Source organism: Oncorhynchus mykiss, chromosome 17 (genome assembly GCF_013265735.2).
Source record: "Oncorhynchus mykiss isolate Arlee chromosome 17, USDA_OmykA_1.1, whole genome shotgun sequence".
NCBI classification, from domain to species: Eukaryota; Metazoa; Chordata; class Actinopteri; order Salmoniformes; family Salmonidae; genus Oncorhynchus; species Oncorhynchus mykiss.
Window position 1 is genome coordinate 72,745,808 of NC_048581.1, and position 126,007 is coordinate 72,871,814.

At 42.2% G+C, this 126,007-nt stretch overlaps 5 protein-coding genes and 1 long non-coding RNA gene across 20 annotated transcripts; 2 read left to right on the forward strand and 4 right to left on the reverse strand.

Moving 5' to 3' along the window:
- Nucleotides 1-24,388: 24,388 nt before the first annotated feature.
- LOC110494514 (GATA-binding factor 2) lies at nucleotides 24,389-41,007 on the reverse strand. 4 transcript variants are annotated; one of them, XM_036950586.1, is made up of 6 exons: nucleotides 40,599-41,007; nucleotides 34,250-34,708; nucleotides 32,689-33,261; nucleotides 29,719-29,876; nucleotides 26,177-26,302; nucleotides 24,389-25,446 (listed from the first exon to the last, which is right to left on the reverse strand). In XM_036950586.1, the coding sequence occupies exons 2-6, from the start codon at nucleotides 34,473-34,475 to the stop codon at nucleotides 25,147-25,149; spliced, it is 1,383 nt and encodes a 460-aa protein (XP_036806481.1). In that variant the 5' UTR covers nucleotides 34,476-34,708; nucleotides 40,599-41,007; the 3' UTR covers nucleotides 24,389-25,146. The 4 variants fall into 4 exon arrangements, with proteins under 4 accessions (XP_036806481.1, XP_036806480.1, XP_036806482.1 ...); XM_036950585.1 differs by lacking the exon at nucleotides 40,599-41,007 and adding an exon at nucleotides 34,999-35,118; XM_036950587.1 differs by lacking the exon at nucleotides 40,599-41,007 and having other exon boundaries at nucleotides 29,719-29,864; nucleotides 34,250-35,117.
- An 11,733-nt stretch (nucleotides 41,008-52,740) lies between these two features.
- On the reverse strand, nucleotides 52,741-72,799 carry LOC110494515 (dolichyl-diphosphooligosaccharide--protein glycosyltransferase subunit 1). Of its 4 annotated transcripts, none has more exons than XM_036950590.1 (11): nucleotides 60,959-62,407; nucleotides 60,646-60,723; nucleotides 59,776-59,840; nucleotides 56,027-56,333; nucleotides 55,668-55,877; nucleotides 55,357-55,549; nucleotides 55,138-55,237; nucleotides 54,913-55,051; nucleotides 54,495-54,614; nucleotides 54,097-54,342; nucleotides 52,741-53,992 (listed from the first exon to the last, which is right to left on the reverse strand). In XM_036950590.1, exons 3-11 carry the CDS (start codon nucleotides 59,790-59,792, stop codon nucleotides 53,810-53,812), a joined length of 1,515 nt encoding a protein of 504 aa, XP_036806485.1. In that variant the 5' UTR covers nucleotides 59,793-59,840; nucleotides 60,646-60,723; nucleotides 60,959-62,407; the 3' UTR covers nucleotides 52,741-53,809. The 4 variants fall into 4 exon arrangements, with proteins under 4 accessions (XP_036806485.1, XP_036806484.1, XP_036806486.1 ...); XM_036950589.1 differs by having other exon boundaries at nucleotides 60,646-60,818; XM_036950591.1 differs by lacking the exons at nucleotides 60,646-60,723; nucleotides 60,959-62,407 and adding an exon at nucleotides 72,781-72,799.
- LOC110494516 (ras-related protein rab7) lies at nucleotides 72,361-82,755 on the forward strand. Its single transcript, XM_021569648.2, has 6 exons — nucleotides 72,361-72,704; nucleotides 78,364-78,426; nucleotides 78,536-78,662; nucleotides 78,793-79,011; nucleotides 79,104-79,232; nucleotides 81,314-82,755. The coding sequence occupies exons 2-6, from the start codon at nucleotides 78,374-78,376 to the stop codon at nucleotides 81,407-81,409; spliced, it is 624 nt and encodes a 207-aa protein (XP_021425323.1). The 5' UTR covers nucleotides 72,361-72,704; nucleotides 78,364-78,373; the 3' UTR covers nucleotides 81,410-82,755.
- Nucleotides 82,756-82,849: 94 nt separating this feature from the next.
- Nucleotides 82,850-85,118, reverse strand: LOC110494517. The gene is made up of 6 exons (XR_002469283.2): nucleotides 84,562-85,118; nucleotides 84,316-84,426; nucleotides 83,997-84,201; nucleotides 83,627-83,766; nucleotides 83,477-83,521; nucleotides 82,850-83,119 (listed from the first exon to the last, which is right to left on the reverse strand). It is a non-coding gene; the product is annotated as an uncharacterized LOC110494517 (long non-coding RNA).
- Nucleotides 85,119-89,945: 4,827 nt separating this feature from the next.
- Nucleotides 89,946-116,371, reverse strand: LOC110494518 (transcriptional adapter 3). 6 transcript variants are annotated; one of them, XM_021569650.2, is made up of 11 exons: nucleotides 116,249-116,371; nucleotides 116,089-116,121; nucleotides 115,442-115,676; nucleotides 106,075-106,316; nucleotides 101,054-101,083; nucleotides 97,385-97,490; nucleotides 96,838-96,970; nucleotides 96,637-96,740; nucleotides 94,772-94,881; nucleotides 90,978-91,169; nucleotides 89,946-90,666 (listed from the first exon to the last, which is right to left on the reverse strand). In XM_021569650.2, exons 3-11 carry the CDS (start codon nucleotides 115,649-115,651, stop codon nucleotides 90,474-90,476), a joined length of 1,320 nt encoding a protein of 439 aa, XP_021425325.1. In that variant the 5' UTR covers nucleotides 115,652-115,676; nucleotides 116,089-116,121; nucleotides 116,249-116,371; the 3' UTR covers nucleotides 89,946-90,473. The 6 variants fall into 6 exon arrangements, with proteins under 6 accessions (XP_021425325.1, XP_021425326.1, XP_021425324.1 ...); XM_021569651.2 differs by having other exon boundaries at nucleotides 116,079-116,121; nucleotides 116,249-116,308; XM_021569649.2 differs by having other exon boundaries at nucleotides 116,089-116,286.
- Nucleotides 116,372-116,551: 180 nt separating this feature from the next.
- Nucleotides 116,552-118,799, forward strand: LOC110494520 (actin-related protein 2/3 complex subunit 4). 4 transcript variants are annotated; one of them, XM_036950594.1, is made up of 6 exons: nucleotides 116,552-116,697; nucleotides 117,111-117,229; nucleotides 117,315-117,447; nucleotides 117,627-117,722; nucleotides 117,930-118,100; nucleotides 118,212-118,799. In XM_036950594.1, the coding sequence occupies exons 1-6, from the start codon at nucleotides 116,695-116,697 to the stop codon at nucleotides 118,215-118,217; spliced, it is 528 nt and encodes a 175-aa protein (XP_036806489.1). In that variant the 5' UTR covers nucleotides 116,552-116,694; the 3' UTR covers nucleotides 118,218-118,799. The 4 variants fall into 4 exon arrangements, with proteins under 4 accessions (XP_036806489.1, XP_021425328.1, XP_021425329.1 ...); XM_021569653.2 differs by having other exon boundaries at nucleotides 116,557-116,697; nucleotides 117,336-117,447; XM_021569654.2 differs by lacking the exon at nucleotides 116,552-116,697 and adding an exon at nucleotides 116,731-116,778 and having other exon boundaries at nucleotides 117,336-117,447.
- The last annotated feature ends 7,208 nt before the right edge of the window (nucleotides 118,800-126,007 follow it).

Genomic DNA, 126,007 nt, shown 5'->3' on the forward strand with positions numbered 1-126,007 from the left:
GTCAAGCAAAGAGGCACTGAGTTTGAAGGTAGGCCTTGAAATACATCCACAGGTAAACCTCCAATTGACTCAAATTATGTCAATTAGCCTATCAGACCGGATGGGGCCACAGTGTCTCCTGACCCCTCCTGTCTCAACCTCCAGTATTTATGCTGCGGTAGTTTGTGTCGAGGGGCTAGGGTCAGCTTGTTATATCTGGAGTACTTCTCCTGTCTTATCCGGTGTCCTGTGTGAATTTAAGTATGCTGTCTCTAATTCTCTTTCTCTTTTTCTTTCTCTCTCTCGGAGGACCTGAGCCCTAGGACCATGCCTCAGGTCTACCTGGCATGATGATTCCTTGTGGTCCCCAGTCCACCTGGCCATGCTGCTGCTCCAGTTTCAACTGTTCTGCCTGCGGCTATGGAATCCTGACCTGTTCACCGGACGTGCTACCTGTCCCAGACCTATTATTTGACCATGCTGGTCATTTATGAACATTTGAACATCTTGGCCATGTTCTGTTATAATCTCCACCCGGCACAGCCAGAAGAGGACTGGCCACCCCTCATAGCCTGGTTCCTCTCTAGGTTTCTTCCTAGGTTTTGGCCTTTCTAGGGAGTTTTTCCTAGCCAACATGCTTTAACACCTGCATTGCTTGCTGTTTGGGGTTTTAGGCTGGGTTTCTGTACAGCACTTTGAGATATCAGCTGATGTACGAAAGGCTATATAAATAAATTTTATTTGATCAGAAGCTTCTAAAGCCATGACATCATTTTCTGGAATTTTCCAAGCTGTTTAAAGGGACAGTCAACTTAGTGTATTTAAACTTCTGACCCACTGGAATTGTGATACAGTGAATTATAAATGAAATACTTTGTCAGTAAACAATTGTTGGTAAAATGACTTGTGTCGTGCACAAAATAGATGTCCTAACCAACTTGCCAAAACTATAGTTTGTTAACAAGAAATTTGTGGAGTAGTTGAAAAATGAGTTTATGTAAACTTCTGACTTCAACTGTCGATAGAGATTTTGTTATCAAAAAAAATATTTGGATGTTATTAGGATATTTTATCCTAATGTTAGATACAATGTTTTTGGTTGCGTACACATATTTAGCAGATGTTATTGCGGGTGTAGAGAAATGTTTGTAGCAATGTTAGCTTGTAGCAATGATACATGTCCTTTGGGGTGTGGGGGCAGGGTAAGTGTACGCTGATCTCCTTAATGATATTCTTGACCTTCCTGCGACACCTGGTGTTATAGGTGTCCTGGAGGGCAGGCAGTGAGCACCCAATGGTGCGTTTGGCTGACCACACCACCCTCTGTAGATCCTTGTGGCAGTGGAGTTGCTGTACCAGGCCGTGATGTAGCAATATGCTCTCGACGGTGCTCCTGTTGAACACTGCACATTTCTTCAGCCTCCTGAGGTTGAAGAGTCGCTGCCGTGCCTCCTTCACTGCGGTGTCCGTGTGGTTTAACCATTTCAGCTCATCGGAGATGTGTACGCCAAGGAACTTTACATTTTTGACCATCTCCACTGCGGCCCCGTTAATGAGGTTGGGGGCGTCCCCAACCTGGTTCCCCCTGAAGTCCACAATCGGCTCCTTTCTTTTGCTGATGATGGAGAGGTTATTTACCTGGCACCACGCTGTCAGAAGGCCTTCCTCCTCTCGTCTTTGTTGGTTATCAGGCCTACTACTGTCGTTGTCAGTGAACTGTCGTTGGAACTGTATGACGCCACGCAGTCGTGGGTGTACAGGAGGACTGAAGGCGCACCCTTGTGGGCCCCGTGTTGAGGATCAGTGTGGAGGAGGTAATGTTGCCTACTTTCACCACCTGGGGGCGGCCCGTCAGGAAGTCCAGGACCCAGTTGCATAGGGAGGAGTTAGGTCCCAGGGTCGTGTAGCTTTGTGATGAGCTTAGAGGGCACTACGGTATTGAAGGCCAATGTTTTTAATGTTATATTTTTATTTCACCTTTATTTAACCTGGTAGGCTAGTTGAGAACAAGTTCTCATTTGCTACTGCGACCTGGACAAGATAAAGCAAAGCAGTTCAACACATACAACAACACAGAGTTACACATGGAATAAACAAACATACAGTCAATAATACAGTAGCAAAAGTATATATACAGTGTGTGCAAATGAGGTAGTAATTACAATATAGCATGCTGTAATGGTAGATGTGCTGTATGTGTGTGTGTATACAGTGCCTTGCGAAAGTATTCGGCCCCCTTGAACTTTGCGACCTTTTGCCACATTTCAGGCTTCAAACATAAAGATATTAAACTGTATTTTTTTGTGAAGAATCAACAACAAGTGGGACACAATCATGAAGTGGAACGACATTTATTGGATATTTCAAACTTTTTCAACAAATCAAAAACTGAAAAATTGGACGTGCAAAATTATTCAGCCCCTTTACTTTCAGTGCAGCAAACTCTCTCCAGAAGTTCAGTGAGGATCTCTGAATGATCCAATGTTGACCTAAATGACTAATGAGGATAAATAAAATCCACCTGTGTGTAATCAAGTCTCCGTATAAATGCACCTGCACTGTGATAGTCTCAGAGGTCCGTTAAAAGCGCAGAGAGCATCATGAAGAACAAGGAACACACCAGGCAGGTCCGAGATACTGTTGTGAAGAAGTTTAAAGCTGGATTTGGATACAAAAAGATTTCCCAAGCTTTAAACATCCCAAGGAGCACTGTGCAAGCGATAATATTGAAATGGAAGGAGTATCAGACCACTGCAAATCTACCAAGACCTGGCCGTCCCTCTAAACTTTCAGCTCATACAAGGAGAAGACTGATCAGATATGCAGCCAAGAGGCCCATGATCACTCTGGATGATCTGCAGAGATCTACAGCTGAGGTGGGAGACTCTGTCCATAGGACAACAATCAGTCGTATATTGCACAAATCTGGCCTTTATGGAAGAGTGGCAAGAAGAAAGCCATTTCTTAAAGATATCCATAAAAAGTGTTGTTTAAAGTTTGCCACAAGCCACCTGGGAGACACACCAAACATGTGGAAGAAGGTGCTCTGGTCAGATGAAACCAAAATTGAACTTTTTGGCAACAATGCAAAACGTTATGTTTGGCGTAAAAGCAACACAGCTGAACACACCATCCCCACTGTCAAACATGGTGGTGGCAGCATCATGGTTTGGGCCTGCTTTTCTTCAGCAGGGACAGGGAAGATGGTTAAAATTGATGGGGAGATGGATGGAGCCAAATACAGGAAAATTCTGGAAGAAAACCTGATGGAGTCTGCAAAAGACCTGAGACTGGGACGGAGATTTGTCTTCCAACGAGACAATGATCCAAAACATAAAGCAAAATCTACAATGGAATGGTTCAAAAATAAACATATCCAGGTGTTAGAATGGCCAAGTCAAAGTCCAGACCTGAATCCAACGAGAATCTGTGGAAAGAATTGAAAACTGCTGTTCACAAATGCTCTCCATCCAACCTCACTGAGCTCGAGCTGTTTTGCAAGGAGGAATGGGAAAAGATTTCAGTCTCTCGATGTGCAAAACTGATAGAGACATACCCCAAGTGACTTACAGCTGTAATCGCAGCAAAAGGTGGCACTACAAAGTATTAACTTAAGGGGGCTGAATAATTTTGCACGCCCAATTTTTCAGTTTTTGATTTGTTAAAAAAGTTTGAAATATCCAATAAATGTCGTTCCACTTCTTGATTGTGTCCCACTTGTTGTTGATTCTTCACAAAAAAATACAGTTTTATATCTTTATGTTTGAAGCCTGAAATGTGGCAGAAGGTCGCAAAGTTCAAGGGGGCCGAATACTTTCGCAAGGCACTGTATATTTGAATGTGCAAGTAGAGATACTGGGGTGCAAAGTAGCTAAATAAATAAATAAATAAAGTATGGGGATGAGGTAGTTGGATGGGCTATTTACATGTGCAGTGATCTGTGAGCTGCTCTGACAGCTGGTGCTTAAAGATAGTGAGGGAGATATGAGTCTCCAGCTTCAGTGATTTTTGCAGTTCGTTCCAATCATTGGCAGCAGAGAACTGGAAGGAAAGGCGGCCAAAGGAAGAATTGGCTCTGGGGGTGACCAGTGAGATATACCTGTTGGAGTGTGTGTTACGGGTGGTTGCTGCTGTGGTGACCAGTGAGCTAAAGCAGGGCTTTGCCTAGCAGAGATGTATAGATGACCTGGAGCCAGTGGGTTTGGCGACGAGTATAAAGCGAGAGCCAGCCAACGAGAGCATACAGGTCGCAGTGGTGGGTAATATACGGGGCTTTGGTGACTAAATGGATGGCACTGTGATAGACTGATGTGGGGTGCTGCAGGCTCTCAAGAACAAAGTTACACTGCTGCTGTTAAAGACACCTCTAAATAATATTTGTGTGGCTTTCTTTCCTCTCCAAGTTGTTGTACCTAATTGTTGTTGAATTCCAGTAAACCCTCACAGTAAAAACAGAGGCACACAGTGCTCCTTGTTTGCTTGGAGCTCAGACACCTCATCGTGACACAAGCTGTTTTTCCCACAGAGGATCAGAATGTCAGATAGTGTTTGTTTATGTGGATGACGCTGGGGGGCTGAGGGCTGAGACACAACAAAAACTACAGCCATGGAAAAACAATATGTAGTGTTGTCTAAAAATGCCCTCACCTGAGAGGCACCATTTCTGCATGAGTGATAAGCCAATGGGGACTGTAATGAGGCCTAGCCGACTTGCTCCTGACGCCAGCTCAAGATGAGTACCGTACATATTTCTATTGTCTGTGATGCAGAAGCACTGTCCCTTAGATCTGAAAAACTGGCAAATCTAGACATTCTGAACGCTCTATTTGTATTTATTGGGGATTCCCATTAGCTGTTGCCAAGGCCAAACACATTAAGGTGCATCACAGAAAAACACACAAAAACAACAGTACATAAAATAACATCATTACACCACTAAATATCTACGACACAAAATGTATAATACCACCAAACAACAATATTAAAATGTACGTGTATGCATTTAGCATGTACATCTTGGTGGGGCAAACTCCCCCAAAAATGTTTTTGATGCATGCCAGCACAACAAAAATCAAAATCAAATCAAATGTCTTTTGTCACATGCGCCAAATACAACACCTTACAGTGAAATGCTTACTTACAAGCCCTTAACCAACATCGAAGTTTTAATAAAAATACCAACCCCCCAAAATATATAAAGTAACAAATAATTAAAGAGCAGCATTAAAATAACAACAGAGGCAATATACAGGGGGTACCGGTACAAAGTCAATGTGCGGGGGCACCAGTTAGTCGAGGTAATTGAGGTAATATATACAGAAAAGTCATTAAAGTGACTTATGCATAGATAATAACAGAGAGTAGCAGCAGCGTAAAGGGGGGGGTCATGTAGTCATTTGATTAGATGTTCAGTGGTCTGATGGCTTGGGGGTAGAAGCTGTTTAGAAGCCTCTTGGACCTAGACTTGGTTCTCTGGTAATGCTTGCCGAGAGAACAGTCTATGACTAGGGTGGCTGGAGTCTTTGACCATATTTAGGGTCTTCCTCTGACACCGCCTGGTATAGAGGTCCTAGATGGCAGGAAGCTTGGCCCCAGTGATGTACTGGGCCGTACGCACTACCCTCTGTAGTGTCTTGCAGTCGGAGGTCGAGCAGTTGCCGTACCAGGCAGTGATGCAACCAATGGTGCCTGTAGAACCTTTGGAGGATCTAAGGACCCATGGCAAATCTTTTCAGTCTCCTGAGGGGGAATAGGTTTTGTCATGCCCTCTTCATGACTGTCTTGGTGTGATTGGACCATGTTAGTATGTTGGTGTTGAGGACACCAAGGAAATTGAAGCTCTCAACCTGCTCCACCACAGCCCTGTCGATGAAAATGGGGGTGTGCTCGGACCTCCTTTTCCTGTGGTCCACAGTCATCTCCTTAGTCTTGATCACATTGAGGGAGAGGTTGTTGTCCTGGCACCACAAACCCAGGTCTCTGACCTCCTCTCTATAATCCGGTTGTCTCGTTGTTGTTGGTGATCAGGCCTACCATTGTTGTGTCATCGGCAAACTTAATGATGGTGTTGGGGTTTTGCCTGGCTGTGCAGTCATGAGTGAACAGGGAGTACAGGAGAGGACTGAGGGTCCCCCGTGTCAGTGTGGCAGATGTGTTGATACCTATCCACACCACCTGGGGGCGGCCCGTCAGGAAATCCAGGGTCCAGTTGCAGAGGGTGGTGTTTAGTCCCAAAGTCCTTAGTTTAGTGATGAGCTTGGAGGGCACTATGGTGTTGGACGCTGAGCTGTAGTCAAAGAATAGCGTTCTCACAGAGGTGTTCCTTTTGTCCAGGTGTGAAAGGGCAGTGTGGAGTGCAATAGAGAATACATCGTCTGTGGATCTGTTGGGGCGGTATGTAAATTGGAATGCGTCTAGGGTTTCTGAGATAATGGTGTTGATGTGAGCCATAACCAGCCTTTCAAAGCACTTCATGGCTACAGACGTGAGTGCTACGGGTCGGTAGTAATTTAGGCAGGTTACCTTAGTCTTCTTTGGCACAGGGAAACCTGTTGGTATTACAGACTCAGACAGGGAGAGGTTGAAAATGTCAGTGAAGACACTCACCAGTTGGTCAACGCATGCTCGGAGTACACATCCTGGTAATCAGTCCCGCCCCGCAGCCTTGTGAATGTTGACCTGTTTAAAGGTCTTACTCACATCGGCTGCGGAGAGCGTTATCACACAGTCATCCGGGACAGCTGGTGCTCTCATGCATGTTTCAGTGTTACTTGCCTCAAAGCGAGCATAGAAGTAGTTCAGCTCATCTGATAGGCTCGTGTCACTGGGCAGCTCTCGGCTGTGCTTCCCTTTGTAGTCTAACCGTTTGCAAGCCCTGCCACATCTGACGAGCATCAGAGTCGGTGTATTATGATTCGATCTTAGTCCTGTATTGAAGCGTTGCCTGTTTGATGGTTCGTCAGGGGGCATAGCGGGATTTCTTATAAGCTTCCGGGTTAGTGTCCCGCTCCTTGAAGCGGAAGCTCTACCCTTTAGCTCTGCTCTGGTTGGGGTATGTACGTACAGTCACTGTGGGGGCAACGTCATCAATGCACTTATTGATGAAGCCAGTGACTGATGTGGTGTACTCCTCAATGCCATTGGAAGAATCCTGGAACATATTGCAGTCTGTGCTAGCAAAACAGTCCTGTAACTTAGCATCTGCTTCATATGACCACTTTTTTATTGACTGAGTCATTGCTGCTTCCTGCTTTAACTTTTGCTTTTAGCAGGAATCAGGAGGATAGAATTATGGTCAGATTTGACAATATGGAGGACGAGGGAGAGCTTTGTACTCATCTCTATGTGTGGAGTAAAGGTGGTCTAGATTTTTCCCCTCTGGTTGCACATTTAACATGCTGATAGAAATGAGGTTAAATGGATTTTAGTTTCCCTGCGTTAAAGTCCCCGGCCACTAGGAGCGCCGCCTCTGGATGAGAGTTTTCCTGTTTGCTTATGGCGGTATACAGCTCACTGAGTGTGGTCTTAGTGCCAGCATTGGTCTGTGGTATTATGTAGACAGCTATGAAAAATTCAGATAAACTCTCTAGGTAGATAGTGTGGTCTATAGCTTATCATGAGATACTCTACCTCAGGCGAGCAAAACCTTGAGACTTCCTTAGATATCATGCACCCGCATTTGTTTCCAGTAGTACAGATGGCAAGGGAAGATTAGCCACTCGTCGGCAGATCCTCACAAGGCACCCCGATCTCTTTCCGCAATATCTTTTCCGTCTCTTCTCCAGCAAATGATAGGGATGAGGGCCTGTTCGGGTGTCTGGTGTCAATCCCTCTTGTCCGACTCATTAAAGAGAAATCGTTGTCCAGTTCAAGGTGAGTAATCACTGTTCTGATTTCCAGAAGCTCTTTTCAGTCATAAGAGACGGTAGAGGCAACATTATGTACAAAATAAGTTACAAAAAATTTGAAAAAACGTTTAGAAATAGCATGTTGGTTAAGAGCCCATGAAACGGCAACCATCCTCTCCTGTGCTATCTTACGTTGGACAATATACTAATTTGACTACAATGTTGACAAACAGTGCCCACAAACTGTCAGGGCCTATATAACGTTGTCCCAACAGCAGAGTCCCAACAGCTGTCCCAACACCATACCACAGCTACACATGGCTATTAGCGGAGCCTTGTCTGGCAGCGAAACAGTTAATTCAGCCTCATTTACTGCCTTTAAAAAATATATAGCTGATATGTCTGACTTGCTTAAGAAAATGTGGTTTCTACTGGCAATTGAGATGTACAAACTATGGCATAAGGGGATGACGAGCGGATAAGAGGCAATCCGTAATTTTGATCAAGACATTGAGCGAGCTATGACGTAGTCAATATAACTATTTGTTCATCACTTTTTAAATGTACAGCGACAGAATTCATAACATGGGCCATTCTTACAGTATTCTCCCTGTACACCAAATCAGAACCGTAGGATAAATAGAGGGAGCATATAAACAGACAATGAAAGCTCTTACAATATTGGATGATGTCATTTCTCTAAAACAGGCTATAGGCTACATGTGCACCACCAAATCAGAACAGCAGGCTAAATTATGAAGGGAAAAGGGACCAAATTATCAGGGTGAGGCACATGGTCTACTAACAGCTTACTACACAACATACACTAGGTATTACTTTCTTAGCTACAGTATATAGTATATCTCCCTGGCATATAAATAATTTATGCAGCAGCATACAAGACATTTTTGGACTCACCTTGTTGTGCTGTGCTCACTTGAACAAGAAGGTACCGCAGCGGTCCTTAGTGGACAAATTTTGTCATCAAAGTCTGGCATTCTCTGGATTTATGGTGCTTTAAGACAACTTGGAACTCTGAAAAAAAACATGGTTGAATTATGACGTCATCTTCAGGTCGTAGCTCTAGAAAGAGGCCAGAGTTCCTGACTTGGAATTCTGAGTTGGATGACCGTTCAAAACTTATTTTCCCAGTTGAAGCTCGTTTTTTCCCAGTTTCCAATAGTCTTAAACTCACTGAAGTCTGAGATTTCCCCATTCCAAGTTTACTGTTGTTTTGAGCACGGCAGATGTCATGCTGGATTGACCGCATGATCAATGTTGAATATTTATCATTTTAAGCTTGGAAAAGAGACCCTTAAACCAAGATCCTTAAACCAAGACTTAGACCACAAATCCACTCCACTGAATAGAAGGCTAGTGATTGCTTTGCAATGCTTGCAGTTAGCCACTGATTCCTTCCAAACCACTCATTGTTGAATTTGCGATTTCCAACTTGTTGTGTAATGTTTATGTCCAATGGCCGATGATGTTTAACCTTTAATTTCTCATCATCATTTCTCTTCATATGACAAGGATTGAAACGGATTGGCCAGTAGATTGTCGACTTGATTCATGATGATGACTGCTAGCTTGCTAGCTAAGACTTTGAAAGTATGATGTTGACATGATGTCACGCTTTTTGTTTTCTTTATTATTTTGGTCAGGCCAGGGTGTGACATGGGTTATTTATGTGGTGTGCTTTGTCTAGTTTTTTTTTGTAGGTTATGGGATTGTGGTGTAGTATAGTAGTCTAGGAAAGTCTATGGTTGCCTGGAGTGGTTCTCAATCAGAGGCAGGTGTTTATCGTTGTCTCTGATTGGGAACCATATTTAGGCAGCCATATTCTTTGAGTGTTTCGTGGGTGATTGTTCCTGTCTCTGTGTTTGTTTGCACCAGATAGGGCTGTTTCGGGTTTTTCACGTTTATTGTTTTTGTATATTGTTCGTATTTTTCATCTTTATTAAAGATGTTTACAAATAACCACGCTGCATTTTGGTCCTCCTCTCCTTCGACAGAAGAAAACCTTAACACATGATCAGTCCAATCAAAGCTACTGTAGATATAGCATGATTTGACGTTGTTTTCTCTGTGGCAAATGGCCTTGAGCCTTCTTGGATGGGCACTTCTAATTTAACTCTATGGCAGCAACCAAGGGGCTTGAATTTTCGAGCTCTCCCCATAGATTTTGCTGTGCCGTAGTGTCCCCGTAAGTGACAGAACACTGAGACAATCATGGCGCAACTAAAGAACATTACCAACCCCTATACTCCGTATTTTCCACTGGCTGTTCCAACACCACAGAAAAAACTGAGCTAGGCTGAAACCTGCATTTTGGATCATGTTTGTATGCGGCTTTATTAACTAAAATATTTTTTTTTACATTGTTTGCAAACAAATGTGGCACGTATTAATGCCAAAATAACATGCAAAACAGGCAACAACAAAATATATGTATATGCATTTTATACATTTTATATCAAAACTATTAAGTAACAAATATGGAATCATGTAGTAACCAAAAAAGTGTCAATCAAATCTACATATATTATAGATTGTTCAATGCCAAGAGTGTGCAAAGCTGTCATCAAGGCAAAGGGTGGCTACTTTGAAGAATCTCAAATATGAAATAAATGTAGATTTTTTTTAAATACTTTTTTGGTTACTACATGATTCCATATGTGTTATTTCATAGTTTTGATATATATTGCATTCTGAAAGTTTTCAAACTCCTTGACTTTTTCCACATTTTGTTAAGTTACAGCCTTATTCTAAAATTGATCAAAATATTTTTTCCCTCATCAATCTACACACAATACCCCACACAAAATTCCTGCCGTGTGTTTTGCTCTGATGTGTACTTTCAACTGTGGGACCTTATATAGGCAGGTGTGTGTCTTTCCAAATCTTGTCCAATCTATTGAATTTACCACAGGTCGAGTCCAATCAAGTTGTAGAAACATTTCAAGGATGATCACCTGAGCTCAATTTCGAGTCTCATAGCAAAGGGTCTGAATACTTATTTACAGTGCCATCGGAAAGTATTCAGACCCCTTCACTTTTTCCACATTTTGTTACGTTACAACCTTATTCTAAAAATGTTCCTCATCAATCTACAAACAGTACCCCAAAATGATATATATTTTTACATTTTTGCTAATTTATTACAAATTTAACACTGAAAAATTTAATTTACGTAAGTACTCAAACCCTTTACTCAGTACTTTGTTGAAGCAACTTTGGCAGCGATTACAGTATGGCATCTTCATGGGTATGACGCTTCAAGCTTGGCACACCTGTATTTGGAGAGTTTCTCCCATTCTTCTCTGCAGATCGTCTCATGCTCTGTCAGGTTGGATGGGGAGCATTGCTTCACAGCTATTTTCAGGGCTCTCCAGAGGTGTTCGATCAGGTTCAAGTCCGGGCTCTGTTTGTGTTACCGATGTGAAATGGCTAGCTGGTTAGCGGTGGTGCACGCTAATAGCGTTTCAATTGGTGACGTCACTCGCTTTGAGACCTTGAAGTAGTGGTTCCCCTTGCTCTGCAAGGGCCGCAGCTTTTGTGGAGCGATGGGTAACGATGCTTCGTGGGTGCCAGTTGTTGATGTGTGCAGAGGGTCCCTGGTTCGAGCCCGGCGAGGGGACGAACTAAAGTTATACTGTTACATCTGGGTCACTCAAGGACATTCAGAGACTTGTCCCGAAGCCACTCTTGCATTGTCTTTGCTGTGTGCTTTGGGTTGTTGTCCTATTGGAAGGATCTCAAAGATCTCTCTGTACTTTGCTCCATTCATCTTTCCCTTGATCCTGACTAGTTTCCCAGTCCCTGCTGCTGAAAAACATCCACACAGCATGACGATGCCAACATCATGCTTCACCGTAGGAACGGTGCTAGGTTACGTCCAGACGTAACACTTGGCATTCAATCTTGGTTTCATCAGACCAGAGAATCTTGTTTCTTATGGTCTGAGAGTCTTTACATACCTTTTGGAAAACTCCAAGCAGGCTATCATGTACGTTTTTCCCTTCTGGCCACTCTACCTTAAAGGCCTAATTGGTGGAGTGCTGCAGAGATGGTTGTCCTTCTGGAAGGTTCTCACATCTCCACAGAGGAACTCTGGAGCTCATCACCCCGAATGAGCCTATACGAGCTGGACATCCTTGGGTTGGGCTGTGCAAGGTCCATCCCATCTACTTCTCTCCACCCAAGCTGTACAGTCACAGCAAGTCCTCTTCACCAGAAGCAATCCAGATCCATTCCCCTGTGCAGCCACTGACCTCCTTCGGAATGTTGAGATGCTCTGGAAGATGGACACCTTCTCCAACCGGAAGCTACAGGAGGTCACTCGCTCGAAACATGACTCCTATGCATTTATCCTCCTGGAGAAGAGCACCACCACCACTGATATGGATGGCGTTCGGAGGGAGGTATGCAACCCCACTGCTACGGGTGCCCAACCATCCTCCTCTGGCAACCACGACATGGGCTGTACTCCCACTACTGCGTGGAACAGAGCGAGGCCTGGTGAAGAATCCTGAGCTTGCAGAAGTTCATAACCGAGAGATTCATAACCTTGTGAAGGCAGGCTACGTCACTGAAGTGACAGCTCATGAAGAGGGAAACACACTCCCTCTGGTATCTCCCTCACCATGTTATCCAGCAACATGGTGGGAAGTATAGACTTGTCTTCAACTGTTCATTCCAAGCTACTGGTCAAAGCCTGAATGACTGTCTACTCCCCGGACCAACCTTAGGTCCTTCCTTGCTCGGTGTCCTTCTCCGGTTCCGGCAGCACTCTACAGCCATCAGTGCAGACATCAAAGCCATGTTTCATCAGATTTGTTTACTGCCTTCCGACACCACACTGCTCCGGTTCATATGGCGAGATATGGAACGAGATGCAAAGCCCACAATCTATGAATGGCAGGTACTCCCATTTGGCACCACCTGCAGTCCTTGCTGTGCCATATACGCTCTGCAGAGACACGCACGGGAGCATCCAGACAGTGACCCAGAAGTATTGGATTCAGTGGAAAATGCCTTCTATGTGGATAACTGCTTACAGAGCGTCCCATCCACGGCTGAAGCGAAAGCACTCCTTGAGAAAGTACGGAATCTCCTGTCCAAAGGGGGATTTGAGGTCCGACAGTGGGCTAGTAACAGAGCGGAGATTATCCAGCACCTCCCGCCACAAGCTAGGTCCAGTAGCAGTGAACTATGGCTAACGCAGTCTGGTGCTAACCCAGAAGAGTGCACTCTAGGACTGAGGTGGAGCTGCATACCGGATACCCTGGGGTATAAGCACTGCTCATCCCCGAGTATCGAAACCCCCACTCTGCGCACCATCTATCGGACCCTGGCCAGCCAATGCGATCCCCTTGGGTATATCCTGCCATACACAACATGGGCCAAAGTCTTAGTCCAGGACCTGTGGCAGACCAAGAGGGACTGGGATGAACCAATCCACCCAGCTGACCTAGTGGAACGATGGATCTGTTGGGAAACGGAGTTAACGGAGCTCTCTGATGTCCAAATGCCAAGATATGATGTACCATCCTGTGCTGACCAACTGGGATCATGCCTGGAACTGCATGTGTTCTGTGACGCTTCGGAGCGAGCTTATGGGGCTGTTTCCTATCTTAGAGTGGAGGATAAGGCAGGTCACACCCATGTCTCCTTTGTCATGGCCAGGCCCAGGGTCGCACCCAAGAAGCAGTTGTCAATGCCTAGGCTGGAACTCAGTGCTGCCCTTTCCGGAGCCCAGTTGGTCTCTACCTTGCGAGCCGAGCTCACCTTGCCAATCCAACGGGTCATCTACTGGAGTGATTCGACCACTGTATTGACCTGGCTCAAGTCGGAGTCCTGCAGGTATAAGGTGTTTGTTGGAACTCGCATTGCGGAAATCCAAGACCTAACAGAAGTCCAGGACTGGAGGTATGTTGATAGCATAAACAATCCTGCTGATGATGTTACTCGCGGTAAAACTCTTAAGGAATTGGCTCAACCCCATCACTGGAGCTTGGGACCACCATTCTTGTCCCAACCAGAGAACGAGTGGCCGACAGCCCCCAGGCGTGCGGCCCCTCCGCATCCAACTGAAGCTCATGAGTTAAGGAAGTCCGCCCAATGCTACAGCATCTCTACAGAACCAACAACGGCTCTCCCTGACCTAACACAATCCCAAACACTGCTGGATCTGATCGCCGCCACAAACCAGACCTCAGATGGGGTGGCTTCTATACCCACCTCCCTCGCGGCAGAGACACTACTCCTTCAGCAAGCACAAGCAGTTAGCTTCCCTGAGGAGTTAAAAGCTTTGAAAGCCGGTAGGGAAGTGGCTAAGGACAGCCGTCTTCTCTCTCTTGCCCCAGAATAAGATCCAATCCTTGGCTTGATCAGAGTCGGAGGGAGGCTGCGCCAAGCAGAAGTTTTGGACCCAGATGCTATCCACCCAATTATCCTTGACTCCAGACACCTTCTTACCAGGCTCCTCATCAAGAGTTATGATGAGAGGCTTCTCCACCCAGGGCCAGAGAGGGTAATTGAGAGAGGGAATAATTGGAGGACGAGGAGCCATTCGTAAGCACCAATACGCCTGCATAGAATGTCAGAGATGGCGAGCCGGAGCTACGGTGCCCAAATTTACCCCCTGCTCGCTTGCGCCTCCTTAAACCACCCTTCTGGTCAACAGGAGTAGATTGCTTTGGCCCCTTGATGATCAAACTAGGTTGTTGTGTGGAAAAGCACTGGGGCCTTCTATTCAAGTGTTTGACAACCAGATGTGTCCACCTGGACCTACTGGAGAGTTTGGATACTGAAGCCTTCCTCATGGCCCTACGGCGGTTTATCTCCCGACGGGGGAAACCCTACGAGATCCTGGCTGACAGAGGTACGAACTTCAAGGCAGGAGAAGCCAGGTTGGAGGAAGCCTTCCAAGCCATGGAACCCAGCCTCCAGGATCAGCTGATGGACCAACAAATCTCATTCAAATTTAACCCTCCAGAAGCTCCTCATTTTGGAGGAACATCGGAGTGAGCGATCAAATCTGTACAAACGGCCTTACGAGTCGTACTACGAGACCGAACTGTCACTGAAACTGTCTTGAGGACCGTCCTGATAGAGGTGGAAGGGATTCTGAACTCCAAACCCTTGGGATATCTCTCTGCAGACGTAGCTGACCCCGATCCGGTTACACCGAATATGCCCTTGATGGGACGCCGAGATGCGTCACTTCCTCAAGCCATGTATGCTGATACTAACCTCGTAGGCAGACGCCGGTGGCAACACAGCCAAATCTTAGCTGACCATTTTTGGGCCCGATTCATTCGGGATTACCTACCAAGTCTACAGCACAGAGGGAAATGGCGGAGATAAATGGCCAGCCTGGAAACTGGCCAAGTAGTAATGATGGTGGACCCTCAGCTGCCTCGAGCCTCCTGGCCGGTGGGCCGTATAACTAAGACCATGCCTGGGACCGATGGTCGTGTTAGATCAGTAGAGATCCAGGTGAAGAACCGGACATATATCCGGCCAGTTGCCCGACTAATTCCTCTCCCTGAGATGAAGGAGGGCGGGGAGCAATGAGCCTTTTTTGAGGTGTGGAATTTAACAAATTTCCGGGGTGGCTGTAGAAAAGGCCCATGGAGTTCGCCTGATATCGCTGCTTTCTCTTCCTTAACTCCATCTGATCCAAAAGTTCTCAGCGTTACTCTGGACCCTGATCTCTCTTTTGACGAACTTTTCAAGAATATTTCAAGTACAGATTTTTTTAATCTTCGTAACATTGCAAAAATCTTACACTTTTTGTCCCAAAATTATGCAGTAAAGCTAATCCATGCTATTGTCACATCTAGATCAAACTACTGCAATGCTCTACACTCCGGTTACCCGGATAAAGCACTAAATTAACTTCAGTTAGTGCTAAACACAGCTGCTAGAATCCCGACTAGAACCCCAAAATGTTATCATCTCTACATTGGCTTCCTGTTAAGGCTAGGGCTGGTTTCAAGGTTTTACTGCTAACCTACAAAACGTTACATGGGCTTACTCCTACCTATCTCTCCGAGTTGGTCCTGCTTTACATACCTACACGTACGCTACGGTCACAAGACGCAGGCCTCCTTATTGTCCCTAGAATTTCTAAGCAAACAGCTGGAGGCAGGGCTTTCTCCATTAGAGCTCCGTTTTTATGGAGTGATCTGCCTACCCATGTGAGAGACGCAGACTCAGTCTCGACCTTTAAGTCTTTACTGAAGACTCATCTCTTCTGTAGGTCCTATGATTGAGTGTAGTCTGGCACAGGGGTGCGAAGGTGAATGGCAATGCACTGGAGCAACGAACTGCCCTTGCTGTCTCTGCCTGGCCGGCTCCCCTCTCTCCACTGGGATTCTCTGCGTCTGCCCCAATTACGGGGGCTGAGTCCCTGGCTTACTAGTGCTCTTCCGTGCTGACCCTAGGAGGGGTGCGTCACTTGAGTGGGTTGAGTTACAGACGTGATCTTCCTGTCTGGTTTTGCAGCCCTCGGGCTCGTGCGGTGGAGGGGATCTTTGTGGGCTATACTCAGCCTTGTCTCAGGGTAGTAAGTTGGTGGTTGAAGATAGGCAGTCATTGTAAATAAGAATTTGTTCTTAATTGACTTGCCGAGTTAAATAAATGTTAAAAAATAAGTTTTTTTCCAAAAAGTCTCTGTCGTTCTATACACCACACACCTGTAGAGAATCTCATCCTCCAAATCTTTAGAGACTGTACAAAAGAGACCCTGAACATTTTTCTAATCTGAATAAGAGAAAGGAGGTCTCAGTGGGTTTTGACTGTCCTCTACTTTCCTGTTACTCTGTCATCTCACCCCCTGGGTCATCTCACCCCCTGGGCCTCCAGGGGCCCATGCATGCAGGGGAAAGTTCCTGGGTCCTGTCCCCCTGCCCTAGAGAGTGGGGTGGGGGGCATTGTGAGGGTGCGGAAGAGGATAACAGGTCCAAACGCCCACTTCCCCGAGCCCTCCCAGGCATTAGTACTGTACTTGCCCCCTGGTTTGTAAATTGGTGCCCCAGATGAATGGTCTCGTTTGTCCGCAGACAGCAGGGATGAATATGTCTGTCTCAGAGGAGCAGAAGGGCCTCAATGCTGCCTGAATGCTACACCAGAATGCCACCTGAACACTACCTGTCCCAGGTGAACACTGTAATTGCTGCCCATCCCAGGTGAGAGAAGCCCTGATCTAATTTTGTAGGATATCAAGGCGAGGGCAGTGTTCTTGGTTTCGGCACCCTGCAACAGCCGTTACTACCCAGGCCCAGAATTACCCCCACTGGACAGTAGCACAGAATGCATGAATGGAACAGAATGGAAACGGTTGGATGATTGATGCTAATTCTTAATGCTAGTTCATAGGATTAGGGAGCTGAATAGTGTTGGGATTTTGTATCACCCTGGTTTCAACAAGGATTGTGAGCAAACAGAATAATCCCCACATATTATTACAGCAATAACGTGTGCAGAGTGGGGGTTACTGGATACCCACCCTCTGTGGGGTCGGAGACAACCGGATGCATCTGGTTTTCAGGGGAAATGGAGAGGGAGTCTGTGATGCGACCTCTGTTTTTGGACGTTAACAAGGCGACACTCCATCTAAACTCCTCCACATTTACTGGATTGGCTAAACAGTGCAGAAAATCTTTTCTCGTCAAGACCAGAAAGAAATACACATCGCTCAGGTGTTTATTCTACGCCTGCTACGTTAGGTTACTGGATACCCAACACCGTTTTGAAGAGTAGGTAATCACATCTTCATTTGCTTTCTTACTATGCCGAGACCACAAGCACACTATTTCGATGGTCTTTACAACCTTTTCATTGCTGGCCTTCCCACAAGCAGCAATAATGTTTTACCACTAACCACTTCTCTATGATATGAAACACTTTCGCAGTTTCTTTCCCTCTTTCACTTCTGTCGTTTTTCTCATCGTAGATCTCTGGTTAACCAGTCAGTCTCTAAAACATTGATTTGTACAAATGTATTGAATATGTCACAAATAAATATGAGGTAGGCTAGAGTACACTATAGCCAACTCACTGTTTATCAATCTCTCTCTACCCTGCCCTTGTCAGATTGTTGGTCTCAATCAGTCCTAATAATACTTCATAAGTATTTCCTGTTTGGACTTCTCACTTCCTGTTTTTCTTTTTATATTGGTGCTTGGAAAAAGGTGTGCAGCCAAGCTTAAGTGCAGCTGTAGCCATAGCTGTACCGAGGTGTGGCGTAGTGGGACAAAATGTGGGGTTGGGTCTGTGGTGAAAAAATACTATTAGGGGTGGAGAACATGACTTATCATATGGTAAAAACAGTAATCCCCTCTAGTCTGTGACTTGTGGGGAGTTTTTGTTACTTACTGTGTTCTGACAGGTCAGGATGTCGCTATGAGTATCCTGGTTACAGAGGTCATCCATGATAGCCACAATCGGCTGTCAATTCTACTCTTAACACACAGTAAATGTCACAGACCATAACATCAAGCTATGGTCAAGTGATTGGGAGACTGTGTCAAGGTTAATAAACCTGCAAGTTTGTTCATGTGTTAAGGTTTGTCTGTATCAGTGGTGTGTCCTGTGAGCTACAGTATGTTTACTAGGTGTTTCTATTGAATACAGCCTAACCACACTTCTCTCCAGACATGAAATGAAATGTCAAGGGAGCGTATTTCTATGAATTTGTAATGGTCCGTAAAAAAGAGGAAGTTCACCTACAGCTTTTAATAGCATAATCACAGTGACGAAGCCTGCCTGCGTGTGTGCATGCATGCGTGTGGGAGCTTGTAGGCTACAACTCATTTTATTGGTGTAGTTCAAACTGTAAACCACCTAGCTGGAAATGCTTACTAATATCCTTGTTTTTCAATGTAGTCTGTTAAGATGATTTTTCTGTCCACATAAGTCACTTCAGTCCATGAATGTCAAACACTGGGTTGATAAGTAAATATAAAACTGGAATGGGATATTAGTTGTTGGTATACATCAAATGTAAGACCTACATTAATCATAGATAACATAATGTACAGTATGTGGGAAGTATAACATTCAATGATGTGGCATGTACACTTGCAGGACTACATGTCCAAGCTTTAAAAATCGAAATGTAACACAGAAAATACCCAGTTTAACCTCACATCCTTCTAGGGGTTTTGGGTAGGGAGTCTGTTTTTTTCCGTTAGGCCAGCGTATAGGTTAACCCCCACCCTCAAAACACACACACACACATATTCACTCCAGGAGACCTGCGTCTGAACCGACCGGACTGCACCTGCCTTCATCTTTCCTCCCTGTCTCCCTAACTCCACTCCGTGGAGGACAACCACCTTTTGATTCTGCTAATTCAATTTCATAGAAAAACACATATATGAAGGGAGTGGGAAAGGGAGGGGAGGAATAAGTGGGAGTGGAAGCGATGGAGATGTTATAGAGAGCCAGAGGATGGGGTTTGTGGGAGAAGGGGAGGTGGGTGAAGGCAGAGATGGGTATAGGGAAGGAAAGACATCTGGAGGGGGAGGATGGAAGGGACAGAGAGGGGGAGAGAAGAAACATGAAAGTCCAAGGTTGAAGACTCATAAAGCTCTCATAACTGATGAAGATGACCATCATCTTCACCCTGCTCCTCATCTAATGACATCTTACCTCTGCATCTATCTTTATGTAGCTGTACTGTTGTAGTTTATTACTACCTTGGTGGTAAAGGTAATATTAGCTATAAATACTTATCGTACATCTGATTTCTACATGGATCCCAAAAGGGTATTACCTGGAACCAAAAGGGTTCTACCTACTACCAAAAAGGGTTCTACAAAGGGTTATATGGGGACAGCCGAAGAACCCTTTTAGGTTCTAGATAGCACCTTTTTTTAAGAGTGTGTAATGCTAATTGAGCACTTTAGAATGCACTTTATGGTGGAAGATGGCTCCAATAGAGATGGCAGCTTCACTTCTAGTCATTAGGAAACTGCAGTATTTCGTTTTTTTTATGGATTGTTTCTTACATTGTTAGCCCAGAAAACCTTAAGTGTTATTACATACAGACAGGGAAGAACTATTGGATATCAGAGAGACGTCAACTTACCAGCACAACCAGCATTACGACCAGGAATATGACTTTCCCAAAGCGGATCCTTTATCTGCGGGGCATTTGAACTGATTCCAGAGGCCGAGCCAAAACAACGCCACCGGAGGAGAGGGTGCCGGAGCGGTCTTCTAGTGAGGCTTCGGATGCGCGCACACCACCCACCACTTCCGAGTATACGCAACGCATCACCGGGGGAAAACTACTACACCGGCTCTGACGCTCGTCGGATTTGGCAGGGATTGAAAACTAGTACAGACAACAAAGGGAAACCGAGACGCGAGCTTCCCAGTGACGCGAGCCTACCAGATGAGCGAAATGCCTTTCATGCTCGCTTCGAGGCAAGCAACACTGAATCATGCACGAGAGCACCAGCTGTTCTGGATGACTGTGTGAGAACGCTCTCGGTAGCCGATGTGAACAAAACCTTTAAACAGGTTCACAAAGCCGCTGGGCCAGACGGATTACCAGGACGTGTACTCAAAGCATGACAACTGTCAAATGTCTTCACTGACATTTTCAAACTTTCCCTGACCGAGTCTGTAATACCTACATGTTTCAAGCAGACCACCATCGTCCCTGAGCCCAAGGAAGCGAAGGCAACCTGCCTAAATGATTACTGCCCCGTGGCACTCATGTCAGTGGTCATGAAGTGCTTTGAATGGCTGGTCATGGCTCACATCAACAGCATCCTTCCGGACACCCTAGACCCACTCCAATTTGCATACCGCCCCAACAGATCCACAGATCCGCAATCTCAATCTCAATCGCACTCCACACTGCCCTTTCTCAACCAGAAAAAAGGAACACCTATGTGAGAATGTTGTTCATTAACTACAGCTCAGCATTCAACACCATAGTGCCCATGAAGCTCATCACTAAGCTAAGAACTCTGGGACTAAACACCTCCCTCTGCAACTGGATCCTGGACATCTTGACGGGCCGCTCCAGGTGGTAAGAGTAGGCAACAACACGTCTGCCACATTGATCCTGAACACTGGGGCCCCTCCGGGGTGTGTGCTTAGTCCCCTCCTGTATTCCCTGTTCACCCATGACTGTGTGGCCAAACACGACCAACACTATCATTAAGTTTGCTGACGAAACAACAATGGTAGGCCTGATCGTCGACAATGATGAGACGGCCTGTAGGGAGGAGAACTGGCAGTGTAGTGCCAGGACAACAACCTCTCTCTCAATGTGAGCAAGACAAAGGAGCTGATTGTGGACTACAGGAAAGGGCGGGCCCAACAGGCCCCCATTAACATCGACCGGGTTGTAGTGGAGCAGGTCGAGAGTTTCAAGTTCCTTGGTGTCCACATCACCAACGAACTTTCATGATCCAAACAGAAGAGGGCACGACAACCTTTTCCCTGTCAGGAAACTGAAAAGATTTGGCATGGGTCTCCAGATCCTCAAAAGCTTATACAGCTGCACCATCGAGAGCATCTGTAGAAACAGCTGTCTTTTAGTCAAGACTTTTGTGTTAATTAACGTAATATGTAATTGTTGTAGAGTATTTGTGTTTATAATTTTGTTTAATGTTGTGTTCGTGTCTGCAAGTTGTTTGCATCTGACCATAAGGCGCTACAGAGGGTAGTGCAAACGGCCCAGTACATCACTGGGGGCAAGCTCCCTGCCATCCAGGACCTATACAATAGGCAGTGTCCGAGGAAAGCCCATAAAAATGTCAGAGACTCCAGTCACCCAAGTTATAGATTGTTTTCTCGCTACCGGAGCGCCAAGTCTAGGGACCAAAAGGCTACTCAACAGCTTCTACCCCCAAGCCATAAGATTGCTGAACAATTCATAAGAACCCCCCCCCCCCCCCTCCCTTTTGTACACTGCTACCACTCGCTGTTTATTATCTATGTATAGTCACTTCACCCCCACCTGCATGTACAGATTACATCAACTAACCTGTAACCCCGCATACTGTCTCGGTACCGGTGCCCCCTGTATATAGCCTCGTTATTCTTATTGTTACTTTTTATTATCACTTTTTATTTTATTCTACTTGGTAAACATTTTCTTAACTCTTCTTGAACTTCACTGTTGGTTAAGGGCTTGTAAGTAAGCATTTCACAGTAAAGTCTACACTTGTATTCAGCGCATGTGACAAATAAAGTTTGATTTGATTTGAAACTACCTGCCCTCCAGGACACTTACAACACTCTCCATGTCACAGGAAGGCAAAAAAGATCATCAAGGACAATAACCACCCGAGCCACTGCCAGTTCACCCAAGTTCCATCCAGAAGGTGAGGTCAGTACAAGTGCATCAAAGCTGGGACAGAGAGATTGAAAAACAGCTTCTATCTCAAGGCCATCAGATTGTTAAACAGCCATCACTAGCACAAAGAGGTGGCTGCCTACCTACTGACTTGATATCATTGGCCACTTTAATAACTTGAACCCTAGTCACTTTAATAATGCCACTTTAAGAATGTTTACATATCTCACATTACTTATCTCATATGTATATACTGTATACTGTATCCTACAATATATACAATATATTAGCTATTGCCTCTTAGCCACTCTGTCACTGCTCATCCATATATTTTATACTTACATATTCTTATCCCATTCCTTTACTAGATTGTGTGTATTAGGTGTTGTTGTGTAATTGTTAGATATTACCTGTTAGATACTGCTGCACTGTCGGATGTAGAAGCATAAGCATTTCGCTACAATAGCAATAACATCTGCTAACAATGTGAATGTGACCAATAAAATTAGATTTGATTTATAAAGGCAATACATTAGATTCATTCATATATGATCACAGTTCTGTAGCTAGGGGGCTTGATTTATTATAGCACAATACATTCAGTGCCTTCGGAAAGTATTCAGAGCCCTTGACTTTTTACACATTTTGTTAGGTTACAGCCTTATTCTAAAATTGATTAAATGTATTTCCTCATCAACCTACACACAATACCACATGATGACGAAGCAAAAACATGTTTTTAGAAATGTTTGCTAATTACATAAGTATTCAGACCCTTTACTCTGTACTTTGTTGAAACACCTTTGGCAGCGATTACAGCCTAGAGTCTTCTTGGGTATGACGCTACAAGCTTGGCACACCTGTATTTGGGGAGTTTCTCCCATTCTTCTTTGCAGATCCTCTCAAGCTCTGTCAGGTTGGAAGGGGAGTGTTGCTGCACAGCTTTTTTCAGGTCTCTCCAGAGATGTTTGATTAGGTTTAAGTCCGGGCTCTGCCTGGGCCTTTCAAGGACATTCAGAGACTTGTCCCGAAGCCACTCTTGCGTTGTGTTGGCTGTGTGCTTTGGGTCGTTGCCCTGTTGAAAGGCAAACCTTCGCCCCAGTCTGAGGTCTTGAGAGCTCTGGAGCAGGTTTTCATCAAGGATCTCTCTCCATTCATCGTCGCCTCGATCCTGACAAGTCTCCCAGTCCCTACCACTGAAAACATCCCCACAGCATGATGCTGCCACCAACATGCTTCATCGTAGGGATGGTGCCAGGTTTCCTCCAGACGTGATGCTTGGCATTCAGGCCAAAGAGTTGAATCTTGGTTTCATCAGGGGAGGGAGGGAGGGAGGGAGGGAGGGAGGGAGAGAGAGAGAGAGAATTTCCTGCAGTCCTCAGCTGCGAGAACATCTGTCTGTGAGGGGTCCAAACAGCCCCCCACGTGTTTGCTCACGGGTCGCCTGATTGCCTTTCCTTCCTCTTTTCTCTCCGACTAAAGACCTGCTGTCCTTCCTCTCACTCTAATCAACGCACCATGACCCAGAGAGGTGCATTCTGGGAGATGCAGGGGAGAGGGACACAAGGAATGGAAATAAGGGAGGAATCAAATGAAAATGTGTATTTGTGTTCAAGAACATGTGTGCGCGTCAGGAAAGACTAGTGTGTGACTGTGTGCGTGTGTGACGTGGGCACCCTGTGCTCACCCTGGGTTTGGAGCCTGCTGTCTGGGTCACAGTGGTGCACCCTGGGGCCTGAGCTCCACAAAGAGGCCTTCTATAAACAGCAGCACATCACTCAGGCGAGGAGCCCAACAAAACCATTACCACGCTTTGGGGAACATAGAGCTGGCTTCATTACATCTGATATCACTTAGAAATAGAGCTGGAATCAAGACCTTTTCACAAATATATTTTGGTATTTGTTTTGTTAGTCCATTGTTGATAGTTCCAAAATATTTTGCATGTCAGCAATCAAGTTTTCAAGATACTGTATATAATTTTATAAATACAGAAATATGGCAGTTGCGTTTTGGTATTTTGATATTTATCTTGAAAACTTGATTTCTGACATGCAAAACATTTTGGGACTATGTCAACAATGGATTAGATAGTTTTTGGGTGAAATGTTCCTTTAAGGCAATTTTAAATGTGTATATGAAAGAGAGATGGGGAATAAGAGAGACTGAAAGAAACACTGAGAAACAGAGAAATGTATACATTTCAATAATCAGTTTCAAGGACTCATCATTTATAATTCAAACTTTATTTCCTTAATGTTGTGAGATGGAAAAATTATAAACACGTACAGCTCAGGAACAATGTCTTGTCTAAGATAAGTCATGTTTTCTGAAGCAAAAAGAGTGAAAATAAATTATCATAACAATAATTATAACAGCAATTATAACAACAATAGTTGCTCTGTTTGCTTGCTTATTTTTTCAATAAAATCTGTTAAAAATAGGGGACCAGGTGGGTGGTGTGTATTCCAGCATGTGAGGGATGAGGGGTCAGTGGTGTTTGTGTGTGTGTACATGTGTGGGGAGGCTGGGTCAGAAAGTCTTTCATTCCTACGGTATCAACAGTCTGTCCACAGCAGCCAGTCAGTGGGGAGATTAAGAGGGGAAAGCAGTGGTTCCCCTATCTCTTCTCTGATAGGGTGGGAGGGGGGGTACCAAAGTGACTTAGTAGAAAAAAGGCAAAAGAACCATGAATGTCCCCATTCGCACCAATGCGTCTTCGTCTTCCACACACTTGAAGGGGACAACTTAGCATACCCACATTCCCCTTCACCCTCTCACTTTCTCTCTACCTTCAGTCACGTCTCCTCTTCATCAATCTCTCAATGAGGCCAGGCAAAACAATGTCCTACTGATAGTTGATCCCCATTACTATTACCCTTCTAAAAACAGACGCAGTCCTCTTTATGTTGTCCCACAGTAGTGGTGGTGATGGAGTTGGAGGGGTGGTGGTGGTGGCAAGGCCTGATGCAGGCGCTTCAGGAGGCTTCAGTGCTCAGCCCAGGCCGGCGACCGACCTGAGTGGTGGGGATGGCTGAAGGAGGGGTGATGGATGGGCATGGGAGTTGGCAGCATGTGTCCGGAGTGGCTGAAGGGGGGAAGGTGGCCCATGTGGGTCATGTGTCCAGCCAGGCCGGGGCCACCCCCAAAGGGAGAAGACCTGTCATGCATGCATTTGGACAGCTCATCGTAGCCATCTCCGGAACGCTTGCCCCTCTTGGACTTGCTGGACATTTTGCGGTTGCGTGTCTGGATGCCCTCCTTCTTCATGGTCATTGGCCTGTTGACCTGTGGAGAGCCAGAGAGGAGGGATGTTAGCTAAGGAGAAGCCAGACAAGCCTGGAGTAGGCTATTGGAGTAGGCTTCATATTGATATTTTGTGGGTTTCAATATCATGTCAAATACCTGTTTATTGTTTGAAAAAACTGTCCAGAACTAAATTATTTAGTCATTGGACATGTTCTTGCACTCTCAATCCTTTTATATTCAACTTTGTCAAGCTTCGCTCGTAATTGTGAATCATTTAGAAAAATCTAAACAACTATGATGGAAAACATATTGCCTTTTTAATAAACATGAGAAAAAATTCTGATGTGCCATAAATATTGTGGAACAGATGTAACAGACATTGGATAACCAAGCCACATTAAAAGGCATGAGCATTTTTACACTTTTGTCTTTAAAATGAAATAGAATCCTCTCACTGAACATGAATACATGAGGACTGGAAGCCACGCTAAACCTGAAAGGGCTACTCTCAGACAAGTTGGCATCAATATAACTGACGCCTTTACCCTGAATGACAGTCCCACCCTCCAGCCTCTCCTGGGAGTAACACCCCCCATTGAAACAAAGATGGGTTAATAGAAAGAAAAAACGACTGGCGGGTTCTGCTTGACAGGGAAAGCAGACTTTGCATCCCCAGCCTCTTTCTCCCCGGCTCCTCAATCGATACAAGCTGTCCGCCTACTTGACCAGCTCACCCCCCAGTTTCTATGTAAGCGGTCAGGCTACTTACGTTGTGCAGTTTGTAGTAGAGCCCGCAGGCGTTGCACACCGGGTCGCCATTGCCGTTGCGCCTCCAAAGGGTGGTGGTGGTGGTCTGACAGTTAGCGCAGCAGGTGCCAGCTCGTCTCGCAGCGGACTGGGGAGGAGAAAAACGCAGAACGTTAATACATTATGAATAAAGCCATTCAAATGTTAGCTGATTTGATCATTGTATTAGGCAACAGAGGTCAACGAGGGAAGTGAACATGACATGAATACGATTATTGAAATTAACTACCGTGACGATTTAGGCATAGCCAAAGGCTACATTTCAAATGTTCATTCGGAATTTATAGGACATTTTAGAACTTAAAACCACTGGTTTTAAAAGCCTACTGTAATGTTCCACCAGATCTACCCATATCAACTAGTATCACGCATTGAACAACAGAATAAAACATTCTCTTCGGTAAATATCTTCCCATGTATCTTTTAGGGTGATGAGTATTATGACTTTGTGTTGCTGTGTAGGCTATTCTCCAACCATCTCCTCTCAGGGCTACATCCACAAATAACATCAAAGACAGCGCCAGTTAGACTCATGAAATTGCTTAAAGGGAGTCACATCTGTATTGATTTAATTGAATATATTCTGTGATCTATACAAGCTTAATTCAATTTTTCAATTTGTGCAATGCTGCAAAAGCTGTTTCTAGTTAAATGCGTTGTTTCTATCTTTTACCAATTACTGCTGTCATATTTCATTTAATTAAAAAAATAGATAGGGCACATTAATAATGTATGCCGTCTTTTTGCATGATTCTCCCTTGATCCAGAGAATCAAACGACCCGAACTAAGACGTCTACAATACCAGGGCCCTGTCTGCCGATGCGCTTTGTGTCCATTACAGATCAATTCTTCATATAATAAGAAACATTTCAACTCAGAATACAATAACTATACAGCCATGATGCTGCATGTGTGTTTTTCCTTTTCATTCATTTAAGATTGTATCATATCATAGTTGTTCATTCAAAACATCCCCAATAAAGACAACGGTGGCGACGCACGGAATGTAAAAAACGACAACAAAAAACACTTCGCATTCCGACGCATAAAGCTTGCGCCACTGCTTACCCAGCATGACAAACAATCCATTTATTTTCCAACCCCCCGCCCCCCTCACGTTTTCTCTCTCCACACACACATAACTGGTTCCTACAGTGCTGTGATAATCGCTCTACAGTACATGTCAAAGTCTGGCCTGAAAAATGCAGCGGGGTTTGTTGAAGGCGGAAACACCGGGGAACCTGGCTTCCTTATCGGGCCCGGGCAGATATCCGGATAGGAAACAACTGGATGCCCTTTGAACTGAACTCTGAAAACACTTGAGCTGAAAATGCAAAGCTGCGACCACAGACCGACCCATGGAAAATGTAATGGACTTCTCATCGGAAGAACTAAGCAGAGGCGCGTAGCCAAGGAGAAAAATGCAGAGGGTTTATTTACACCAAGCAGCGCTAAAATGAGTTATACTCGTCCCACTAATGCTGACAATGTTGCTAATACAGTAAGAAACAATGTATTTCAGAAAGACAGTTATTCAAAACATATTCAAATATAATCCCACCCTATTCACCATGCTCACCATCCCATTACATTTAGCTCAATGGAAGATAGCAATGGTAAAGCAAACAACCATTTCAATTTGTTGAACATTTTGAATGATTGATTTCAAGGCAACCACATGGGTTAAGCTACATACATTAAAAACACGAGGGAATTGGGCTACAATAAGGTTATCCAACTAATGTGTCTTTGGCACTGCATGACTGGAGGAGTATAAGTGTAAGTATAACTGTCTAAGTACAGATTGAATTAGATACTAAGGTATAAGCTATTGATTGAAACATGTATATGATGTAGGCCTATAGTAGCATATGATTTAATTATGTGAAATAAATTGAACGTCTAATCAGAACTAAACTATTCAGATTAAGCCTATAGGTCTACATAAACCAGGTGTGGCGAGTAAAACATCTACTGATCATGACTCATGAACCTGTTTAGCTGAGGAAAACAGAAGCTAGAAAAAGTCATTAGAGAAGCAAAATAAAGTAAAACCATTTTCTTGTAAAAAGAAAAATGGTGTTTAAATGCAGATTTACCATAAATGCGGTGTCTGCTAAGGGAGGGAACACTGCCTTTAAATTTCAATCAAGCTGTAACTTGTAATGATGAACTTCCATTTGGATTGAGTAGAGCCCTAAATCTACTGCTTTAATGCTTAGCCCACATTTTTTTGAGCTATCCAAAAGTTAGGAGTTGGACTGGCATTGAAAGTAGCCTTAATTACTTTTCACAATTTACTTTTGGGAAACTTGAATATCTTTTTAAACTTTGAGATGGTAAGACTGAAAATGCCAAATTAGTGATGTAGTGGAAGATACATGCAAATGTTGAAAATGAAATTTGCAAAGCACATAAAAAATGGAGAAAGGGGGAGATCGAAAGATGGAACAACTATCATTGGTTGCTAAAATGACTAGGATAATGCCTTTGGCTGCTAGAAAATTAAAGAAAGTTCATTTGAAAAACGATAGAATGTTAGAGTGCATAAGGATGTGTTCCTTAAATATTTTGATCAACATTTCTATGGTTGAATTTTGGCTTGGCTACTTTGAAGCAAGGTAAGACATTCCTCATAATAGGACGTATAACGTCCCGGTTTCAAACAACTAAGGAACAGGTCAAATATAGTGATGCTAATGATTATTTGCATTGATCAATCTCATGTGGCCTACTGTTAGCCTACTTGACTATGAAAGACCAACATGGGAATTATCATTTTAGGTCATTCAGAGTACATATCAATGTTACTCATAAAAGATTTCACACAGGGCAGGCCTTTTTACAGTTTTTTTGTGCAAAATTGGAGCATACCCACTCCTCTTGGCCCCACTACACCAGGGAGTAAGGCTATCCTATAGAATCAAAGTTATGATTCCTAGTCAGAGTTCTGAATACAAAATGAAAGAAATAAAACAATTTCAAAATAAGCAGGAACCAATATATATATATTTGTTTTAAATAACTTGTAATGATAACTAAACAACTCATCATGATTAATAATATTGAACATTAAATGTACAATAATACTTTGGTCCGAGACAAACAAATATCTATAAAAGTGTATGTGCATTAAAAATAACAGGGCTTGGAATACTCCTTGCTCCTAAATGCCTGTGCAGAACACTGGACAAAGTGTTTGTGTGTGTGCACTGTTTTTCACTCACTCCAGTGTGGTGATAACTAAAGCAGCATGGGCATTGGTATCAGTGACAGTATCAAAAGTACCAGCAATAATAATAGCAGTAACAATGGCAATAGTAGCAGTATTGTAACAGGCGGTGTAGGGGATCAGCAGGGGGTGAGAGGGACAAACAATTCCAGGAAGATCATAGGGAAAATATAACTTTCCTGGAATTGTCCTGGCGGTATCTGCTTCATGCTCTATTTGGGCCCCCTTTCTCAGGTGTGGAGGGGTAGACAGGAGAGAGACGGGGACTCACCAGTCTGCGTTTGGGCTTGATGAGAGGTCTGTTCTGGCCATTCATCTTGTGGTACAGGCCGCAAGCGTTGCACAGGTAGTGACCCGTCCCATCCCGCCGCCACAGGGGGGTGGAGGTGGCACCGCAGTTGACGCACTCGCGCCCCTCTGAGCAGAATTCAAGTGGAGGGAAGACAAAGGGAAATTTATATAATTAAAAAGTTCACACTCCATCAAAAGCTAAACTGTAACAGATTCACATTAAAGACAATAGTCGTCAGCACCAAGGAGGACAGACAGGTACTAACGAGCCTATTGGAGCCACTTTTCATTAGTAGTGTAATATGAAGTCTTAGTGCCCCCCCCCCCCCCCCCCCCCCCCCCCCCCCCCTCGAGGACAGTGTCTCAGTGTGCAGGTGTACCAGCCAAGGACAATCCATATGACTGTCATTTGTACAGCTTGGTTCAGGGCGAATCTCCATGGATACAGACACCTGTATGTAAAGTGATCCAAGTTCGGAAGCCCAGAGACAGCCAGGACGTGTCCAAAGGTGTCCAAACAGATGAATGTGAGACACCATCAAATTAGAGCTACATAATTCATCAGCTTAGCAGGCACACATGATAGGAAACAGAAGTGTGTGCTGCTGGTGGTAGTATTAAATGTGGGCCTGACCACACTGTGGTCTCAACCAAATAGAATCCCATAATATAGCTCAGTATCACTTTATATCAACACGGCTTCTCTTTTTCCATTTACATTTGTTTACAAAATGTGTTCATTGTTAGGTTTGTGTACCTGGCAGCAACTGTGACCCATTTAGTGGTGACCCTGATTGTGTTTTGCTCCTCTGTAGTATTAAGTGCTCAAGCCTTTTCACCCACTTCTACAGCTTCAGCTGCAGAGAACAAATGGGTGTTCACTCTCTCTCCTCTCAGTTTCACTTCGTTTAATGCACAGGCTCAGTAAATTGGGAGGTTGCTGGTGCATCATGTCTTATTATAATGTCAGCGACACCCACAGTCCCATCGAAACCTGAGAGAGGGATCTGCTCTGGACAATGGCAGTGTTCACTTTGAAGTGTATTCTGAGTGTTTGACTCCCTCTCCCAGTCCAGCAGAGGCACCAGTATCAATACAACATCACCTTCCTGCTCCACAAATGCTAAAGCTGTTGAATTGTTGTGTAATTTGGGGAGGTTCCACAGGGAGAGAACACTGAGATCGCACTGGCCAAGAGTATAGGGAGTGTGAGGCCATTGCCCTTCGAGAGAAGAGGTAGGTAGGTGAGCAGAGAGGGCTGTTTTGAGGTTATTTAAACAAGAGACAACACTGTCTTAAGGTATGTGCTGACTGCTGAAATGTCATTGTGGCCATTTCATACAACAATCAATCACTGCTACATAAGATGGGACTGACAGATAAGAGTAGCTAATGGCAGGCCTTATAGTTACTGATTTTGGAGAGTAACTCACAAAACAGTAGGCTTTTCTTGCATTAAATAATCCCCTTAAAACATTTGTGAAGTGTTTGAATTAAAATATTTGCATAACCAATCTACCATTCACAAAGTATTGAACTACTAAGCATCCGTCAGACAATAGCACTTTGAGCTCTGGTGATCATCTAAATGGAGACAGTTGTTGCAATAATAAATGTCTCCCTATGAGCTCATGTGATGGCTTGATTAACTATCTAATTCATTATCTAGGATTTGTATTCATTTCTCTGAAGGTGATGTGCTCTTTGGAAGAACCTAAACTTTTATACAAGTAACGGCTATTATTACAGTATCATAATATCGTTATTATCAATTATAAATATCGTATTATGACTTTGTTGTGACTCATGTGGTCATTACCACTAGTGGTATGATCATCCTCTCAACTAGAGTAGGCTACCTTAACCCTGGGTTTCATTCCTTCTCACCATCACAGCGCACTGGGCCAAGGCCATGCTTAAAAACACAAACAGCAGGGCTCTGTCGCCTGTGACGGCGCATCGCGACGGTGCTTTGTTAGTATTGGGGCAAGCAATGGGCAGGGGTGGAGGTCGTGATTTGTTCACTCAGAAGTATAGGCTACAGGATATGGTAGGAGCCAGAGCGTCGTGACTCCTGCATTTTAAGTGTAATAAAGAACTACTCTAAAAGAAAACAACTGGAAGTGAACACTTCTGCCAAACAAGGACATTGGTGGGATATATGTTCAGCATCTAAACCAGATAAACATAAAAACGTCCACTTTGAATATGGTTAAAAATAGTAGCAAAATAATGATTATAGGCTAAGGCCACGTAGCACTTTTGATAGAACATGCACAATAGCTAAGCCTTATTACATTTTCTACTGAAATATTATTATATTCAGCACCCTCTTAAAAATACTATATCCTACTATAAGCCAAATAATCAACGAGAAAATACATTTTCACGTTGAATTCCCTATTTCTATTTTGGTGACTGTTGACTTTAGGCTATCATCTCTTTGCCTCGACTCCATAGTCATGTTCAAGCTGGTCCTGAATATTTGCGTTTGTAATCGGTGACCCTGATTAGTCGTTTCATGTTAGATTCCCATTAAGTGACCCTTTTAAGTGGATGGTGTTTACAAGTGGTGACGTATGCGATGGAACATAGATAAGAGTCGCTGAAACAGGTTTGAGGAGAAAGAAACGCTGCTGGTAAAAGAACCTGAATAAACTATTACAGCAACCAACCGTTTGACAGCGAAACACATACTGGATGGACCACCCAAACTATTTCAAGATAAAATAAACATTTATAGCCCTACAAGTAAAATCAATTTAAAGTATGTTAATTATTGTATGTGCCCTGACAGAAATCGATGCACTTCCAAAGCGTTTCGACAAACTATAGGCCAAGTTTATATCGTTAAACATGCAGGCCCAGATATTGGTATCTTAAAACTTAAATAATTATACCAAACTCTTTAGGTACAGGGTAACCTTTGGAATAGAGTTATGAAACTCACCTGAGCATGACCGGGCTTTGCTTTTACATTTCGGCGTAAAGCTGGATGAAGATCCGCCCAGCAGGCTACCGGGGTGGAAGAGGCTGCCGCCGTACTCATGTGGTGTTGGTAGAGAGTATGGGTAGGTCGGGATAGGGAGGTGCGTTGCGGGTGTTTGGGCACTCATCGAAGGCAGGCTGTTGCGCAAAGGACTGCAACCCTCCATTTTCATCCCGTCTGCGAGTGACACTTGGTACTTTATGGACTCCTTTTCGTCCATTCTCGCAGAGTTGGAGTTTGGAGAAGTAGGGCCGGGGTCCGGGGACACGTCTTTGGGAGGCGTAGGAGGGAAACTGTAGAGATGGTGCGGGCTGGAGTGGGACGCAGGGGTGAGGGAAGACACGGGAGCAGAATTGGAGCTACTACTGCAAGGGTAGCCAGAGCTAGCAGGATGCAGTCCGGGCTTGCTGAAATGGCTGACTGCCCATGCGTTATGATGGTGGGCAGCAGAGATGGCCGCCTTCCCGCTGTCCAGCCACGGAATGCCAGGGCTGTGGATGAGGTGTGGCCGGCAAACCTGACTCCCAAGGCGAGCTGGAAATAGAAATAAGCTATTATGAATTTTTACTAATCGAAAGCGATTGGTCCAGTTCTCTCAGAGTGCGTAAAAGTGCTGTCTCTTCACCTGTTGATGCAAACTCCAAACTATTTAAACACGACATCGAGTTATCATTTTCACAGTGTAAAAGTTAATCAAGTAGCCTACAGGGCACTAACTTAAACCCCACGTAATTTTACAATCACCAGCCAAAGCTAAAACAAGAGTTAGGCTACAACAGCCCCGTGCCATAGCCTATACGACATATTTACTAATTTAAATGTTCATGCTTATTGCCGAAAGCATGTAGGCCTAACTGAGAAGAAAAAAATCCACGAGGAGAAAATCGGACCTTTATAGAGGCCTTGATTGAACTGCTATTTGCCTATGGCCAATGCCTGGTCTTCGCTCAAGTTCCAGAACTTGGGCTAAAGAATGGTATTAGCAATTCTGCGCTTTTATATTATATCCGGAAGTTCCTCTCTCTCCACTTTTCTAGAAACCCCTGGCCCAACAGAGAGGGGTTAAATGACATACTTCCCTTTCCTCTTGCTATTTATTGCTTGAAATTCTCATTTAATGATTCCATGCCGTATGTCAGATACATATAAGCCTAGGCTACACGTTTATGGACATAGATGTGTTAGAGTGATTTAATTCACATATAGGCTTACCCGTGAAAGGGAAAAAAAATACAAAATGTCCTAGGATTAAATAAATAAATAAAAGTCCCATAAGGGACTGTTATGGCGACTTTTAACTGGTCCGGCGTCGTTTTCTGTGTCAAAGGGCTTTGCGCATCACACATAACCATTTATGGCAATAATATAGGCCTACCATCAATGAGTTTGAAAGCAACAGGCTGGGTTGAAGGAAACATGTAATCGTATTGTAACTCGCAAACTCTCGCAATTAACTACAGCTTTAAAGCAGACTTGACTAGAACACAAATACAGTTTAGTCACAAGGCTGAGCGCGTCTTACCATGTGTCTGGCTGTATGTAACCCTAGCCCGGGAATTGGCATAGTAGGGGTTCCCCTGAGAGTCCAAGTGGTTCAAAAACACGTCCACCTCGTCCGGGGGCAAAAGCGGCGCCATGGGCTCCATGTAGTTGTGGGTCAGGCTGTGGTGATGCGAGTCCAGGTGCTGCCCATTCAACACCGCGTGGTGATGCGCCATCCAACGAGATTGATCAGCTGCGACTTCCATAACTAAGTCTTCGATCTCCTTATCCAAGAAATAACCAAAACGCCGTAGCCTACTTTACTCAAAATACAAATTATCTTTCTGTGGTCCTTCTCCTGGATCAAGCACTTTTAAACAGTCCCGAAGTGTGGAGAAAAATATGGACGTAGTTGTGATATGGGTTTTCTGCACACTCTCCTTATAGTTTATTTGCTTCAGATATAGAAACCTTGATCCGTCTTGGCTCTTACTGACACCTGCAATGAAACAAAACAAAATGCTCTAATTTAATACACAAGGTGGTGCCAGCCCATTTTGTAGAACTCCTTCGGGGATGTTTACAAAAGATAAGAGATTGTTGTTATCCATATATGTTCAGTCCTCCGAGGAACATTGATTGTATAGATAGGCTAGTCTACCACTGAATCCCTTTTACTCATTCATATGTATCATTTTTTTTAAATAGTAAAAAAAAAAAAACATTGCTGCAAGTTTCTGTTTTTTGCATCCAATCTTATTCCGTTAAAAAAACTTATTCTGAATATACCTGGTGAAAGTTTGATCTATAACTACGATCAGCTGTTCAAACACATTTTAATCTCTGAAAGGCCTGATCCGTGAGGTACCCGGGCGCACGCTCATTAATGAAATGTGGCTGTACTGATGCGACTGGCGCCAGTAAATTCAATATCAAGCGAGCCGGGGCGGAGTCACCCGTTAGCAGTGACCTCCTGTAAGCCAACCACAGATCAGTATAGCTACAATTGGCTCATGTATCCCAGCTCTTTCAATTTCCATTCTGCTGTCGAAACAGTAATGCTCGGGACCAAAAAACTAAAAGACATATCAATCAGCGTTGTAATTTCTTGGGGGTCTTTTTCTCTCTCGTGAAACTCACAAAATGAGCAATTGGGCTCTGATAAGGTCTTCTTCTAACAACACTCAAGAAGTGGACAGCCAAGATGGAGGCAAATTGTAACTAAAATGTAAACCTACCAAGTTCTAGAGCAGTCTATTACATTGCTTAGCCTTGCCTATACCACGTTTAGAGAACGCATCATAATACTATAAACTTGAATTTGAAGTGAATGCCAATGCTATTTTGAATTGGCTAATTAAATTAAAACAACCATGATTAGATTTTCTAATCTACAGGTTTAGTGGGCTAATATAAATGCTATCAGACATCATAACATAATTATGGGTATTTTAGTTAAGCACTGTTGGTTTTTATTCTGTATTTCATGAATAAAGTGGTTGGTTTTACGCATAATGCCTTGTTTTACGCATATGCCCTGAGGAACTGCATCGGCAGGTTGGACAAACTTTACAAATATTATATATGCCAATCATGTAAATGTTACGTAGAACAACAACCATTACAAGTGTGAGTTTTCACATGAGACTGCAATTCAAATAAATACAACTTTCAGCACCTCTAGGATTAATATGGTTGGAGGTGTTTTATAACCTCGAAAGTGGGCCGATGTTGTGAACGCCTAATTGTCTTTAATTAGTAGTCACGACATTCTTCTTGTGAAAACACTGGTTTTGTCTCAGAAATAGGGCGATCAAACACTATTGGCATGGTAATAGCGCCTTTTTCTCACTTGGTGGTGCAGACAGGGCGTCAGGCCTCACTTGCGTAAAACCAACTGGTGACCATTAGCGGCACTTTGTTCATTCTTGTTTACAATCTCCTCGTGGGCTAAAACAAATTGGCTTGCCCAACTCAGGCAGAAAGACAGGAGTGCCGCCTGTTACTTTTCAGTTCGCTGCAGCTAGCGACTGGAACGAGCTGCAACAAACACTCAAACTGTACAGTTTTATCTCAATCTCTTCATTCAAAGACTCAATCAGTAAGAGTTACTGACAGTTGTGGCTGCTTTGTTTGATGTATTGTCGTGTCTACCTTCTTGCCCTTTGTGCTGTTGACTGTGCCCAATAATGTTTGTACCATGTTTTGTGCTTCTACCATGTTGTGTTGCTAACATGTTGTTGTTATGTTGTGTTGCTACCATGCTGTGTTGTCATGTGTTGCTGCCTTGCTATGTTGTTGTCTTTAGGTCTCTCTTTATGTAGTGTTGTGTTGTCTCTCTTGTTGTGATGTATGTTTTTTCCTGTATTTATATTGTTTTAGATTGTTTAATCCCAGGCCCCCATCCCCGCAGGAAGCCTTTTGCCTTTTGGTAGGCCATCATTGTAAATAAGAATTTGTTAATTTGTTACTTGCCTAGTTAAATAAAGGCTACATAAAAAATAAATATAACCAGGTAGGCTTTGTCCTATAATTGCTCCATTTGCATAGCCTACCCAAAGACTAATATCTAGGTATATATGTGATTTACTTTAGTATAGATTAGAAATCCTCATGCCTTAGGTAAGCAAACGCCTACTCAATTATATGCTACCAACTGAGCATCTGAGACTCATAATATGTAGGCTTACAAGTATAGTGGCCTTTTATTATAATGTGATGAAAAACTGTAGCTACACACTACATGGACATGCCATGTAGGACCTACCTGTTCCAAAGGAAATGCATCCAAGATGAATTTGTCAGTCGAGATATACTGGCTTAGCCACTATGGTAAAAATGTGGCATTTCGTGCCATGCTTTAACGATATTGAATATTAAAAATGATTTGTTTTATTGTGGCTTTTGTAATAAAGAGTGCGTGCGTGCGTGCGTGCGTGCGTGCGTGATTGACATGCAATAATTGGAGGGAGCTCGGGGCCCAGACTGACCGCCTCTCTGACGCCGCGACTTGACGTCACAGCATCACAGAAAAGGGGAAAAAATACCAGCGCATGAACTTTATAATCGTTCCAAAAAAGCCTCGAGATCAACGAGGACCAAGTTTCACTTATTCTGATAGAAATACAGTGATGTTTTGGCCAAGCTTATGTGAAGTAATTACATGCGCTCTACTCAACCTGTTAAAAAGGGATGCATGAATGCTTAACGCAATGTTAGAGCAAAGCCATTTGCGCAGTTTGGGCTTTGATATGAGCATGTCTGTATGGTGTGTGTGTGTGTGTGTGTGTGTGTAGCTTGACATTCAGTCATTGGCACTGGCCAAGGGCCATGACATGATGAGCTCAGCTCTCTGTGCGTCAAATCCTAAAATCAACAAATTAACGTATGTGGGGGTCTTAACACACCCAGGGGTCTCTCTAATTATGTAATCACCCAAATACAGACATTCTCCTGAAATGAGACATATATAGCTACAGAAAATTACAGGTGTAGCAGTGAGGAGATTTGTCTTAATAAATTGTTTTTTATGTATAATGTGCAACTGTCTGTCGATTCATTGAGCTGGTCTAATTTTCTATGGCACGTAGCTAGGTCTAAAGTACAATATAAATATTCCCTACAGATATTCCATTGAAAAAAGTGCAGAACTTCATGCCAACTGCTTTAAAAATAAATAATAATAAGCATCAACACAATAGATCTCTTCAAACTATGATGCATCAATTTAATAGTCATGTACCAACTCAAATTTCAAATATGAATTATTCTTGATTTACATCTTGACCAAATCCTATATAGTGATCATAGCAAGAAAAACCTATCATTTTACAACACCTTCACCCTAATGCATACTGTTTGTAATTCACCCCTGCTGTCTGTCTGTGTTGTTGTCTGTCCTCGGTGCTGTGCTCCTCTCAGCGTTGTGCTGTCTGGCTGGGACTGGGTGGGTCAGGCCCAGCAAGCAAGCTTCTCCATTGTTGTTTTGCTTGTTTGCCAAATGGATTACTCAACAGGATTTACTCCTCTGTAATTTATACCTTCATTAATCCCATTTGTATCTGTGCTGGAACAAAGGATGGGATGATGGGTTGGGGGCCGGGGGGGGGGGGGGGGGGGTCCTCTCTCAAGGACATAGCAGAATTGTCTCACAGGGGATACTACTAGAGCGGCAGAACCCTTGGAGGTAAGCAAGGGTACCTATAGCTGAGGGAAAGACTTTATTCCTAATAAATGTTAATTGGCTATCTTTACATAGCAAACACAGGCATGGTTATGAAAGACAATACAATAGTAGCAAAACCATGTCAATTCCTAGTTTTTTTTTCTTTTCTGCTGTAGGATTGAATCTGTGCAGTGGACAGCTTTGAAACATGCTGAAGATATACCCTACCACCATTGCTAAGGTATGGTTGTTATTACTGAACAAGAGTAAGTGTATGAGTTACAGAGAGAATTCAAATAATTAACAGGTGCTGTTATGAAATGAGCTTGCCTTTCTTAACCTGTTTCTTCCCTTTGCTCCTGGTCATCTATCATTTTCCAGCGGGCTGGGGGGGGGAGTGGGGTGGTAGTGAGAGCCACAGAGGGGTTTGTGAAGATAAGCAGAGCTGGGGAGAGGAGAATGACTCAAACCAGCTGAAGCATTATTGTCCTTTACTCATGGGTAATTAGATCGAGCCAGGGCACTAAGGGCTATAGAGACACACGCACCCAACACCCAGCCCATCCTAGTGGAAGTGCATGGGAACACAGAACGAGATGTGAAAGCTATGCCTTTTCACCCTCACATTAAACTGCATCCATTTACTTTGAAGTTGGTATATGTTTTATTTGAATAAATTACACTGAGGTGCAGCTGAATATTGGAGAAGTCAAACTACTATTTTCGGAGTAGGCAAATCTAGCTATAATGGCCCATTAATGGATGGACTTCTGTACATGTTGGCTTCCTGTATCTCACTGGTAGCCTTGACATAATTTGAGGGTCGTTTATTTAGATTAGGTGTAAGTGATACTTTTGATTTATATGAAGTTGACCACAAGACACACACACACACACACAAACAGACACATAAAAGGGATGCTTAACTCTTTGGCATGTGAGGGACTGCTATGTGATAAGTAACCATAAGGGGCCACATGTTGAGTTTCGAGTGAAAGCGTCATTTTTATTAGATGATCTCAGTCTCACCGGGGCAATAAATATGCCTGCTCAAGACAACAGTTCCGCCCCTGTTTCTATTCGAGCGCTGAGATCATGACGTTTTTGCCCTTTCTTATGATGAAAGGGGTTTTCTGGAGTTAATGCGGTTGAAAGCACAGGTGATTGATTAGTGGATACATCGACATATGTCAATATAACGCCAATGTTGATCTCACACCCTTGATTGGTTAGCCTATCTGGATCTGCATAATTCCATTAGAACAACCCGAGGCCACAGCAATTTTCACATTTTAAATGATGAACTATTAAATACTTAATGAACATCTAGTACAGAAAATCAGATCACACTAAGTCAGGTCATTCCAAAACGGATACTCGCAATAACCATGTAATACATAACACTGTTAAACCATTAAGAATTTAATCTGGACAAATTATAATCGATGCTCTTCTTCTGCTCATATGGGATACCAGGCAGGTATTTTGGGGGGACTCGGGAGGACTATATTAGCTCTACCAGATGACTTAATGTTCGAAGTATCACATTATGTTATGTTCCTAGTCTATATAGCATAATATTTACAAAAAACAGTAGGCCTAATAACTAATGCTCAAAGGAGCTAGCTGTAGGCATAGTAGCCTATACAGTCTCAATGCATTTTTTCAACTATTTTATTTGAGGTCTATTTAGTCTTATAAAAAATATTGTTTAGAAAACCAGGAAAACTTGTTTGATAGTCGTAATTATAGATTTGACAGAAAAATGCAAACAGCACATAATCGCATCATATAATAGCACAATTGGATTAGATAGGCTACTGCTGTAACTGCGTAACGAATTATTCTGAATGGTAAACTATATGATAAACACATAATAAACTGTTTGAATAAAATACATTCCAATTGTAGTCCATTGTTGTCATTATTGTGATGGCTTGTATTTCATGTTGTTCTTCTCACATTCTAACTACTCCGTGTCCATTCCGAGTGCCGTGCCATGGCTCTCTGCGGCCTATAATGTAGTATATTTTAAATGATACATAGGCACGTTCATTATTTTGGACTGGCATAAAGCTTGGATAGCCTACTCTCTCACATTGTATTTCAGTTGATGGACAACTATGCAATATGCACCCCAACCAGTAACAACATTGCAAGGATCATATATCCTAAATTATTCCATTTACCACAATACCCTATGTAAATATTGAATAGCTCTTACCACTTGAGGGTTGCATATGTAGTGGCTGATCCCTGTTCTTCGCGATGCACAGGCTAGATGGACACAAACTGCATCGGTCCTGCTCTGCCTGGGAGAGGAATAATGAGAGACTCGGTCTTGTATAACCGGGTCTCCGTTTCGCTTGCCTGACACGGCGTAGTTCTAGCACGTTTCCCTGCTATGCGCACAGTGATGAAGGTGGTAGATTTGCCTAAAAATCAATCCGCGTTTATTGGTGATGCTGCTGTAGAAGTTATGTCGCTCTTTCCCAAGAGTTCTGTCAGCTGGCAAGCAGTTTAGCGACCTCTCTCTCTCCCTTTCAACCCTTTCACTTTTTCAATCTCTGCACTCCCCCTTTCTCTCCACTGAAAACGAGAAAGAACTTCATAGACGTATAGAGGCTGGAGCAACGTAACGATGTCGGTCGGTGCGTCAACCAGTCTCTATCTTGTATTCCGGATCCTGGCTTTGGCCATTTTGATATGGATTGTGGAGGAGGGTATCTAGTGTTCATTCTTAAAAACATTTTAGTCATAAGGTTTATCCGGCCTACAGTTTCACTTCATAATCCGTAAGCAGAACAGTTCCTTATGGAATGTTATGTGAGAGTGGAAGGTCAATATCACTCAACCAATCCAATAACCAATCAGGTTATTTTGAACTGTAATAAAAGTCATATAAAGTAGGCCTAGTTTAGCGCTATGGCGATGCAATATATCTTCAAAATAATATAATCTATGAAAAAACAAATTGTGATTATATTAGCCTACCTATTGAGCTATCGTGGGTTGTTGGGCTATGATGAAGCAAGCTACATAAATCTACATGCACAATAGTATTAGGCCTAGAGCAATCCGGTGTAATGAATTCCTTCGCCAATTTGGATTAAAATACGGTATACCCCATGACCGACCCGCCCTCCTCCCATCTTCTTTTTACTCTGTCCCACACATTAACACCAACTTTTAAAACATGCAAAGCCTCAATATCTCCGGCACGCGACCTGGGCTCGTGCACTGCCTCTGAAGCCAGGCAGGTGCAAGGGTGCAAGGACTGCTGCATCCCGGGCTCGTGTCCCCTAGAGTAGACACACACAAAAAGAGGAGAAAACCAAGCTTGCATCAATAGAAACAAAAAAAGTAAACTCTGACATAATTAATTGCATTCATTTCAAAACTTAAAATAATTTATGCAAAATTCATCAAAACCCGATCTGTTTTGGCTCATGCATAGGGCCTTGAATGAAAAAAACCAGACAGAATATACACACTGACTTGACATAAGTTTAATTTTCAAAATAAAATAAACTGACAAGAATCGTCTGGTTTATGGTAGGTTATATAATTTTACCAAAAAAAGAAGAGAAGCCGAAAAATAAAGACAGTTATCTTGAGATGGCGCTATGTCAACTCTCCCAACTGGAGGCAGAAAAAGCTCCATAGGCTACATGGTATAAATTGTGTAACTTCGTCATGTTGATGCCTTACAACAATCCGTGCATATACGCCCAGAGAAACACATTTTAAATAGCCTGTATTGTGCATTTAGGCCTACATTTTTATTCAAATAACATTGTTGTAATATAACATAAAATTCAATGACGGCGCACAATTGAAGACAGCATATCTTGTTGAAACTGGAGAGTGCATTATTGGCTTAGGCCTACTTGCATCCAGTAACTAGCCTTTACCTTCCTTGAAATGCAGACTCGACCCCGGTCATGATGTTGTTATCCCATTATCCAAAGTAGAAGTTATAGCACACAAATAAAAATGCACTCAACATTTGAGAACTTGGAGCAGACATATGAGAGAAATGAGAACGGTAACGATCCATTATTTTCATAGTATCCCACCCCAAAAGCGACAGTTCTTTATTTCACTAAAAGTTGCACCAAAATCAACAACAATGGTTATGATCATACCAGTTAATGTTAATAGTTATAATCAAACACTCATCACAAATAGCTCTTTATGTGTATTGATCTTTTCGTTTATTTCGGCTACAAGACCGTAGAATATCATCACTTGACAACAAACTGGTTAAGCTAAATTAGAAATTTCGTAACATGCTCATAGCATTAACCCAATTAGAATGCTAATTAGTTAAAGATCAATAAAAGTACGAGCAGCGCAAGCCTTGTGATCCGTCCAGCGGAAAGAGCTGCCTCCTGATTTGAGCGCGCGATAAAAGCTTATCAGCACGGAGCTTCCATTCCTATTTGCAACTATTGAAAAAATAATAATAAAAAAGACTCAAATATATATAACCCATATATTGATGAAGCTGCTCAACTCATGTTTTTTTTAAATAGAAAATACGACATGTCATACTGTCCACCCAAATCTAGCCTATAGGCTACAGTTGGACACCTATATAGCTTCTAACATTTTGAAGCAAATTTTCTTGAGGTGAGCCTAATGACAATAATACAAACTTTATAGTTCAAGGTCAAGGACTTAATAATAATACAAATAGGCTGAATTATAGCCTAATAATAATAATTGGCCTTACAATAATTGAATAGCCTAATAATCTTTATCATAGGGTTATCATAATCACATAATCACATGAAAATGCAGCGTTTATTTTTGTATGTTTCTTATCATTTTCAACATGGTCTGCAGCAGGGTTTTTGTATGTTTCTTATCATTTTCAACATGGTCTGCAGCAGGGTTTTTGTATGTTTCTTATCATTTTCAACATGGTCTGCAGCAGGGTTTTTGTATGTTTCTTATCATTTTCAACATGGTCTGCAGCAGGGTTTTTGTATGTTTCTTATCATTTTCAACATGGTCTGCAGCAGGGTTTTTGTAAGTGTCTGCATGGTGCTTGGCTGGAACGTTATTATTTATGTATGCAGGCTGCATTAGATGCCAGGGCCCTTCTTCTTCTGATTATTACCAGGGGTAGGCTAATATTTCATCGGTGCTAGGCAATCTTTGTTCTCTGTGAAGATAATAAATGGCCTAATCGTTATCAGCAAACTGCTCGGGGTGTCAGCACCGACCGAGGCTGAAAGCAGGGTCCAAAGTGCCGCTGAATAAATTGGTGTTCCTTATCTCTCACTCCCAGATTATCGCCGCCTTTTCAGACGCACACAACAAATACATTCAATGCATCGAATGCATCATTTGAGGGGGGAAGATCCCGCAGGTTGATAGAGACATACAGACACAGGGAATGCGAAATATTTACACGTTTTACCCGCTCCCGTGTTTAGAGCCAATATTAGGTAGGCCTTTGGTTCATACATTTTACATATCACCCTATATTAAACATATATCACAGTGAAGTGATATGATGGTTATCTGCCTGATTAATCCTGTCTCCTCAGTTGTTGTCTCTACATTGGTAGTGGTAAAAAAAAAAAAAACTCGTTATTTCTTTGCGTCGGATGTAGCCTTGTAGCCTATTGGTTTTCAGACATACATTTCTATACTGAATAGCCTACTATAACTTAAACTATAAACGCTGACATTTGAAACACAATGGAACATAATAACTAATAACAATTGATAATGACACTATGAATGAACATACATAACAATGCAATAAATAATAACATAATACTGTAATAATTGTAGCTTAGGCTAAATAATAACTACAATAATAATAATGCATATGTTGATTAATCATAGTATTAGCAATGGCAATAATATTCACTTCAATATACATTTTAGTCATTTAGAAGACGCTCTTATCCAGAGTGACTTACAGTTAGTGCATTAGTTTTAAGATAGCTAGGTGGGACTTACAGTTAGTACATTAGTTTTAAGATAGCTAGGTGGGACTTACAGTTAGTGCATTAGTTTTAAGATAGCTAGGTGGGACTTACAGTTAGTGCATTAGTTTTAAGATAGCTAGGTGGGACTTACAGTTAGTGCATTAGTTTTAAGATGGCTAGGTGGGACTTAAAGTTAGTGCATTAGTTTTAAGATAGCTAGGTGGGACTTACAGTTAGTGCATTAGTTTTAAGATAGCTAGGTGGGACTTACAGTTAGTGCATTAGTTTTAAGATAGCTAGTTGGGACCTACAGTTAGTGCATTAGTTTTAAGATAGCTAGGTGGGACTTACAGTTAGTGCATTAGTTTTAAGATAGCTAGGTGGGACTTACAGTTAGTGCATTAGTTTTAAGATGGCTAGGTGGGACTTACAGTTAGTGCATTAGTTTTAAGATGGCTAGGTGGGACTTACAGTTAGTGCATTAGTTTTAAGATAGCTAGGTGGGACTTACAGTTAGTGCATTCGTTTTAAGATGGCTAGGTGGGACTTACAGTTAGTGCATTAGTTTTAAGATAGCTAGGTGGGACTTAACAGTTAGTGCATCCGTTTTAAGATGGCTAGGTGGGACTTACAGTTAGTGCATTAGTTTTAAGATAGCTAGGTGGGACTTAACAGTTAGTGCATTCGTTTTAAGATGGCTAGGTGGGACTTACAGTTAGTGCATTAGTTTTAAGATAGCTAGGTGGGACTTAACAGTTAGTGCATCCGTTTTAAGATGGTTAGGTGGGACTTACAGTTAGTGCATTCGTTTTAAGATGGCTAGGTGGGACAACGGCATATCAAAGTCATAGTAAGTTAATTTTTCCTCAATAAAGTAGCTATCAGCAAAGCCAGAGCTACTAAGGGAAACGAGTCAAGTGCGAGTGTTATTTCACTAAAAGCTTGCAAATGCAATATATAGGCCTATATAACAAATACAATAGGCCAATATACTTCAACATTCCCGAAGGTATGGCAAAAGTTTATTCGAGCAAGCAGACAAACAGTTTCTGCCGTTTTCTATAGGCATACTGTTTATTCTCTAACAAATGCATTTCTTAAAATATTCAAATTCAAACACAATTCTTTTTCCATGTTTTATGTGTATGAAATAGGCGTACTATAGACCCGGTGTGGTATGCTAGGCCTAATATTCCTTTATTCTCCCATGTTATTTTTTGATGTTTTATGAGAGAATATTTGGCATACACGATTATGCGTCGATCACACCTACACTGTCGTTGCGCAAAATGGTAATCAGCATCATCTGGATATGTGTGCAACAAAAGTGTAACATTCACCTTCTGCTACCATTTCTGTCAAGCCGTCTAAGCATACCATTTGATGCATATGTTTGATAAATCCAACATATGCACCACACAGAACACACTGCAACAGCCTCTGCAACGCAATGCTGCAAGGCAAACTCATTATTCTATTGGAAATGAATGTACTTCTGGTGTACCAAAACGCAATGACACTGTAGGTGTGATCGAGTTGTAGGCGCAAAAACTTCACCATGGACATCGAGTTCTCTGATGACTGCCCTTTGAAGTTTGCTGTAGTCATACATCTCAGAGTCTACATTACTAATTTGACCACACAGAGAGCAAAATGTTTTGTGTTTGAGAGAGAACCGTTTTCCATTTATAATCGAGCATGGAACATAATGTAGTATTTAGGAGTGACACTTATGACAAAAAAAAAATCGAGTTTTCCAATATACACAAACTCCCCTTTTAATAACAAGGTATCTCCACCAGCCCTGTGCTCTGATGGTCTCCTAGACAACCAAGATAACAGAGCAGCAGTTTTCCATATCAGCGCCAGTCTATTATATCCTGGGATTAGCTCTCTTTCCGAAAAGGTCAAACACAAAATCATGACACCTGGTATTTTCACCCTGGCTGTGAGTGCACACACATGTATATACATGCATTTGCGTGCCATTTCATTTAAAGTCATTAACCTTCAAAATGTCCCTGCTCACAAAATATCAGCATCACAAAGAAGTACTTTCTGTGACTTATGGTGAATGTAGACAGAACAACATAGCAGCAACACAAGCTGAGGCTTGGAGAGGTTACTCAGGCTATTTGTCTCACTACCAACCCACTAGGGCTCCAGTTTTAGTAGCAATTGGGCCCAATGTACTGTTATGTAGCGACCCCTAGTGATGAGATGATCATTCAAAAGTAGATCAACATTCAAATGAGGAAAGTGGAGGAAAATGGATGAAAGTGAAAAAAGTGTGTGTTTGTGTGTGTGTGTGTGTGAGAGAGAGAGAGAGAGAGAGAGAGAGAGAGAGAGAGAGAGAGAGAGAGAGAGTCTGTGTGCATGTGTGTGTTGGAAGAGGGAGATAAATGACGAACATAGAGAGAAATTCATGGAGGATAAAAATGAATTCAGTCATTGAGAATAGATGCAGGGGATGGAGACAGAGTGAGAGAGAAAGAGATTGAGAGTGAGTGAGTGAGTGAGAGTGAGAGAGAGAGAGAGAGAGAGAGAGAGAGAGAGAGAGCGAGAGAGAGAGAGAAAGAGAGACTACAAAAGGCCATTGCACAGCTGGAATGTTCCAGCTGGGATTCCCGATGGCTGGACAGGAAGAGAGTGGAGTCCTGACAGGAAGAGTGGGGCTGGGAGGGCTAGCGCTGGGTGGGGAGAGAGAGAGAGTTGTTTCCTGTTAGCTGCTCTCCCTCTCTCAACACATTTCTCTCTAAGTGTTCTCTGTCTACCTATCCCTCTGTCTTTTGCCATGATTCACTCCCCATCCACATTAGGACTTGTAGGCCTATTGGTTATGAAACCATCCTATTTCCCTCAAATGTTCACCTTCAAACTCCTCATATGAGTTCACACAGCAACAGGGTATGATACATTTGATCAATGGGGTTGTGGGAGGGAGGAGAGTGGGTCAAGCTGCCAGGCCATCAGGTTGCTTGAGGTGTAAATAAACTGGGGAGCAGGAACCAGGTGTTACCACGGTGGTACTTCCTGCCTGTCAGATCTGTCAGCCAGGTTACAAACCCACGTGGGCTCACAATAAAAGCCCATGTACCAACGGGACAACACGAGTTAATATCAGAGGTTTGACAAATAGAGGTTAAGAAAACACAGAAAGAATGAGTCTCACAGTAGATATGAAATAGAGTGGTATGTGAAGTGTGAGAGGAAAAATGTCTTTGTCTCTCCTAAACTCAGTAGACAATCAGAGTTTCCTATCAGCTCTGGAGTAGGGGGGAATTGGCTGCCCTGGAAAGGAGAGGGCCAATCTCACAGCCAATGGGAAGTGCCCCTGTCACTCTAATCAGGAGTGATAGAGAGGAGGAAACGTATGTGTGTGTGTGTATGTGCACACGTGTGATTGCATTTGCACATAGGTACATGTGCATATGTCTTTCTCTGTGTATGGATGAAGTTGTTTTTAACCATGTCTCACTGGGTCTAGAAAGCCCATGGATCTGTCATGGATAACATACACATGTATAAAATAACCATCAGAGCTGCCACCTCTTCACTTCCCCTAGAGATGGATCACCCAGTGGATGTTTTAGGTGAATGTCTCCCTGAGAGGCATGACCAGCGTGCCTTTGATGGAGAGCCATGTGACAGAGATCAGGGGGTCTTAGTGGGAGCTGTGGACAGTTACATACAAGGGGAGGAGGGCAAGAGGATTACACTTTCATCAATACAAATCCATAGAGAAGAGACAAACTGACATAACACACATATACCATGTATACAAACTCTGATTAAGAACACACATACTCTATGCAGTAGATGGAAGCAATGACAACATTCTCAATGATTGTCCCCCTCTTTCTGTCTCTCTTGCACCTTTTCCTTTATTTCCTCACCATACAACCCACCCTACCCGCCCCAGACAAGAATGTGTCTCTCCACACCCCCGACACAATCCTCTGTTTGAAGTCAGATGAACACATGTCCAGATATCTCTCCATCCCTCTCTCTGTTCCCTTCCTTACCCTTCTCTGTCCGTTTGTCTGTCTATCTGTCAGAGGTGCTCATCTCCACCCTCTGCAGCTGTGAGACGGGCACAGGCGCTCTCATTGTGCTCCTCTTCCTCGCCCTCGCTCGTCTGCACCCGCCACAATCACACCTGCCACCTGCACAGGACATGGGCCCTGACCAGGCAGCTTTCATCTCCCCCCCAGCGCAGGCCCCTCTGCCCCAGGCCTGTCACTGTGGAATGGCAGACACACGGGTTAGAGGACGGAGAGCCATCTCTGTTTGTTTCCAGGTCAAGAGGAGCTAAAGTATACAGGATTTGTCCACAGCAAAGGAATAGATTTTAGCATAGGATGCAACATTTTTTAAATGATTTTGAATACAACAGGAGACAGAGACCTGGGAGTGTGTGGGTATTGCCAGAATGCATGATGGGGATTTTCCTTGTTTATATTGCCTTGTATCCCAAAGTCAATTCTCTACAGATTACCATCACTTTAGGCAAAATATCATCAACAGCATTTTAGCTATTGTGGGTAGTGAGTACAGTCTTTACAGCATGGAGGACAGTCAAGTATGACAGATATTTGATGGCACATGGTTTCCCATTTGCATTTGTAAGTGTTTATGAGTGTTCATGAATGCGTGTGTGTGTGTGTGTGCATGCCAAACTGGACTCAGGGGTAGACTTAACATAGTACATGTAAATCCAGGACACTTCAATTAGTATGATATGTTCCATCATCCGTTTCATATGATACGTTGCGAATTACAATTTGTATATGTTACAAAGTGTAATTTGTACAATATGTTACAAATTTGCAAAATGATATGTTACAAATTCCAATTTGTTATGGCTAACGTTAGCTCAGTTAGGGTTAGGGGTTAAAGTTAGGAGTTAGGTTAAGCAGTTAAGGTTCGGGTTAGCTAACATGCTAAGTAGTTGCAAAGTACTGTAGCTAAAAATTAGCAAGTAGTTGCAAAGTTACTAATTAGCTAAAATGCAAGTTGTCCGTAATGAGATTCAAAAAAGCAACCTGGTTATACACCCATCCACCCCGACCAACCACCCTACTTTTGTTTTGCATTAACTAACCTTATGTCTTATGTAATCGTACTAAGCATAAGATATCATTCTAATTTGAGGCTCCCGGATTTATGTTTACTATGTTATGTCTATGAGACCAGGTTTTGCATGCATATGTGTGCGAGTATTGAGAACTCCCTTGATGTTTGGATTAGTTTCCTCCTAATCTGCATGGTTTCTCTCTTCTCTCTTCAACCTTCTGCTCTGTGCGTGTATGTATGAGCTGCATGTATAATAAAATAGGGACAGGGAGGATGGCTTCTCTGAGGGAGTGATTTATGAGCACGCACTTTGAAGGGTCTTCAGTGCAGGATATTGTTCTCTGACAGTGACTGGTCCCTCGGTAGGGTGTGTGTGTGTTAGAGAGAGCGGGAGAAAGAGATTAGGAGAAGGGGCCTGCAGGTGAGCTCTCAACATAATCAATCACCACCATGTCACGTTGCTCTTGCCCTCTAGATTCCCCATTTCATAAGTACCTGGCTTTTTCTTTCAGATTCTTCCAAAACTATCAATTCATTCTGAGAAATAACTTACTTGCAATAGCCTAAGTTACTGCATCAGGAAATAAATACTATTTATGCAACACATAACAACCACATGGTTCACACACACATGTCCCTCAGCTTTCACTCTTCGCCACATCAGGATACAGTTCTGTTTGTAGATTCCGGTTTAAACAGAATTTTGCTCGGATTTGGTCAACAGCTCAACCGCAGCCCTGGTGTGACCGGTTATCACATCCCCTATAGGCTGAAACTAAAGCAAGGCAGGGCCAGAACTGAAAGGAACATCTCTAACGAATCTTCACCTCCTACCACCCACATATCAACCAAATACAGTAAATCACACTAAACTATTACAAGAAAACACATTTTGAATCTGTCGCTATGCCACACATTTGGGTAAGACATAATCAAATTATTGGCACTATTGGAAGTGATGTCAGATGTGAGGAATTGGTGGTATTATGAAGAGCTAACATACTGTACTTAAGCAATACTTTCGCTCTCTCCCTTGTTTGTTAACAGTTTATTTGCCAAACATACAGCGGTCCACAAATAAGTATGCAACCTGCTGTAGAATAGAACCCGCTGTAGAATACAATAAGATCTAACATACTGGTAACCAAGTTGTAATGTGATGGCGTCATAAGACGCATTACATTACCTCAGCTGCTGTTTGACATACCACTGCAGTGAGGGAAACTATGTCAACTACAGTCTACCTGCAGTATAGGAAACTCGGCAAAAAAAGATTATTCATAAAATAACTTCAACGATCTTCATTGTAAAGGGTTTTAACAATGTTTCCCATGCTTGTTCAATGAACCATAAACAATTATTGAACATGCACCTGTGGAAAGGTCGTTAAGACACTAACAGCCTACAGATGGTAGGCAATTAAGGTCACAGTTATGAAAACTTAGGACACTAAAGAGGACTTTCTACTCACTCTGAAAAACACCAAAAGAAAGATGCCCAGGGTCCCTGCTCATCTGTGTGAACGTGCCTTAGGCATGCTACAAGGAGGCATGAGAAATGCAGATGTGGCCAGGGCAATAAATTGCCATGTACGTACTGTGAGACGCCTAAGACAGCGCTACAAGGAGACAGGGCGGACAGTAGATCGTCCTCGCAGTGGCAGACCACGTGTAACAACACCTGCACAGGATCGGGACATCCGAACATCACACCTGCGGGACAGGTACAGGATGGCAACAACAGCTGCCTGAGTTACACCAATAGGCTGAGAGAGAATGGACTGAGGGCATGTAGGCCTGTTGTAAGGCAGGTCCTCACCAGACATCACCGGTAACAACGTTGCCTATGGGCACAAATCCACCGTCACTGGACCAGACAGGACTGGCAAAAAGTGCTCTTCACTGACGAGTCGCAGATTTGTCTCAGCAGGGGTGATGGTCGGATTCACGTTTATCGTCGAAGGAATGAGCGTTACACAGAGGCCTGTACTCTGGAGGGGGATGGATTTGGAGGTGGAGTGTCAGTCATGGTCTGGGGCGGTGTGTCACAGCAATATGGGACTGTGTTTGTTGTCATTGCAGGCAATCTCAACAGTGTGTTACAGGGAAGACATCCTCCTCCCTCATGTGGTACTCTTCCTGCAGCCTCATCCTGACATGACCGTCCAGCATGACAATGCCTCCAGCCATACTACTCGTTCTGTGCGTGATTTCCTGCAAGACAGGAATGTCAGTGTTCTGCAGTGGCCAGCGAAGAGCCCGGACCTCAATCCCATTGAGCACTTCTGGGACCTGTTGGATCGGAGGGTGAGGGCTAGGGCCATTCCCCCCAGAAATGTCTGGGAACTTGCAGGCGCCTTGGTGGAAGAGTGGGGTAACATCTCACAGCAAGAACTGGCAAATCTGGTGCAGTCCATGAGAAGATGCACTGCAGTACTTAATGCAGCTGGTGGCCACACCAGATACTGACTGTTACTTTTGATTTTGACTCCCCTATGTTCAGGGACACATTATTCCATTTGTTAGTCACATGTCTGTGGAATTTGTTCAGGTCATGTCTCAGTTGTTGAATATTATGTTCATACAAATATTTACACGTTAAGTTTGATGAAAGTAAACAGTTGACAGTGAGAGAACGTTTCTTTTTTTGCTGAGTTTATGTTGGTGTGAGAATGATTGGCTGAGGGGGGGGTCTACCAGCCCTGCAGCTCCAAATCTCCACTGAAGCGCATACACAAAATGCCATTGTGGGGCCTTGTAACGCCACCGAACATCAGTGCTAACAGACATGGTCTTCGCCTTCCTCCAATGTGTATTTTCAATGATTATTGTAACGCACATACAATACATGAACATTATCATGGCAACTAGAATGGGTAGTTATGGCATAGGAAATGCCTTGGCATGACCTCTTGTGACCCTAAAGGGAAAGCGGTGACCTCAGACTGACCTATGTCTCATCTCCTGTTCGTCCTCTCTGATCAGGAAGAAATAAGCAGGTCTCCTAGGGAGTGCCACCCTCCACTAGCAGTTTGGGTTGCTAGGTGTGGTCATCCTACTAAGGCCTGGTGTGCACTCTAGAATAAATCGTGTTGGAAATTCCCAGAGGAATGTGGAAAGAGAAGGGAAATGTAATTGATGTTATATACAGTATGTGACATCTTTGAATGTAATGGAGAATTCAACCCACCATTGCCCTCTTGTTTATTAATTCAGGTGAGCCACGATTTAGTAGTGTCTTCAAGAATATAATTGGCTGATGTAATGATCAGCAAAATTAAAGAATAAGCCAATTTTTCCCCATGATTAAGAGAGAATCAGCAAGCCACATCTACAAGGATCACATTATATGAATTGAGCACCAGTTGTTTTATTTGGGGTTGCTTCCATATTAAAATAAAACAGTCAACTTTGTAGGCACTATCCCTTTCCCAAGTCAAAAGCCTCACTTACCCACCACAGATGGGAAAAATATATTGAGCAAGAGTGCCCTCCGGTGGTGGAACTAGGTGACTTCCCTAAAGAGTTTTAAAAGTGGAGGAATCATTTCTATTTTAAAACAGTTGTCAGACAATGTTTCAAACTTGGTTCATTTTCCCCCATTTAATTTACTGATGATACAGGTTCACATACATTATCACTCAACGTCTTCGACTGCCCCATACTATTCCCCACACACACATGGCCTAATCTCATATCAAACAAAATTACAAAGAGAAATTATACAAAATGTTATAAAATATTAGAGGGACAATGAGAAACTTAACATGAAGATGGTAACCCTTTGGATTGGGGTCCACACCATTTCAGAGCTTCAACTTTGTTCAAATATAAACAGCCAGGGGGAAGTAACAATAGTTCGTAAGTGCAAAGAATATGACGAAGACATTTAGAGACTGTTTGACTCACAAGGGATCCCTTATTTCAGGGGCACTGATGACTACTCCACCCTTAAGAGAGCACAGGATGGAGGGACTCAAGGGAGTATAGACACAGGACAGATGTGACATGAAAACCCTAAAGAGTAACACAAAAATATATATTTATCACCATTCAAAAAAAAGGTTAAAAAAAAATACACAAAACATTCCAAATTTAAACAGTTAAATTCTGCATTTAGGAACAACAGAGCTCTTCCAAGCAATTTAACTTAGACCGCCATGTAAGGTCCTGCAAGCATTCCCTGTGGTGTTAAGCATAACGCTGTTGTGTTTCTTGCGAGGCACAAAGGCACGAGTGTTTGCATGCACCTACAGGTTCCTTTAGTGTGTGTACTTTGTGAGTGGGATGGACAATGAGCAAAGGTAAATATTTCTTATTTTATAATAACTGCAGGGATGGATCAACAGATGTGTAGTTGGGGCAGCACAATGTGTGTTTTTTGTAAACTGACACGTGTATAGTGGTGTTTACAGGGTGTCCAGCAGACTGTCGATGCGGGTCACCAGCTCCAGTCTCTTGCTAGAGAGGGTCTTCTCGTTGTCGATGTAGGCCTCCTTCTTAACCTTGCCTGCCACCAGGCGCTCAGCCTCCTGCCAAGAGCGACACACCAGCTCCTTCACCTGGCCGTCCAGCTTCTGCACCTCACCCACCTGTTGACAAACACAAGGAAATGTGAGGTTCAACACAGTGTATGCACACAGGTATAAACTGTACACACACCAAACACTGTATACACAATTGAATACACACACACCTTATCTGCAAGGTCGGAGCCCTCTGCTTTGAGGCGGGCCTGCAGGGAGCTGATGTCGTTGGTGAGGGTGCGGTGGTCGGCCTCCAGGATCTTGCGGCCGCTGTTCAGGGCCCCTGTGTCTCGAGATTGCTTATAGCGATTCACCACCTCGTCCATGTGGCGGTACAGCCCTAAACGCTTGTTGACCAGGGTCAGGACCTGCTCTGTGATGGAGGACACCTTCATACGAACCTCTGCAGCAGGGTCCTGAAACGGGGGGATGCGAAGACACACACACACGAGACAATCAGCAAGTGCATACAGGAAAAAGGAGATAAACATAGAAGGGAGTGATGTGGAGAGTACAAGTGCTACCACTATTAAAGAGACTGATGGGGAGTATGTTGAGGATGGTGTACCTTAGTGATGGAGAAGTCCAGGCGCACATAGATGATGACAGTGAAGAAGAGGATGTAGAATGCCCCCACCACCAACAGGGGCTCCTGCAGCATCAGGACCTTATTGAAGGTATAATGCACCTGGGGGATGAGACAGACACTGAGGAACTCACACCATCAATTGGGAACCTTACATAGCTTCTAAAGCATTTCTCTGAAAGGGTTTGCAGATGTAAAGCATGCATCTTGATTGTTTAAAAAAATATATATATATTTCAGTGGCATAACTCCAGAGCCGTTGCTTATAATAATCCTGTCACCGTAACGGCACGCTGGTTTTCCAGATTCAGTGAAACCAAAGACAAACTGCCTTCCTTTCTCCCCTGTACCTCCCCCGAAAGTCTCTGTTCCCTCCTCCACTAGGGGCTTTGCAGCTCACCACTACGTCCTGGATGTGCTGCTCCACCAGGTTGTTTTTAGACGCCACCAGCACGGGACGGCCAAAGGTGTCTAGGTAAGTGTAGTGCAGCTGGTCTGGAATACGGTCAATGGGGTAGGGGGTTTCCACATGGATGTTCCTGAGAGGAAGAGACATGGATCAATACAATCAAACAGGAGATCAATGCATTTCCACAGATGCTAAATAAACATCATACATACTCACCTGGCGCCTTCTGGCAGTATGAGTTTAACAGTGAGGGAGTCGATGACCTGGTCATCATATACATGGTCAACCAGCCTCATCTTCAGAGCGTACTGATCCCCTAAGGAATATTTTAATTAGCATATTATTTTTAAGCTTTCAGTTCGGCCATTTCTCTTTAAAAAGAGTTCTGGTTATAAACAGTTATCGTAATATGGTAATCTAGTCAACTCAACTCACCCAGGGTGTAGAGGTACTCGTAGCTGGGCAGATTGTAGCCGATAATGTAGTGGGTTTTCCAGCCACCAAACAGGGGGAATCGGGGCCTAACCTCCACCTCCACAGAGTCTTCCAGAATCTGGAGGTGGGAGGTGGAGATGTTGCCGATCTCATCCCGGTAGTACACATCCTGGGCTGAGGCAGGAAGGATGGTCTTTGTGAGAAAGAGGAGATGTAGTTATTATAGAATCTTTACAAGTCACCTTTGAGAGCATGATTTGCAAATGCACCAATATTCCATGGCAATAAAAGTGTCTTTAAAATCAACACACCTTAAAGGATTTGACTGATGAGATGCCACTGTCAGACTGGCGCTGGTAGTCATAACGGGAGAAAGGCCCTTTCAGGAATGCCCCTGTGTGCCTCATGTCAATTGTCTCTTCCACAGCAATGTTTCCCCAATGAGAAACTTCAATGATGCGGGTGATGCTGCTAATGGTGAGGAAGGGGGTGTTGTTCTCATAATGGACCTTCAGGGCATCCTAAAAAGAATGAGAAACAAAGAAATATCAAACTTCTCTTCCAAATATGAATCTACTAAGCCAATGTCTGCTATTCAGCTGGCCCAACAGTGTTCAGACCATTCAACAACAAATGTATCTCAAACCCAGGGCCCTCAGAGACATTATACCTCACTGAATGGGGCGACATCACGGAAGGGGCCGTACTCAATGGCCTCATCACTCTTGCTGGGGTTGCCCAGCTTGGTGTAGCTCTCCACAGTCTTAGAGGCAAGGCGGACACGGGTGGTCTGGCTGCGGGTGGGGTATGGAGAGTACAGGTAGTGGTTGCCCTGGAACACCACCAGCTGACGCTCAGCCTGGGTGATGTGGGTGGGAAAGGGCCTCAGAATGTGGCTTAGGACTGTCTCCACCTTCACTCGCAGCTTTGCGCCAACGGCCAGACTGGAGGGTAACTGCACCTTGTAGAACTCCCCACTGTAAGAGGTTAGCAGACAGGAGGGGTCAGGTCAGTGGACACCAGCACCAACGTATATGGCTTTAAAAAAACAAGGGGACTAACTAAAACAGTGACAAACTCCACAGGAAAAAAAAGGGGTGAAGTTTAACGTGGTGAAAATGTGCATATCTAGAAACTTTATAGTCCAATGCTTGACAATGGATAAGCAACATACCCTTCGAACTCAAGGTCGAGCGATTATGATTTTTCAACGCCGATACCGATTATTGGAGGACCAAAAAAGCCGATACCGATTAACCTGACATTTTTTTTTATTTGTAATAATGACAATTACAACAATACTGAATGAACACTTATTTTAACTTAATATAATACATCAATAACATCAATTTAGCCTCAAATAAATAATGAAACATGTTCAACGTGGTTTAAATAATGCAAAAACAAAGTGTTGGCGAAGTAAAAGTGCAATATGTGCCATGTAAGAAAGCTAACGTTTAAGTTCCTTGCTCAGAACATGAGAACATATGAAAGCGGGTGGTTCCTTTTAAGGATTCTTCAATATTCCCAGGTAAGAAGTTTTAGGTTGTAGTTATAGGAATTATAGGACAATTTCGCTCTATACGATTTGTATTTCATATACCTTTTTGACTATTGGATGTTCTTATAGGCACTTTAGTATTGCCAGTGTAACAGTATAGCTTCCGTCCCTCTCCTCGCTCCTCCCTGGGCTCGAACCAGGAACACAAACAGCCACCCTGGAAGCAGCGTTACCCATGCAGAGCAAGGGGAACAACCACGCCAAGGCTCAGAGCGAGCGAGTGACGTTTGAAACGCTATTAGCGCGCGCTAACTAGTCAGCCATTCCACTTCGGTTACACCAGCCTCATCTCGGGAGTTGATATGCTTGAAGTCATAAACAGCGCAATGCTTGACGCACAACGAAGAGCTGCTGGCAAAACGAACGAAAGTGCTGTTTGAATGAATGTTTACGCGCCTGCTTCTGCCTACCACCGCTCAGTCAGATACTTAGATACTTGTATGCTCAGTCAGATATGCAACGCAGGACACGCTAGATAATATCTAGTAATATCATCAACCATGTGTAGTTAACTAGTGATTATGATTGATTGATTTTTATAAGATACAGTGCCTTGCGAAAGTATTCGGCCCCCTTGAACTTTGCAACCTTTTGCCACATTTCAGGCTTCAAACATAAAGATATAAAACTGTATTTTTTTGTGAAGAATCAACAACAAGTGGGACACAATCATGAAGTGGAACGACATTTATTGGGTATTTCAAACTTTTTTAACAAATCAAAAACTGAAAAATTGGACGTGCAAAATTATTCAGCCCCCTTAAGTTAATACTTTGTAGCGCCACCTTTTGCTGCGATTACAGCTGTAAGTCGCTTGGGGTATGTCTATCAGTTTTGCACATCGAGAGACTGAAATTTTTTCCCATTCCTCCTTGCAAAACAGCTCGAGCTCAGTGAGGTTGGATGGAGAGCATTTGTGAACAGCAGTTTTCAGTTCTTTCCACAGATTCTCGATTGAATTCAGGTCTGGACTTTGACTTGGCCATTCTAACACCTGGATATGTTTATTTTTGAACCATTCCATTGTAGATTTTGCTTTATGTTTTGGATCATTGTCTTGTTGGAATACAAATCTCCGTCCCAGTCTCAGGTCTTTTGCAGACTCCATCAGGTTTTCTTCCAGAATGGTCCTGTATTTGGCTCCATCCATCTTCCCATCAATTTTAACCATCTTCCCTGTCCCTGCTGAAGAAAAGCAGGCCCAAACCATGATGCTGCCACCACCATGTTTGACAGTGGGGATGGTGTGTTCAGGGTGATGGGCTGTGTTGCTTTTACACCAAACATAAAAGTTCAATTTTGGTTTCATCTGACCAGAGCACCTTCTTCCACATGTTTGGTGTGTCTCGCAGGTGGCTTGTGGCAAACTTTAAACGACACTTTTTATGGATATCTTTAAGAAATGGCTTTCTTCTTGCCACTCTTCCATAAAGGCCAGATTTGTGCAATATACGACTGATTGTTGTCCTATGGACAGAGTCTCCCACCTCAGCTGTAGATCTCTGCAGTTCATCCAGAGTGATCATGGGCCTCTTGGCTGCATCTCTGATCAGTCTTCTCCTTGTATGAGCTGAAAGTTTAGAGGGACGGCCAGGTCTTGGTAGATTTGCAGTGGTCTGATACTCCTTCCATTTCAATATTATCGCTTGCACAGTGCTCCTTGGGATGTTTAAAGCTTGGGAAATCATTTTGTATCCAAATCCGGCTTTAAACTTCTTCACAACAGTATCTCGGACCTGCCTGGTGTGTTCCTTGTTCTTCATGATGCTCTCTGCACTTTTGACAGACCTCTGAGACTATCACAGTGCAGGTGCATTTATACGGAGACTTGATTACACACAGGTGGATTGTATTTATCATCATTAGTCATTTAGGTCAACATTGGATCATTCAGAGATCCTCACTGAACTTCTGGAGAGAGTTTGCTGCACTGAAAGTAAAGGGGCTGAATAATTTTGCACTCCCAATTTTTCAGTTTTTGATTTGTTAAAAAAGTTTGAAATATCCAATAAATGTCGTTCCACTTCATGATTGTGTCCCACTTGTTGTTGATTCTTCACAAAAAAATACAGTTTTATATCTTTATGTTTGAAGCCTGAAATGTGGCAAAAGGTTGCAAAGTTCAAGTGGGCCGAATACTTTCGCAAGGCACTGTAAGTTTAATGCTAGCTAGCAACTTACCTTGGTTTACTGCATTCGCGTAACAGGCAGTCTCCTTGTGGAGTGCAACAAGAGGCAGGTTGTTATTGCGTTGGACGACTTAACTGTAAAGTTGCAAGACTGGATCCCCCGAGCTGACAAGGTGAAAATTGGTCGTTCTGCCCCTGAACGAGGCAGTTAACCCACTGTTCCTAGGCCGTCATTGAAAATAAGAATGTGTTCTTAACTGACTTGCCTAGTTAAATAAAGATTAAATAAAAGGTGTAAAAAAATTAAAAACCTGAAAAATTGGTGTCCAAAAATACAGATTTCCGATTGTTATGAAAAATTATGAAAATTGGCCCTAATTAAATCGGCCATTCCGATTAATCGGTCGACCTTTACTTCGAACACACCGATAGCATCATGGCATTTTGGTACACCAGAATTCCATTCATTTCCTATGAAAAGTTGTGTTTGCCTTGCAGCATTGCAGAGGCAGTTGCAGTGCGTTCGGTGTGGTACATACGTATGCGTGAAAATGTATGCGTGAAAATGTATGCGTAGACGGCTCCACACAAATGGTAGCAGAAGGTGAATGTTTAACTTTTGTTGCACACATATCCAGATGATGCTGCATACTATTTTGCACAAAGACGCTCTCTGTGTGTTCGAAACGTTAGTAAACAGGGATGCACCAGCAATTATAGACCTCTCACCTTTGGCCTTGGATCATTGTCTGCTTGAGCTCAAGTATGCCATCCTCCTCTTCATCACCCTTCACCTGGCAAAGACACATGTTTACATGTCTGTCCAATCCAGTGCAATTCAACTCTTATTACTGCAACTGGACCTGATGTTTATTCATTGTAGATAGGAATGAGTTTGAGTATGTTGCGTTGTGACTAGAGTTAGTACTGATTCCCCACGGCTATGGGTGGTGTGCACACAATCACTGGTAGCACACACAAATCTTAATTTACAACCCTCACCATGAGGAAAACATTTATTCTAACTAGTTACTAAACATTATCTTACATAATCAAAGGTCCCAAAATCATGCACATAAAAAGGAGATGTTCAGAATATAGATAAGACACGGAAATAACTTCCCTCTGCGGATACGTGTCATTCCTGACAGAACGAGTGCGGCGGAAGTGCACTCGTTAGCCCATTCAAACAGTTCCACGCCACAATCACATAATTCACTTATATTTTATTGCTACAGCCTTGCATTGTTAGCAAAAAAGCATTTGCTATCTAGCAAGTTATCTTCCTTGCCTTGACTAGTAACTGGAAGGTTGCAAGTTCAAACCCCCGAGCTGACAAGGTACAAATCTGTCGTTCTGCCCCTGAACAGGCAGTTAACCCACTGTTCCTAGGACGTCATTGGAAATAAGAATTTGTTCTTAACTGACTTGCCTAGTAAAATAAAGGTAAATAAATTGACTGGGCGCTGCAGGACAAATATGTGCATGCTATTGCTAGCTAGGTTAATTACCTATCCTACTAACGTTACCTATAATCATGTGTTAACTACCTGGAGAAAAATGTTTGGTTTACAGCGAATGCATTCCTAAGTCACTTACCGATGCTCCGACGTACGCAAGGTTGGGGGCCAATTCGGGCTCTACTGCCAATATAAAGCTATGCACCGCCGAGTCTCCCTGGTTTAACAGAAGAATCTCTGCTGTTATCTTAGCAATGTGCGTGCTCAGGTCCACTGTCCGTTTCACCTCCTCGTTCACCAGCCCGTCGGCAACTACTCGATAACACAGTCCGGTGATAAGGAGCAGACAAGTGGGAACTGTGCAGAAAGGTATGCTTCGCGCCATTGTTATAGAATTAAACAGTATGTATAGTTGAAGCTAGAGAGGGGGAAAAAACAAAAATGCCGCGCACCGCTTTAGGATCAAAGTTGCAGCCGAAAGGATGACGCTTAATTCATTTCTCACGTAATGGCGTAAACTTCTTCTTCGTCTTCTTCTTCTGTGGGTTTTATGACAGACTACAACCAAAACATATATTTTGCCGCCACCAACTGGACGGGTTGAAACCAAAACAAGGTAAAAAATAAAATTCGTAACTAACTTAATCCACCCAAACAAAAATAGTACATTGAGAAAACAAAACAAATCTCCATATCTAGGGCCTTGGAGGGTGGTAACTCTTTCGCAGATAAATCTTTCAGCCCAAGGAACCGCTCTGCTGCACCCACAATGATTTCTATCTTCCTGGACCTTCTCTCCACCTTGGCAGGGCAATTAATCACTATAGCTATAAAAGGCCACCTTCTTAACCTTTAAAATGTCAGGATCCTCCTCGTGAAATGAAGCCCCTGCAGCCTTCAGTGAAAGACTATCCACCACCATGAACTCTTCAGGTGAACCATTCAAACAAACCGTTAACCCATTAACAGCTGCTGCATATGAAATGCTCTGGACAGCCCTGACTTTGGCCCCCTCATTCTCTTTCACCTTTGTGGGGCATTCAAAAGATGTGGCTTCATGGTTCCCACCGCAATTGCAACATTTTCATCACTTTTATAATACGATATGATATTTTCCACAACTTGGACATCTCGGGTTCTCCCGTATGCAAACACTTGAAACATGACCAAAAGCTTTAGAATGATCACACTGCATTGGTCTTTGGATAAATAATCTGACTCTGTAGTTAATATACCCTAAATGCACTTGAATAGGGATAGACTCCATATCAAAAAACAAAACAGATACTCTCCTCTTTTTCTTAATTCACCACATGATTCAGCCGACGTGCATCAATCACTCCAGGAATATTTTTCATCTCTTCAACATCCACTTCCACGAGACACCAGCTATAACCCCCTTGAGGGGTGCCCTGTTCCCAAGAGACACACACGACACTTCAAACGTATCAAATCGTGTGAGACGCAACACACGTTTCTTCTGATCCGCAGAAGCACATAAAATCTAAACATGCCCGCCTCTCCTGATCCTCACAGCCTTCACTCTACCCAGCACTTTCTCCACCAGTTTGGATATCGCCAATGGATTCCTCAAGATTGGTCATTCGACCAGCTGCTCCTCATTAATAAACCGTACAATCCTACAAGATACAAAGTGACATTCTCATCATTGTATACTACTTTTCTCCGTTTCCATTATTTTTGGACAATATTCCAATTATCCTTGATTCTACCGCCATTAGATTCAGAATCCACTTCATCATCTGCTTCCGCCATAATTTTCTCTCAAAACACGCTGATCTCGCTTCTTGCGATACTTCCTATTCTTCCTATTCCACTTCAGCTAGCTATATCAAGTTCTCAAAAGCATTTCCTAGGAGGGGCCGTTTCGACAGAACACCGGAAATGATGGTTGCTTCCCAGGCTAAATGGTTCTTCTTCTTCTATGATATCATGGCGGTCCGCAAACAATCATTTAAGTGCATGCCGCCGCCACCTACTGTGCTGGAATGTAGGATCAATCATGATCTGCCCAATTCTGTACTACCATGAAAATAAAATAAAAACCAAAGAAATCCCTACTAACTTCTACCCCATTAAACTTGATCTATATCATGCTGAAAAACTCCACCTTTAGGATTGTTCAGCATGTCAACAACCATTTCAACAGTAACATCTGCTACCCCCAATATCTCTTTTGCTTTATCCACAATAACCTTCAACCTGGCATTTCTGCTTTCCACAACCTTTTTATTTACTTATTTCACCTTTATTTAACCAGGTAGGCTAGTTGAGAACAAGTTCTCATTTACAACTGTGACCTGGCCAAGATAATGCGAAGCAGTGTGACACAACCAACAACACAGAGTTACACATGGAATAAACAAACATACAGTCAATAACACAATAGAGAAAAAAAGTCTATATACAGAGTGTGCAAATTAGGTAAGATAAGGAAGGTAGGTAATAAATAGGGCATAGTGGCGAAACAATTACAATTTAGAAATTAAGCACTAGCGTGATAGACCTGAATCGTATTGATAACCTTACTAATAAAAGCTATGAAGTCAACTTTATTCATTGTCAAAGTGTGCTTTGACACCACACATTCATGAGTACAAGATTTCTGAACAGGCCTCCAAACCATGCCAGGACCAGCAGAAACACCAGCCCCGACATTAGGTGCACTTACTACAGGAACAGCCATGGAAGCTCTATCCTTCCACACTGTAGTTCTAGGAATCTGTCTTACAGCCTCTGCAAATGATACATCATGACTAATTATATATCTCTGAGTCTGTCTAGCCTCTCTCTGCACCTGGCATCCACCAAATGCTGTGCTATGCCTCCCCACCCCACAATTACAACACTTAACCTTCACATTACTCCCACATTCACCTTAATCATGTTACCCTCCACACTTGGCACATCTTTTCCTTCCTTTACATTGAGCAGCTACATGTCCAATTCTTTTGCATTTAAAACACTGCAATGGGAAAGGGACAAATGCTCTGACATTGAAACTAAGGAATCCTATCTGTACTTTTCCAGGCATAACCTTCTCACACCTCAGCAGCACTGATAGGCTTTCATTTGTTTGACCTTCTTTCCTACTGATCAACCTGGCCTCAATCACTCTTTCTCCCATCATATTTTTTTTAATGCCTCACGCTCCATACCATCAGAACTGACCCCCATATTGTTCGCATTCCAGCACAGCTGTTACTTCGCCAACTTTTTCTCAATTTCAGGCTAAATGGTTGATGCTCAGGAATCGCTGAGAGTAGTGCGTTTGCAGATGAGGAGAAGACTTGTAACGCTGAAAACAGTTTGTTAAATGTTATTTGTCTCATCAAAAACATGACATGGCTGGCCCGGGTTTGAGTGTGAGTGAGGGCTTGACAACGCACTCGGGTTGGATATGGCAGCGAGTAGTGTGGACGAAATGGAGGAAATTGAGAAAAAGTTGGTGAAGCAACAGCTGTACTGGAATGCGAACAATATGGGTGTCTGTTCTGATGATATGGAGCGGGAGGATGACCTGAATGGTCAGTAGTGGAAAGACATAGGAAGAAAAGAGGTCATGAAACTGAAAGCAGTGAAGAGTCTACTGACGAAAGCATAAAGAAGGTCAAGGTAGGATGCAAGAGTAAAGATGTGTTGGTGTAGAAAGTGGTGAGTGTTTGATGAGACCACAGGGCCTCATTTAAAATCAAACTAGCCCGGTTCATTGGAAAAGGTAGATTGCTAATATTTTGTGGTAGTCAGGCTCAGCAAGGGAAGATTCTGCAAATGGAAAAGCTTCATGGGAAGAAGATTAAAAACCAACACCCTGGTGCTTATGCTAGGTTGATGGGAGTCATCACTGGGGGTCACAATATCTACAGCATGTCCATAGATAATATTAAAGAAAATGTGAAGGGAGGAAGAGTGATTGAGGCCAAAAGGTTGATCAGTAGAGAAGAGGGTCAAATAAGGGACATAGTGCAGCATTTGGTGGATGCCAGTTGCAGAGAGAGGCTAGAGGCTCAGAAATATAAAAGCAGTCATAATGTATCGTATGCAGAGGTTGTAAGACAGATTGGTGGAACTACAGTGCGGTCTGATGGCGCTTCCATTGCTGCTCCTGTACTAAGTGAACCTACTGTCGGAGCTGGGGCTTCTGCTAGTCCTGGCATGGTTTCCAGACCTGTTCATAAATCTTGTGATCATGAATGTGCTGTGTAAAAAGAAACTTTGACAGTAACATCTGTTACCCCCAATAACTCTTTTGCCATATCCACTATAACCTTCAACCTGGCATTTCTGAGTTCCATAACCTGAGTCGTGTTGTTAACCTAACCAATGAAAGCTAGGAAGTTAACTTTATTGACTATCAATGGTTGTTGACATGCTAAATAATTCTAAGGGTGGATTGTTTCAGCATGATATAGATCAACTGTAATGGATTGTGGGGTAGAAGTTAGTAGGGATTTATTTGGTTTTTAATTGTATTTTCGTAGTGGTACAGAATTTGGCAGACCATGATTGATCGCACACTCTAGCACAGTAGGTGGCGACATGCACCTTACACGTTTGTTTGCGGACCACCATGATATCATAGAAGAAGAAGGGCGCAAACTGGTCCAAAGATGCTGTTCCGAAGAAAAAAACGGCAGAGGGAGCCATTGTCCTTTTCTTTTTTTTTTGCAAAACGTCTCTCTCCAGTAACACACAAATCTGTGTGTAGCTTGTAGCTTGTAACCCAACTTTACTTGTGAATGACCAGAATATAGATGGAATGTAGATAGCTATCATGGATGGCATTGTTCCTGGCATTGTTCCTGTACCCAACCATAGCCTAGGCAGCCGATAATGCAGATCTAGCATTCCCGTTCGTGGACCGGTTCTTACATAAAGCATTAAGGCTGCAAAGGCAGCATGGAGCATCGTCCAAAACATACATCTCTTTCTCATAAAACACGTTTGAATTTTCGAACTAGTTTTCATTGGGAAGGCAGAAGACAGAACACAGAATCCTACTAATTACTGCACGTGCTTAATTACATCACTTTTGTTTTGAGCCGACTTCGCCGTTGGCTTTGAACAGGGCACCTGGTTTATGCCCGGGTGGCAGCCCGGCTCCAAATCGAATGAAATCCATTTTTAGCGGATGCAAAACACGCCTACACAGGCGCCCGGGAGGGACTCATCGAACCGTCTCAATGACCACTCAAAACCCTCCCACAAGGCCTGAAAACTAGTCCAATTTTATTTATCACATTTATCCAACAGGTGTCTCTATAATGACAATAGATACAACTGGTACAATTGCTTTACCTTGCTCTCTGCATTTCTCCCTTTGTTATGGTTCGTCACACCAACTGATTTATTCTGAACTATGGTGATTGACAGTAAATGGTTAAGACATAGGACTATGTTTTCTTTAGAAAACATTATTGTGAAATTGTGTTAACACTATGTTAAAATTGTGTTAATACAAGTCACATTGTTCTAAAATAATAATATTATAAACTGGAGTATAAAAATCGAAAGGCCCCAACAGTTTTTGGCTTCTTTAATATATTTCAGAGGGTTTATAGCATGGCTTTTGATGATCCTTGGTTGGGGTCTGAGCAGATTATTTGTTGCGATTGCAAATGTAAACAAAATGGTGGTCCGATAGTCCAGGATTATGAGGAAAAACATTTAATTCCAAAATATTTATTCCACGGGACAAAGCTAGATCCAGGGTATGACTGTGGCAATGAGTAGGTCTCGTGACATGTTGGACAAAATCCACTGAGTCGATGATGGCCCCGAAAGCCTTTTGGAGTGGGTCTGTGGACTTTTAAATGTGAATATTAAAGTCACCAAAAAATAGAATAGTATCTGCCATAACTACATGTACTCCCTGTTCACCCATGACTGCGTGCCACACACAAGTCCAACTCAATCATCAAGTTTGCTGACAACACGTCAGTGGTAGGCCTGATTACCAACAACGACAAGTAAGCCTACAGGGAGGTTAGAGCACTGGCAGAGTGGTGCTAGGAAAATAATCTCTCCCTAAACGTCAACAAAACAAAGGAGTTGATCGTGGATGACAGGAGACAGAAGAGGGAGCACAACCCCATCTTCATCGACGGGGCTGCAGTGGATAGGGTCAAAAGAGTCAAGTTCCTCAGCGTGCACATCACTGAAGTCCTAAAATGGTCTCACCACACTGACACCATGGTGAAGAAACTGCAACAGCGCCTCTACAACCTCAGGTGGCTGAAGAAATTTGGCATGGCCCCCTGAGCCACTGAGTGTTCAATTGGCTGCTGTCTGACAGGCAGAGACAGAACAGGTGCATCAGAGCCAATGACCGAGAGACTAAAAAACTGCTTCCATAACCAGACCATCAGACTGTTGAACAGCCATCACTAGCCATCTACCAAGTGATGCACACTCACTTACACAAAACACAAGCCAGGCACGCACCTGCATAACCGTGGGAAGTAGGGTTGCTGCGGGTGTAGATGAAGGGGTTTAAAGAAGGATTTTTAAGCCATGAAACAATTGAGACATGGATTGTGTGCATGCCATCCAGAGGGTGAATGGGTAAGACAAAATATTTAAGTGCCTTTGAACAGGGTATGGTTGTCGATGCCAGGCACACCGGTTTGTGTCAAGAACTGCAACACTGCTGGGTTTTTCACACTCAACAGTTTGGACATCCAGCCAAACTGACACAACTGTGGGATTCAACATGGGCCACCATCCCTGTGGAACGCTTTCCACACCTTGTCGTCCATGCCCGACGAATTGAGGCTGTTATGAGGGCAGCTCTACATACAGCTTTTGTCATTGCTGTTCTGAACCCACTGCCCCCAGGTCGTTGTGACATCGCCAAGTTTGCCTTCCCCCACCCCTTCCCCGTCCACTGCCCTGTATGGAGGTCACATGTGTCATTTTCCAGTCTGCCATGTACTGAGATTGCTATCCAAACATGCATGGCTTGAAATGTGGCCACCGGTCAAATGTGTGTAGCATGCACTGCCACAGCAGCGTAACATTTGATTAACACTAGAAAACACTTGATTTACATCATCATCAACATTTGGTCTGGTTGGCTGATAGCCTACGAGCAGCAGCACTTCATAATGTCTTTCCTTATAGAATCATAGCCATAGGAAGGGTGCTGGAGGTGCTGCAACACCCCTGATAAATTGAAATACATTTTACCCCTGATCAATTGAAATACATTTTACCCCTGATCAATTGAAATACATTTTTACCCCTGATCAATTGAAATACATTTGCCAAAGGTAAAGAATTACTGCTTTGTGTTCAGAAATAAAATAAATCATTCAGAATAGCCTACTACACCATGAGTGAAAAAATTGCCTAGCTGCAGATTATGTGTAGCCTACATTCGGCAATGCGCGGCAAATCTGTCAGTGAGTATGACTGTGGCAATGCAGACAAAACAGGTCTTTCGCAATATTTCAAATACAATTGCGGAAAAACACAGGTTGGAAAGCAAGCGAGTGAGCTGCGCATCTTTGGGTGAGTCAGTGAAACTGGAAAGATTTTTTAGGACTATAATGTCCTCCTCATATTGTACAATGTGTCTCTACACACCTTTCCCTCCCGATGTTAGTCATGTCAGGGAGCACTGTAACTAGCTTCCTTGCAATTTAGTGAGTGTGTTGTTGCAGAAATAAATAGGCCTTTGCTACAGAGGCAGTTAGTGCCCACCGGTCACACACTGGTTGAATCAACGTTGTTTCCACGTCATCTCAATTAAATTAAGTTGAACCAACATTGAATTGACGTCTTTGCCCAGGGTTATGAATTGAGATATTAATGATGAAACTCAATTTTTCAAGGGTGGGATGGGTTATTTCATTTTGAGCACCTGCTTCCTGAAAGGTCTGTGCATGGCCCTGACACAAGCTATCACACACACGCCTCATACTCACAAATGCACTTGCATATACACTCACAGAGCAAAACCTCAGTATTGAGGAGTAGTGAACTACATTCAACTATACTGAACAAAAATCTAAATGCAACATGCAACAATTTCAAAGATTTTACTGAGTTACAATTAATATAAGGAAATCAGTCAATTTAAATAAATAAATTAGGCCCTAATCTATGGATTTCACATAACTGGGCAGGGGGGCAGCTATGGGTGGGCCTGGGAGGGCATATGCCCACTCACTTGGCAGCCAGGCCCATCCAATGGGGAGGCAGGCCTTGCCAATCAGAATGAGTTTTTCCCCACAAAAGGGCTTTATTACAGACAGAAATACTTATCAGCTCATGAAACATGGGACCAACACTTTAAATGTTGTTTATATTTTGTTCAGTGTACATTTACTTTTGATACTTAAGTATATTTCAAACCAAATACATTTAGACTTTTACTCAAGTAGTATTTGACTAGGTGACTCAGTATCCTTACTTTTACTCAAGGATGACAATTTGATACTTTTTCCACCACTTGTTAAAAGGGCAGTGCCAGAGTACCTGAGGGACCTACTAGGTACATAACTTACAAGCATGTCTGACATGTATTGGGGTGCACAATTAAAAAACAATATAATAATCTTAAAATTATTTCTAAAACTCTCAGGCACCAATGCAGAGACCTTAAAACGGTGTAATGTGTGCTCTCCGTTTGATCTTGGTCAGTACCTGTGCTGTTGTATTCTGTATGTTTTACAGTTGACCAATGGCTTTCTTGCGTAGACCAGACAGGATAGTATTACAGTAGTCAAGCCTGCTTGTCATAAAAGCATGGATGAGTCTCTTTGTATCAGCCTGAGAGAGAAACGGCCGCACCTTGGCAATGTTCCTCAGGTGGTTAAAAGCTATTTTGGTCACATTCCTAATGTGTGATTCAAAATAGAGTTCAGAATCTAAAATAACACTTAGGTTTTTTACCTGGTGTTTTATCTTTATTGCCTGTGTATTAAAATGTGCGGCCAGATTCTCTCTCTGTGATTTCGCTCCAACAATAAGTACCTAGGTCTTGTCTTGATTTAGCTGGAGGAAGTTGTGAGCCATTCAAGTATTTAAACCACTAATACAGTCTAATAATTTATCTGTGGAGCAAAAATCCTCTGGTGACACAGACATTTTAAGTTGTGTATCATCAGCGTAGCAGTGAAAATCAATTTCTGATACCAAGAGGTAACATATAGAAACTGAACAGTACCGGACCCAAAATTGAATGCCACATGTGATATGCATTTTCTCTGAGTTATGTTGACCAAGGGTGACAAAATAAACTCTTGACCGGTTAAAAAGGTCTTAAACCAATTTAGAACTCGGCCGGAGAGGCCAACCCACCTCTACAGTCTGTCCAGAAGGACATCATGGTCAACAGTGTCGAATGTAAGACTTAAATCCAAGAGAACAGAGATGTTTGACATCTGTGTTGGCTCTAAGATCATTTACCACTTTAACTAAGGCTGTCTCTGCACTGTGGTATGCACAGAAAACAGATTGGAATTTTTCAAAAATACAGTTGGAATTTAATTTTTTTATTTTTGAAAAACAATTTCTCCAGAATTTTGCTTAAGAATGGAAGGTTGGAGGTTGGCCGAAAATTGCTAAAAAGCTCAACAATCTAGATTACTTTTCTTCAGAAAGGGTTTCAGCATAGCAATTTTTAGTGCAGTGGGGAAAGTAAAAAGATAAAATAATAATAATATTTCACCTTTATTTAACCAGGTAGGCTAGTTGAGAACAAGTTCTCATTTGCAACTGCGACCTGGCCGAGATAAAGCAAAGCAGTTCGACACAAACAACAACACAGAATTACACATGGAATAAACAAACATACAGTCAATAATACAGTAGAAAAAGTCTACATACAGTGTGTGCTAATGAGGTAGGATAAGGGAGGAAAGGCAATAAATAGGCCATGGTGGCAAAATAATTACAATATAGCAATTAAACACTGGAATGGTAGATGTGCAGAAGATGAATGTGCAAGTTGAGATACTGGGGTGCAAAGGAGCAAGATAAATAAATACAGTATGGGGATGAGGTAGTTGGATGGGTTATTTACAGATGGGCTATGTACAGGTCCAGTGATCTGCTCTGACAGCTGGTGCTTAAAGCTAGTGAGGGAGATATGGGTCTCCAGCTTCAGTGATTGTTGCAGTTTGTTCCAGTCATTGGCAATAGAGAACTGGAAGGAAAAGCGGCCAAATGAACAATTGGCTTTGGGGGTGACCAGTGAGATATACCTGCTGGAGCGCGTGCTACAGGTAGGTGCTGCTATGGTGACCAGTGAGCTGCGATAAGGTGGGGCTTTACCTAGCAGAGACTTGTAGATGACCTGGAGCCAGTGGGTTTGGCAACGAGTATGAAGCGAGGGTCAGCCAACGAGAGTGTACAGGTCGCAATGGTGGGTAGTATATGGGGCTTTGGTGACAAAACGGATGGCACTGTGATAGACTGCATCCAATTTGTTGAGTAGAGTGTTGGAGGCAATTTTGTAAATGGCATCGCCGAAGGTGAGGATTGGTAGGATGGTCAGTTTTACGAGGGTATGTTTGGCAGCATGAGTGAAGGATGCTTTGTTGCGAAATAGGAAGCCAATTCTAGATTTAATTTTGGATTGGAGATGCTTAATTTGAGTCTGGAAGAAGAGTTTACAGTCTAGCCAGACACCTAGGTATTTGTAGTTGTCCACATATTCTAAGTCAGAACCGTCCAGAGTAGTGATGCTGGACGGGCGGGCAGTGATATGTTGAAGAGCATGCATTTAGTTTTACTCGTATTTAAGAGCAGTTGGAGGCCACAGAAGGAGAGTTGTATGGCATTGAAGCTTGTCTGGAGATTAGTTAACACAGTGTCCAAAGAAGGGCCAGAGGTATACAGAATGGTGTCATCTGCATAAAGTGGGGAGTGATTAACAATATCTTGCACTTCTTCAGTAATGCAAATACATGTTTTTTTGAAGAAGATGGTGAGGATAGGATTGTGAAGGCAGGTAGAAGGCTTAAATGATGATATCACTTTCCTTAGCATGTCTGTGTCAACCAGGGAAAAATAAATCCATTGTGCCTTTGCGTGGTAAGCTAGGGCACATATCATCAAACTTCTCATCAGGTCTTCATTAACTGATAACCATGTTTTTTTAAATGTTTGTTATTAAGCTGTAGTCTGGGCGGCGGGAGGCTTCCATAAGAGTGGCTTCAAAAAAAGCAGCACTACAGTCTGAAGACAGCCATGTAATCAATTTTGAACTCAGTAATGAGGTCATTCACGACCTCATTTGCTAAATACTTGCAAAGTAGCTCAAAAGTACTAAGTAGATTAAAAGCTACCAAAATGCTAACGTTGTCTGTGATGAGATTCAAACATGTAACCTTTGGGTTTCTAGTCATAGGTGTTATACGCCCACACATCCACCACTGCCAACCACCCTCCTTTCATTGTTCTGCTAATAAGAAACCTTTTTCTTATGTAACCATACATAAGGGTGGACAGTAACCTAGTGGTTAGAGTGTTGGACTAGTAACCGGAAGGTTGTAAGAAAATTGGTCATTCTGCCCCTGAACAAGGCAGTTACCCACTTTTCCTAGGCCATCATTGAAAATAAGAATTTGTTCTTAACTGACTTGCCTAGTAAAATAAAAATACCAAATCTGACATATTATACTAATTTGAGTTTCCCGGATTTACGTATACAATGTTAGGTCGAGTGTCTGAGACCAGGCTGACCAAGCGCGACTTTGGTCAAACTACCCTGTTTTCTCTAGCTATCCCATTTTCAAATGAGGTGACCCCTAAATTGGGAAACCCTGCTATATACAGTAAAAAGGGGGCAGGGTTTAGGGCGTGTCTTAGTCAACATCTGTGATGACGTCGAAGATTGCTGACTCAGAGGATGTTTTGGAGGAAGTGACAAGAGACTGAAAAGAAAAAGAAATAGGCCCTCTTCAAGTATACCTACAGGGATTCCTCTTGCTTAATACTTTATCTTACTTTGGAAACACAGGTGGCTTACCTACTAGTATTGAAAGTATATATTGCATATCATTAAACAGACGTGCGTTCTGACAGCAACGTTACCACACCACTAACTAGCAAACGAACGTTAGGTTGTTGGGTGGGGGGGGTGGGTCGTCTGTTTTTCATCTAGTTAGACGAAAGACCCATTTGGACATTCCTTAACATTCCTTCCCTGTGTTTGGGTTGATCAAGGTAAGATTTGTATCTGGTATTTTTTTTCTGCACAAATTTTGATGAATGGTTATTTTATGTTTACCAATTTACTTACCTAGCTAACGGGTCGTTTGTCCCCGCAGTGGGCGTTGAGCGCTGGACACTGAAGTCAGATACCTAGCTTCTCGACTCTAATATGAGTGTCACTCATCAGTCATACTATAACATCTTTGTCAAAATCAGCCCTGTCCAATTAGTTAGCTGTCTAAACAGCCAGTAAGCATCCAAAACCATGTACTTAGCTATTTTTCTAAATGCATGGCTCTGTAGTATCTAATTAGCTAGGTGCTAGTTAGTAATGCACCAACTAACGTCACGTTAACGGACTATCTAACCTACTAGGCCCATCAGGGGTAACGCCAACATTATGCCAGCTACTAGTTAGCTAAAGTAACGTTGTTAGAAAACAAACAGACCGTTTAGCCAGAGTTGAGCTAACTGTAATGTTAGCTAACGTTACTCAATTTAGCTAACCTTGTTGATAAAATAACTAACGTTAGTGTTGAATGACGTGCTCATCTGTAATCATTAGCTAACTAGCTAGTATTTTAGCAACTGGTAAACATTTGTTTACGAGCTAACTTTGCTAGCCAAATGTTTCATACTAGCCAGCAAGGGGTGTATTCATTAATCGGTTTCAAAACTCTAGGAAGCAAATGAGGGACCTACCTGGGGTGTATTCATTACGGAAACCTTTAGCTGTTTAAGAACCGAACAGAGTAAAAATAGTTTCTCAAGTTTTTATTGTCATGTTCACATGTACAGGGAAACGCCATTCTTGCTTGATGTTTCCCAACCATAAAGTAATACATTTTTTATTTATCTGTTATTTTACCAGGTAAGTTGACTGAGAACACCTCATTTACAGCAACTATCTGGGGAATAGTTACAGGGGAGAGGATGAAAGAGCCAATCATAAACTGAGGATTATTAGGTGACAGATTGTGAATTTAGCAGGGTTAACACCCCTAATCCTACAATAAGTGCCATGGGATCTTTAATAACCTCAGAGAGTCAGGACACCCATTTAACGTCCCATCTGAAAGACCGCACCCTACACAGGGCAGTGTTCCTTGTCACTGCCCTGGGGCATAGGAATATTTTTTTAGACCAGAGGAAAGAGTGCCTCCTACTGGCCCTCCAACACCACTTCCAGCAGCATCTGGTCTCCCATCCAGGGACTGACCAGGACCAACCCTGCTTAGCTTCAGAAGCAAGCCAGCAGGGTGGTATGCTGCTGGCAATATCAGTAGTACTACAAAAAAAAGTAAAGTAGAACAAAAACACATGAGAGAGATGAAAACACAAAAAGTATACTGAACAAAAATATAAGTGCTACAATTTCATTGATTTTACTGAGTTTAAGTTCATATAAGGAAATCAGTCAATGGAAATAAATTCATTAGGCCCTTATCTATGGATTTCACATGACTGGGCAGGGGCGCAGTTGTGGGTGGACCTGGGAGGGCACAGGCCCAACCACTTGGGAGCCAGGCCCAGCCAATCAGAATGAGTTTTTCCCCACAAAATGGCTTAATTACAGACAGAAATACTCCTCAATTTTATCAACTGTCCTGGTGGCTGGTCTCAGATCCTGCAGGTGAAGAAGCCAGATGTGGAGGCCCCGGGCTGGCGTGGTTACACATGGACTGAGTTTGAGACTGGTTGGACGTACTGCCAAATTCTCTAAAACAACATTGGTGGTGGCTTATGGTAGAGAAATGAACATTCAATTAGCTGATAACAGCTCTGGTGGCATACCAATTGGACACTCCCCCAACTTGAGACATCTGTGGCACTGTGTTGTGACAAAATGGCACATTTTAGAGGGGCCTTTTGTCCACAGCACAAGGTGCACTTGTGGAATGACCATGCTGTTTAATCAGCTTCTTGATATGCCACACCTGTCATGTGGATGGATTATATTGGCAAATGAGAAATGCTCACTAAGAGGGATGTAAACAAAATTGGAGAGAAATGGACCATTTCTGGGATCTTTTATTTCAGCCTATAAAACATGGGACCAACACTTTACATGTTGCATTTATATTTTTGTTCAGTATAAGTCAGGGTCGGTTCCAATATCATATTTACAATGCAGGGATACTGGAGTAGTAGGGTTAGATATGTTTAGGGGTAAGGTAGGCATCAGGATATATGATGAACATTGTAGCAGCAGAGTCTATGATGATTGTATGTGAGTGTGTCTATTTGACCAATTCAAATAGGTCCCCCCTTTTTTCGTTTGCTTCAGAATCGAGGTAATGAGTACATTCCTGAATTTGTCCAATAGAAAAATATTGTTTTCGTTGCAAAATCCATTCGTTTGGAGTAAACGTTTTCAGTTGCAAAACATTTTGTTACAAGTGTACGGATATAGGAAGGACACGTGACATCCCGGCAATTTTGAGGGAAAAAAAGTTATAGCGGAGTTGTGCCTGGTCGTCACTAGTTACCACAAAGTCACAAAGTCCCCGCCTATTTCTACAATTTATCTTCTTGAAATGTGATTTTCCACCTAACCCTAACCACACTGCTAACTATATGCCTAACCCTTACAATAAATTAAAATCAAAAAGCACATTTTTTGTTTTCACAAGTTTTTATGGTAGATCATTTTGACTTTGTGGTTTTGGTAACTAGTGGAAACCGTTATGCATGTTGTTCACACGCCTGTCTGCCCTCTCATTGGCTAGAATGGTCTCACCTGATCTGGCCTCCTCTCCTTCCATTTTTAAAGACATTTATTTTCGTTGTTACTGGCCAATAGTGTAGTTGGTCAATATAATGAATAATCTGTGGTGTTGCTTTCTACATGAGAAACCCATGTGACCCACCCGACTCTCATGAATGTCATGGGTTAGAGATTAAATATGGAGTCAGCAAGGCCACAGTCAGAATTGCCAAATTGTTAGAAATTAAAAAAGTATATAGTGCTTCATTTTATTGTTCAGACTGAGGTTAGGCCTATTTTGGCACCATGCATGGATCTTCCACCCTCAGAATCTAGAGTGGTCCAATTGATCACTTATGTTGGTCTACATCCCAGATCGGGGTTCCTGAATCCACGGTCCTGTGATCAAATATAATTTGTCACATGCGCCGAATACAACAGGTGTAGACCTTACTGTGAAATGCTTACCTACAAGCCCTTATCCAACAGTGCAGTTCAAGAAATATAGTTAAGAAAATATTTACTAAATCAACTAAACTGGAGGAAAAAAAAATCCTAAAGGAACACAAGAAAATTATATAACAATAACAAGGCTATATACAGGGGGTACCGGTACCGAGTCAATGTGTGGGGGTACAGGTTAGTTGAGGTAACTTGGAAAGTGACTATGCATAGGTAATAAACACCAAGTAGCAGCAGTGTAAAAACAGGGGGGGGTCAATGTTAATAGGGTACGCCATTTGATTAATCGTTCAGCAGTCTTATGTCTTGGGGGTAGAAGCTGTTAAGGAGCCTTTTGGTCCTAGACTTGGTGCTCCAGTACCGCTTGCTGTGTGGTAGCAGAGAGAACAGTCTATGACTTGGGTGACTGGAGCCTTTGACAATTTTGGGGCCTTTTCTCTGACACTGCCTATTATATAGGTCCTGGATGTCAGGAAGCTTTGCCCCAGTGATGTACTGGGCCATGCGCACTACCCTCTGTAGCTCCTTATGGTCAGATGCCGAGCAGTTGCCATACCAGGTGGTGATACAACCGGTCAGGATGCTCTCGATGGTGCAGCTGTAGAACTTTTTGAGGATCTGGGACCAATGCCACATCTTTTCAGTGTCCTGAGGGGGAAAAGGTGGTGTTGTATCCTCTTCACAACTGTCTTTGTGTGTATGGACTAGGGCTGAGTGATATGGCCAAAATCTCATATCCTGATATAGGTCATTTCATAAAATTATACATATCACAATATAGCACATTTTCTGTAAATTCAATGAATAAATTGTTTCTATAAAATGACCACGTGTAAAGGCTTATTTCTTATTACATTTTGAATTATACAACTCTCGTTTTTCAACCATGTATATTTGGGCCATGTCTTTGCAAATGTAAGTCGTAGCGGCAGTTGTTATTTCCTTCCATCTTTGTAATTCTTTGCCATATGGTGTGCTGTGGGCAAAAGCCTCTTGCAACATCTTAGTCAGGTTTGTTTTGAGCACTCGACTGTACTTTTGGGCCTCATCCGTAGACTCTCTCCATACTGTTTCACATGATTCTTGCATAGGTGGTAAAATAGGTTAGTGGTGTTTGAGCCTGTTGTCGGACCGGCCTGCGGCATATTTGCAGAGGACGGTTTTTTGGTCCATCACAGACTTTTCATACCCAAACCACATCCATGCGACCGAAGTGGCCCCTCTTTTAGCTATGAGCTCTGTCTCCATGCTCTGTGTCACGTTCACTCTCCTCCATGTTTGTTTGTGTTGCAAATTTCTTTCCACACGGCACGTTCACTTGCTCCACTTCAGCCCCGTCAATGTTAATGGGGGCCTGTTCGGTCCTCCTTTTCCTATAGTCCACGATCAGCTCTTTGTTTTGCTGACATTGAGGGAGATGTGGTGTGCTGGCACCACACTGCCAGGACTCTGACCTCCTCCCTATAGGCTGTCTCATCATTGTCGGTGATCTGGCCTACCACTGCTGTGTCATCAGCAAACCTAATGATGGTGTTGGAGTCGTGCTTGGCCACACAGTCGTGGGTGAACGGGGAGTACAGGAAGGGACTAAGCATGCCCTGGGAACAGTGGGTCCAACTGCCTTGCTCAGGGGCAGAACAACATATTTTTACCTTTACAGCTCGGGGATTCAATCCAACAACCTTTCGGTTACTGGCTCAACGCTCTAACCACTAGGCAGCCGGTGAATGAGGTGGTATACTCCTCAATGCCATTGGATGAATCCTGGAGCATATTCCAGACTGTGTTAGCAAAACAGTCCTGTAGCGTAGCATCCACGTCATCTGACCACTTCTGTATTGAGCGAGTCAATGGTACTTCCTGCTTTAATTGTTGCTTGTAAGCAGGAATCAGGAGGATATAATTATGGTCAGGTTTTATTTGGGGGAGATATGGTTATGCTGTTTTGTTAAGAAAATGTAGGTCAGTGAGAGCAAGGTGTACTATATTGGAGGAGTGGGGGGGGGGGGGGGTCTTTATTCAATAAGTCTTTATGGAAGGGCTCTGCACAAATATGGCCCGCACATCAACAGGAATATTGTATTCCACTCTCTCTGTGGATCAAGTCTCATAGCTTCCTTCACATGTTGAAACGTTTCTGGTTTACATTAAGTCTACATTCCTCTCCCAAACCTGTGTCCTGTGAAAGTGAAATTAGAGGAACCTGTTGTTGGAGGGGCCGGCAGAGTTTAAAAAAACAACAACAAAAAATACCTAGTCTTGTTGTTTATGTAGTTAAACAGTGTCCAGTGAGGCACACTGTACTTGGTTACATTACCAGAACTATTCCTGCTCCGAGCATTTCATTGTCTGTAATCCCAGACAATGGGGGGGGGGGGGGGTTCACAGCAGACACACAGGCAGCATGCTGTGTGTGCCTGTGTTATAGGTTGCTGTTTACCATAATAACAATGTACATGGTTAGTCCACCATTCTAATTTAGTGCCCCTTCTCTTTCCTCAGCTGTGGCACAATGACGTCTAGGAAGAAAGTACTACTGAAAGTCATCATCCTGGGAGACTCTGGGTGAGTGTCCTGTCTACCTTGCTAATTACACTTCTCAACGTAAAAGTTTACAAAATATGTTTGTTTACCAATCACTCTGTCATAACTGTTGCTGAATCTCTCTTGTCAGAGTTGGGAAGACGTCGCTGATGAACCAGTATGTGAATAAGAAGTTCAGTAACCAGTACAAAGCCACAATAGGAGCTGATTTCCTAACGAAAGAAGTGATGGTGGATGACAGACTTGTCACCATGCAGGTACTGGGGAAGGGATACTATCAATTTACTCATCACTTCACAAGTGCTGTGCTGAAGTAGAGGCCAGTGGGTAGGCCTATAATCTATTGTTGTTCATGAACATGTATCGCCTCCCTGTGCTCTGTCACAGATCTGGGACACTGCAGGGCAGGAGAGGTTCCAGTCTCTGGGTGTAGCGTTCTACCGCGGGGCAGACTGCTGTGTGCTGGTGTTTGACGTGACTGCCCCCAACACCTTTAAGACGCTAGACAGCTGGAGGGACGAGTTCCTTATACAGGCCAGCCCCCGAGATCCCGAGAACTTCCCCTTTGTGGTGCTAGGCAACAAGATTGACTTGGAGAACAGACAGGTGGGTCAAGATGTAGTGTTTGAGACCAGAGCATCTCAGGCAGTAGCTTGTGTTCCCCGCAGAGAATGACAGCTGCCCTTTGCATCTGTCAGGTGACGACCAAACGAGCACAGGCGTGGTGTCAGAGCAAGAACAACATCCCCTACTTTGAGACCAGCGCTAAGGAGGCCATCAACGTTGAACAGGCTTTCCAGACTATCGCACGCAATGCTCTTAAACAGGTAGGGGTCAGTTGGGAGCTTATAAGAGCTTTGCTGAATGCCATGTGTGTTGTGTATTTACAGTAGTGCTGTCTTGATTTCATTGTACAGTGCCTTTTACTCCCCTTGACTTTTTCCACGTTTTGTTGTTACAGACAGAATTTAAAATGGATTAATTTGAGATTTTGTGCCACTGATCTAGACACAATACCCATCAATGTCAAAGTGAAATTTTGTTTGCAGAAATGTTAAAGTAGAAATGTCTTGAATCAGTAAGTATTCAACACATTTGATAAGGCAAGCCTAAATACTTTCAGGAGGAAAATTATCGTTGTGTACACATAAGTTGCATGGACTCACTCTGTGTACAATAATAGTGGTTAACATGATTTTTGAATGATTACCCCATCTCTATACCCCACACATACACACATACAATTATCTGTAAGGTCCCCCAGTCGAGTAGTGATTTTTCAAGTGCAGAGTCAACCACAAAGATCAGGGAGGTTTTCCAAAGCCTCACAAAGAGGCAGATGGGTAAAAAAAATATATATTTAAAAAAGCAGACACTGAATATCCCTTTGAGCATAGTGAAGTTATTAATAATGCTTTGGATGGTGTATCAATACACCCAGTCACTACAAAGATACAGGTGTCCTCCCTAACTCAGTTGCCGGAGAGGAAGGAAACCGCTCAGGGATTTCACCATGAGGCCAATGGTTATTTTAAAACAGTTAGAGTTTAATGGCTGTGATAGGAGAAAACTGAGGATGGATCATCAACATTGTAGTTACTCCACAATACTGACCTAAATGACAGTGAAAAGGAAGTCTGTACAGAATAAAAAATATTCCACAACATGCATTGTGTTTGGGGCAAAACAAACACAACACATCGCTGAGTAAGTACTGTACTACTCTTTATATTTTCAAGCATGATGGTGGCTGCGTCATGTTATGGATATGGTAGTCATCTGCAAGGTCTACTGAGTTTTTAGAGCTAAGCACAGGCAAAATCATAGAGGAAAACTTGGTTTCTAACAGACACTGGGAGACATTCACCTTTCAGCAGGACAATAACCTAAAACTCTAGGCCAAATTTACACGGGTTGCTTACCAAGATGACATTGAATGTTCCAGAGTGGCCTAGTTACAGTTTTGGCTTAAATCTATGGCAAGACTGGAAAATGTCTGTCTAGCAATGATCACAACCAGCTTGACAGAGCTTTAAGAGTTAAAAAAAATAATAATGGGCAAATATTCAGGTGTATAAAGCTCTTAAGATACTTATGCTGTAATCACTGCCAAAGGTGATTCCAACATGTATTGACTAAGGGGTTGAATACTTATCTATTGAAGATATATTATTTATTTATTTATGTTTAATTATTGCCAAGAGTGTGCAAAGATGTCATCAAGGCAAAGGGTGGCAACTTTGAAGAATCTAAAATAGATTGATCTGTTTAACACTTTTGGTTACTACATAATTCCATATGTTATTTCATAGTTTTGATGTCTTCACTATTGTATGTATAAAATAATAAAAATAAAGAAAAACCTTTTAATGAGTAGGTGTCCAAACATTTGACTGGTACTGTACTGTATATTCCACTTTGACATTAGAGTATTTTGTGTTGATCGTTGAAAAAAAAAAAAGACAACTCCATTTCAATCCCAATTTGTAACACATCAAAATGTGAAAGTCAAGGGGTTAAATATCAAAAGAAAAAGTATAAATCATTTCTAATTGCTTATATTTAGCAAACCAGATGGCAAACTTGTCTTTGTTTTTTTAATTTACAGATACCCAGGGGCACACTCCAACACTGACATAATTTACAAAGAAAGCATTTGTGTTTAGTGAGTCTGCCAGATCAGAAGCAATAGGGATGGCCAGGGATGTTCTCTTGATAAGTGCATGAATTTGGACCAGTTTCCTGTCAACATGTAACAAACATTTTGTCAGGGAAAATGTATAGTGTAAAAAGTACATTATTGTCTTTAAGAATGTAGTAAGGTAAAAGTTGTAAAATATAAATAGTAAACTACAAAACTACTTCAGTAAAAATACTTTCAAGTACTTAACACCATCTCGTCTTTTAGGAGACAGAGGTGGAGTTGTACAATGAGTTCCCTGAACCGATAAAGCTGGACAGGAACGAACGGGCCAAGCCATCAGCGGAGGCCTGCAGCTGCTGAGGACCTAGGAGACCTACAGGGGACAACTGTTTGCCCTGCTACTCTGTCTTGCCTTGTCTACCCTTTATCCCACATGCCCCTGTGTGCTCTCCTCTGCCCAATATCATCACTGGCCTTCGTAGATGCAAGCAGAGTTCCGCTCGTAAAGTATACTTTACACACACACACACACACACACACACACTGGACTCATCCCTGTGTACACATCACACATTTACTCTCAAGATGAGTTTCCAAGCCCAAAGAACACCCAGATGGATATTAGAGCATTTAACAGCATATCTGCTTATTATTTCCCCTTAACCTGTCTCTTTAGATGCCATTGTTTCCATGGCACCAGCCTCATAACATTTTATAAGGGGGGGTTAGATGTAGTTCACTCCCAAAGTTCCAGTGGTGAGTCATATCAATGGTATGTGGGGGTTATACCAATGTACTGCCTAAAGATACATGTGTTAATTTGATTGGATGTAAACTAGCAAATCCAACATACAAGTGTGTTTAAGGCATATTTTGCACTTTGTTGTCATGTAGGCTTATTCAAACCCTATTTGACACCTTATTTTGGAGCCACAATAAACACTTTTTAATTTATTTTTTTAGCTCAAGGCAGAAGAGGCAATATGGATTTTAACTCTGCTCTCCAACTTCCATGATGTCCTCAACTGCCCTACACATTGTTTCTCAATGGGGGAAAAGTCAAGCGGCAAATTATTTTGTCAACATTGAGACCTGACACGGGGTAGAGAATCAAACCAAGGGAGATATATTTTCAGAATAGAAATATCTCTTTACTATTATTAGTACCTGTCTTCTTTTTATGCTGTCAACTATTACAAACCTTTGTCAATCGTTTAAGGCAAGAAAACATGTCTTGACAGTTTCTCGCTCTGCCGATAGCTCAGGTTGGCAAATTATTTAAGTGCTTGATTTGTATTTTTTACCGATCAGATCTTTTGTCTGTTCGCATATGTTTAGAATTTGAATTGCATCAGAGGACATATGGGGGAAATGTGTTAGCTTTAATCAAGTTAATGAAATGATAAATGCACTTAATCTACATTGTTTGAAAATGTCTTTGGGTTTCAGGTAGTAATAATGGTTATTGAATAAAGAATCTGTGTGTGTGTTAGTGCAAGTAGAACAGGTAGTTAAAGCACAGTAGCACTATCATGGCTCTCATACACACAGCTGTTGAAAAACAGTTTACTCAAATCTATAGTATACTCTTGAATACATTGAAATGTGTCATTTTGCATGGGGGCACTCACTTGGTATTTGTATTCAGTCTACTACTTGTACTGAAATATAAAAATTGGTCACTTGTGAAAGTTGACAGAACACGGGACCATCGAAATCTGTCAAACGTTTAATTACATTATCTTCAACCAACACCAGACATAAAAATAATCAAACCATTTGCGCTCTTCCACCTCAAGACAATAAGACATACATTCTTCAGTCTGTTCCCATCTCTTTTCAAAGTCAGTCAATGTTTGTCCCAACCACTCAGTTGGTCCTGGGTTTCTTACTGGGTCCCTGCAGCCACTGTTGGAGAGGCCCTGCAGTCTTCGGCTGCTTCTCAGGCCTGGTTTCTCCTGTGTGGCCCTCCTGTTTGACTTTCCCAGTGTCTGGCTCTTTCCTCTTGGAGGGTGTGCTGCTCTTTAGCCAGCCCATCATCATCTTACTGCTAGCTGAGGGCTTGGGCTCCTGTGGAAGGAAGTGTATATAATGAGGGGAGGCAGGGAGGAAAGTGTAGTATGGTATGGAGCCCATTATGTATTTTTACTCTTCAACGTTTTAAATCTAGATATGTTAAGTGTTTATAAAGGTTGTCCCAGACCAATGATCAGGAGCTATTCAATGATTGGAACACATCAGACATCTCAAATATGGGTATGTAGCTCAGTGAAGTCATGCAGTTATCCTTTCTTAGCCTGGGGATCCACTGGCAGCAGGCACTCGGGAATTGTTTTTGAGAGTTGTTGACCAGTGAAGAGACTGGGTGAAAAGTCTGTTTGTTTTTGGACTGAAGCAGTTTTAGGGCATCTAATGACTTCTCCTCACCAAAATCCAGCCAACTTCTGACCTCTGTCGAGAATCGCTGGCATCCTGCAACACAAGCAAAATCATTGGTGATTCTACCTCATACAAACTTTCATATATAAAGAACATACTTCACTCAAGAAGAGAGTAATGTTTTAAACAGACCCATACCGGTCATGGATGCCTTGATGATAGGGGATGTACCCAGAGTGATCACAGTGTAGGTCTATAGGGGATCTCCACTATGGGGAGTCAAACAGTCCTGCAATGGTCAGCAACAGCCATCCTCTCCACTCACAGACTCCTTTGCCCTACATAAGACAGAAATACATAAAATCGGTCAAAAGGCAAAGTTTACATTATTTCATTACTGCAGACAGAAGGATCACAAAATGGGTCAAGATGGAGTCAGTGGGAGAGTGCTAAAGTATTTTTAAGAAGAAAAGGGAAGATGGGAGACCTCAGTGTAATCAGACTCAATCATCTTATTCTGAATGTTAGTTTTCTTAGTGATGAAAGGTGCATGTGTGGGTAGGCTCACCTCTTCCAGGTCTACAGAGCCTTCTTCAGACGTGCATGTCTGTATCCTCCTTATAGGGTGTCCCCTCATCCTGGTCCTTTGTTTTCACGTGAGCGGGTCCTTGAGTCTGGGGGAAATAGATGAAGGGCTGCTTGTCTTTCTCCTGCTTCCATTCATAAAAGCCGTCAGCCAAGATGAAACAGCGCTGTCCTTTCAGCAGCGGATCCTGAATGAAGTGGTACACAAACATTCACTAATACACGGGGAACCAAGTTTGAGGATGCATGCTGTCCCAGTTGATGAGTTATGTGGATTTCATGTGAAGATGAATCCAACTCACTCTGCACCTTGTAGGACTTCTCTAGGCGGCTCCCGCTGCAACAGTTGTTGGTGCTGTACTGCATCTTGCTTGGGTCATTGCTGCCAGCATCCACTCGTCCACTGGGGCATTCTGAGGGAAAAGCGGTGGATGCAGACTTGTCTGGTTAATACACACATCTCTCTCCAGGCAGGGTGCAAATAAAGCCCCCCCAAAGAAACATCAGCCCCCTAGCCAGGATCAGTTGAACACCTATACTTTGCGTACCTTATCAAAATGTCTTTGGTACAAGGCTGGGCTCAAAGACTGTTGACTCTTGTTGTAAGAAGGTCGGTACGTATCCGAATCCCATTATTTCCACCTCGGTCTCTACTGAGAGGCGCCCTCCGCCTTCAGGATGAATGCAGACAAAGATTAAGATTAATCTAACCCATGTATTTGTGATGCAGTCCTCCCACACGTCCTCAGCCCAGTGTCTGATGAAACAACATGAGGTAATGAAACGCATGCATTGTGTATAGTACTGTCAAATGTAACATTTTCTACAATGACTCAAGGGCAGCATTCCAAACACTTAAAAGACACCCTATCCCCTCAGCCCTCAAATTAAGTGGACACTTCTGATGATGTTTAATGAAGTCTGACGAGTATACACTTGCAGAGCAAGGGTGGAAGGAATTATTTTCAAATGGAAATTTGTCACTGTTCATCCAGCGATGATTGTGTTTTCAGCCACCGGTAGCTTGTGGGTGCTTTATATGTGCTACAGTCAATTATGATTGCATGTCTATATTAACTATATAATTATTAATATATGCCTACTGTATGATAGCTAGCAAATTAATTAGCTAAATAAAGTTAGCCTGCCTAGCTGGAACTTCTGAAGAAGGAACATTTTTTATTTTAAAAAAATCCAAAAGCAAACCAAACAAAAATATTACTACTTTTATGAGATGTGTTTGTGCCGTCATGTCCATTAGTAGCACAATTTCTAACCTTTTTTACATTAGTTTACTTGTATGTTTACTTATCCATATTGACGTTGAGGTCTAAAATGTTGGCTTATTTTTCTTAGCGGATGTACAATAATCGCGAATTGAATTGTGGGGCGTTTCAGGCCGAAGTGAAAATAATTGTACACTCGTAAACTCGATCAGAAAGAAGGGCTGAGGGGTTTACATTGCGAATAATCCTTGTTTGGCTAATCGTTTGGACCAACGTCCAAAATGGTGACCGGGATTAGCCCAAGGATATAAAGCGAGGGTAAGTGAACGAGGGTGTCTTTTTTTTTCTTCAACCAGTCAGAATTTGGGTTTAATACTTTTTATGACAAAGTTTGATCTTACTGATACACGGAGAGAGGTTTCTGGCCGGCAGATTGTTTACTTGGAGTAACAACAGGTTCCAGACAATCCAGAATAGATTTTTGGTTTATATCCAAATGTATTGATAGTGAGTGTGTTACTACACATTTTTGTACTAGTCCCCTCCCAGACCATAGGGCTATTTACATTGATATCAAAATATTTACCCCTTGATAGAGCATCCTACTGGAAGCTAAATAGCTCGTTATTAAATAATCATGTAGTTAAGTTTGAGGTTAAAGATCTGCTCTCACACTTTTGGGAAAGGGCTTGTGAATAAAATCTTATTGCAAGAACTGGGAGCTCTTTAAATTTGAGGTGTCCAAATACCTTAGAAAATGTGGTAGTAATCTTGTTTAAAACCAGAAAAACTGAGGAGGAAAAGGTGCTCATTAAGATAACTTCCCTTTCTCAGAGGTCCCCTGCCGGCCTATCGGGGGAGGAGAAGATGGAACTGAGTGAGTTACAAGATAAACTAGACAATATAGAAACTATATAAATAAACTGGATAATATATATAGATGAAATAAACTGCATGATATATATAGATGAAATAAACTTGATAATATATATAGATTAAATAAACTGGATAATATATAGAGATTAAAAGTAAAGGAGACTTTATTAGATCAGGAAAAAATGGATTGAGGAGGGATCCTATTTCTTTAGACTTGAGAAATTTCACTCTACAAATAACACTATCCATAAATTAAACATTGATGGTGTTATTACAGATGACCAAAAATTAAAATGGCTAAATACTGTATACATTTTTACAGAAAATTGTATAGCTCTACGTACTGTCAGGAATCCACAGTCTATCAAACATCTAAAGAACAATAAATCACCAGGTGTTGATGGAATTACATCAGAATTTTACAAATTATTTTCTGAACAAGTAGCTCCCTTCCTATTTGAAGTATTTTTAAAGAGTATTAAAAACAATGTTCTCCCTCCTACAATGAGTCAGGGGTTAATAACACTGATACCTAAGCCTAAAAAAGAAGTGCTGCTCATCGATAACTGGCGTCCAATTTGTCTTCTTAATAATGACTATAAGATATTAGCCTTACTACTTGCAAAAAGAATTAAAGAAGTCCTGGATGCAATCATTGATGAAACACAGTCTGGCTCCATGAGGAACAGACATATTTCTAACAATGTCAGACTAGTATTAGACATACTTGACTACTCAGACCTAATAACTGAGGATAGCTTCATATTATTTCTAGATTTTTATAAAGCATTTGACACAGTAGAGCATCAGTTTCTCTTCCACTCCCTTGAGAGACTTGACTTTGGGGATTTTTAATGTAAGGCTATTAAGACTCTATGCAAATGGTAACAGCGCTATCAATTTGAAATATGGCACCTCACCTAGATTTGAGTTAAAGAGAGGAATTGTGTGACACCTTCATATTATGGAATTCCAGTAAAAGAAGAACTTACATATTTAGACATAACCATTACAAAGGATCAGAAGTCTAGAGGCTTACTAAATTTTAACCCTCGTATTAAAAACCCCCAGAAGAAGCAAAATCAATGGCTACAGAGGGACTTATCTTTAAAAGGTAGAGTCCCCTAATAACCAAGGGTGAAGGTATCTCTAGGCTAACATATGACACTCTATCTTTATATCTTGACAGTAAAATAAACAAGGAGATAGACCAGATGCTTTCAACTTTCTGTGGAGAAACCGTACCCATTACATTAGGAAAACTGTTGTAATGAACACTTATGAGAATGGTGGGCTGAATTTTCTGGACTTTACTACTTTAAATAATATTTTTAAGATCTATTGGATAAAACAATTCTTAAGAAGACCCACTTCTTAGGACTTTTATTCCTCATCATGTCTTCTCTACTTTTGGTGGCCTTAACTTCATGTTGTTTTGCAATTATAATATTGACAAAGTTCCAGTGAAACTTTCTGCTTTTCATCGGCAGGTTTTCTTGTCATGGTCCTTAATTTATAAACACAATTTTTCTCCACACAGATATTATATATGGAATAATCGGGATATATTGTATAAAAATACTTCTTTGTTTTTAGAATATTGGTTCCGAAATAATATCCTATGGGTGAGCCAACTGGTAAATGCAGAGGGTCTTTTACTCAGTTATAAAGAATTCTTATCACTTTACAAGGTTCCTGTAACACCTAAAGATTTTGCAATTGTTTTAGATGCCATTCCCTCAGGTGTTGCTCTGTTATTCAGGAACGTGTCAAGACCTGAACCTCAGAGCCTGCCTTCTATTGTCCCTGTTGACTCATCAGTAGGAAAGATTTGTTTCTCTTTTGGTCCATTCAACAACAGAGCGATACGATCCTTGTTTCAGCAGGATGTTGTATGTCATGCCTTATTGGAATGGATTTATTGATAATATCAGTTGGAAAAAAGTTTGGATGTTGCCACACACATACCTACTTGTTAACAAAATTAAGGAAGTTTCCTTTAAAATTATTCATAAATATTATCTTGCCAACCACTATATGAAGAAGTTTAAGGAAAACATCAACTCAAATTGCTCCTTTTGTGATGACCACCCAGAAACAGTGTTGCATCTTTTTGGGCATTGTATTCATGAAAGAAAACTGTGGCAAGACATCAGTAGATTTATAATTGAACATATTTATGAAGATTTTACACTATTGTGGAGAGATGTACTGCTTGGATTCTTTACATACAATAGAAATAAGCTGAAACTTAATATATATATATATATATATATATATATATATAAAATAACTTAAAACCAACATTAATATGGATAAGTCAATATACAAATGGAATTAAAAATGAATGTAAATAATTTAGAAAGTATGTTACTAATGCACATGGCGGCTCAAACACATATGATAAAAGTAAATATGTTTTTGTTTGATTATTTTGGGGGAAACGTTAACTTGCGCATATAACTTTCCCTGACATCACACTTATACATTGTAATTTTCAATTTACCTGATAGTAGAATGGCTAACATTCGATGTCTGCGGATGCGTTGTCTTCTAGCCAAGATACGAAATGCAATCGTAATTAACTGTAGCGCACACAACTGTTTCATGATGACTGAAAACACAACCGTGCGATGAACGACGGTCAATTTAAAATGAATTAACTCTTCCCTCGCCCTGCAAGTGTCAACTCGTCAGACGTCATGAGAGGTCATCAGAAGTGCCCACTTCATTTGAGGGCGGAGGTCTTTTAAGTGTATGGAATACAACCAATGAGAGATATTTCGGGATGTATAAATTTGAAGCATCTGCTTGGCGTTTCCACAAACCATGTGCCCAGCAGTGGGAGGAGATGGATTTCGGCTTACATTCTGCACATTGTGTCATCGATGAAACATTTTCTCTCAATACAGTTGTCTGTTCCCCAACTAGAAGTGTGTTATGAACAGTGGACTAAATTGCGCAGACCATTTGCCAAAGTTGTAAAAAATCGTGTTGTTTAGGATTACTAAAGCGAATTTAGTCATTGCACACGCGCACTTCAGAATAGGCGTTGACTATCGGAATATGCAGATGATGCTAGCTCGTGCTTGGCTCTGCCGACCTCCTTGCTTGTGCTGCTCAATATGACTCATTTGTTCCCATTGACAGAAACTGTATCTACCTTGGTTTAGCTATTCAAATATTTGGTTAGACGTTTCCCAACGTCACGTGCCTTGTGTGAAAGTTGAACTGCACATTAGACATTCACTCACAACCCTTTTCTGATATTTATTTTTTCAAACATTCAGTTTGTTTTTCCATACTGGAGAATAGAAATGCACTATATAACGTTAAGAATCAAATTAAAACAAAATCGACAACAGATCTTGGGAAATGCCAGTGGAAAACAATACCAGTTATTTGTAAAAAATAATAAAGGGATGGATTTCAGCCGACATTCTGCACATTTCCTCATCGATGAAACATTTGATCTCAATAGTTTTGTTTCCAAAAATAGAGATCTATTATGAACAGAGTGGACAAAGTTTCGTTGACTTCAACATTTGCTAAAGTTGTAAACGATCGCGTTGTTTAAAGGTGCAAAGGCTAATTTAGTTATTGCACACGCTCACTTCAGAGTAGGCATTCCATAACGGAATATGCAGATGATGCTAGGCCAGTAGGATTTTACTACCTCCTTGCTTGTTCTGCCAACTATGGCTAATTTGTTCCCGTTGATAACGACAGACTGTGGTCTATCTTGGTTTAGCGATTAAAATCTTTGGTTAAACGTTTCCCAACGTTACATTGCTAGTGTGAAAGTTGAATGACTCATTACAAACACTCCCTCACAACCATTTTTCTGATATTTATTTATTCAAACATTCAGTTTGTTTTTACATACTAGAGAAAAGAAATGCACTATATAACGTTAAAAATAAAATTAAAACAAAATCGACAACAGAACTTGGAAAATGCCAGTGGGAAACTATCAGTTATTAGTAAAAAAAAAAAAAAAAAAAAAAAACGCCAGCAATGCACATTAAATGATCATAAGCTCTTATGGTGACGATGTTGCAATAGTGAATATGCACTGAAAGTTTAGTTAGCACATTCATGCAAAAATACAGTAATTATCAATACAAAAACATAGATACCTCCATTTTCAACATCGAGTGTCAACAACTATGACAATCATGCTACATCATTGTAGGTATTCACTGTACTTCCATTGGGGAGTTTTATAAAGTAACACAAATGCTTATGGCCACTAGAGCATGGAAGCATATGACCAGACACATACAACAGTATATACTCATTGGCAGACTGAAAACCTACCCCATCCCATCTAATTCCCACCCTAAACTATTGTCCCTCTAACCATCCAGCAGCTTGAGGATGCTGTCCCTCTCCTTCAGTGCTTTCCATGCCTGATCTTTCTCCTTCTTTGTTGGCATTCGTTTTTTCTGCCTAGCAGCCATGATGCGACGGAAGCCCTCCATGACCTCATTATCCGACACCCGGACCCTCTGCCGCAACTCCTGCTTCCGCATCTCCTCCTTTGCCAGGCTATGAGGAGGATGGGAAGTTTAGAGTAAAGGATGAATGCTGAGGCTTGTTATGAATAAAATCCTAATCCAGTAATAGTTTGTGATGTGTGTTCAGGTAAAAAATAAATGTAAAAAAGGTTAACATTCCCTTAATCTCCGCTCTACATATTGATGGTGGATGAAGTGGAACACAATGAGAACCAACTGGGCCTTCTATAAGTGCAACTCATTATCATCGACGTCAGAACATCCCTCCTTATAGGTCTTGAACTAAATCATCATACAATCCTTATTTCTGATGTATATTTTACATTTCTCCTGTGCTCTCACCGGAGTAGCTCCTGCTTGCGGGATCTGTTGTGGGCGCTCAGGGCTTTGAGTTCAGCCTGTCTCTTGTGGAGTTCAGCCAGCACCTCATCCTCTGAGTCTCCGCCTGCTCCGGGCCGTTCCTCAGAATCCAGAAGCCCCTGAGACATCAGCTCCTCCTTGATCCGCGCTTCTAGGGAGCGTGTGTGAGGAACACTAGGAAAGAGGGAAAGTCAGAGGAGAGAAATAACTAGTTAACTAATGAGTGAGTTGCAGAACTTCTGCAGAGTTGCAGTGATTTGAATACTTTAGTGTAATCTACAAAGCCTTTGTTCGGGGCTTGACATTCAGTTTCATTTGCCAGTGCCAACTGAAAGCTACTGGCCCGAATAATGTGCAAATAATTTAAACTGTATCTTTAATTTGCGGGCTGAGCAAGTGCCTAGAGCCTATAATGACCTACCCTCCATACACAAATACTTACATTTTATATAATTATTACTTGGCAATATCATATTTACATTGATTGTTTGGAGATAGAAAATTAAACATTTGTGCAATCTCAAAAAGAGTGTTATTGTTACCGATTTTGTTAGCGAGTTGTAGGGCCCTATAAAATCAGTTTTATATTTAGCTAAATATAGTTCACGATTTTGTTTTTCCAGGTTTACGAGTTTTACTCTTAAAAATAACTTTTTTGATAGAGTACAAATCCATAACGCTTAAACCACATCGAGATATATGTATCTATACACACACACACACACACACACACACAGTGGGGCAAACAATTATTTAGTCAGCCACCAATTGTGCAAGTTCTCCCACTTAAAAATATGAGAGAGGCTTGTAATTTTCATCATAGATACACTTAAACTATAACGGACAAAATGAGAAAAAGAATCCAGAAAATCACAGTGCAGGATTTTTAATGCATTTATTTGCAAATTATGGTGGAAAATAAGTATTTGTTCAATAACAAAAGTTTATCTCAATACTTTGTTATATATCCTTTGTTGGCAATGACAGAGGTCAAACGTTTTCTGTAAGGTTTCACACACTGTTGCTGGTATTTTGGCCCATTCCTCCATGCAGGTCTCCTTTAGAGCAGTGATGTTTTGGGGCTGTTGCTGGGCAACACGGACTTTCAACTCCCTCCAAAGATTTTCTATGGGGTTGAGATCTGGAGACTGGCTAGGCCACTCCAGGACCTTGAAATGCTTCTTACAAAGCCACTCCTTCGTTGCTCGGGCGGTGAGTTTGGGATCATTGTCATGCTGAAAGACCCAGCCACGTTTCATCTTCAATGCCCTTGCTGATGGAAGGAGGTTTTCACTCAAAATCTCACGATACATGGCCCCATTCATTCTTTCCTTTACACGGATCAGTCGTCCTGGTCCCTTTGCAGAAAAACTGCCCCAAAGCATGATGTTTCCACTCCCGTGCTTCACAGTAGGTATGGTGTTCTTTGGATGCAACTCAGCATTCTTTGTCCTCCAAACACGACGAGTTGAGTTTTTACCAAAAAGTTCTATCATCTGACCATATGACATTCTCCCAATCTTCTTCTGGATCATCCAAATGCTCTCTAGCAAACTTCAGACGGGCCTGGACATGTACTGGCTTAAGCAGGGGGACACGTCTGGCACTGCAGGATTTGAGTCCCTGGCAGCGTAGTGTGTTACCGATGGTAGGCTTTGTTACTTTGGTCCCAGCTCTCTGCAGGTCATTCACTAGGCCCCCCCGTATGGTTCTGGGATTTTTGCTCACCGTTCTTGTGATCATATTGGCCCCACGGGGTGAGATCTTGCGTGGAGCCCCAGATCGAGGGAGATTATCAGTGGTCTTGTATGTCTTCCATTTCCTAATAATTGCTCCCACAGTTGATTTCTTCAAACCAAGCTGCTTACCTATTGCAGATTCAGTCTTCCCAGCCTGGTGCAGGTCTACAATTTTGTTTCTGGTGTCCTTTGACAGCTCTTTGGTCTTGGCCATAGTAGAGTTTGGAGTGTGACTGTTTGAGGTTGTGGACAGGTGTCTTTTATACTGATAAATACAGGTAACAAATGGAGGACAGAGGGGCCTCTTAAAGAAGAAGTTACAGGTCTGTGAGAGCCAGAAATCTTGCTTGTTTGTAGGTGACCAAATACTTATTTTCCACCATAATTTGCAAATAAATTCATTACAAATCCTACAATGTGATTTTCTGGATTTTTTTCCTAATTTTGTCTGTCATAGTTGAAGTGTACCTATGATGAAAATTACAGGCCTCTCTCATCTTTTTAAGTGGAAGAACTTGCACAATTGGTGGCTGACTAAATACTTTTTTTGCCCCACTCTATCCACCCACCCACTCTGTCCACCCACCCACCCACTCTATCCACCCACCCACTCTATCCACACACACACTCTATCCACACACACACACTCTATCCACACACACACACACACACACACACACACACACACACACACAAAAGATTTCCCAAGCTTTAAACATCCCAAGGAGCACTGTGCAAGCGATAATATTGATGTTTAAAGCTTGGGAAATCTTTTTGTATCCAAATCCGGCTTTAAACTTCTTCACAACAGTATCTCGGACCTGCCTGGTGTGTTCCTTGTTCTTCATGATGCTCTCTGCGCTTTTAACGGACCTCTGAGACTATCACAGTGCAGGTGCATTTATACAGAGACTTGATTACACACAGGTGGATTGTATTTATCATCATTAGTCATTTAGGTCAACATTGGATCATTCAGAGATCCTCACTGAATAATTTTGCACGCCCAATTTTTCAGTTTTTGATTTGTTAAAAAAGTTTGAAATATCCAATTAAATGTCGTTCCACTTCACGAGTGTCCCACTTGTTGTTGATTCTTCACAAAAAAATACAGTTTTATATCTTTATGTTTGAAGCCTGAAATGTGGCAAAAGGTCGCAAAGTTCAAGGGGGCCGAAAACTTTCGCAAGGCACTGTATATATATATAATTGGAGGGTGTAGTTTACCTTTTTAAATCAATTGCTCACCTAGCTAGAGACCGTTGTGTTTGGCTAGCTGTGTTTTGTACTGTAGCCTACCTATCTGCAGTGGAGGCTACACATGATGTGATGGCAGGGTTTGCCAAACAAGTGCCCCCCCCCCAAATGGATACAAATCATCATATCACATAGACCTACTTTGCAGTCAACATTTAATTGGGCCTTTAAAAAAATATATTTTAAAGCCTTTAGAAATGTTTATTCAAACAGCACACAATGACTGAATTGCATATCGCAAAGATTTAACCTGACTTCGGATCAAACTATTTGAATACCGGGTTTGCATACCCATTGACGCCTTAGAATTTACTTGTAAATATCAGAAATTGAAACATCTTTCCTACCTACCCTACCGTTGTCGTTTCTGATTCAGAGGGGTTGGGATAAATGCGGAAGACACATTTCAGTTGAAGGCATTCAGGTATGCCTTCAGGTATCCCCCTTCATCTTGTGAGCTGCTGCACCGTGTGCAGTGTTTGATAAATAATCTACATAATGAACTAACATTTTCAGGATTTCATCTTTTTTTTCATCAATTATGTAGCCTAGATTGAAAATAGCATTATTACAATATTATTTTCACTGGCCCAAGCAGGCCAATGATGTGGATGGTTGACTGGCCCAGGGGGGGTTCCAAAACCTCGCCAGGCCAGCGGGTATCCTTGTATGTTGAGCCCTGCTTTGTTGCTATTCAGCATTTTCTTTCAGGGTATCTATAGAATGTATCCTACAAGGTTATGAGGGGGTGATGTTCCTTTATGGAGGATAGGCCTTTACCTAAAAGCTTTGCCCTGGTTGCGAGGTGAGGTCCCAGCCCCATCGTTCCCACCATCCTTCCCCAATATGTCAGGGACTGGAGAATCCTCCATGGGGGATATGATATTCTCCTGTACGAAAAAACAACAATATTAAAGAATTTAAATTCAACAGTTTAATTATAAACTATTCAAATCAACTAGTTATTTGCAGGGTTAAGTTTTCAAAAGTAATTTAGAATTGTATGTGTAGTCAACAATAAAGCCTAAGATACAGTTGAAGTCAGAAATATACATACTTAGGTCGGAGTCATTAAAACTAATTTTTCAACCAATCCACAAATCTGTCGTTAACAAACTATAATTTTGGCAAGTTGGTTCGGACATCTACTTTGTGCATGACACAAGTAATTTTTACAACAATTGTTTAGACAGATTATTTCACTGTATCACTTTTCCAGTGGGTCAAAAGTTTACATACACTAAGTTGACTGTGCCTTTAAAAAGCTTGGAAAATTCCAGAAAATGATGTCATGGCTTTAGAAGCTTCTGATAGGCTAATTGACATCATTTGAGTCAATTGAAGGTGTACCTGTGGATGTATTTCAAGGCTTACCTTCAAATTCAATGCCTCTTTGCTTGACATCATGGGAAAATCAAAAGAAATCAGCCAAGACATCAGAAAAAAAATTGTAGACCTCCACAAATCTGGTTCATCCTTGTGAGCAATTTTCAAATGCCTGAAGGTACCACGTTCATCTGTACAAACAATAGTACGCAAGTATAAACACCATGGGACCATGCAGCCGTCATACCGCACATGAAGGAGACGCGTTCTGTCTCCTAGAGATGAATGTGCCTTGGTGCGAAAAGTGCAAATCAATCCCAGAACAGCAAAGGACCTTGTGAAGATGCTGGAGGAAACAGGCACACAAGTATATATATATATCCACAGTAAAACGAGTCCTATATCGACATAACCTGAAAGGCCACTCAGCAAGGAAGAAGCCACTGCTCCAAAACTGCCATTAAAAAGCCAAACTACAGTTTGCAACTGCACATGGGGACAAAGATCGTACTTTTTGGAGATTTGTCCCCTGGTCTGATGTAACAAAAATATAACTTTTTGACCATAATGATCATTGTTATGTTTGGAGGAAAAAGGGAGAGGCTTGCAAGCCAAAGAACAACATCCCAACCCTGAAGCACGGGGGTGGCAGCATCATGTTGTGGGGGTGCTTTGTTGCATAAGGGACTGGTGCACTTCACAAAATAGATGGTATCGTGAGGTAGGAAAATTATATGGATATATTGAAGCAACATCAAGACATCAGTCAGGAAGTTAAAGCTTGGTCGCAAATGGGTCTGCCAAATGAACAATGACCCCAAGCATAGTTCCAAAGTTGTGGCAAAATGGCTTAAGGACAAAAAAGTCAAGGTATTGGAGTGGCCATCACAAAGCCCTGACCTCATTCCTATAGAAAATTTGTGGGCAGAACTGAAAAAGCGTGTACAAACCTGACTCAGTTCCACCAGCTCTGTCAGGAGGAATGGGCCAAAATTCACCTAATTTATTGTGGGAAGCTTGTGGAAGGCTACCCGAAACGTTTGATCCAAGTTAAACAATTTAAAGGCAATGCTACCAAATACTAATTGAGTGTATGTAAACTTCTGACCCACTGGGAATGTGATGAAAGAAATTAAAGCTGAAATAAATCATTCTCTACTATTATTCTGACATTTCACATTCTTAAAATAAAGTGGTGATCCTAACTGACCTAAGACAGGGAATGTTTACTAGGATTAAATGTCAGGAATTGTGAAAAACTGAGTTTAAATGTAGTTGGCTAAGGTGTATGTAAACTTCCGACTTCAACTGTATGTGACCTCAACAAGAGCCTGAAGGAGCCTCTGTGTGAGAGGACCGAAGGGACAGCCATCCTCTGGGGGGTCGTGCTGGGACTCTGACTTCTTTAGCAGGGCATCCACATCTGAGAGAATAAAAGCATCCTCATATCAGACAAATACGCATGATAATTTCTGTGCTGAATGTAGACAGACACAATACCCATTTATGAGTGCACTCACCTTTGGCGTCGAGCTCAGATAGTGGTCCCATGAGGCTTTTCTTCTTGTCGTTGGCTCGTGCTCCTTCCCTCTGTTCCTCCAGTAGATCCTCCTGAGCCCATCGCTGAGAGAAGTGTTTCCCCAATGCTGGAATCTTCACAATATAACCAATACAATGCTATTAATCTATGTTTTCTCCTTGGGGAAATCTTTAACAGAGGATGTGAGTAACATACCATTCTAAAGCACAACTTATCTGAAGTGTCACAGAATACCTACTATCAGATATGCTGGTAGTGCTTGAGACCTGATAAGTCAGCTACTAATGTAATGAGCATAATATGGGGCGGCAGGGTAGCCTAGTGGTTAGAGCGTTGGACTAGTAACCGGAAGGTTGCAAACCCTTGAGCTGACAAGGCATCTGTCGTTATGCCCCTGAACAGGCAGTTAACCCACTGTTCCTAGGCCGTCATTGAAAATAAGAATTTGTTCTTAACTGACTTGCCTTGTTAAATAAAGGTAAAGAATGACATAAAACACAAAAGATTTAGGACATTCAATATTGTACCTTGTAGTATTCAGCCTCATCATCCGGGGGCTTCAATAGTTCTTCCAGAACCCGGATTTCTTCATTTGTGATGTCAGCACAGTATGGCTCTACTGATGCCCAAAATCTGGAAAACATAATACACAGATGCATGTGGGACAATGAAAAACAAACACATATCCTATCTCAAACCAACTTGTGTCTGTCCACTGACCCTGCCCAGAGTGGGTGAAAATGCCTTTGGTGATGAAATTTCACTTGTTATAAAATACATTTTACCAAGACAAATATGATTATTGATGTTCTGAATCGTTCAGTGGTGTCTTTCTCTAACATATCATTAACCTTATATCCAAAAAGTCAGACATTGTAACCTAATATATCCAATAATAAGCACCAAGCTCTGTTGACATACAGTTGAAGTTGGAAGTTTACACACACTTTAGCCAAATGCATTTAATCTCAGTTTTTCCACAATTCCTGACATTTAATCCTAGTAAAAAGTCCCTGTCTTAGGTCAGTTAGGATCACCACTTTATTTTAAGAATGTGAAATGTCAGAATAATAGTAGAGTGATTTATTTCATATTTTATTTATTTCATTACATTCCCAGTGGGTCAGAAGTTTACATACACTCAATTAGTATTTCGTAGCATTGCCTTTAAATTGTTTAACTTGGGTCAAACATTTCGGGTAGCCTTCCACAAGCTTCCCACAATAAGTTGGGTGAATTTTGGCCCATTCCTCCTGACAGAGCTGGTGTAACGGTGTCAGGTTTGTAAGGCCTCTTTGCTCACCCAAGCTTTTTCAGTTCTGCCCACACATTTTCTATAGGGATGAGGTCAGGGCTTTGTGATGGCCACTCCAATACAGTGCCTTGCGAAAGTATTCGGCCCCCTTGAACTTTGCTACATTTTCCCACATTTCAGGCTTCAAACATAAAGATATAAAACTGTATTTTTTTGTGAAGAATCAACAACAAGTGGGACACAATCATGAAGTGGAATGACATTTATTGGATATTTCAAACTTTTTTAACAAATCAAAAACTGAAAAATTGGGCGTGCAAAATTATTCATCCCCCTTAAGTTAATACTTTGTAGCGCCACCTTTTGCTGTGATTACAGCTGTAAGTCGCTTGGGGTATGTCTCTATCAGTTTTGCACATCGAGAGACTGAAATTTTTTCCCATTCCTCCTTGCAAAACAGCTCGAGCTCAGTGAGGTCGGATGGAGCGCATTTGTGAACAGCAGTTTTCAGTTCTTTCCACAGATTCTCGATTGGATTCAGGTCTGGACTTTGACTTGGCCATTCTAACACCTGGATATGTTTATTTTTGAACCATTTCATTGTAGATTTTGCTTTATGTTTTGGATCATTGTCTTGTTGGAAGACAAATCTCCGTCCCAGTCTCAGGTCTTTTGCAGATTCCATCAGGTTTTCTTCCAGAATGGTCCTGTATTTGGCTCCATCCATCTTCCCATCAATTTTAACCATCTTCCCTGTCCCTGCTGAAGAAAAGCAGGCCCAAACCATGATGCTGCCACCACCATGTTTGACAGTGGGGATGGTGTGTTCAGGGTGATGGGCTGTGTTGCTTTTACGCCAATCATAATGTTTTGCAATGTTGCCAAAAAGTTCCATTTTGGTTTCATCTGACCAGAGCACCTTCTTCCACATGTTTGGTGTGTCTCCCAGGTGGCTTGTGGCAAACTTTAAACGACACTTTTTATGGATATCTTTAAGAAATGGCTTTCTTCTTGCCACTCTTCCATAAAGGCCAGATTTGTGCAATATACGACTGATTGTTGTCCTATGGACAGAGTCTCCCACCTCAGCTGTAGATCTCTGCAGTTCATCCAGAGTGATCATGGGCCTCTTGGCTGCATCTCTGATCAGTCTTCTCCTTGTATGAGCTGAAAGTTTAGAGGGACGGCCAGGTCTTGGTAGATTTGCAGTGGTCTGATTCTCCTTCCATTTCAATATTATCGCTTGCACAGTGCTCCTTGGGATGTTTAAAGCTTGGGAAATATTTTTGTATCCAAATCCGGCTTTAAACTTCTTCACAACAGTATCTCGGACCTGCCTGGTGTGTTCCTTGTTCTTCATGATGCTCTCTGCGCTTTTAACGGACCTCTGAGACTATCACAGTGCAGGTGTATTTATACGGAGACTTGATTACACACAGGTGGATTGTATTTATCATTAGTCATTTAGGTCAACATTGGATCATTCAGAGATCCTCACTGAACTTCTGGAGAGAGTTTGCTGCACTGAAAGTAAAGGGGCTGAATAATTTTGCACGCCCAATGTTTCAGTTTTTGATTTGTTAAAAAAGTTTGAAATATCCAATAAATGTCGTTCCACTTCATGATTGTGTCCCACTTGTTGTTGATTCTTCACAAAAAAATACAGTTTTATATCTTTATTTTTGAAGCCTGAAATGTGGCAAAAGGTCGCAAAGTTCAAGGGGGCCGAATACTTTCGCAAGGCACTGTACCTTGACTTTGTTGTCCTTAAGCCATTTTGCCACAACTTTGGAAGTATGCTTGGGGTCATTGTTCATTTGGAAGACCCATTTGCGACCAAGCTTTGACTTCCTGACTGATGTCTTGAGATGTTGCCTCAATATATCCACATAATTTTCCTACCTCATGATGACATCTATTTTGTAAAGTGCACCAGTCCCTTATGCAGCAAAGCACCCCCACAACATGATGCTGCCACCCCCGTGCTTCAGGGTTGGGATGGTGTTCTTTGGCTTGCAAGCCTCCCCCTTTTTCCTCCAAACATAACAATGGTCATTATGGCCAAACAGTTCTATTTTTGTTTCATCAGACCAGAGGAAATTTCTCCAAAAAGTACAATCTTTGTCCCCATGTGCAGTTGCAAACCATAGTCTGGCTTTTTTTAATGAAGGTTTTGGAGTAGTGGCTTCTTCCTTGCTGAGCGGCCTTTCAGGTTATGTCGATATAGGACTCATTTTTACTGAGGATATAGATACTTTTGTGCCTGTTTCTTCCAGCATCTTCACAAGGTCCTTTGCTGTTGTTCTGGGATTGATTTGCACTTTTCGCACCAAAGCACATTCATCTCTAGGAGACAGAACACGTCTCCTTCCTGAGCGGTATGACGGCTGCATGGTCCCATGGTGTTTGTACAGATGAACGTGGTACCCTCAGGCGTTTGAAAATTGCTCACAAGGATGAACCAGATTTGTGGAGGTCTACAATTTTTTTTCTGATGTCTTGGCTGATTTCTTTTGATTTTCCCATGATGTCAAGCAAAGAGGCATTGCATTTGAAGGTAAGCCTTTAAATACATCCACAGGTACACCTTCAATTGACTCAAATGAGGTCAATTAGCTTATCTGAAGCTTCTAAAGCCATGACATCATTTTCTGGAATTTTCCAAGCTGTTTAAAGGCACAGTCAACTTAGTGTTTGTAAACTTTTGACCCACTGGAATTGTGATACAGTGAATTATAAGTGAAATAATCTGTCTGTAAACAATTGTTGGAAAAATGACTTGTGTCATGCACAAAGGAGATGTCCAAACCGACTTGCCAAAACTATAGTTTTAACAGGAAATTTGGGGGTGGTTGAAAAACGAGTTTTAATGACTCCAACCTAAGTGTATGTAAACTTCAAACTTCCAACTGTAGCGGTGCAGGTTTCTTGAATATTTTACATTTTGTGGTCGTCATCTTCAAAGTTGTTTCCGTAGATCACAAAAAGAAGAATTAGCATGACCGGAGCTGAATTAAATGTAAAAGGCTTTGAAATAAAAAGCTTGGTATGCACTCAGTTAGGGCTGTGGCGGTCATAACATTTTCTCAGTTGGTGATTGTCATGCAAATAGCTGCAGGTCTAATGGTAATTGATCGTTAATATAAAATAAACATGTTTAGCATCTCCTGGCTTCCACGCATAACCTACAAGCCACTGATGCAGACCTTTGGAAAATTACATTTAATATAGCGTACACAATCACAATAAATCCATGATTTATTTTAGACAGGTTTAAACAAACATCATATGAAGAAAATGTAGCCTATTTTAGAAGAGCAGAATAGCATATTCTGAGTTGGCCTTATGTCAGGCCCTGATCTGGCCATGCCATATGGCTGTGGGCTACACTAAGATTTTCTTATAATTCAGTGGCATTTTTTTATAGTATGAAGAATACAATTGAACATTGATGAATACAATAGCAACATGCTATTCTGTGAGCGGTTAACAAAGAAACAGGTCCTCCAAAACTCAGCAAAACAAGAATCGTCCTCGCACTGTAAACTGCGTAAATTTTCAGCAGGGGGGGGGGGGGGGGTCAAAATCAAAAGTGACAGTCAGTATCTGGTGTGGCCACCAGCTGCATTAAGTACTGCAGTGCATCATGTCCTCATGGACTGCACCATATTGGCCAGTTCTTGCTGTGATATGTTACCCCATTCTTCCACCAAGGCACCTGCAAGTTCCCGGACATTTCTGGGAGGGAATGGCCCTAGCCCTCACCCTCCGATCCAACAGGTCCCAGAAGTGCTCAATGGGATTGAGATCCGGGCTCTTCACTGGCCATGGCAGAACACTGACATTCCTGTCTTGCAGGAAATCAGCCATACTGCTCATTCTGTGCGTGGTGGCATTGTCATGCTGGAGGGTCATGTCAGGATGAGCCTGCAGGAAGCGTACCACATGAGGGAGGAGGATGTCTTCCCTGTAACGCAGAGCCTACAATGACAACAAGCTCTGTCCGATGATGCTGTGACACACTGCCCCAGACCATGACGGACCCTCCAACTCCAAATCGATCCCTCTCAAGAGTACAGGCTCATTCCTTCGACGATAAACGCGAATCCGACTAGTCTTGTCTGGTCCAGAGAAGGTGGGTTTGTGCCCATAAGCGACATTGTTTCCAGTGATGTCTGGTGAAGACCTGCCTTACTACAACAGGCCCACAAGCCCCCAGTCCAGCCTCTCTCAGCCTATTGCAGACAGTCTGAGCATGTTTCTTTTTTTTTTTAATGTATTTTACCTTTATTTAACTAGACAAGTCAGTTAAGAACAAATTCTTGTTCAGGGGCAGAACAACATATTTTTACCTTGTCAGCTCGGGGATTTGAGCTCACTAGTCCAACGCTCTAACCACTAAGCTACCTGCCGCCCCGAGTCTGAGCACTGATGGAGGGATTATGCATTCCTGGTGTAACTCACACACAGTTGTTGTTGCCATCCTGTACCTATCCCGCAGGTGTGATGTTCGAATGTACTGATCCTGTGCAGGTGTTGTTACACGTGGTCTGCCACTGTGAGGACGATCAGCTGTCCTTCCCGTCTCCCTGTCTTAGGCGTCTCACAGTACGGACATTGCAATTTATTGCCCTGGCCACATCTGCAGTCCTCATGCCTCCTTGCAGCATGCCTAAGGCACGTTCACGCAGAAGAGCAGGGACCCTGGGCATCTTTCTTTTGGTGTTTTTCCAGAGTCAGCAGAAAGACCTCTTTAGTGTCCTAAGTTTTCATAACTGTGACCTTAATTACCTGTAAGCTGTTAGTGTCTTAACGACCTTTCCACAGGTGCATGTTCATTAATTGTTTATGGTTCATTGAACAAGCATGGGGAACCGTGTTAAACCCTTTATAATGAAGATCAGTTATTTGGATTTGTACAAATTATCTTTGAAAGTCAGGGTCCTGAAAAAGTGACATTTTTTTTCCTTCTGAGTTTACATGCTTAATTTAGAGTTATTTATGCAACCTTAGTTGTGAAAAAACAGGCTATATGTTTTGATTTTTAATACATTCTAAGGCTGCATGATGCAACTAATGATCGGAAAAAAGTTGCATGAAGGCATGAGCTCTGCTCTGTTTCTTGTGCAGGCTGCACACACTTAATCAGTTTCTAATTGACAATTTGACAAGCACTTGTTAATATTCTCACCCATCAGACTATTCTTAATTTAATCTGGTCTTTACATATAGCCTACTAATGTATGTGTGGAATATTGTTATTTATTTAGAATGGCCCACAAAAAAAGACATGTAATCTGTAGCCAGCACTCGAATAGCGAATGGAAGTCCCATGCATTACGTTTTTAATATGCAAGCATAGGCGGCGCGTCCATAAGTAAAATGTTGTGAATTGTTTTAAAATTGCATTGCTTACAGTCGGAAGGCAGGGAGCACAATTTGGGCAGATTATTGTTGAGTTGCGACTGTCTGTGAAAAGTAGAGGCCAAGCCAGGCATTTCACAATATTTAAAAATACAATCGTGGGGAAACATAGTTTGGAAAGAAAATGTTTATTGCTGTAAAGAGAAGACAATGAAAAGACTAATCTCTCTTTTAGTTAACAAAATTCTCAACTGAATTGCGAACAGTATAGCCTATCATATTGGCACCAGCAAAGAGCATCAGCAATATCCCCTGTGAGTGCGCACTGTGCATATTCACTATTTATCATTGTTGGGTCAGTTCTACATAAAACAATTCTCCAGTCATATAAAGTGTAGTAGAATTGCATGAAATGTGTTTATAAAACGGCCACATTTTTCCCATGCAAAGAAAGAAATGTATCTAATATAAAATATAGCCTAGGCCTACACACTCAGCTGCATTGAACAGGTTTTAAAAAAAAAAAATTAAACAGTGATTGAGTTAAATTAGAAGCCTAAATTATAACTATCCAATCTACTCATCACATTATGAAGAGTAAGCTATTTTAAGTCTGCAAATGCTATGATGCAAGGAAATACGTTTTATTCTAAAAAGGTGCATTTTTAATGGTGAAAATTTGCTACCCCAAACTTGACTCATATGTATGCCAGGAAAGCTACACTGGATATAAAGCAGATTAATGTGCTTCATTTTAAGAATTGAGCAATAAATATAGCAGCACGAGAAAGATAGGATCCTCTTAAATAGTGGCTAGTCAAAACTCTTTTCACATGCGACTGGACTTATAGGAACACATTTCACTAGGTTCTGTAGGCTATGTGCTCTCCAAACGTGTTCCAGGGGCCTTAGACCTACAGGTTACATTTTTAGTTATTTGGTCACTTTAGTTGTGATCAAAACATATAGGCCTATGGGTTAGGCTGCATGATGTGTGCGACTATGATTTGAATAAGTCGCAAACAAAAGGCACGTGCTGTTTCTTGCCTTAGGCTGCACACACTGCATCATTCACAAATACTACTGTCACCAAATCAGACTACACTCAATTTAATATTTTCTTTACATATACTTAATAATATATGCGTGAAATTAGTTTTGATTTAGAATGGACAATTATCATGCACCCGTCAGAACAGGGGCAGAGAAAAAAGTTGCACATAAATAATGAATGGAGGACGATTTTCCCTCTGTTCATTTTCATGTCAGTCAGGTAGGCTACTCCTGATGTAAAGTGAAGCAATGTGCTTAAAATTAGGAAAGTTGAGAAATAAATATAGTAGGCCTAGCCTATTGAAAGCTGATGGTATCCTCTTCTTTTTAATAGAGTCCATCAACACTGTTTTCTCACACAATTGCATAGCCTATAGAAATGTTGCACAACATGAGCTCTCATGAAGTGTTTGATTTTCAATGACATTTGCATTGATGTCAGAGTGATTAGTGGGACAATAGAGAGGTGAGTACCAGGCCATTAGCAACTGGCAGTTAGCAAGTTTGGAGAAGTACCGGTGTGACCTTGGTCTGGCGGTACTGCGCAGTGGTGGAAAAAATGACCCAATTGTCTTGAGTAAAAGTAAAGATGCCTTAATAGAAAACAACTCCAGTAAAAGTGAAAGCCACCCAGTAAAATACTACTTGAGTAAAAGTCTAAAAGGTATTTGATTTTAAATATACTTAAGTATCAAATGTAAAAGTACAAGTATAAATCATTCAAAATTCCTTATATTTAGCAAACCAGACAGCACAATTTTCTTGTTTTTATATTTATGGATAGCTAGGAGCACACTCATTTACAAATGAAGCATTTGTGTTTAGTGAGTCCACCAGATAAGAGGCAGTAGTATGAACAGGGATGTTCTCTTGAGTGTGTGAATTGGACCATTTTCCTGTCCTGCTAAGCATTCAAAATGTAACAAATACTTTTGGGTGTCAGGGAGTAAAATGGAGTAGAAAGTATAGAATTTTCTTTAAGAATGTAGTGAAGTAACAGTTGTGAAAAATATAAATAGTTTAGTACAGATACCCCAAAAAACTACTTAAGTAGTACTTTCAAGTATTTTTACACCACTGATACATCACTGTAACAGCCTTGCACTCGGTCCTCTGTTGACATTTCACTTGTTTTTGTGAGAAATTTGGGAAAAATATCAGTCATTTCGAATTAGTATGAAAAGCTTATACTAAAATATGAAATCGATATCCATTTTAAGAAAGATGACGAGTTCAACAGGAAAGTGAGCCTGTCAGGTAGCCAGTGGCCTTTATTCTTGCACAGAATCCAGCATATCTGACGCGATGCAACATTCCTGATTTCTGACCACTTTTTCCAGGCTCTATTGATTTAGTCACCCTAATTCTAGCCATCCTACAAGGGTAAACACTTAAATAACATTTGAACAGATTATGACAGAGACATGTGGTTTGGACCATTTGTTTTCTTAGAAGATTATCTACACAATTAACATATTATGTTACTCATTGGTCAAAAGATGCAGACACCCTACACTGTTTTAGTGAGATGTGATTGTTACTGACCTGTTGGGGGCATCGTTCTTAGGATTACGGGGAATGTCCTGTGGATCCTCACTTAACTCGTACTCCTGGACTTTGGGCTGTAGATTTTTGGATTTGGGTCGCCCAGGACCAGGCCCGTGACTACCCTTTCCATCGAGTTTCTGCTTCTTAGGTTTGTGACGTGATGAGGCTGAAAGGTCTGCATCCTTTCCCAGCTTCAGAAAGCGCTTGTCCCCTTTCTTATCCTGCCAGTCTGTGAGGATCTGAGAAAATAGGGACCAGTCACCAACAAAACTTCATTTTCAGAGGATGACGCAGTAAGATTTGTAACATCAGGGCAAGTATCAGACCACTTACAGTTTCAGAACCACTATGGCACCAAAATATATTTCCTGTCCAACATTACAGATGGAGGTGTAGCAACAGCAGTTCGAGCAAGGAGGCAGAATAAGATGATTTTTTATTTTTTCTACACATTTTCTCCGCCCGACTGCATGTGCTGCCATAGAAATAGAATGAATAGAACACGCTTTCCCATTCAAGTCAATGATAGCATAATGGATGGACTGGCGGCTATCGCGAGTGTACCCATAGGAGAAAAGCATGAAGTGTACCCATCAATATGTGCTGTGATTTGTTGATTCAACTCAATTCCATTGTGTGAGGTACATCAGTTAATATTTCATTTGAATGAACACTGTACATATTACATCACAATACCAGGCAGCAATTGCGAGTGTACCCATGAGTTTACAAGTCAAATTGCCAGGGATGGAGGTTGACAACCCATTTTATTCATTGTTTGCTACAACACCTTGCTTGTTTCTGCAAGGGGCAACAAAGCTCCATTATGTTAAGAGTCCATGTTATTGGCAGAGATTACAGCTATGAGTCTTTCTGGGTAAGTCTCTAAGAGCTTTGCATACCTGGATTTTACAATATTTGCACATTCTTTTTTTATTGTTAAAGTTCTGTCTAATTTGTTGTTGATCATTGCAAGACAGCCATTTTCAAATCTTCAAATCAAAGTTTGTCACGTGTGCCGAATACAACAGGTGTAAACCTTACAGTGAAATGCTTACTTACAGGCTCTAACCAATGGTGCCAAAAAAAAGGTATGTGTGTGTGTGTGTAGGTAAGTAAAGAAATAAAACAACAGTAGAAAGACATTTGAAAAGAGTAGCAAGGCTATATACAGACACCTGTTAGTCAGGCTTATAGAGGTAGGATGTACATGTAGGTATCGTTAAAGTGACTATGCATATATGATGAACAGAGAGTAGCAGAAGCATAAAAAGAGGGGTTGGCAGGTGGTGGGACACAATGCAGATAGCCCGGTTAGCCTATGTGCGGGAGCACTGGTTGGTCGGGCCAATTGAGGTAGTATGTACATTAATGTATAGTTAAAGTGAATATGCATATAAGATGAACAGAGAGTAGCAGCAGCGTAAAAGAGGGGTTGGGGGGGGGCACACAATGCAAATAGTCTGGGTAACCTTTTGGTTACATGTTCAGGAGTCTTATGGCTTGGGGGTAAAAACTGTTGAGAAGCCTTTTTGTCCTTGACTTGGCACTCCGGTACCGCTTGCCATGCGGTAGTAGAGAGAACAGTCTATGACTGGGGTGGCTGGGGTCTTTGACAATTTTTAGGGCCTTCATCTGACACCGCCTGGGGTAGAGGTCCTGGATGGCAGGCAGCTTTGTCCCAGTGATGTACTGGGCCGTACGCAGTACCCTCTGAAGTGCCTTGCGGTCAGAGGCCGAGCAATTGCCGTATCAGGCAGTGATGCAACCATCTCGATGTTGCAGCTGTAGAACCTTTTGAGGATCTCAGTACCCATGCCAAATCTTTTTAGTTTCCTGAGGGGGAATAGGCTTTGTCGTGCCCTCTTCACGACTGTCTTGGTGTGTTTGGACCAATCTAGTTTGTTGTTGATGTGGACACCAAGGAATTTGAAGCTCTCAACCTGCTCCACTACAGCCCCGTCGATGAGAATGGGGACGTGCTCGGTGCTCCTTTTCCTGTAGTCCACAATCATCTCCTTAGTCTTGGTTATATTGAGGGATAGGTTGTTATTCTGGCACCACCCGGTCAGGTCTCTGACCTCCTCCCTATAGGCTGTCTCATCGTTGTCGGTGTTGTGTCGTCAGCAAACTTAATGATGGTGTTGGAGTCGCGCCTGGCCATGCAGTCATGGGTGAACAGGGAGTACAGGAGGGGACTGAGCACGCACCCCTAGGGAGCTCCAGTGATGAAGATCAGCGTGGCTACGTGTTGCTACCTACCCTCACCACCTGGGGACGGCCTGTCAGGAAGTCCAGGATCCAGTTGCAGAGGGAGGTGTTTAGTCCCAGGATCCTTAGCTTAGTGATGAGCTTTGAGGGTACTATGGTGTTGAACGCTGAGCTGTAGTCAATGAACAGCATTCTCACATATATGTGTTCCTTTTGTCAGGGTGGGAAAGGGCAGTGTGGAGTGCAATAGAGATTGCGTCATCTGTGGATCTGTTTGGACGGTATGCAAATTGGAGTGGGTCTAGGTGTTTCTGGGATAATGGTGTTGATGTGAGCCATTACTAGCCTTTCAAAGCATTTCATGGCTACGGACGTGAGTGCCACGGGTCTGTAGTCATTTAGGCAGGTTGCCTTTGTGTGCTTGGGCACAGGGACTATGGTGGTCTGCTTGAAGCATGTTGGTATTGCCATTGATTTAAGCCGATATAAAGTCAAGACGGTAAATAGGCCACTCAGGAACAATGTACAAAACATTAGGAACACCTTCCTAATATCGATTTGCACCCCCTTTTGCCCTCAAAATAGCCTCAATTCGTTGGGGCATGGACTCAACAAGGTGTCAAAAGCGTTTCACAGGGATGCTGGCCTATGTTGACTCCAATGCTTCCCACAGATGTCAAGTTAGCTGGATGTCATTCGGGTGGTGAACCATTCTTGTAACACAGAAAACTTTTGAGCGTGAAAAACCCAGCAGCGTTGCAAATCCTGACACACTCAAAACGGTGCACCTACTGCCATACCCCGTTCAAAGGCACTTAAATCTTTTGTCTTGGCAATTCACAATCCATGCCTCAATTGTCTCACGGCTTAAAAATTATTCTTTACATCTGTCTCCTGCCCTTAATCTACACTGATTGAAATGGATTTAACAGATGACATCAATAAGGGATCATAGCTTTCACTTGGATTCACCTGGTCAGTCTGTCATGGAAAGAGCAGGTGTTCCTAATGTTTTGGACACTAAGTGTATTTGGCCTTGTGTTTTAGGTTATTGACCAGTTGAAAGGTGAATTTGCCTCCCAGTGTCTGTTAGAGGAAAACCTGGTTCAGTCTGCTTTCTACGATTTTGCCTGTGCTTACTTACACTATCTATACAAAAGTATGTGGACACCACTTCAAATTAGTGGACTTGGCAGGTTCAGCAACACCTGTTGTATAAAATAAGGCACACAGCAATGTAATCTCCATAGACAAAAAACGAAATCGACAGTAGAACGGCCTTACTGAAGAGCTAAATTACTTTCAACGTGGCACTGTCATAGGATGCCACCTTTCCAACAAGTCAGTTCATCAAATTTCTGCCCTGCTAGAGCTGCCCCGGTCAACTGTAAGTGCTGTTATTATGAAGTGGAAACGTCTAGGAGCAACGACTTAGCCACAAACTGTTAGGCCACACAATCTCACAGAACGGGACCACCAAGGGCTGTAGCACGTAAAAATCGTCTGTCCTTGGATGTAACACTCACTAACGAGTTCCAAACTGCCTCTGGAAACGTCAGCACAATAACGGTTTGTCGAGAGCCTCATGAAATGAGTTTCAATTGCAGAGCACCTGTACACTTGCCTAAGTACACCGTGCGCAATACCGAGCGTCAGTTGGAGTGGTGTAAAGCTCGTAACCATTGGAGAGGTGGAAACGTGTTCTCTGGAGTGATGAATCACGCTTCACCATCTGGTAGTCCGGGGGACGAATCTGGGTTTGGCGGATGCCAGGAGAACGCCACCTGCGCGAATTCAGTGTCAACTGTAAAGTATGGTGGATGAGGAATAATGGTCTGAGGCTGTTTTTCATGGTTCGGCCCCTTAATTCCAGTGAAGAGATATCTTAATGCTACAGCATAATTCTGTGCTTCCAACTTTGTGGAAACAGTTTGGGGAAGGCCCTTTCCTGTTTTAGCATGACAATGCTCCAGTGCACAAAGCGAGGTCCATACAAAAATGGGTTGTCGAGATCGGTGTGGAATAACTTGACTGGCCTGCAGAGTCCTGACCTCAACCCCATCAAACACATTTGGACTCAATTGGAATGCTGACTGCGAGCCAGGCCTAATCGCCCAACATCAGTGCCCGACCTCACGAATGCTCGTGGCTGAATGGAAGCAAGTCCCCGCAGCAATGTTCCAACTTCTAGTGGAAAGCCTTCCCAGAAGAATGGAGGCTGTTATAGAAACAAAGGGCGGACCAACTCCATATTAATGCCCATAATTTTGGAATGAAATGTTCAACGAGCAGCTGTCCACATACTTTTGGTCATGTAGTGTATTTGGTCTATGCGTAATGTTTAATACACTCAGTGTGAGTCCCAGGTGGAAGGCAAACTGAGAATCGTGATGGATATGGAGAATTTCCCCAATACGATTATAATAATTGTAATTATTATTGATCGGAAAAAAGTAAATTGTCAGCTGCCATCTCTTTCACTCCAACAGTGTGAAGCACTGTGCGTTCTAAACAACTATTGGCTAGTTCTTGTCTGTAAGGAAATGGGCGGGGTATCAGTTGAGCATGCTGCAACGATTGGATTAGAACAAGCCACTCTCCCTCTGCTCTCATTTCCCCAGACAGACACACACACACACACACAGATTGGTTAGTGTGAACCATGCCTCGATCCCAACAACTTTCACAGCACCTTAGAGGATGCATTATTTTTTTTAATTTCACCTTTATTTAACCAGGTCGGCTAGTTGAGAACAAGTTCTCATTTACAACTGTGACCTGGCCAAGATAAAGCAAAGCAGTGCGACACAAACAAAAACACAGAGTTGTTGTCACCGTAGTGGCAAAGTAATTACAATTTAGCATTTAAACACTGGAATGGTAGATGTACAGAAGATGAATGTGCAAGTAGAGATACTATGGTGCAAAGGAGCAAAAAAATAACAATATGGGGATGAGGTAGTTGGATGGGCTATTCACAGATGGGCTATGTACAGGTGCAATGATCTGTGAGCTGCTCTGACAGCTGATGCTTAAAGTTAGTGATGGAGATATGAGTCTTCAGCTTCAGTGATTTTTGCAATTAGTTCCAGTCATTGGCAGCAGAGAACTGGAAGGAAAGGCGGTCAAAGGAGGAATTGGCTTTGGGGGTGAACAGTTAAATATACCTGCTGGAGCACATGCTACGGGTGGGTGCTGCTATGGTGACCAGTGAGCTGAGATAAGGCGGGGCTTTACCTAGCAGACTTATAGATGACCTGGAGCCAGTGGTTTGGTGAAGAATATGAAGCGAGGGCCAGCCAACGAGAGCATACAGGTCGCAGTTGTGGGTAGTATATGACCTCGTCTGGAGGTTAGTTAACACAGTGTCCAAAGAAGGGCCAGAAGTATATAGAATGGTGTCTACTGCGTAGATGTTGATCAGAGAATCACCAGCAGCAAGAGCGACATCATTGATGTATACAGAGAAAAGAGCCGGCCCGAGAATTGAACCCTGTGGCACTCCCATAGAGACTGCCAGAGGTCCCGGACAACAGGCCCTAAAATTTGACACACTGAACTGTGTCTGAGAAGTAGTTTGTGAACCAGGCGAGGCCTTCATTGGAGAAACCAAGGCTGTTGAGTCTGCCGATAAGAATGTGGTGAAAACACTGAACCGCAATGGTGTTCATGGAAGGACACCACGAAGGAAGCCACTGCTGTCTAAAAAAAAAACATTGCGGCACGTCTCAAGTTTGCCCAAGATCACCTGGATGTTCCACAAAACGTCTGGGAAAATGTGCCGTGAACAGATGAGACAAAAGTTTAACTTTTTGGGGAAAATGCATTACGCTATGTGTGGAGGAAAAATGGCACTGCACACCAACGCCTTACCCCAACTGTGAAGCATGGTGAAGGGAGCATCATGGTTTGGGGCTGTTTTGCTGCCACAGGGCCTGGACGCCTTGCAATCATTGAGGGAACAATGAATTCAAACGTGGATAAATACATTTTACAGGAGAATGTCAGGGCAGCAGTTCATGACCTCAAGCTTAAGAGAGGTTGTGTGATACAAGACAATGACCCAAAGCGCACAAGTAAATCAACCAAAGAATGGCTGAAAAGGAAGAAGATTTGTGTTTTGGAATGGCAGTCAGAGTCCTGACCTTAACCCAATTGAGATGCTGTGGCATGACCTGAAGAGGGCTATGCAATCAAGACAACCCAGAAATATTGATGAACTGAAACAGATTTGTAGGGAGGAATGGTTCAAAATTCCTCCTCAACGTTGTGGAAGTCTTATAAGCAGCTACAGGAAACGTTTGGTGGAGGTTGTTGCTGCTAAAGGAGGATCTACAAGTTACTAAATTCAAGGGTTCACTTACTTTTTCCAGCCTGCAAAGTGGATATTTACTCAATGTCTTCAATAATAATTTGAAGAGTACAACTGTTTGTGTGTGAATTAGTTTAGTCAGATTGTGTTTGTCTATTATTGTGACTTACATGAAGATCAGACCACATTTTATGAGTAATCAATGCAGAAATCCATGTAATTCCATAGGGCACAAAAAATGTTCTTGCAGCTGTAAGTGTTGGGAGAGAATAGTTTTGCTCCTCTCTAAAGTAAAACAATATACGGGGCAAGCGAACTAGCCTACCTTCATCTAAATCTGTGTCTGGAATATATGCAGGCAGTAGTAGCCAGCCATGTATTAGGCTATTTATTATTCGTTGATAATTGAATAGGACTAAGTAAGTAAATCATGTGCATTTTCATCTGTCAGGGTCATTTACCTTTTAACAATGTGCGTGAATGAGTGAAGGTACATAACGATGCGCTCTGAGTGATAGCGCACTTGATGTACAGGCTTTACCAACATTTAATGCGCACTTCCGGGTTTTCAGATTACGAATATCGAGTGTGATAAAACAACAGGTACGATTACAATGAGATCGTCACACCCCTAACTGAGTAGGCCTATGCCATCTTCATTTTCCCAGTTTATCAAGAGATTTACCATTCAAATAAAAAGTATTACCATTATGTTGTTATGTAGTTAGATTGTTTTTACCAAAGTCAAATTTGTTTGATTTTAAAATTGATGCATTATCATACGTCCCTGGGAAATTGTAATCAAAATTGTCAAATGTAATGATATTGAATATGGGCCATCAGCCTCCTTGACCAGTTGTTCTCTAATATTGACCTGTGGTATAGTATTAGTTAACGTGTGTAAAAGTGTAGTGCATTAGGGAAGTACCAAAACACCTTGATATAGGGGAGGTGCATGCATGCTGATGAGGAAATGTGGCTAGGATGGAAGAAAATACTTTCATAAAACTTGAAAAGGTCAAATACACTGCTCAAAAAAATAAAGGGAACACTTAAACAACACAATGTAACTCCAAGTCAATCACACTTCTGTGAAATCAAACTGTCCACTTAGGAAGCAACACCAATTGACAATAAATTTCACATGCTGTGCAAATGGAATAGACAACAGGTGGAAATTATAGGCAATTAGCAAGACACCCCCAATAAAGGAGTGGTTCTACAGATGGTGACCACAGACCACTTCTCAGTTCCTATGCTTCCTGGCTGATGTTTTGGTCACTTTTCAATGCTGGCGGTGCTTTCACTCTAGTGGTAGCATGAGACTGAGTCTACAACCCACACCAGTGGCTCAGGTAGTGCAGCTCATCCAGGATGGCACATCAATGCGAGCTGTGGCAAGAAGGTTTGCTGTGTCTGTCAGCGTAGTGTCCAGAGCATGGAGGCGCCACCAGGAGACAGGCCAGTACATCAGGAGACGTGGAGGAGGCCGTAGGAGGGCAACAACCCAGCAGCAGGACCGCCACCTCCGACTTTGTGCAAGGAGAAGCAGGAGGAGCACTGCCAGAGCCCTGCAAAATGACCTCCAGCAGGCCACAAATGTGCATGTGTCTGCTCAAACGGTCAGAAACAGACTCCATGAGGGTGGTATGAGGGCCCGACGTCCACAGGTGGGGGTTGTGCTTACAGCCCAACACTGTGCAGGACGTTTGGCATTTGCCAGAGAAAACCAAGATTGGCAAATTCGCCACGGCGCCCTGTGCTCTTCACGGATGAAAGCAGGTTCACACTGAGCACATGTGACAGATGTGACAGAGTCTGTAGATGCCGTGGAGAACGTTCTACTGCCTGCAACATCCTCCAGCATGACCAGTTTGGCGGTGGGTCAGTGGGGTGGCATTTCTTTGGGGAGCCGCACAGCCCTCCATGTGCTCGTCAGAGGTAGCCTGACTGCCATTAGGTACCGAGATGAGATCCTCAGACCCCTTGTGAGACCCTATGCTGGTGCGGTTGGCCCTGGGTTCCTCCTAATGCAAGACAATGCTAGACCTCATGTGGCTGGAGTGTGTCAGCAGTTCCTGCATGAGTAAGGCATTGATGCTATGGACTGGTCCACCCGTTCCCCAGACCTGAATCCAATTGAGCACATCTGGGACATCATGTCTCGCTCCATCCACCAACGCCACGTTGCACCAGACTGTCCAGGAGTTGGCGGATGCTTTAGTCGAGGTCTGGGAGGAGATCCCTCAGGAGACCATCCGCCACCTCATCAGGAGCATGCCCAGGCGTTGTAGGAAGGTCATACAGGCATGTGGAGGCCACACACACTACTGAGCCTCATTTTGACTTGTTTTAAGGACATTACATCAAAGTTGAATCAGCCTGTAGTGTGGTTTTCCACTTTAATTTTGAGTGTGACTCCAAATCCAGACCTCCATGGGTTGATAAATTTGATTTCCATTGATCATTTTTGTGTGATTTTGTTGTCAGCACATTCAACTATGTAAAGAAAAAAGTATTTAATAAGAATATTTCATTCATTCAGATCTAGGATGTGTTATTTTAGTGTTCCCTTTATTTTTTTGAGCAGTGTATAAACCATGGGGGAAAAAAACACAGTACACTCCTGTGTCCAATAAAAACAATTAAAAACACAACCCTCCCCCTTCACCCCAGTAAATTTTGAACTGTCCCTTATGACTGACTATTGGTTACATAACCATGGTTATACAGTAATTGTGCCAGCCCTATAGGTGACTGAATCATTGGGCAGTCCAATGACACAAAAGCTACTAAATTAGTCAGTGACATTAAATATGTGCCCATTGACTCCTGTCTTACCTGTCTCTGTTCCTCCAGAGCTCTGAGACGACGGCTGGCAGAGGACAGGAGAGTCTCCAGCTCCAGCTGCAGTGTGTCCAGCTCTTCAATACCGATGCCATCGTCCTCTGAGCGCCCGAGCACTGCAGTGTAGCGGGGGCACACCTTCACATGCTCTACTGGCTTAAAGTCATAGTACTTTAGAGGCGGGCAGTCCTTCAACTCACTCATCTTGATGGTTTAGAGTGGGCTATGTCTGTGTGGAGAGGCAGAGATAAAGTGCACCTTTGATCATACAAAAATGTACACTCATACATACATCTGTCCAAAAAAAATAAACGCTCCTCACATGAATCACTGAACTCCATTAGCCTACTACTACTACTACTACTAACTTCAAGACCGGGGAACAACGTTGGTGATTGCCATTGAAGATATCGTGAACATTAGCGCGTTAGCTAGCTTAGCTAATCAGCTAACGTTAGCTAGCTTTAGCACAGTACCAGTACCTGCGCTCAACGACCGGTGTTGCTTCCGAAACAAAAGTGACCATTCATAATATCAATCAGGACCCCAAATACGGTTTATAAATCGACAAAATAGTGGTTTGATTGCAAATACACCATGTAAATGGACCAAATTTTGAATATTTACGCACCAATATTTACCTCTGTACTGGCATCCATTATTGATTGAACCATCTGTGGAAGAGGGGGGATAAGAATATTCAGTAAGAGGGTATTGTACGTTAACGTACTAGCTATTATTGAGGCAGAAAAAAATGAACAGTAATTCTCTGAGTGTTGAATGATTCTCAATTGTTAATACTTTTTTTGAGCAATTCCCATCTGACGAATACAGAACGTCAGTGACCCTCTAAATTGTAGAATGGCATCTCCGACAAATACAAAATTGTATTTGGGGATGTGGATTTATGGTAACGGGAATCAAACGAATATTAGGGATCTAAATGTTTTTGTTTGTCCCTAATGTAAGTGTATTTGTAGGTATACTATTACAATAGTCTGTCAGATAGTCATGATTTTTTAAATGATACAATTCATTAAATTATAATTTTATTTAACTCCCCTAAAAAGTGAGGCCAACAAATGGATGCGTCCAAAGATGTTTTAGATAGCAGAAAGATGGCCGCGGTGACCGTCAAGTCGAAATCAATGAAAACGCTCTATCCGCTGTGAAATGAGATTTGCGGAAGAGGAGTTAGCAGGCGTGGCAAAATAACTTCCGCCTTTAAAACCCACTACAACAGAGAAATGGTGAGTGAGTTAAATCTCTATTTAATCAGAAATACCGATTATATTCTCTGCTTTTAAATTCCCAGGTTGAACCTTAATCAGGTAGGTTGAACCTTAATATGGTGGTTTGACAGGACGCCCTAGGAAAAAAGTATTGATCAAAGCAAGACAGACTAGAAATCTCTGACAACACCACAACATTATTAGATCGTTCAATACTATGCAAATGAATGAGGCTAATATGTTTGTAGTAACATGGTTGTAGCAAAACCTGTGACCATGGTACAAACAGCACTCTGAAAGCACTCTGTCTGAGACGGACATGTAAAGACTTAGTAAAAAAAAAAAAAAGTGTCTGGATGATTGTCGTGATAATTGAAATGTAATAGTGATGTTTTCTATCCGTGAGTTAATGTTGGCACTACCTCCCTCAGACAGCGACCCTGCGCCCATACTTGAACGCTGTGCGTGCCACACTGCAGGCCGCCCTCTGTCTGGAGAACTTCTCCTCTCAGGTAGTGGAACGCCACAACAAACCAGAGGTGGAGGTCAGGTGAGTTGTGTGTGAAAGAGTCTCTCTTTCTCTCTCTGTCCTCATGATGACATTAGTGTTATTTAATTCTTCAAGCTCTGTGAAGTTGGTTGTTTTCTCATTACAGGAGTAGTAAAGAACTCCTACTACAGCCTGTGGTGATCAGCCGCAATGACAAGGAGAAGGTCCTAATTGAGGGCTCCATCAACTCTGTGCGAGTCAGCATTGCTGTGAAGCAGGTCAGGGAATATGACCCGTCTTTTTGCTTTCAATGTTATCCTTCCATTATCTTGATGTTGTGTGTTTGAGGAAATCAAGCCTTTCATATAGATTTGAAAGCTATCAGTTGTAATCAATATGGAAACAAAAGTGTGTTTAATGCAAATGCTGATTAGTGCACCGTAATTGGCTCCATCAGGCTGATGAGATTGAGAAGATCCTGTGCCACAAGTTCATGCGCTTCATGATGATGAGAGCTGAGAACTTCTTCATTCTCAGGAGGAAACCAGTTGAGGTGATAAATGAAAATCAACTTAGACGTTCATGTTTTAAACTGGGGTTGAAAGAACCAGTGAGATTCATAACAGGAAAGAAAACAGAGGCAGGAATAGAAACAGGACATGATTCAATTGGTGTTGTTGGTATTGATGTTGTTGGACTTGCTAATCTTTTTTAAATTCCTTTTCTCTTTCTTTGTCCATCTCTCCATCCTGTCATGTAGGGCTATGACATCAGTTTCCTCATCACCAACTTCCACACGGAGCAGATGTACAAGCACAAGCTGGTGGACTTCGTCATCACCTTCATGGAGGAGATCGACAAGGAGATCAGCGAGATGAAGCTGTCTGTCAATGCCCGTGCCCGTATCGTAGCGGAGGAGTTCCTCAAGAATGTAAGACAGTGTTCGAAGCAAAACCATCTACATTTTATAGAAATGTAGTCAAATCAGTGCGACTAATGGAACAGCATTATGATGCTTGTCAATGTCTTCCTTTTGTTGCAGTTCTGAGTTGGTGTCCTCTCATCCCTCACTGATCATATGACTTGGCCATCACTATGGATCTGTGAGACAGGGCAGGCTCAAGGGTCCGATAGCAGGAAGAGGGTAGAGAAGCGTACTGTAAGTGAACAACCAATCAGTGAGGAATACCATAGAAAAGTGACCAATCCAGTGTGGGTGGGTGTGTGTGGCACCCAACTGCATATCACAAGTATTTCCCTGTACTCATAAATATTGATGACTGTATATAATGAATTATTTTCTAATTAGAACAAATCTCAAAGCCAAGGCGGGTCCTTAAGTATTAACCAGGTTGATATTCATGATTACCGGGACAATGAGAATGTGTTGTGCCAACTGAAACGGCCTGTGTTGTTTTTATACATTCTGTGACTTTATGTACTCTTGTGTTTTGTTACAACAAAGAAAATGTAACCTCAAAATGTAACGATCATCACGGAGATAAATTTAAAAAATATGTATGTTTACATTTTATTACAAGATACCACAGATTTATTGAACTGTCCTAAAATAAGCCATGTTTGAAATGATCACCAATAAAACTCATGAGAGCTTGTTTGTAGTTCTGAGTAATGGTGCCCGTGTGTCCCATCCATGCTCTTCTTTTTGCCCACATCCTCATTGTTGAAGTTGAGTGTGTGTATACCATTAGATATGTACACTGAATATACAAAACATTAGGAACACCTGCTCTTTCCATGACAGACTGACCAGGTGAAGGCTATGATCCCTTATTGATGTCACTTGTTAAATCCACTTCAATCGGTGTAGATGAAGGAGAGGAGACAAGTTAAAGAAGGATTTTTAAATCTTGAGACAATTGGGACATGGATTGTGTATATGTGCCATTCAGAGGGTGTGCCTTTGAACAGGATATGGTAGTAGCAGGTGACAGTCGCACCGGTTTGAGTGTGTCAAGAACTGCAATGCTGCTGGGTTTTTCACGTTCAACAGTTTCCTGTGTGTATCAAGAATGGTCCACCACCAAAAGGACATCCAGCCAACTTTACACAACTGTGGGAAGCATTGGAGTCAACATGGGCATGCGTCCATGTGGAATGCTTACGACACCTTGTAGAGTCCATGCCCTGATGAAATGAGGCCATTCTGAGGGTGAAAGGGGGTGCAACTCAATATTAGTGTTCATAATGTTTCGTACACTCAGGGCACTTTAATTTCAAAATCTATTCCTGTGGCACTAGCTGTGTTGGTTGGGACTCAAGTCTCTGCTAAGATCAGCTGTTTCTCTTCAGTTTGCGCAGAGTAAGGCTCACTGTATTATTTCAGGTGTGAGAAAGGAGAAGTGAATGTGTTGCTGGTTCTAAAATGAGCGAGTCAGATCTTGCATGTTTCCTGGTTAGAGTGTGGGCCTCTAGTGCTGAGCTGGGGGAAGGTAGCTCAGCGTTAGGCAAGTAGCCGAAAGGTTAGAATCCCTGAGCGACTATGTGAAAAATCTGATGTGCTGTTATTAAGCAAGGCACTTAACCCTAATTGCTCCTGTAAGTCGCTCTGGATAAGTCTCTGCTAAATGACTAAAATGTAACTAAAACAGACTGGTTGTAGTATTTATTTTGTTTAAGATTTCCCTCCGTTCGTAAGCCTTAAGCTGCAAACACATTTCATTATGGCCAATTATTATCTTCAAATATTATTTTCATAACACTGAGTTCCAGCATATTCATTCAACACTGGTGCCTTTGGTAATTTGTATGCAGTTTTGTGCGTGGCTGATTTGGAGAAAATCCAACTGTTAGGTAATCTGTAATAGAGGTACTATGTTCGATGAATCTGAGGCAGCTGTATAAAACACATCTTTATTGAAGATTTTGAAAAATCACAGGAAAAACATTTTGAAAAACACAGGAAAAATGATCAAACATTTGGATTCAACAGCAGCCAACACAAGCACCAACAATTGAATATGCCCACATATTTGCATATGCTGATGGTGTAGCCATCACATTTTTATAATTGCACATCTCAAAATACTTTTTAATATAAAACATTGACATGAAGAACAATAGTGACACTTCTGAGGTTCAAAATGGACAAGTGAATCACACAATCAATACTTTGAGGGGGTTCATACTTTACAAAAATAAGTTGCAGTCCATTTCTCTCTCCTAGACAAGACACCGCTGTAAGCTATATATAAAGCCTTAACACACATAAACCAAACTACTAACAAGGACTTACTGCTCTTCCTACCATGAGAATGGAGCAGCAAAAGGTAATGGGTCTGAGTAATTCCCTGAAAGCATACCCCAAAACCCTAGAATGCAAGCAGAACTGTTCATTTAATTCCCATTTCTGTTTGGACCTCTAAACCATTGGTCTGAATGTGCTGTAGACTGACTGAGATACCTACGGAGGAGTAATAAGGCCAACTGATACAATTGTACAGGCCAATCGAGGATGCTTACAGAAAAGCCGAAAGGCTCTGGATCCTTCAGTTCACATTGCTCTGAACATGAGACACCAAAACAGGACAAGGATGTGCTCAGAGAGGGCGAAGGGGCGGAAAAACAACCTGGTCTCAGAGCAAAACGTGTTATATATTACTCAAATCCTTGCCACTCCATTTAGTATGATACACTATATATATACAAAAGTATGTGGACACCACTTCAAATTAGTGGATTCGGCTATTTCAGCCTCACCCGTTGCTGACCGGTGTATATAATCGAGCACACAGCCATGCATTCTCCATACACAAACATTGACAGTAAAATAGCCTTACTGAAGAGCTCAATGACTTTCAACGTGATACCACCTTTCCAACAAGTCAGTTTGTAAAATGTCTGCCATGCTAGAGCTGCCCGGTCAACTGTAAGTGCTATTATCGTGAAGTGGAAACGTCTAGGAGCAATAAAGGCTTAGCTGCGAGGTGGTAGGCCACACAAGCTCACAGAACAGGAACGCCGAGAGCTGAAGTGCGTAAAAGTAATCTGTCCTCGGTTGCAACACTCACTACCGAGTTCCAAACTGCCTCTGGAAGCAACGTCAGCACAAGAACTGTTCGTTGGGAGCTTCATGAAATGGGTTTCCATGGCCGAGCAGCCGCACACAAACCTAAGATCACCATGCGCAATGCCAAGCGTCGGCTGGAGTGCTGTAAAGCTTGCCACAATTGGACTCTGGAGCAGTGGAAACACGTTCTCTGGAGTGATGAATTACACTTCACCATCTGGCAGTCCGGCGGACGAATCTGGGTTTGGCGGATGCCAGGAGAATGCTACCTGCTCGAATGCATAGTGTCAACTGTAAAGTTTGGTGGGGGAAGAATAAAGGTCTGGGTTACTTAGTTCCAGTGAAGGGAAATCTTAGTGCTACAGCATACAATGACATTCTGTGCTTCCAACTTTCTGGCAACCGTTTGGGGAAGGCCTGTCCCTGTTTCAGCATGACAATGCCCCTGTGCACAAAGCGAAGAGTGGAGGCTGTTATAGCAGCAAGGGGAGGGGACTCCATTTTAATGCCCATGATTTTGTAATGAGATAGTCGACGAGTAGGTGTCCAAATGTGGTGTGTGTTACTTAAAGTTAGGTTACATTACATTGGCCTACAAATAGTATAGTATCCTACGTCTTGATCGTTTAGTATGATATATTGCGTTTGACTGCTTTAGTAGGATATGCTACGTTAGACTGCTTTAGTATGATATGCTACGTTCCACTGCTTTAGTATAATATATTACATTTGACTGCTTTAGTATGACATACACCGTTAGGTTATGAGTTAGATTAAAGGAATATGGTTAGGGGAAGGGTTAGCTAACATGCTAAGTAGTTACAAAGTAGCTTAAAGAGTACAGTGCTTTCAGAAAATATTCATTTAAAATGTGGACTTATTCCACATTTTGTGTTACAGCCTGAATTTAAAATTGATTAAATTGTTTTTTCCCCTCACCCATCTTCACACAAAACCCCATAATGACAAAGTAAAAACATGTTTTTAGAAACTTTTGCAAATTTATTGAAAATGAAATACAGAAATCTTTCATTTACATAAGTATTCACACCCCTGAGTCAATACATGTTAGAATAAGATTTGGTGAGATTACAGCTGTGTTTTTATGGTTAAATCTCTCAAGAGCCTTGCACACCTGGATTGTACCATATTTGCCCATTATTATTTTTTTAATTCTTCAAGCGCTGTCAAGTTGGTTGTTGATCATTGCTTGACTGCCATTTTTAAGTCTTCTGTCTTTAAGACAGGCCACTCAGGAACATTCAATGTCATCTTGGTAAGCAACTCCAGTGTATATTTGGTCTTGTGTTTTAGGTTATTGTCCTGATGAAAGGTGCACTTTTCTGTTGGAAAGCAGACTGAACCAGATTTTTCTTTAAGGATTTTGCCTGTGCTTAGCTGTATTTGTTTATTTTATTCTAAAACAACTCCCTAGTCCTTGCTGATGACAAGGATACCCATAACATGATGTAGCCAACACCATGCTTGAAAATGAGTGGTACTCAGTGATGTATGAATGTTGAATTTGCCCCAAACATGACACTTTGTATTCAGGACATGAAGCTTATTTATTTGCAATTTTTACTTTAGTGCCTTATTGCAAACAGGATGCATATATTTTTTTTTATTCTGTACAGGCTTCCTTCTGTTCACACTGTCATTTACAGTGCCTTGCGAAAGTATTCGGCCCCCTTGAACTTTGCGACCTTTTGCCACATTTCAGGCTTCAAACATAAAGATATTAAACTGTATTTTTTTGTGAAGAATCAACAACAAGTGGGACACAGTCATGAAGTGGAACGACATTTATTGGATATTTCAAACTTTTTTAACAAATCAAAAACTGAAAAATTGGGCGTGCAAAATTATTCAGCCCCTTTACTTTCAGTGCAGCAAACTCTCTCCAGAAGTTCAGTGAGGATCTCTGAATGATCCAATGTTGACCTAAATGACTAATGATGATAAATACAATCCACCTGTGTGTAATCAAGTCTCTGTATAAATGCACCTGCACTGTGATAGTCTCAGAGGTCCGTCAAAAGCGCAGAGAGCATCATGAAGAACAAGGAACACACCAGGCAGGTCCGAGATACTGTTGTGAAGAAGTTTAAAGCCGGATTTGGATACAAAAAGATTTCCCAAGCTTTAAACATCCCAAGGAGCCCTGTGCAAGCGATAATATTGAAATGGAAGGAGTATCAGACCACTGCAAATCTACCAAGACCTGGCCGTCCCTCTAAACTTTCAGCTCATACAAGGAGAAGACTGATCAGATATGCAGCCAAGAGGCCCATGATCACTCTGGATGAACTGCAGAGATCTACAGCTGAGGTGGGAGACTCTGTCCATAGGACAACAATCAGTCGTATATTGCACAAATCTGGCCTTTAAGGAAGAGTGGCAAGAAGAAAGCCATTTCTTAAAGATATCCATAAAAAGTGTTGTTTAAAGTTTGCCACAAGCCACCTGGGAGACACACCAAACATGTGGAAGAAGGTGCTCTGGTCAGATGAAACCAAAATTGAACTTTTTGGCAACAATGCAAAACGTTAGGTTTGGCGTAAAAGCAACAGAGCTCATCACCCTGAACACACCATCCCCACTGTCAAACATGGTGGTGGCAGCATCATGGTTTGGGCCTGCTTTTCTTCAGCAGGGACAGGGAAGATGGTTAAAATTGATGGGAAGATGGATGGAGCCAAATACAGGACCATTCTGGAAGAAAACCTGATGGAGTCTGCAAAAGACTTGAGACTGGGACGGAGATTTGTCTTCCAACAAGACAATGATCCAAAACATAAAGCAAAATCTACAATGGAATGGTTCAAAAATAAACATATCCAGGTGTTAGAATGGCCAAGTCAAAGTCCAGACCTGAATCCAATCGAGAATCTGTGGAAAGAACTGAAAACTGCTGTTCACAAATGTTCTCCATCCAACCTCACTGAGCTCGAGCTGTTTTGCAAGGAGGAATGGGAAAAAACGTCAGTCTCTCGATGTGCAAAACTGATAGAGACATACCCCAAGCGACTTACAGCTGTAATCACAGCAAAAGGTGGCGCTACAAAGCATTAACTTAAGGGGGCTGAATAATTTTGCACGCCCAATTTTTCAGTTTTTGATTTGTTAAAAAAGTTTGAAATATCCAATAAATGTCGTTCCACTTCATGATTGTGTCCCACTTGTTGTTGATTCTTCACAAAAAAATACAGTTTTATATCTTTATGTTTGAAGCCTGAAATGTGGCAAAAGGTCGCAAAGTTCAAGGGGGCCGAATACTTTCGCAAGGCACTGTAGGTTAGTATTGTGGAGTAACTACAATGTTGTTGATCCATCCTCAGTTTTTCCCTATCACAGCCATTAAAAACGAACTATTTTAAAGTCACCATTGGCCTCATGGTGAAATCCCTGAGTGGTTTCCTTCCTCTATGGCAACTGAGTTTGGAAGGATAACTGTATCTTTGTAGTGACTGGGTGTATTGATACACCATCCAAAGTGTAATTCATAACTTTGCTTTGCTCAAAGGGATATTCAATGTATATGTATATAATATTCAATCTACCAATAGGTGCCCCTTGTGAGGCATTGGAAAACCTCCCTGGTCTTTGTGGTTGAATCTGTGTTTGAAATTCACTGCTCGACTGAAGGACCTTACAATTATTTCTATGTGTGGGGTACAGAGATGAGGTAGTCATGTTAAACACTACTATTGCACATGAGTCCATGCAATTTATGTGACTTGTTAAGCAAATCCTTACTCCTGAACTTATTTAGTCTTGTCCTAACAAATGGGTTGAATACTTATTGACTCAAGACATTTCTTAAAACATTATTCCACTTTGATATTATGGGTTAATGTGTGTAGGTCAGTGATACATTTCAAATTTAATCAATTGTAAATTCAGGCTGTAATACAACAACTTTTGGAAAAAGTAAAGGGGTGTCAATACTTTTCCGTCGTTGCTAAAATGCTAATGTTGCCCGTGATGAGATTCGAACACACAACCGTCGGGTTGCTAGATATTCGCGTTATACGCCTCCACCCTCCTTTTGTTTTTGCTTTAAGTAATCTGTCATCCCAAACATATGACTTACCATACTAATTTGAGCATGCCAGATTTACGCAGGCTAATGTAATGTAACCCAACAAAGTAACATATCATACTTAATGGAGTGGCATAAATTTGTCAAATACAGTACCAGTCAAAAATTTGGACACCTACTCATTCAAGGGTTTTTCTTTATTTTTACAATTTTATACATTGTAGAATAATAGTGAAGATATCAAAACTATGAAATGGCACATATGAAATCATGGAGTAACCAAAAAAGTGTTAAACAAATCAAAATATATGTTTTATTTAAGATTCTTCAAAGTAGGCACCCTTTGCCTTGATGACAGCTTTTCACACTCTTGGCATTCGCTCAACTAGCTTCATGAGGTAGTCACCTGGAATGCATTTCAATTAACAGGTGTGCCTTGTTAAAAGTCAATTTGTAGAATTTCTTTCCTTAATGCGTTTGAGCCAATCAGTTGTGTTGTGACAAGGTAGGGGTGGTATATAGAAGATAGCCCTATTTGGTAAAAGAACAAGTCCATATTATGGCAAGAACAGCTCAAATAAGCAAAGAGAAACGACAGTCCATCATTACTTTAAGACATGGTCAGTCAATTCTGAAAATGTCAAGAACTCTGAAAGTTTCTTCAAGTGCAGTTGCAAAAACCATCAAGCGCTATGATGAAACTGGCTCTCATGAGGACCGCCACAGGAAAGAAAAACCCAGAGTTACCTCTGTTGCAGAGGAT

Coding starts and splice junctions, on each gene's coding strand:
- LOC110494514 (XM_036950586.1), bottom strand. CDS start 34,475: ATGGAAGTCGCAGCTGATCAATCTCGTTGGATGGCGCATCACCACGCG. Junction 33,262..34,249: donor TACATACAGCCAGACACATG/GTAAGACGCGCT, acceptor TTCTATTTCCAG/CTCGCCTTGGGAGTCAGGTT. Junction 29,877..32,688: donor CAAAGCCCGGTCATGCTCAG/GTGAGTTTCATA, acceptor TCCCTCCACTTG/AATTCTGCTCAGAGGGGCGC.
- LOC110494520 (XM_036950594.1), top strand. Junction 117,230..117,314: donor AAACCAGAGGTGGAGGTCAG/GTGAGTTGTGTG, acceptor AGCTCTGTGAAG/TTGGTTGTTTTCTCATTACA. Junction 117,448..117,626: donor TCAGCATTGCTGTGAAGCAG/GTCAGGGAATAT, acceptor TGGCTCCATCAG/GCTGATGAGATTGAGAAGAT.
- LOC110494516 (XM_021569648.2), top strand. CDS start 78,374: ATGACGTCTAGGAAGAAAGTACTACTGAAAGTCATCATCCTGGGAGAC. Junction 78,663..78,792: donor ACAGACTTGTCACCATGCAG/GTACTGGGGAAG, acceptor GCTCTGTCACAG/ATCTGGGACACTGCAGGGCA. Junction 79,012..79,103: donor TTGACTTGGAGAACAGACAG/GTGGGTCAAGAT, acceptor TGCATCTGTCAG/GTGACGACCAAACGAGCACA.
- LOC110494518 (XM_021569650.2), bottom strand. CDS start 115,651: ATGAGTGAGTTGAAGGACTGCCCGCCTCTAAAGTACTATGACTTTAAG. Junction 96,971..97,384: donor ATGAGGCTGAATACTACAAG/GTACAATATTGA, acceptor TATATTGTGAAG/ATTCCAGCATTGGGGAAACA. Junction 94,882..96,636: donor TCCTTCAGGCTCTTGTTGAG/GTCACATACAGT, acceptor TTTTTCGTACAG/GAGAATATCATATCCCCCAT.
- LOC110494515 (XM_021569647.2), bottom strand. CDS start 60,891: ATGGCGCGAAGCATACCTTTCTGCACAGTTCCCACTTGTCTGCTCCTT. Junction 55,052..55,137: donor ATACTGCCAGAAGGCGCCAG/GTGAGTATGTAT, acceptor TCTTCCTCTCAG/GAACATCCATGTGGAAACCC. Junction 54,343..54,494: donor TGGACTTCTCCATCACTAAG/GTACACCATCCT, acceptor CCCCCGTTTCAG/GACCCTGCTGCAGAGGTTCG.